This window comes from Equus caballus, chromosome 18 (assembly GCF_041296265.1).
Source record: "Equus caballus isolate H_3958 breed thoroughbred chromosome 18, TB-T2T, whole genome shotgun sequence".
Classification (NCBI taxonomy): Eukaryota; Metazoa; Chordata; class Mammalia; order Perissodactyla; family Equidae; genus Equus; species Equus caballus.
The window spans coordinates 61047804-61180438 of NC_091701.1; the positions used below are offsets into that span (position 1 = coordinate 61047804).

General features: G+C 37.1%; 2 protein-coding genes across 6 annotated transcripts; one reads left to right on the forward strand and one right to left on the reverse strand.

Annotated features, from left to right (window-relative positions):
• Positions 1-13909: 13909 nt before the first annotated feature.
• LOC138918632 (uncharacterized) lies at positions 13910-57063 on the reverse strand. Its single transcript, XM_070240746.1, has 5 exons — positions 57025-57063; positions 54804-55586; positions 53467-53534; positions 26899-26985; positions 13910-17764 (listed from the first exon to the last, which is right to left on the reverse strand). Exons 1-5 carry the CDS (start codon positions 57061-57063, stop codon positions 17602-17604), a joined length of 1140 nt encoding a protein of 379 aa, XP_070096847.1. The 3' UTR covers positions 13910-17601.
• Positions 46604-99902, forward strand: DNAJC10 (DnaJ heat shock protein family (Hsp40) member C10). 5 transcript variants are annotated; one of them, XM_070241393.1, is made up of 23 exons: positions 46604-46681; positions 56963-57309; positions 58697-58862; positions 60454-60504; positions 64755-64837; positions 65090-65221; positions 65832-65925; positions 67032-67109; positions 68792-68835; positions 69504-69641; positions 77152-77241; positions 77997-78110; positions 79064-79178; positions 83520-83647; positions 83948-84064; positions 87107-87208; positions 88421-88576; positions 89529-89662; positions 90824-90877; positions 91149-91296; positions 94283-94402; positions 96389-96493; positions 97513-99902. In XM_070241393.1, exons 2-23 carry the CDS (start codon positions 57106-57108, stop codon positions 97522-97524), a joined length of 2385 nt encoding a protein of 794 aa, XP_070097494.1. In that variant the 5' UTR covers positions 46604-46681; positions 56963-57105; the 3' UTR covers positions 97525-99902. The 5 variants fall into 5 exon arrangements, with proteins under 5 accessions (XP_070097494.1, XP_023477924.1, XP_023477925.1 ...); XM_023622156.2 differs by lacking the exon at positions 46604-46681 and adding an exon at positions 54975-55432; XM_023622157.2 differs by lacking the exon at positions 46604-46681 and adding an exon at positions 55413-55551.
• Positions 99903-132635: the final 32733 nt, after the last annotated feature.

Genomic DNA, 132635 nt, shown 5'->3' on the forward strand with positions numbered 1-132635 from the left:
TACTTTGAAGCTTTTCACATTCACATGTTAGAATGCTGAGTTGTTTTAGGGAACATTGTCTGGTTTCAATCCTGGAATTGGGGCTTCCAATGGCACTTTCAGCTTTCTAGTAGGATCCATTACTTCCTCTAATCTGCCGACTATATGCCTCCCACTTCTATAGGCAGAAACAAGCGATACACATTGGCCAACCTTAAACCAAGTCTTAGGGATAAGCACATGCCCAAGCATGGAAGATCAAAAAGTTACAAGAGAGCTGATGCCTTTCATTTCTCCCCACCCACACGCTGCTCTTGGAGTAGGCACCTTACCCTGCAGCCCTACAGGCCAGACAGTCCTGCTCTTCGCTTTAGTTGCTCAGGCTCCAGGCCAGTAACTGCTGAGTCCTGGCCCTCCAAGAAGCCAAGTCCTCCTCAATTCCTGACTATTTGCTGCTGCTCCTACAGCTCCATCTTGAGACTTCAGATGTAAGTACAGTTACAGTACATTCCTATGCTTGTAACCCCCTTTGAAGTAGGTATAATTCTCATTTCATAGAGATTAAAAATTGGTGCTCAGAGACGTTAATTAATTAATTGCCTAGACTGACAGGAAAATATCAAGGCAGGTCTTCTGCCTATATCTGATGTTGTTTTTGCCTATACCAGCTTCCAGGTTCTCTCTGGGTCTGGCTCATCATGCCTGGCCCTGGGTGCTTCTCTCAGTCCTCCCTTGTCTTTTCTTTTCTTTTCTTTTCTTTTTTTTTTTTTTTGAGGAGGATTAGCCCTAGGCTAAGTACTGCCAGTCCTCCTCTTTTTTGCTGAGGAAGCCTGGTCCTGAGCTAACATCCGTGCCCATCTTCCTCTACTTTATATGTGGGATGCCTACCACAGTATGGCATGCCAAGTGGTGCCGTGTCCGCGCCCGGGATCCAAACTGGCGAACGCCGGGCCACAGAGAAGCGGAACATGCGAACTTAACTGCTGTGCCACTGGGCCAGCCCCCCTACCTTGTCTTTTCTGATCTTGCCTTCTCATCTCAGTTTCCTCCCCAACCCACATACATTGCATAACCTTCTCCCCAATATTTTTTATCTAAAGCAAACAGTACTATTTTGGTAGTGAAGTATTTTTTTGTTTGGGCCATTTTTTTTTTCTTAGTAATTAAGTAATGTTGAAGTGGAAAAGAGGATTAATGAAAGAGAGAGACAGATCTCTCTTCAGAACCATCAGCATTATGATAAAAGGAAACAAGACCCTGTGGGTCAGATTTTTAATAAGAGAGTTTACATGAAGCAAACTTGCTTTGGCACATCTGAGAAAGTATAGAAAAATGCAGTGTTACAATTTATTTGCAATATATTTAAACTGCTTATTTTGATTGCTTGTTAAATCAGACTGGGAATTCAACCAACTCCCATTGACTTATTCAACCAAAATTCTCTCTTTAGCTTATGATGGATGATAAATAAATGCTGATGACTGATCTGTTTCAATTTTCCCTTTCATTTAACTCCTCAGAAGTCTATAGTTTGCCTAGAGTAAGTCAGTGTTCCTCAGAAGCCTAATGGTCATATTTAATTTATGTTACATCAGAGATACCCTCTCTCTAATCATTGATCACACAAAAAAGTTTTGTAACAAGCTTCTACACCTGAGGTAGAACCACCAAATAACCAGTCTTAAATGTGGGCTTTTTCTCCTGATTTCTCAAGGTCAGAGTAATAAGGATATATGTATATATCCTATATAGATATAAAATAAAGATGTATATATGTATATATATGTCCTTATATATCTATATAGGTATTAGGAGGTATCTATATAGATATATATATAGGATCTGAATATAAGGATCTTTGTATACATATATCTCCTTATATATCTCCTAATAAATGAATATCCTAGTATAGATCTCCTTAAATATATATAAATATCTCTATATATGTCCTAACATATATATTCCTTTATATATATATCCAAATATATATATATATAATACCATCCATGAAACCCAAAGTTGTTATTAGATCCAAACCACAGGGTTTGGAGTGGTGGTTTCCAGAACCAATGGATCAAAAACTAATTTAGTAATGGATTGTGGGAAAAGCCTAAATCACAATTAAATCAATAAGAAGTTGGACCCTGTAAAGCTGCAAGTGTAATCCTTTATGTAAGGATGTTATACCATTGACTGGCAATAGGCCATGTAATGCACAAGCAGGACATTGTTCAGAGAAAAGAAGTAGGCTCCAGACTCACTAACTATTAAGGAAGCTCCTTAAACTCACTGAGCCTCTTTCCTCATTTGTGACATGAGGATAACAGCATGATTTGCAGCAGTGAGGTGTTGTGATGGTTTACCAATATAGTGCACAGAAAGCACTTGGCACATGCATTGATGTGCTCAATAATAATATTTTAAAAAGCTGATTGAGTTCAAACATTCCTCTGGTTTGGAATCAAATGCAATGTCTTTCTATATAGTAAAAGACTCTAGCAAAACTCAATACTATTAAGTAATAATTATAAATCTTACAAGTTATTTTATATTTTACAAAGCGTACTGCATAGTGTGGAATGAGTTACGGAACCAAAAGATTGAGGTTCTAACGCTGATTTTGTTGGAATTAGTATGTCTGTGATCTTCAGCATGACTTAATCTCTCTGAGACTCGTCTTCACATCTCTGAGTGGGAAGAATAAAACCCGCTTCAGAGGATTGTGGTGGTGATTAACTGTGACAAGGGAGGGAGCGTAAGTGGCAGCATGACTAACACATGGTTCTTCTTTCCCAATCCTATTTAAGACATAAGCAAGGCTAGTGACACTCACCAAAATGTTTGAACATGAATGGATTCTAAAATAAGAAAAATTACATGAACACATACATTTGAAAGATAAATAATAGTATTAAATTATTTCAACTTTCAAAAGCATAGTAATTGGAAATAGCATAAATCATTTCCTACATCCTCAGGCATGCCCACATCTTCCACATTTTTGCAACTGCTCTCTGTTCTGGATTGTTGTTTTAATGTAAATATTCCTTTTTGCCTGATGAAATATTATTTCTTTGGGGTATTTGTTCTAATAAAATTGTCACTTATCATAAAATCATCACTGCCAATTTATTTCTTTTCACATTTTCTTTGTCTATACAAAGCCACACAAGTGTGGTTGGCATTTCTTATTCAAGATACATCAATAGTGTTGGAGGCCAGGGTACACTTATCTTTCTTCTGTCAAACTGAAGCCACCTGTTGTACTGTTTGGAATATTAATGGAGAGCCTGTCAGATATTCAAATAATAGTGAAACAATGTTTATCAAAATCATTATGCTCATAAAAAAAAATTGGCAACAATCCTGGATATCAAAAGTAAATAAAATGTGAAAATTTTTCAGATTACTCTGTTTACGTCTTAAATTCCTAATGAAGAGGGAAAAAAATACAGCCGGGGCTGAACAAAATATGCTAAATCCAAGTACCAGATAATTAGAATTGTTAATATGACAAAGTAAAACAGTAAAAGTTATGCCAGCTTCTTGTTCTATACTTAGGAGAAATCCATGTTACAAATGTTATCTCTCTCCTAACAAGGTAAATTATTATTCAGCTTAATGTCATCCACAAGTAAAGAACTTGCCTAAAATAAATTTTCTCTTTTTCTAAATATGCTGAATTAATGATTCATATCTTCCCTATTTGGGGAATATGTCATGTTTCAGTTGAAAATAACTTCTGATAGGCTACTTGAGGATATAAAAGATACATAAATAAAAGGGTACAGTGTAAAAAAAGAAAAAAAGCCTTCAGCCACTCTTCTGTGCAATTAGGTGGATAAGAATATAGGTCAAAATTGTCATGGTTAATTACAGTAATAATTAAGCAAAGTCACCTAAAAAGTGTAATTCCCAAGTCAATGAAATATGTGTAACCCAATTAAAGGTTATAATATAGCTCAAGAAATTATGTACTAAACAGAAGGAAAGATTGATCAGCTACAAAATCATAGAATAGTGTTTTACAAACAATGGCAGTATCTACCCAGACTGTGTTAAGAAAAAAATAGGGAATTTAGCCATCAGGCTTTCTGGTAATAAAATTAATTTCCATGTAGGTTTACATGGAGAGAAAGCAGATAGGAGGATTCTAGTTTTTATCATAGATGTAATGGCAAAGTAATAAATTGGCACTCTGATTTTATACATTATTTTAAGAGTTGCTTTGTTTTTTTTTTTAAGTTGAACCCAACTCTGGAACTGACTGAATTAGGAGTTTAAACCTTTCCAGCTAATGATCATGGCAAATCCTCAAAGGGCCTACACTCTGTAAGGCCTCTTCTCTAGAAGACAGCAGCTGTATGATCTCACCCTTGGTGTTGTATCTTTCCGTGTGCTTTGTTGGAGTTATGCTCCCACAGATGAGGGAACATGACAATACAGATTCATGAATGGGTGGATTAGCAGTTTTCAAGATGAGAATTTATTTCCAATCTCTTTCCAGTAGAGGATGGTTAGATTAGATTGCATGCTTTTCCAGAACATCTTATTCCTTGACACAAATAACCACTGCAAAATTTGTCATTTTTCTTCTGGGATCTTTATATATGTGCTTTGTTTTTATAATGTGCCAAGGGCCTCCTGGAATTTAACTTAAGAGTCACTAAGATGGTCTGGTAGCTTCTGCAGGGATAGAATGGAGTCATTTAAGGAAAGACATGTCACCTTCTTCTGAGAAGATAAGAAACGGATTTAAGTCCAACAGCATCTGAAACATGTGTGTCCGTTAAAGATACTATGGCATAAATCATCTTGGGAGGGTACAATTTCAGAATCATTTTCTCCAATCCAATCCATCTGTAGATCAATGACTTTCAAAACCCAAATGACACAGTGGGCTGAAAAGAAAATGTCAAGTTATTAGCTGATGCCTCTATGTGGTTATTGTAATATTCTGAGCCTTGGGAATAATAAGCCTCATTTCTAATAAACTGAAATCCAGTTGTTGGAGTCAGAATAGGAGCTCTGATTCAGATAAGCAGAACAAAAATATCAAGCCACATTTTTAGCATCTATACGAAAGAAATGATGATATCCAATTTATAGATGCTTATTATCAGAGCTGATATAAGTAAGTTAAATAAGGTGTTTGAAAGTGCTACATAAATGTTAGGGATTATGACTGCCAGGTAAAGAATATGATGGCAAATGTTGGTGTCAAGAGAGCCTAATAAGGTGTGTCCTAAAAGGTGGATGAGCAAATACTGCAATGGGAATGTAGAATGGAAGAACTGTACAATGTGGGTAAGCAGCAGCAAATAATATAGCCCCTTCTAGAGGTGTGCTGTTCACCTGAGAGTACTCCAGGTATAGAAAGGTAAAACAGGATTCAAGTTAATTGCAGAGGAATTGGGTAGCCAGAAGGTTACCAAGATAAGATTCAGACATATGGGAAAAATTTCGGTACTCACTTTCTGGAAATGGAGTATGTGATGGGAACTTAGTGTAACACAAGTTATTAGCACTGAAAGCAAAGTCAGAAGAGGAAAAGCAGCAGTGATCTATTCCTAAGACTTCAATTCCCCTTGGTCAAGTCTGGCAAAGTTGAGCCTGCAGATGGAAATAAAATATCAGCTGTAAGGAGTGGAGAAATTCAGGAAGCTAAACAGATTTTTACATAAGGGCCAATAAACCAAACTACTGAGGCAAGAGTTATTCAACCACAAATGGTGTTCAAGAGAGACATCTATCTGTTGCTAGCAAGAGATCCTGGGTCTATCTATCCAGAGGTTTTAAACACACAGCTTTTTAGGTACCAGGCAGGTGAGGTATGACAATGGGAGAACGTGAATGTTGTTAGAGCTTAGAATGGAATAGCATATATGCAGTCAAATTCAGATTTTTTTAAACCTACTACCAAACAAAAATGATCTCTAAGCTAAATGAAACCCCAAGTGACCAGGTTCTTACCATCACCTAGCCCATGAATGGCCCAGGGAAGGGGGCAGAGATATAGATAGTGTGATATCTTCTTTAATATTAAAGGGTTTTAAAACTGAAATGGCAGACAGAAATACAAGGAAAAAGAAACAATGGTAACGTAGAACAACCAGAAAACAAAAGATAAAATGGTAGTATTAAGCCCTCATACATCAATAATCACTGTAAATGTAAACAGATTGAATTCACTAATCAAAAGACACAGAGGAGCTGGATGGATTAAAAAAACAAGACCCAACAATATGCTGCCTCAAAGAAACACATTTCAGCTCTAAAGACAAACATAGGCTCAGAGTGAAGGGATGGAAATGATACTCTAAGCAAATAGCAAGCAAAGAAAAAACAGATGTGGCCATACTTATATCAGACAAAACAGACTTCAAGACAAAAAAGATAACAAGAGACAAACATGGGTATTATGTAATGACAAAAGGGACATTCCACAAAGAAGACATAACGCTTATTAATGTTTATGCACTTAACACAGGAGCAGCAAAGTATATAAAGCAACTATTAACAGACCTAAAGGGAGAAGTTGACAGCAATACAATAATAGTAGGGAACCTTAACACCCGACTTACTTCAATGGCTAGATCATCCAGACAGAAAGTCAACAAGGAAACAGTGACCTTAAATGAAACACCAGACGAGATGGAATTAATAGATAAATATAGAACATTCCATCCAAAAACGGTGAATACACATTCTTCTCAAGTGCACAGGGAACATTTTCAAAGATAGACCATATGTTGGGAAACAAAGCAAGCCACAATAAATTTAAGAAGATTGAAATCATATCAAGCATCTTTTCCAACTACAATATTATGAAACTAGAAATCAACTACAAGAAAAAAAGCTAGAAAAGTCATAAATATGTAGAGATTAAACAACATACTACCAAACAACTATTGGATCAATAAGAAAATCAAAGGGGAAATTAAAAAATACTTGGCGACAAGTGAAAATGAAAACATAACATACCAAAATTTACGGGATGCAGTGAAAGCAGTACTAAAAGGGAAGTTTGTAGCAATAGAGGCCTACTTCAAGAAACAAGAAAAATCTCAAATAAACAATCTTACACTATATCTAAAAGAACTATACAAAGAGCAAACAAAGCCCAGAGTCAGTAGAAGGAAGGAAATAATAAAAATCAGAGCAGAAATAAATGAAATAGAGAATAAGAAAACAATAGAAAGGATCAATGAAACTAAGAGCTGGTTCTGTGAGAAGATAAACAAAATTGACAAACCCTTAGCCAGAATCAATAAGAAAAAAGAGAGAAACCTCAAATAAATAAAATTAGAAATGAAAGAGATGAAATTACAATGGATACCACAGAAATACCAAGGATTATAAGAGAATACTATGAAAAGCTATATGCCAACAAACTGGATCACCTAGAAGAAATGAATTAAGTTCTTAGAATCATACAACCTCCGAAAACTGAATCAAGAAGAAATATAGACTCTGAATAGACCAATCACAAGTAAAGAGATTGAAACAGTGATCAAAACCTCCGAAAAAACAAAAGTCCAGGACCAGACAACATCTCTGGTGAATTCTACCAAACATTCAAACAAGATTTAATACCTATCCTTCTCAAACTCTTCAAAAAGTTGAAGAGAATGGGAGACTTCCCAACTCATTTTACGAGACCAACATTACTCTGATACCAAAACTGGACAAGAACAAAGCAAAAAAGGAATATTACAGGCCCATATTTCTGATGAACAAGATACAAAAATCCTCAACAAAATTTTAGCAAATTAAGTACAACAATACATTAAAAGAATCATATGCCACAATCAAGTGGGATTTATTCCAGGGATGCAGGGATAGTTCAACATCTGCAAATCAATAAATGTGACACACCACTTTAAGAAAATGAAGAATAAAAAAATCATATGATCATCTCAATAGATGCAGAGAAAGCATTTGACAAGATCCAACATCCATTTATGATAAAAACTCTCAATAAAATGGGTCTACAAGGAAAATACATCCATATAATAAAGGCCATATATGACACACCCACAGCCAACATCATACTCAATGATGAAAAACTGAAAGCCATCCCTCTGAGAACCAGAACAAGACAAGGACGCCCACTCTCTCCACTTTTATTCAGCATAGTACTGGAAGTTTTAGCTAGAACAATTAGGCAAGAAAAAGAAATGAAAGGGATCCAAATTGGAAAGGAAGTATTAAAACTGTCACTATTTGTGGATGACATGATTCTATATATAGAAAACACTAAAGAATCCAAAAAACTATTAGAAACAATCAACAAATATGGTAAAGTTGCAGGGTACAAAATCAACATACATTGCATTTCTCTACACTAACAACAAACTAGCAGAAGGAGAAATCAAGAACACAATCCCATTTACAATTGTACCAAAAAGAATAAAATACCTAGGAATAAATTTAACCAAGGAGGTGAAAGACCTGTACACTTAGAACTATAAGACATTATTGAAAGAAAACAGGGAAGACAAACAAATAGAAAGATATTCTATGCTCATGTATAGGAAGAAGAACCATAGTTAAAATGCCCTTATTATCTACAGATTCAATGCAAGTCCAATCAGAATCCAAATGATGTTCCTCACAGAAACAGAACAAAGAATCCGAAAATTTATGTGGAACAACAAAAGACCCCAAATAGCAAGTCATCCTGAGAAAAAAGAACAAAGGTAGAGGTATCACATTCCCTGAACTCAAAATATACCTCAAAGCTGTAGTAATCAAAACAGCATGGTACTGAAGAAAAACAGACACACAGATCAATGAAACAGAATTGAGACCCCAAAATAAAACCACGTATCTATGGACAGCTAATCTTTGACAAAGGAGCCAAGAACATACAAAGGAGAAAGGAAAATCTCTTCAATAAATTGTGTTGGGAAACTGGACAGCCACGTGCAAAAGAATGAAAGTAGACCATTATCTTACACTGTACACAAAAATTAACTCAAAATGGATTAAAGACTTGAGTGTAAGACCTGGAACCATGAAACTTCTAGAAGAAAACAGGCAGTATGCTCTTTGACATCCGTCTTAGTAGTATCTTTTCGAATACCATTGTACTCAGGCAAGGGAAACAAAAAAAAAAAAGAAACAAATCAGACTACATCAGACTAAAAAGCTTCTGCATAGCAAAGGAAACCGTCGATGAAACAAAAAGACAACCCACCCACTAGGAGAAAAATATTTGCAAATCATATATCCAACAGGGGCTTAATTTCCAAAATATACAAAGAACTCACACAACACAACAACAAGAAAAATGAACAACCGATAAAAAACTGGGCAGAAGATATGAAAAGACGTTTTTCCGAAGAAGATATACAGATGGCCAACAGGCACATGAAGAGATGTTCAAAATTACTAATTATTAGGGACATGTAAATCAAAACTACAATGAGATATCACCTCACACCCATTAGAATGGCTATAATTAACAAGAAATAACAAGTGTTAGAGAAGATGTGGAGAAAAGGGAACTCTCATTCACCACTAGTGGGAATGCAAACTGGTGCAGCCACTATGGAAAGTAGTATAGAGACTTCTCAAAAAATTAAAAATAGAAATACCATATGGTCCAGCTATTGCACTACTAGATATTTATCCAAAGAACATGGAATCAATAACTCAAAAAGATATATGTACCCCTATGTTCATTGCAGCATTATTCACAATAGCCAAGACATGGAAGCTACACAAGTGCCCATCAGCTGATGAATGGATAAAGAAGATGTGGTATATATATACAATGGAATATTACTCAGCTATAAAAAAAAAGATAAAATCATGCCATTTGCAACAACACGGATGGACCTTGAGGGTATTATGGTAAGCGAAATAAGTCAGAGAAAGACAAATACTATATGATTTCACTCATATGTGGAAGATAAATACATAGATAAGGAGAACAGATTGGTAGCTACCAGAATGGAAGGGAGTGGAGGAGGGCAAAAGGGGCACATATGTATGGAAACAAAAACTAGACTATTGGTGGTGAACATGATGTAGTCTATACAGAAACTGAAATGTAATAATGTACACCTGAAATTTACACAATATTATAAGCCAATATGACCTCAATAAAATAATTTTTATATATATATATATATCTCAAAAGGGTTTTTTTAATCTTCAGATTCAGATTTAAGGAACATTCAGTTAACACCTACTAAAATCCAGCCACCAGATGAGGCCCTCCCATTTCCATTTAATGTGCATGTAATTAAGGAAGAATCAAAGTAATGTGAGGATCACAGTCCCAGAAAACATCCCCAAACTCTGACTACAGGATTGCAATAATAATAGTGATAATAATCATATTATTGCTAGCAATAACAATCAAGTAAAGAAATTAAGTAAAGCGTAATTAAGCAATGCAGAGAAAACAATTAGACCTACGCATATTAGATCATCTAACCTTTGAAATGTATATTCTCTTGAGAATTGAATTACACCCTAGGCATTAAGGAACATAAACTACCCCAAGTGGACACGTAAAAACACATAAAACACAAAAGTCCCATTAATCCATACTAATTTCAAGATATTGGAAGAATTCATGATGAATTTTAAATATCTGTATTCATCACTGCATTTAAAAGGAATTTCGCCACCTCTACAAAAACAACAGGCGTAGAGTGCCCTCTAGAGTCTTATATGTATCTTTAACGTCAAAACAAGAGGAAAATCTCATTTTGGTCATTTCTGGCTACGCTCATTAAAATTTAGAAATGTGGCAGATTTGTCTGTTGCCACTACAAAAATGTATATATCTACAAAACTTTTTCCCCCAAGTGAAACACCTTTGAACAATATTAATCTACGCAGAACCAAAACCACTAAAGATTTTTATTTAATACGAATTACATTTCTATCTTACTTTCTTTCTATGGCCTACACATACAAACATAGGCGAAACAAATCTAATACCAGTAGGACTAATTTCATCTTTTCTGTATACATGTTATTTGTTTATATTATGCATTCATTATAGTCTGTAAATTGCCAAAAGGAGAAACAGTGTTTATTAATCGAACGTTTGAGGCTTCTGCCTTAAACTGAGATAATTCATAAGGGTGAGTAACAAATGCTTTTAGAAATAGAAGAGTCAACATTCAATGATTAAAATAGAGGCATGACTAGGAATGTCTTTGCCCTGTTTAAGACACACAGATCAGGACGAGGCTGTAACATCAGCACGATAGGAACAGGTTTATAAATAACGTGTGAAGCCTGAAGCTGCAAACTTTGAATCAGAAACTAAAATTCAAAGTCTAGAAAAATGAATAGATACTTCCTGCAGTTTAACAAGAGATAGGCTGTGCTTTAACATCCAGCCATCCACACTTTCTCAATGAAGTCAGGGATCCAATTTCCTTATCTCTAAAATGGGGATAATTTTGACATAATGTTTTTTTGTATCAAATGTGAAAATTTATGGAAGGGCCCTCTAAACTCCAAAGAACCCTGTGTGTATGTGTGTGTGTGCGCATGCAGTGTTATTTCTGTTTTCTATATAAATTTGAGAAGATTAGTAAGTTTGGCTAAGTGAGGCCGTACTTGAATAAAAATGTTAAGCATTCTCCTGGTATTACCACCGGCCACTCCTCAAGCTTTTTTGTCAGTGTTCCCTCTTTGCATATTTATTAACTATTCCTCAAATATAAATGTTTTACATATTCTTTGGGACTTTTCCTTATGACTTTTCTCTTTTCACTTGAAATTCTTCCTAGGGAATCTCTTTCCCTCCAATGTCTTCACATACCTTCTCCGTCCTGGAAACACTTAAATTTACCTCTACAGACCTACTACCTAACATCTCGATCCACGTTCCAGCTGCCTATTTTACGCCTCCTTCATCCACAGTGTCAGAGGAGTCATGGGGCTGAAATCAAAGACATACAGCACATTTGAGGCAAGATGCTGTCAGTGTAAAAAGAGTCAAAACATACCAGGAACGGTACTCCCCAGCCACAGCTGGACTTGGGAGAAAAGACTGAGAGGATGTGAGGGCACCAGAGGCACCTTGATACGGTCCACCCTGGTACCACTCAGATCCTCTGTGCCCTACATTAAATGCAATCCATCACTGAGTGTTCAAGGTGTTGGCCTCTTTAATAAGCTTAATACACAAATGTTGGAGGCACAAGCTACACATGCTACAACGGATACCCAAACCAAAATTCATATTCATCATCTCACTTCTCTATCACCCTTTATATATTTTTCTCTCCCTTTTGTCTGCCAGGTTGCTCAGTCCCTCCTCAGCTTATCTAAGTTCCTTTCCCAGTGGAGTGATCCAGATTTTCAACCTGAGAGTCTGAGCTTTTAGTTGCTTTGTTCTTATCATGCTATGGTCACTGCAATTGCTAGTTCATCATTATCACCAGTTATGGAAACATCAGCGCATGTCCTAAATTCCATTGTTTAGTAGCAATCGTAGCTATTCATAATATTGAGGCTCATTTCCTCCATGAATATAGTAATTCCTTTCTTTAGCAGCTGGTCTACTGGCCCACAATAGTGTGAGGAGCCCGTAATAAATCAGGAGTTACTTTTCACTCTTTTGAAGTAATCACAACTTCAGGTTCAGTGGACGCTTACTGTGTTGCTGAGGGAAAGTATTCTCCTAATCTAGCAGAGCTGACTTTTCAACAAGGGACAGTACAAATTCCAAAAGTGGACCTCAGGGAGTGATGGTGAGAGGGACCAGTTCTATTTCCATCTCTTGGTTTCTGGACTTGTGTATTTTAGCCATGAGGACACCTCATTATGTATCAGCCAGTGACCCAAGGCAATCTTGAAGGGCATTGACTGAGCTGTTCCATAATTCTAATCATCCAGCTGTTTCCAAACGATGTGTGCCATGCACCCACTTTCACACCTCTTTCTCTATGAAATGCATCCCTTGATCTGAGAGGATGTTATAATGGTATTGCTTTTGTAAATCAAACATTGTATAAGTGCTTGAATGGTGGTGTGGCAGAAGCAAGTAAGGAAACCCATATCAAGAAAAGATATCACTTCAGGTAAGGAAGAATTACTGTTATCTTCAGGGTGGAAGGGAGTTGATGTAATCAACTTGCCATCGAGTGACTGGTTGAGCTCCTTGAGGGACAATAACATATCAGGGGCTTATTACTGATCTCTCCTTCTGATAGGTCCAGCATTCAACAGCAGCAGTAGTTAGATCAGCCATGGTGAGTAGGGCTCCATGCTATTGAGCCCATATATAGTCTCCATCTCTGCCACCACTGCGACTCTGTTATAAGCCCATTGTGCCAGCATTGAAGTGGCTCAAGACAGAAGATGACCAACATCAACCAAGAGGGTCATTCCATCCACCTGGTTGTTCAGTCTTTCTTCTGTGTTGGATGCTTTCAATGGACAATAACATGAGATAGAAAGAGCCACACACACTCATATGTCCAGCCCATGCCTCTTCCTCAGACCTTCTTGTCCCCAATCTTCTAATCTTCCCCATTTCAGTCCCCTGATCAAGCCAAGCCATTCACCACCTTCTTAGGAAGTATACCCTTACCTCAGTCTACTTCTCCTTCATACAAAGTAAACAACCATGTCTAGTGCTCACACTTCTGTTTGTTAGGATATTCCCTCCTTCCCAACTATCCTATAGGGCCACCCCTGAGTAGGGCTATAGTGAAGTGGCTGCCCATATTTGGTTCCACATATGGAGCCAACCTATCTATGAGCTAGTGCTATATATGTGAGATGAGGGAGATATGTTAGAGCAACAGAGATGGATAAAGCAGAATTTGGGTCACCTATTGACATCATTTATTTGCCCTTGTGACCTGCTTGGGCCTGTTCCCAAAAGTACCATTTCCATTTGTCTCAATTCATTCAGGATGCTATAACAAAAATACCATAAACTGGGTGGCTTATAAACAATAAACATTTATTTTTCACAGTTTTGGAGGGTGAAAAGTCCAAGATCATGGCACCAGCAGATTGAGTGTCTAGTGAGAACATACTTCTTCGTAGATGGCTATCTTTTCCCTATAACCTCACACAGTAGAAGGGGCAAGGGAGCTTTCTTGGGCCTCTTTTGTAAGGGCACTAACTCCATTCATGAAGCCTCTACCCTCATAACCTAATTACCTCCCAAGACCCCACCTTCTAATACTATCACCTTAGGGGTTAGGATTTCAACATATGAATTGGGGGCGGGGGCACGAACATTCAGACCATAGCACTCTTTTACAATGAATTGTCATTGTGCTCATCCAAACTTTACAACTCAGTGATCTACCCAGGTTGTGCTGGGCAACTGATAAGCAGGTGCTCAGTCTACTGGCGCTCAGCAGTGGACCAGAAACTGCTGCTGGTCTTTCTCTCCTACGGAAGACATGGTCTTACTCTAAAACCCTGGGTTCCGCACTGCAACTTTCCTGTGAGGCTTCCAGATACTCCATATGGATCCTTATCTGCCTCTTGCACAATTCGATCTACCAGAGAGGGCAGCTTGCACTACATCCTGGACCTGCCAGAGAGCCCTTTTTTGCAAGGGACCCCACTTAAAACTGGCAACCATCAAAGTCTCCTCATAAATGGGTCAAAGCAGTATTTGTAGGTGCAGTGTATGTTATCTTAAAAATCCAAAGAGGCCCACTAAGCACTCTGCCTGTTTTCTTCATTGTACTGGTACAAGGTGCAATAACTTGTCCTTTACCGTGGAGAGAATATCCTGGAATGTCTGAGGTCATTGAACCTGTAAAAACATTAACAATAAAGCAGCCCCCTGAAACTTTGTAGAGTTTTTCTCCCACCATCTGACACGAACATGGCTCCCTAGAGCAACTAGGGTACTTTCTGCTGTTTGCACATCAGGTCCAGTTAGCACAGTGGCATCCATATAGTGGACCAGTGCAATGATCTATGAAATGTTAAGATAATCGAAATCCCTGCAGTCTTTATTTTTATAGAGAACAGGAGGGTTAATAACGCCCTGGGGCAAGACAGTAAATGTGTACCACCGTCCATCTAACATAAAAGTGAATTGACTTTGAAATTCTTGATTCATGGAGTTTGAGGAGAATGCATTCGCTAGATCAATACTAAGTACTGGAGGCTATATTGATCTGTTCTAATAGAAAAAATATTTGGCCTAGCAGCAGTGGGTCCCACTACTTGGTTGAGTTTGTGGTAGTCTACCATCATCTGCGAAAATCCACATGACTGTTCCATGAGTTAAACAGGTGAACCGAAAGGAAATACGGTGGAAATAACTCTGTGTCCTTTTTAAGTCTTTGAGGGTGGCACTAACCTCTGCAGTTTCTCCCAGTTTTCAGTTTTACTTCTGATTTGTTTCTTGGTGCAGGAGTTGGACCCTCTATGAGACAGATTTAGGCCAGGACTCCGTTTAGCACCTGTCCTTCCAAAGTTGCACCCCAACCAGGGCTCATGATAATATTTCTGGTCCTCTATCATAAGTACTAGCTCCAATTATTTATCCAAAACCCCTTGGAAGGTCTTTACCCAATTTATGATTATAAGATAAGTGGCTATAAGTCCTTTGGGGTAAGGATTGGAGAAATATTTATTGCATATACTTGAAGTAGCCTCTCAGGGTCCTTCCTCAAGAGAACCCAGCCTTCCCTTCAACCAGTGGGCTCTCCATCTGTGAACTAGCTAAGATCTCTCTGATAACGAGCTAAGATCTGGAATCTATTTTCCATTGCCCCCTCTAACATCAGCCTTCTCTTCATAACTAATTTTTTCCATTTATTGAAGTTAACAAGCTATACCCTGATAGATCTTCCAACTCTCTTCTCTCAAGAGCACCGTGATGTATGAATCCTTGCCACAGATCCCAGTGGGTCAAGGCCTCCTGTTTGCCACTCTGGCCTTGTTGCCCGTTACAGTAATTATGCTCAAGATGCCACCATTTGGCCTCAGATATTCTGGAATCCTATCATTCCCATTTTCTCTAGGAAACCACAGATGGCAATCTCCAACTGTCAAGTGCAGCCTAGAGAGGGCAGCTACTACAGAACTTCTCAGAGATGCCAATGTCTCCCTCAACAGTGCATTCCTTATTGCTTTAGTGAATAAAGTGTTATCTGGGCTCTCCCAGAGAACAGAGGCAAGGATGGGTTCTCCAGTCCCACATAATAAATCCATTCCAACACATCCACCTCCCTGAGCTTCTAACTCCATTCTTCAACACTTTAATCAAGGAAGTTCTGGCTTCTCCACCTGCCTTCAAAGAGCCATCCCAGCAGGGCATTAGGATGGGCTCCAGGTATCCTCGCCAGTATATTAATTCATGAGTCATGGGAATATGAACCCAAGTCAATGAACTCTCCACTTTCCAGCCTTATATTCTGCACAAGCCCCAGGGCAATGTCCTCAAGATTTACTCCCACACAAGCTCCTTGGTCTCAGCTGGTACATCATATCCAGATCTTGCATTTCTTTGGAAAGCAAACTATACCCCCCAGGCTTTCCTCCTCAAGCTATGCTCAGATTTGACTCTTGTTTCTCATTTCTAGGCAATGAGGGTAGGAAGGATTATATCTTAAGGAGGACAAGCATCATTTTGCAAAGCATTTTGCCCTGTTGAGGTCTTTCATTGAGGATCCTTCATCTTCAGGCAAGGAAAGGCTGTTCTTCTCTAGCACATGAGTAGGTATTACTTCTGCCAGCCCAGGGGACTTAAGAGTACAAAATTCTCTAGCACATCCACCCAATTTCTTCATCCTATTTTTCAAGTTTACACTATCAGAACCTTAACCCTAACTTAGGAGACCTGTCAAGGCTATTCTTTCCAACTCTTTTGCATCTTGACCACCCTTGCAATTCAATTCCAGTCCCAGTCTGGTCTCTGGCTACAAGAGGTAAGAGTCACTTTAAACACTGCTGTGAAGCCCTTTTGGCTTTCACAGTACCCTGAGCTGATAATTGTCTCAGCCTGTGATTCTCCTGCTTCAAGGCTTCCAACACAGTTAACAAAGGTCAGACAATTATACAATCCTTATTTCTCCCACATCATTCAATTACTAGAACTACCCAGTATTTCACCTTCTACCAGTTGCTCATCCAATGCACCGCAGCCATCATGACACCACATCACCCCAAGAGTTATCATCCTTCCACTTACCACCAAGCAATCATTTTTCTTCTAAAAATTTTTTTTCTAAAAATTACAATTAAAACCTCTGAAAATCTTCCTCAAAAAAAAGGGGGGGCTGGCAGTTAAGTTCACACCTTCAGCTTCAGTGGCCCGGGGTTCCCCTGTTCAGATCCCAGGTGCAGACATGGCACCGCTTGGCAAGCCATGCTGTCGCAGGCGTCCCACATATAAAGTAGAGGAAGATGGGCACGGATGTTAGCTCAGGACCAGTCTTCCTCAGCAAAAAGAGGAGGATTGGCAGCAGATGTTAGCTCAGGGCTAATCTTCCTCAAAAAAAAAAAAGGAAAACCTCTAAAAATCTAAATGATTTGACTTTATCTTACTTTTGTCAGGCATCCAGCTTGTGGTCTATCTATAATGCACATTCTATGATAATGTCACTTTGAAACTATTTCAATGGGATTCAACTGGCAAAAACACAAGAAAATCACCATTTATCCATTCTGAGTGCAGCCTGTATCAGGGTTATAAACTGACGGCAAATGAAGTGAGTCAGGTTCTTTTCTCTGTACCCTAGGGTGAGGTTTTAACTTCTGCAGAAAATGAAAATGAATCTTTAAAATGTCCTTTCCCTTGGTCTTCAATGAGTAGCTGCACCTAGAATATAAAACACCTGTTAGCAGAAATTCAAATAATCTTTTAATTATATTAAGTATGCCAAATATAGTTTTCTGTATCTATTCCTAAATTAATTAATTTTATTTAAAAATTTGCAAACAGGGGCTGGCCCCGTGGCCGAGTGATTAAGTTCACGCGCTCCGCTGCGGTGGCCCAGGGTTTCGCTGGTTCGGATCCTGGGCGCGGACATGGCACCACTCATCAGGCCACGTTGAGGCAGCATCCCACATGCCACAACTAGAAGGGCCTGCAACTAAGATATACAACTATGTACCAGGGGGGATTTGGGGAAATAAAGCAGGAAAAAGAAAAAAAAGATTGGCAACAGTTGTAAAAATAAAAAATTTGCAAACAGTTTAAAAACATGTTAGTATTATCCCATTTAATTTTTTAAGTACTTATACAATAAGTCCTGGAAAGACATTCCAAAATATAGCATTGCTAGCCTTAGGATGTTATGATTCCAGTTAATTGTCATTTTCTTCTTCCTCTGGTCTGTATTTTCTAAATTTTACACAATGAAAATGTATTCCATGTAGTAAAAAAACATGAAAATTTGGCAACCAGATTTAGAATGTCAAACAGTTGCTTGAGACAGGTAATGTCAGATATATATTCTACTATCCTACACCTACCAAATATTCCCACTTAGTCCTCATATTTCACACTATTACAAATATAAATCTCCATGAAGACATCAGCCCTAACAACAAAACTGATTAAGGACAAAAAATATGTAAGAAAAATTTGCAAGAACTCAGCAAAATGATGCAGTAGAAAGGATATTTTCTGTTGCTACCATATTTCCTCTTTCTGTTCTCCTTTCATTATCCCACTCTCATCTTGATCACCAGTGAACAATGTTCTTGAGCTGATAAATCTTATATGATGTCAGGAAAGAAAAAAGAACTCTGATATATTTTTTCGTGGGCATAATATGTTAATTCTTCTAAGATATTTACATTTTAAAAAGAAATATGCCAAGTTATAAATGATAGAGCATAATATAAAATAAAACCAATTCAAAGAGAATTGCACATAAATCATAGGAAAAGGACAGATTCACCCTTTGAAACCAGTCATGATGCCATGAAACAAGAAAGATAATGTTTCTCTGAGAGAATGGAAGAAGGAAGGTGACACTCTACATATAAGTATATAGTAGCTGTGATAGAACCCTAAAATGATCCCATTGACTGTCCCCCTTGTGTAATCCTCTCCCCTTGAGTGTGGGCAGAACCTGTGAACATGATGAGCTATCACTCCAGTGATTGTATTACATTATATGGCAAAAAGGTTTTTGCAGATTGATTAAGGTCCGAAATCAGGTGACTTTGAGTAAATCGAAAGGGAGATTACATTGAGTTGTCCTGACCTAATCAGGTTATCCTTTAAAAGCAAGAGTTTTCTCTGATTGACTTAGGAAAAAGAAAGCAAACAGTTATGTTGTGAACTGCCTGCAGTGAGGAGTGGCTTTTAGTTGCCTAGAGTGGTCCCCAGCCAACAGCTAGCAAGAACACAAGGCCCCCAGTCCTAAAGCTGCAAGGAGCTGAATTCTGCCCATAACCTGAATGAGCTTAGAAGATTTCAAACCCTATGAGAACTATAGCACAGCCCATCTTGATTGTAGCCCTGTGAGATCTGAGCAGAGAATCAACTGTGCCCGGACTCCTGACCCACAGAAACTCTGAGATAATAGATTAGAGTTGCTTTAAGCTGGTAAATTTATGACAATTTGTTACAGAGCAATAGAATACTAATTCAGAAGCAGAACTGCAGAACTTGCCTTTCCTCTCCTAATGCCTAGTATTGGTTTATGAAGAAGGCAAGCACAAAAACAAAGCTTCTGAATGACATGTTTAACATTGAATGTTTATGCCTAGTGGGTCAATAATAACAGATGTTTAAAAACAGCAATCTTGTCATAAATCACTTCTCCTCAATAACAGAGTAATTTTCTCTTGTTTATTACAGAGATCAGAAAGATTCTTAAATATTCAAGTTGACACCTCCTCTGGGTAATTTAAGACATTGCCAGATTGCAAACTGTAATCCCTTTACACTTAAGCCTACCATTTTCTGAGATTTTTGTGCTTCACAGAAATACTCTTACCTAATACAGTCATCCCTCTGTATCCATGGGGGATTGGTTCCAGGACCCCTGCAGATACCAAAATCCTTGGATACTCAAGTCCCTTATATAAAATGGCATAGTATTTGCATATAACCTACATTTTCCACATCTTACACCAAAAGCTCAGTCAACAAAAGCAAAAATAAATAAGTGGGAGTATATCAAACTAAAAAGCTTCTACACAGCAAACAGTTAGCAAAATGAAAAGGCAGCTTATCGAATGTGAGAAAATATTCATAAACTTTTTGTCTAATAAGAGGTTAATATTCAAAATATATAAGGAACACATACAATTCAGTTGCAAAAGAACAAACAAACCAACCCTAGTTTAAAAATAGGCAAAGGATTTGAATAGGCATTTTTCCTAAGAAGACATACAGATGGCCAACAGGTACATGAAAAGGTGCTCAACATCACTAATCATCAGAGAAATGCGAATCAAAACCACAGTGAGATATCACCTCACACTTGTTAAGATGTCTATTATCAAAAAGACAACAAATAACAGGTATTGGCAAAGGTGTGGTGAAAAGGGAACCCTTGCGTACTCTTGATGGCAGCCAATTGGTACAGCCATTATGGAAAACAGTATCGAGCTTCCTCAAAAAGTTAAAAATAGAAGTACCATATTAATTAATCCCACATCTAGGTATATATCCAAAAGAAATAAATCAGTATCTTAAAGAGATATCTACACCCCCATGTTCATTACAGCTTTATTTACAATACTAAGATGAAAACAAGTTAAACGTCATCGATGGATGAATGGATTTTAAAAATGCGGTATATATACAATAGAATATTATTCAACCGTAAAAAAGAAAGAAATTCCACCATTTGCAACAACATGGATGACGTTGGAGGACATTATGCTTAGAGAAATAACACAGACACAAAAATACAAATACTGTATGGTCTCACTTATATGTGGAATCTAAAAATGGGCAAGTCATAGAAGCAGAGCATAAAACAGTGGTTTCCAGGGGGTAGGGGGTGGGGAAAATGGGGAGATGTTGGTCAAAGGGTGCAAATTTTGAGTTATGAGATGAATCAGGTCTGGGGATCTAATGTACAGCATGGTGACATTAGCTAATAATGCTGTACTGTAAACCTGAAATTTTCTGAGTAGGTCTTGAGTTTTCTCACCATAAAAATAAAAGGTAACATGAGGTGATGGATGTGTTAATTAACTTGATTACAGTAGTCATTTCACAACATATGCATATATCAAATCACCACATTGTACACTTTAAATATATACAATTTTATTTGTCAATTATACCTCAATAAAGCTGGAAAAAAACTAATAAACAACACACTCAGTGGAGTAAAGTTTGACAAATCAGCAAGAAGTAGAGATGTTGTCAGTGGCCAGGTATGTCTATTCCAATTATGCATTCAGGAACTGGGAAAGGAACCCATCTAGGTTCTACTGGCCATCGTCACTCAAACTTAGGCTAAGCCTTCATCTATTGCCTGGCCACCATAAGCTCCGTCTTTGACTGGTGGATCACGGTGGGTTTAGGGGTACCCAGGAATAACATCAGTTCGTATTCCATATCTAGTAATCTCTGAAAAGTCCAGGTGTTTCCTTTGCCCTAGTGTGCAGTCACTCTAGCAGTGGCCCTTTGGGAAAGGCTTGGAGGAAGATTTACAGCATATACTTGGTGGCTGTGTACAGCATCCTTCCCCAAGAGGACCTGGCCTCCCCTTCAATCAAGGAGTTCTAGATCTGTGAACTGATTTAGGTCTGAAAACTAGGTAGAAGCTTGTCACTCTCCACAAGGCAACTCAAGTCAGATTTTTAGCCATCAGACCTGCAGTTTTTTCTGTTATGTAAATTAAGCAACATTTTAGTAAGCTTCTCATCTCTTTCATTCCTAGTGATGCTGAGGTCAATTAGTTGAGAGAGGAGATATTAGCAAGCACACCATGACTGAGGACTAATGGGAAGAACCATGGACTTAAGCAGAGGACACTTACACACTAGTGGAAAATCAAGGTGGTATAAGGATGTCTCTGCAGGACTAGACCAGAGCAATCAGCCTCACTACAGTGGAGACCAGATGAGGGAAAGAAGGGGCAAAACTCACAATAACAGAAAGGCACTATGAGCAAATGTAAACCCCCACCACCACCACACACACACCTAGACACTCACTTGAAATGGAGGAAGGAGAGGAGAGACCTTTGAGAGAGGAGAGAAACAGCCTTCTATGAAGTTTGAACTTTGAATTAATTGACTATTTCCCCCCAAAGAGGCTATTGTACAAAGAAGAGACTAAGTGATTTTAAATAGGCAAGATTAAACGTACTGATCCTCCACCCACCCCAGCCCCACCAGTCAGGGGGTTCCAAAGAAAGATCAATTCTCAAAACAAAAGGATATTACTTGTTCTGGCCCAGCTGTGTTTGTAACGTCTAACTTTTAATGCAGTGGCCCAACCGGCTCACGTGTTGCTATGCCATGGATTAAAGTGATGAGAATTGTTTTAACAAAATCTAAAACTGTTCTCAGAGATTTTTTTTAACCCATAGCAGCTTTTGACAAATATTCCCACCAATCAAGTAGAATTTATTGAATTTATTTCCATAGTTTGAACGTTCAAAAAGAATTAGAGGTTTTCTTTGTTTTGCTTTCTATTTTCAATGTCTTCTCTTATGTGTAGACCTCACCCTTCTTTAAAATAACAACCACCTTCACTAGGCCATTTTTCCTTTATAATAAGCATGTTATTTCTTTCTTGTCTTCTTAGTTAAGGATTTCAAATGAACTCACCCCACAACCATATTTTCTTCACCATAATTCTCTCTACAATCTGTTACACTTTAAATTTTATTTCCACACCTTCACTGAATATTCTCAGAAATCTCCATGATTTCCTAACCATTCAATCCAATAGTAATTTCTCAACCTTCAGTTTTCTTGACCTCTCTACAGACTCTGACATTGTTGAACATACTCCTTACTAAATGAGTTTATGTCAAAGACCTGATAATTCTCCATTCTAATTATTTCCTCTCTCAAAATCTTTCTATTTTTACTGTCAGTGCTTCAGTAGAACAGCTCTCCACTGCTCTATTGCAGGTGGTGTTTACACTCATCTCTCTCTTTTTAATCCATTTTTTACACCACCATGAAAATAATCTTCCTGAAAGGTCCGTCTCATATGCAACTCTTCTGTATTAAAAAAAAAAAATCCAAGGTTCCTTTTATTTCTTCCCACCAACACTATTCAACTAAATTACAAGGAATGGTATTTCTCAATCCTGGTTGCACATTAAAGTCACCTGAGGAATGTTAAAAACATATGGATTCCTCAGTCCCACAACATTGCAGGTAAATCAGACTCTCCCAGTGAGGCTCAGCTATCAATATGTTTAAACAGTTCTCCAGGTGATTCTAATGTGCAGCCAAGGTTGAGAATCATTGATCTGGAACTAGATCAAGTCAAAGTTGGAAGATACTGTCCTGGGTCTTAGGGCAATGGTGCACTACAATCACCTGGGGAGCTTGCTAGCACCCTGGCCTTCAGACCTACTGAATTAGAACCTCTGGTGGCGGGTACTGAGAATTTCTATTTTTAACAAGCTTTCCAGGCATTCTTATTTAACCAAAATGGTCCTGGTTGAGTGACAAGCATTGGAAGCCATTCACCTAGCAATGTTTCTCAATTTTTAATGTGCATATGAATAGCCTGAAAAATCTTACAAACATGCAGGTTTAATTCACTAGGTCTGGGGCAGAGCCTGAGATTCTGTATTTCTAATAAGCTCTCAGGTAATGACTATGCCACCAGTCTATGGGTCACACTTTTGAGTAGTGTTAAAGAAAAAAATATTCAATGACACTTGTTAAAGCACTGTAAGGAAGAGTCTATGGGGGGGGGGGGCCAATCACAATGTGTACAGGGACCACTGAGATGGAATACTGCAGTGAGGAGGGAGATTGGGCTCAGCTCCGTATACAGCATGGGCAAGCGGGAATTTCTAAACAGAGAGTAGGGGAGGGGTCAGTGAATGGAAAATTGCTAACAGGAAGAATCAGGGATAAGGGGAGATTTTGGCTAAACCATCCTAAAGGATTGTTCTTGAAGGCTAGGGTGATCAGACCCCCTGAGGGATGGTGGAGGTTGAGGAACCCAATCATGTACCAATGGTAGGGATTCTGATTAAACCGACTTAGCAGGATACTTGCTAAAATTGGACAATGCAGAGACAAACACTTAAGTCCAAAAGTCAGCCTAGTTGAAAAAGAGTTCAAGGGAAACTGAGTAGCGTTTAGTCAATGAGAGAATCTTTGTCAAAAGTCAGCACTCAAACTATACAAACCTCATTTTCCCGATACTACACACATTTCCTCCATCTTTCTTACTAGCATCATTTGCCACTTTGGTCTGGTTGTAACTTTCTAAAATGCTATTTTCCTTTTTTCATGACCACGCACTCCACAATGCCTCCATCACTCCAGCCCCATGTTGACCTCTGCCTGCTAAACCTCTCCTTGAAACTGCTGGAATGTTTATTGTCCAAACTAATCACTTTCACACTTAATAGCATACTCACCAATTATTTAAACATTTTGTATTTTTCTTATATCCCTAACTAGTTGTCTTCAGAGACTATGCTAAGTATACAATAGGTATTTTTAAAATACTGGCTGGGGCTGGCCCAGTGGCCGAGTGGTTAGGTTTGTGCGCTCCACTATGGCGGCCCAGGGTTTCTCTGGTTCTGATCCTGGGCACGGACATGGCACCACTCATCAGGCCACGTTGAGGAAGCGTCCCAAGTACTATAACTAGAAGGACCCACAACTAAAAGAAAAATATATACAACTATATACTGGAGGGATTTGGGGAGAAAAAGCAGAAAGAAAAAAAAATTGACAAGAGTTGTTAGCTCAGGTGCCAATCTTTAAAAAAATAAAGTAAAAATAAAATACTGGCTAATTGATTAATGGTTATTATAAGGGCCATTGTTTCCATTATTATCTGTTGATTGAGAAAGTACACATTAAAAAGCTACTGTAAATTTATTAATGCTTTTATACATATATATTTCATTTAACAAAACAGCATGTATACACTTTAAAATAGTATTACACATAAATGCAGGAGATATGAATTTGGACTGTCAACAAATAACTCAGAAACATTTAGTTAATGTTCAAGCAAAAATTTATTCATATAAAAGAGAGTCAGTCAGTAAACACTTTTCAACAAACAATAGCAAAAACTGAATTTATAAAACAAAAGGGAGACCTAGTCGAAAAAACACAGACTGTCTGACAGCAGTGCATTTGTCTTACTTTTCTTCGGGTAAGCTGATTGGCTGGCAGCCATCAAAAAAAATAAACCAGTCTGGGCAGTTTTCCCTGCAACAGGTTGACTAGTCATTAGTAAAAATTATTTTAGCTACTTCTGGATTCTCTGAGAAAGCTTAGGAGTTTAGCTGAGCAACGTTCATGACAGGCTGCCTCCGTGTGAGGTCTGCCAGAGTCCTTCTGTGTTAACACATCCATTTTAGTTAAACTAAACTTGCACTATTTGCCGCCTCAAAATTTCTCAATTCTGTAGGCAACTCTTGATCTTCATTATAATTTGTAATAATGATTTTATGGCCCCTCAAGTCTTGCTACCTCCAGACTGGGAATCCTCATTCCAAAGCATCATCCACTTCATCTTCTTACGTGTATATCCAGTGATTATCAAGTAATTTGTGGAGTTGTCATTCTGCTACCCACATCACTCCAGGATTGACTTTTAGAAAACATCAAAGCAGTTTCCCCAGAGTGAAAAGAATGACAATAGGATAGAAAAAGAATCGTAACTCCCATAATATTATTGGAATCCAGTTACTACCAAATATTAGTGAAAATATGCCATTTTATAATTAGCCACTTGCCATTTTAGACACATCATTATCTAACCTAATATGGAAACTTCTGTAATTGTGATTATTCCAGATTGATGACTTTGTAAATTGTTAGGCTGAGCTTAAAATTTCAAGTTTTGTCATCTTCATCTGCACATGGAAGAGTTATTAAAAAATAATCAGAATACGTAAAAGTTATCATCAAGAGGTATAAGTATTGAGAGACGATTCTCCATGGGTCTCTCATGTATCTGCACTTCTTGTGAGCAGAGTCACTGTCTTTTATTCCGGACTATCTTTTAAGGCATATTTGTATAGTGAGCAGCTTTAGTAAATAGAGATTTGCCCTCTGAAGCAAAGGGCAAATATCCCTATTGTCCTTTATAAAAGACTCAGGTTTCCTTAAGTTCCAGGTTTCTTTCCTATGACACAATCCACTATGTCCAGGTGTGGGTTCCCTGAGCCTCTATACCTACAATGCTATGTGAATAGCACTAGATAATATTAATTATAAGAAAAACATCCTAATTTCTCACATAATAAAACAAATCACCTGTATTTTCTAGACTGACCACCCTAAAAAGTGGTCACAGATGGGAATATCTGCCATAAAACTAGGCAAAACTTGCCATCCAGTAAAAATACTAATGCTTATAGAGTAGTTACTATGTGCTAAGTAATATTTTAGGGTCTTATATATACAAACTGATTTAAACCTAACAATAACCTATGAAGTAGGCATTATCATCCCTGTTTTCATGGATGAGAAAGCTAAGGCACAGAAAATGTGTAGAATTTGACCGTAATCACAGAGCTAGTAAGTGGTATAGCCAGGAATTGAGCCAAGAAATCTGCCCCTAAAAGCTTTGTACTAAAACACTGTGCTGCACTGTACACTAACCACTATGCCACACGACTGCAGTTGTATTGTTTTTAGACCTGCCTCAAAATTGACTTCTTTCTTTACACAAATATTTAGCAAGGCAGCCACAGTGCCTTCCGCTAAGCACTATGGACAAACACAGTGAAACAGAGTCCCAGCCTCCAGTAAACTTTCCCCTAATAATCCCCTTTACATTCTTATTCCTTTAATCTGTGTTCTTACCTTAATAATCTGGTAGCTGTGTATGTAGAATTGGCAAATAAAAAGCCGATGTCATTTCTATCAATATGAAATCTTAGGTCGCAGAGCCTAGGACAAAATAAAAATTGACATGCAATTCTGGATTTAATCACATTTATTAATCACAAAGTCCCATTCAGAGACCTCACCCACCCCAGGCCCACACACAAACTTGTCCTTAATCTATTCAGAATTGCCACCTTTCATCATAGTGAAGCAGGAAACAAATTCAGTGGTAGTGAAAGCCATATACCGAAAGAAGTTCCATTTTCACAACTATTCATAAAAAATTCAAGAAGCCTGCTTTCTACTTACTGGTTTTACTTCTGTACATCATCTACAGCCTATTTTATCAAACAATGCTCAGATAGAACCAGGAATTCTCTTCTCCGTCCTAATAAAACACTTGATAAAATGGTAACAGATAGGGGCTGGCCTGGTGGTGCAGCAGTTAAGTGCACACGCTCTGCTTCGGCAGCCCGGGGTTCGCCAGTATGGATCCCGGGTGTGGACATGGCACTGTTTGGCAAGCCATGCTGTGGTAGGCATCCCACATACAAAGTAGAGGAAGATGGGCACAGATGTTAGCTCAGGGCCAGCCTTTCTCAGCAAAAAGAGGAGGATTGGCAGCAGTTAGCTCAGGGCTAATCTTCCTCCAAAAAAAAAAAAATTTAAATGATAAAAGATAAAAACTTCCTTAATGTATTGCAGCCCAAAAGCCAAGAGTTCATATAATGGCGAAGCATTTCTTTTAAAGGTAAGAATGAGACCAGGATAACCACTATCACTACTATTTCACATTGTATTGGAAGTATTAGTTCTAATGCCATTAAGAAAGAAAAGGCATTTAGAGTACGTGAATTAGAAAATGCCCTAAATGCTTTCTGTTGCTTAATAACACAAAGGCCATATCATCTGATAGAATGGATGCCTGGAAATTCCAAGAAAGTCAATAGAAAAACAACCACAAATAGCAAGATAACTCAGTAAGGTAGAAGGATATAAAATTAATATACAGAAATCAGTACACTTTATCAAAACAATGACCATTTAAATGATAAAATGGAAACTAAGATATCATTTAGCACAGCAAGAAAAAAATATAAAATACTAGAAGTATACTTAATAAGAAATGTAAAAGCCTGTATGAGAAAAAAATCATTAAAACACTTCTGAAAAACAGATATGGACTTGAGGAAATGGAAGACATTTTCGGCAGATATTTCATAAAAAGGAAGACAATATCATAAAGACGTCAGTTGTCTCTGTGTTAATTCATAAATTTAATGTGATTCTATTTAAATCCTCAACATCTTTTTTCCTAGAGCTAATAAAATTGATTCTAAAGTCCATATGGAAAAATATGTAAGCAAAAATTGGACTGGAAAGCCTTGAAATACAGAAACTGTGGGTGAGGGGAGGTGGGCAGAGGAGGAGAATTAGCTAGCTCTACTAGACATTAAAATATCACCAAGCCTCAAAAATTAAAATAACATGGCATTGGCATATGGGTAGGCCGGCTGACCATGAAACAAAATTGAATGTCCAGAAATAGAAAAGGTACACATAGAAATTTAGTAAAAGATAAAAACAGCATTTCAAATCATCAGAAAATATGTCTAGACAGTTCTACCATAATGGAAAATATATGTTCCTAAAAATCACCCTATTATGCAGAATCACACAATAAAAACCACTGGGCTTATGGGAAAAAATAGGTTAGAGTTCAACACAAAAACCTTATCAGTGACACATAAAAAAGAGAGGAATCTAATAAAAAGTGTAGCACAGTTTTATACATGCTATGTGGCTTAGAAATACATAAATACTATAATAAAAATAGCGCTCGACCTTGCCAAAGACCTGAAGCCTGCTTGTGGAAGCAGACTAGGAAAGGCTGCCGCCTGTGAGTCGCTGGGAAGTGCTAGGAGGGTTATCACAACTGGTGATGTTTCACGGCATTAACTACTTAGGCCTGTTTTTCTGCCTTTGAGATGTAGGTTCTTCAAGACGTGCATTTCTAGCTGATACCTGTTTCATCCAAACTGCAATTTGCTACACTGTATAGCCTACTTCTTCAACTAACATGTTTCGTTGCTGGAAATTCTTTTGCCGCTTCCTTTTTTGTACTCATGGCTTCGCCAGACAGCTGAAGACTTTGAAAACTGTAGTGACGTTTGAAATCATCAAACCTGTCCTTCTAAATAAAGAGAAGTCACTTCTGCAGGGTTTGGCAATGTCTGTTTAAGGCTTTGTATACAGATTATGCTTTCTCTTTGATTGTGAGAAAGGTTGTTCACAACACTTTGGTCTTCAATTCATATTCCACAATCTTTCCATTTCTTCTATTTCTTTAGCTCTTGTTCTTATTGACTTCACAGCACTTGAAGTTGTTCCAGCCATAGGTGTTTCTTTGATTATCGTGGCGCCTCTGATTGTCTGCAGTGTGAATTCCTGTATGCCTTTTGCTTGAGAGTTATCACATATACTCTCCTTTCTTTGAAAATCTTCACTATTTCAGGTTTTACAGTGTTCCTCTTGCATGCACTGCTTAGCATTTTTGAACCAGGATGCCTAGACATGTTTGGGATGTTGAATGAGTGTTTTGTTTTGTTTTTTTAACATAGAAAAGTTTACAAATATATGAAGTAACAGCAAAACACAACCTTGTATGATAAAACACATGGCAAACTGAGGTAACTGGTGAACAGTTGAGGTGTGGGTGTGCATGCGTTTTGTGTATTCCTACAGTGTAGCCCAGATCAGCTGGGTAGTTTTCGGTGTGCATCTAGTGTTTCTCACATATAAAATTGTGCATAAGCAAATGCAAAATTAGTGTTATGTTCAAACTGTTCCCTAATATATCAATTACATTGAAACAACTATTTTCAAAACAAGCACTATAATAGAAGTGATTGTACTTTCTAAATATGGAAAAAGACAAAATTGAGTCCACAAGGATAAACTCCAAATGGATTAAATATCAGAATGTAAAACATGAAACTATACAAGTACCAAGAGAAGACAAGTATGAGACTAGAAGAATTTCTTTATATTCCAGTAGTGGAGTAGTTTTCTGACACTAACTCAAAATCCAGAAACACTGAAAGAAAAGATGGAGAAGTTTAATTATATCTCCCCCAAATTTTTTTTTTTGGTGAGGAAGATTAGCCCTGAGCTAACATCTGTGCCAGTCCTCCTCTATTTTGTATGTGGGTCGCTGCCACAGCATGGCTGACAAATGGTGTAGGACCACACCTGGATCCAAACCTGCGAACCCAGACCACTGAAGTGCAGCACACCAAACTTAACCACTAGGCCACGGGGCTGGTCCCCCGAATGCTTTTTAATTGTGACCAAAAGTGCAAAGTCAATGAAAAAAAAATAACAAATAGGGAAAAAGCTTGTAACTTTTTACGAGCAAGGGGGCTTAACTGATTTTTTAGATAAAGACTTGAAGAAGAAGAAAAAGAGAAACAACCAAATGGAAAAATAGACAAAGGATATAATCAGCATAGAAAAAGTGAATTGAATGACACACAAATGGCCCTTAAATATGTGAGAACATGCTGAAACTGATTGATATCAAAAAATGAAAATTAAGATACTATCTCTAACTCTCAGATTGGGGATCAAAATATGACAACACCTTCTGTTGGCAAGGCTTTGAGGAGATTGTTGATGGGAATGTGAAATGGTACAACAGAGGCTCATCTTCCAGTATCTTCAAAATTATATATAAATGACACACCAAAACTATTTCTAAAACTTCATTACAAAGACAAATTAGCAAAAATATTAAGATAATTTGTTTGAATATACTCATATATATAATATGTATTTACATATTATATATATTATATATTTTATTTTCTAGCCAATATAGATTGGTAATTAAATATATGAGAAAAGTAAGCTACACAGGCATTTAAGCTAAACAATTGTAACTAAGAAAAAGTCACTAGTTTATTTCATATCCTGCTTTAAAGCAGAAACTACATAACCAACCTGCAAACCCTTGTGTAAGTAATCACTTCAGTGACAGACTTTCCTGAAGAAGGGACATTTGCAGTTATTTTAAAAATGCAAAATAAAATCCTGATTTGTTAAATGACATATGGGAGATGATATATCTGTGTCATTCATATATATATATATATATACACACACACATATACAAATGCATATATATACATATACAAATACACATACATATGTATACATATGTGTGTAGATATCTATATTTCTATATAAAATTCAGAGAGAGAGAGTGGGAGAGAAAGGATATATATATCCAGAAAGTAACTTTGTAAGACCTTGGCTATCAAGGAGAGGCATTTGGCTTGGCTGGTTTTACTGCCTAATTAAATTTACATACACTAGAGAAATAAAATGATCCTCAATGGCTATTTTTCTTCTTTGTATTTAACAAAAAGGACATTTTCTGCTTCTGAATCTGCTTTTTTTTTTTTTTAAAGATTTTATTTTTTCCTTTTTCTCCCCAAAGCCCCCCAATACATAGTTGTATATTCTTCGTTGTGGGTCCTTCTAGTTGTAGCATGTGGGACGCTGCCTCAGCGTGGTTTGATGAGCAGTGCCATGTCCGTGCCCAGGATTCGAACCAACGAAACACTGGGCCGCCTGCAGCGGAGCGCACAGACTTAACCACTCGGCCACGGGGCCAGCCCCTGAATCTGCTTTTTAGTAAATCAGTTGAAATATTTGTATGATGTGTATAATATGCATATGTAATACTCATCTCATATTCTCATTAATGAAGAAAATGTTGTAATTGAATATTCTTTCCTTTCATTATTTCAGTGGAAACAGTAATGACTTTGGAGCCATACATACTTGGAATTAAAATTTGGCCTAGCATTTTAATAGCTGGGTCACCTTGTGCAAGACACTTAACGTCCGTAAAACTCAGTCTCCTGATCTATAAATTGTGAACAATCATAGTGCTTTCTATTATTAAAATGCCTGTCAGAAGCTGGGACCATGGGAGGCATTTTGAATGCTAATCCCTCTTGTCTGCCCTCCCTCTGAATCTGCCCTTCCTTTTCCCATTGAGGCCTCTGTGACTAGAGCACAGACATTCAGGGCTCCCGTAAGCCAAAGTATGAAGTCAGTAAAATTGATCTCCTGAAGTCCTTTTGCCTTCTTGATGATGTACCTTTCTCCCCATCTGAAGTATCCAATATATTTCCCTCCTCTCCACTTCCCTAACAAAGTCTCTTCTATTGCATGTACTTGGCAAATGAAGCTGAATATATTATCCATGCCAAGGTAATTTGCATTTTAATAAGACACAAAATCTATTCCATTAGTCATTAGAGCCATCTTAATCATCATATATCATATAATGATTGTGTACTACATAATGAGCTCGATTTGAACCAATTTGAACTTGATCTGGCCAGCCTTAGCAACCTGCTCCTCTAGAGGAACTGAAAAAGGTTTCTATACCTTCCTTTCCTTACTCATCACTATTCAACTTCATGGACTGGAAAATTTGCTGATTAATCCAGAAGCTGTCTGCAAATTGGGGTGAGAATTGAACCAAAATGTACCCTCCAAGTATGCCAGCAATACCAAAAAGAGAAAAACAGCAATTAATATAATTACATGGTTTTCCTTTAATTTGCTAAGGAAATGATTGACATTTATAGATTTCATAATGTTAAACTATCTTTCAACCCTGAAAACCAAAAAAAAATCACTTGTTTATCATTTATTATTCTTTTTTTCCTTTTCTTTTTATTTTTTATGAGGAAGATTAGCCCTGAGCTAACATCTGCTGCCAATCCTCCTCTTTTTGCTGAGCTAACATCGTGCCCATCTTCCTCTACTTTATATGTGGGACACCTACCACAGCACGGCTTGCCGAGCAGTGCCATGTCCGCACCCGGGATCCAAACCGGCGAACCCGGACCGCCAAAGCGGAACATGCGCACTTCACCACTGCGCCACTGGGACGGCCCCGGTTTATTATTCTTAATACATTACAGAATCTAATTTGCTAATATTTTATGATATTTGTATCAATATTTATGTATATTCTTGTTTGAACTATTCTTACTAATATTCAGTATTAAGGTTGTCCTTGAAAGATGAATTCTGGTCCTTTTGCATCTTTTTCTATGGTCTGAAATAATAAAGAATAGAGAAGTTATGTGTTGTTTGAAAGTTGGATTGAATTCAGGTATAAAACAATCTGGACTGGTGACTTTTTCTGATCGTCTCTAAAAACCTTTCCCATTTCTTACACAGTAATCAGTGTAAACATGCCTATCTCATCTTGGGTCATTTCAGGTAATTTGTATTTTTCTAGATATCTGTAATTATATTTGACTTAATCAGAGATTACCTAATTATTAATCTTTTTTTATAAATCCATTTTCCATTTTTATTGCCCTAATTATTTGGCAGAATTTCGGGCTTCTTAACAATTCCCCAGAGTCCTGGGAACCTTTGCTTAAAATTTCAAATATATAAAAATCAGTGAAGCATAAAGTGAATTCTCACATCCCTATCAGCTAACTTCAATAACTACCGATTTTGGTCACGTTTATTCATTTAACTTCTATCCAATTCCCCCTACCCTATATTATTTTGAAGCAAATCACAAATACGATATCATGTCATCATAAATATTTGTAGTCCTTTTCTACAGATAAGGAATTTTTTTAACATAACTGCAATATTATTGTCACAACTAAAAGAACAAGAATTTCTTAATAATATCAAATATGGTGTTCAAATTTCCATTTTTCTCGTAATTACATTTTTAAACAGATTGCTTGTTTTATCCAATAGGGACTGTAGGTTAAAATGGTTGATGCATCTCTTAAGTCTCTTTAACCAGTGGCTTCCCTCTTGGTCTCCTTTTTTTTTTCCCCTTGCAATTTATCTATTTCTCTATTTGAGGATGCAGATTGTCTGTTTTTTAGGGATTGCCACAGTCTGGATTTTCCTTATCGCATTTCAGTGGTGGAGTTTAACATCTTTGTAGTCTTCCGTGTATCCTGTAAATTGGTAGTTGGGTCTGAGGTTGATACGGTTTACTTTCAGTATTTTGGGAAGAGTACTCTATAGCTGATGTTGTATCAGGAAGCATACACTGTCTGCTCTCTTTTTGTACTGTTAGCAGCTCTTGATGATCAATGTCTGGTTTCATTGTTGATTTTTAAGGAACCAGTTTTTACTTATTTATCTTTTCTTTGTATTTATTTTCTATTCCATTAATTTCATATTTTTATTGTTTCTTCTATATTCATTCGGCTTCTATTGTAATCATATTTGCATTATCTACATAGATGTCAAAAAGCATTCACTAATATAAAACAGCCATACCTAATAAAAACTATAGGTAAATAGGAGTGAAAAGAAACTACTATTTAACAAAAACTCACAACAGCCATCATTAAATAGTAAAATACTAAATTAATTATCATTAAAATCGGCAAAAAAAGAAATATCTACCATCACCTCTAATATTCAACAACTGCCTGAAAGTCCTAGATAATGATTTAAGACAAGTAATTTAAATATTGAATATAAATATTGAAATTAATGATAATTTTATTACTATTTGTACATGTTATGATTCTATATCTTTAAATCCAAAATAACCCTCTAAAAATATGCTATAATTATAAGAAAATTTGGTAACAAGTCTAAGTATAAATGAGAATTTAAAAGATTATAGGTGCCCTTTCAATTCACTGGAAAAAATAAGTATTTAATAAATGATGTGTCTTCTATAATCTGTTTGGGATGTAGAATGCTGAAAAGACCATCACTCCCACACTAACAATAAGAAAACTCCAGAAAACCTACAAAAGTATAACTTCTCTTGAACCCATCAAAGATCAGAGATCTCAGGGTAACCAACTAGCCTGAAATCTGAGGAAAGAGAGATGCTTCCAGGGAGAGACAGGTCATGAGGAGTGGCTCACCTAGAACAGAGCAGGGGAGGAAAATGGGGCAGCCAAACAATCTGGTAAGACTATTTCAGCTAAAATGACGGGAGAGAGAAGGTAGAGGCAATACATAGGGTTAAACCAGTGCTTTTTTTAAGATGGAAAAAGTTTGAAATTCTTTTCCAGTGAAAGGACCATTTGAAGTGGCTACAGAGGTCCCTAATGACCAGAAACTAACCCATTCAGCTATGAAGATTCATATTTCTACTCAGAGGTATATAGAATCTCTAATGATCGTTACGTATGAAGTTTTTTAGACTCCAACAAGGAAATAGGCTACAATTCAATTTAGATGTGGCAAATAATCTGCTAAAATACCCACAAGAATACACACCAGCAAGTTCCAGTGTATGGCACCAAGAGGCCCCACACTCGTCCCTTCCTCTCTCAATGGAATAAGGGAGCAGAGTCCCGCACAGCTGCCGAGAGGTTACCTCCTAGCTCTAGTCCTTGACATTAGGCCTTAGGTTAAAAGTCCGTGACTTCCATCAAAGTCACACTATGCAGGAAAGGCATAAGTTTTCCTTCTTCTGGCCCGTGGTTGCCAGGGGAAATCAGGGCCCTGATATCTTGGAGTATGCATCTCTTCTCTGACTATAATTTCTTCCCCTTTTGGTTTCAAAAATAAAAGTAGGAAATAAAAAACTTCAGTTTCCATTCCCATAATAGAATTGGTGTGCTAGTTCAAGCAACAGAAAAAGAATTTAATATCAAAAGTATATTTCTGTGTATATCTGCCCACTCCTCTCTGAGGGACTTCTGCTCTAGCTCTCTTTCAAAGTTTCTTTCCTAGGGGAAAAAAGTCTTGTTGTGTAGTTGCCATTGATCCAATTCACCTGTTTCTGGACTATGGCTCAGCACAGGTTTTTTGTGGGTTTTTTTTTTTAATTGAGATATGTTCACATACCATAAAATTCACCCTTTTAAATTGTACAATGCTGTGATTTTTGGTAAATTCACAAAGTTATGCAGCCATCATCACTATGTAATTCCAGAACATTTTTATTAGCCCACAAAGAAACTCTGTATTCATTAGAAGTCACTCCCCATCCCCCCACTACCCGCTGACAAGTCCTAATTTACTTCTGTTATCTATGGACTTGCCCGTACTGGACATTTCACACAAGTGGAATCATACAACCTTTTGTGTCTACCTCTTTCAGTTAGCATAATGTTTTCAAGGTTCATGAATGTAGTTTGTGTCAGAACGTTTTTTTCTTTTCTTTTCTTTTCTTTCTTTTTTTTTTTTTGGTAAAGAAGATTGGCCCTGAGCTAACATCTGTGCCAATCTTCCTCTATTTTTTGCATGTGGGATGCTGCCACAGCATGGCTTGGTGAGCAATGTGTAGGTCCATGCCCAGGATCTGAACCCACATACCCCAGGCTGCTGAAGCAGAATGCACAAACCCTAACCATTACGCCATGAGGCTGGCCCCAGAACTTCATTTTTTTATATGACCAAATAATATTCCATTATATGGATACACCATATTTTGTTTATCCATTCATCAGTTGATAGACTTTTGGGTTGTTTCCACTTTGGGGGAAAGCATTAGGATTATAAAATCAAAGAATTTAATAGCTGTAACTGATAAAATATTCCTGTTTCTTTCTCTGGAATGTATCATTCCTCACATGATTCAAAAACCAAGTATAACCTCTGAAATATATGAAGCATGAAACAATACTATTTCTTGTAGATCATTGTGTTATAAAGTTATGTTTTAAGTTTAAATCATAGCATTTTCTCCTGGGAGCAGTGCTGCTAAATGGTTATTATCCGTGACAAAATACAACTCCCATATACAGGCCTCATCTGAGCTGTTGCCATTCCTAAAATACAGCTCTGCAGGACAACCTTCTGGCACTGGATTTTAGAGTGCTGATAAGGTTTTTTATTAGGAGAAAGTGATTATTTGCCTCCTACTAAAAATATTTTGTGGGAATATACTTTAGATCCTAAATATACCTTCTACCCCAAAATTCAAATTTTTAGAATCTATCTTAAGGTAAGAAATCTTTAGAGCAAAAGTTTTATGCAGAATGATACATCAGCATTATATATATTAGCAAAGGGAAATCTGGAAATAACTTTAAAAATTGGAAATAATTATAGGGTGACTGGTTAAACAAATTCTGCTAAATCCATTTGGGGTAATATTATACACTACACTATCAATAAATATATGTTTTAAAAGATTATATTATAACATTGAAAATATTTGCTATGGCTTTGACTAGAAAGAGCAAAATAAAAAGTAGTTTTTCAATATTTTTACAGACTTGTAAAACAGAATGATACACAGAAAAGTGCTAATAGTAATTATATTGGGGTTGTAGATATACAAGCAATTTTTTTTCTTTTTCTACTCCTTTTTATGCCTATTCTTATCATGAAAAAAATGTCTTTTTAAAGCCCAGAGACATTTGCATACAGTGAGCACATAACATACCCTACCACCAAGGCAGAGATAAAAACTGCCTGGCTATGATTTCATTTCCCCTTTAAGGTTGTTCTTAATGTTCATTTCCAGCTGATTTCATCTCTAAATATACTCATGCGGGAGAACATGAGAACACAGTGTATTGGGCCCTGAGACCTCTAGTTCCCAAGGAATGTCTACAGACACTTAACAGTACGTGTCAACTAACAGGAAGATCAGGCAACAATATATTTCAGTTATTCTTGAGTCTTAAAGACTGCATGACTATCCCCGACATAGCCATTTATGAGTAATAATGTTGACGTCTTGATCCCTGTTTGACTCAAATCTCCATGATTATTCTCTTTTAATCATAACTCGAGGAGAAAAGGGTAAGTGGTAATATTCAGGACCCGGTCCTCATCCTGAGCCTTCACAAAGGAAACCAGGCTAGGAATTATCCTCAGCAGGATAACTAATGCTCCTAGACAAAGCTCCTTTCTAAAGAGCTGACCATTCACTCTCAGGAGGCAATTCACTCTTTCTTTTCCCAGTAAAGAAATGAGTATGGCAGCCATAAAAAAAGACGAAATTGGCCCATTCACAACAATGTGGATGGACCTCGAGGGTATTATGTTAAGCGAAATAAGTCAGTCAGAGAAAGACGAACTCTATATGACTCCACTCATAGGTGGAAATTAGTATATTGAGAAGGAGATCTGATTGGTGGTTACCAGGGAAAAGGGGGGGTGGGGGGAGGGTACGGAGGGGGAAGTGGTGTACCCACAACATGACTAACAAAAATGTACAACTGAAATCTCACAAGGTTGTAATCTATCATAACATTAATAAAAAAAATAAAAATAAAAAAAAAAAAAATGTTAATGTTATGCAAGACAAAGAAACTGGGGAAACGTTCCAGAAAAAATGAAACTAAAGAAATGGCAACTGAATGCAATGACTGGATCAGAAAAATTTCAAAAAAAGAAAAAGAAAAAACAGGGAAAAAGCTGTGAAGGACATTATTATCGAGGCAATTGGGAAATTTGAATACGGACTGTATATTAGATAACAGTGTTATATCAGTGTGATAAAATTATACTGTGATTATGTGGAACAATGCTTTGTTCTTGGGAGATGCATGCTGAAGTATTTAGAGGTGAGAACTGCAATGAACTCTCAAATGGTACAGGAAAAAATACAGAAAAAGACAAAGCAAATGTTGCAAAATGTTTGCAAGGATCTAGGTGAAAGACGTATATGTATGTTAATTGCCCATTCTTGCACTTTACCTGTACATTTGAAATTTTCTCATAGTAATAAGTTAAGAATAAAATTTTAATTGCTACATTAGCAATCCATCTAAAAAAAAAAAAAAAAAAAAAGAAATGAGTATGGTCTACTAATTGTTTCAGGTTCACAGGTGCCACATTTTGGTAAATACATCAAATTTCAGGACCAAGTTTTTCCTACTTTTTAGTTTCTGAACATCAATTGTATCAGTTCCCTGAGGAGGTAGTAAAGCGCTGGTGATTTTGATACACGTAATATATTTTACAAGAAATTGATTTAAAATCAGATGTACGGGTTTACACTGTAAGATATTTGTTATCTAACTCAAGTTAATGTCTCTTGAAAAAAAATAGAATATAAAAGGTTATTTAGAGTGTGTAGAATTTTAGACAACAGTTGAAGGCTCTTAAGAAATGTTTCCACTAAGCTAAAATAGCATGATGAAATACCATTCTTTGCTGTAGAAAGAACAAGTTTGTTTGTTTGTTCCTTTTATGTTACCATTTGTGAATGCTTATCATGTACCAGGCTTTTTAAAAACATGATCTTTTATATCCTCAAAACAAGCCTATGAGATCATCGTTATGACTATTTTACAGACAAAAAGAAAAGAGGTCAACTGATTTGTCCAGGGCTAAAATGGTATAGGTGGGATTCGAACCCAGGTCTGTCTCGTCCTCCTGTGACCCCTGCCCTTGATCATGGTGCTCAACCAGCACTGCTGTTTCTCAAGCTCTGTTTCTCTCCCGAAGAAAATGGACAAGATCTTATTCTCCATCTTTCCATTCTCATGAGGAAAACCACCTTCTCCTTGTTTCTGTCATTCTATCACTCTTCTTGACAATATAAGTACTTTTATGTAGGTCACATTTCCCAAGAAAAAAAATTAGTGGCTTACTCTCAAGTTGGCTGTATTGTGAGGACACCTCACTCTCATGCTTAACTGCCTCCAAAATACAACATATGGCAAATTAGTTCTGGAGAATTTTCCCGTTAAAAAAAATGTAATCTGTGGAATGCATATCCTTATTAGTTTTCATTAAAGAAAATCTCTTTCCTGACATGAATGTTCTGTTTACTTCCTGCCCTGTTTTAGTTACGTTTTATTTCATCACAAATGTTAAAGTCTTGTTTATCTTTTGTTCCAGTGTCCAAATGACTGAGCGCTGGATTTGTTCAAAAACTACCTATTTGCTTCTATGCTCTTGTGATTGTAGGCCATCTTTAAAGACATGACAGAGGGGATGTGATCTCCAGAGTCTGTGATCAAAGAGCAGAACTTTTATTCCAGGGGAAGTAACTGACTGAGACAATGCTAACAAGACCACTGTTAATCATTGTTTAAGTGATTCCTGCGTTTTACGTTAACACTCATTTAAAGAATACAAATAAATAAAATCTAAAGAAGACTCAGCTAAATTTTGGGCTTTAGATTCTCAATTCCTCTAAAGAAATCAACATAGAATTAAAATTAAAATTGTGAAAGAAACCTTAGCATGTGTGATGAGCAATAATTTATTCGTATGAATATTTATTGAATACACACAATATGCACAGCACTGTGCTGCTTTTAGTGAAGGATGCAAAGATGAATGGCGGATTCTCTGCCCTTAGAAGCTTGCACTCTAGTGAGGGAGAGGAGAAATGTACACACAAGGTTGTGTGTGATGCACATTGTAAAATATGTGCAATGAATTAATACATCAGGTCAGAGAAAATAGACATCTTATTTTTCATAATTATAAAAGCAATGAAAGATATTTCTGAATAAGGAAATATGTAAGTAATTAATATTAAATCAGAGCAATACTTTTAAAAGCTATTTTCTTAATTATTTATATTTCTCTTAACTTATCATGAGCCATCTTAATAATTTTTGCTTTAAGTCAATCTAAACTCTTTGTTAGTAAAGTGGTTAGCGTTTCTCCCTCACCACCATTGATGTGACGGGTACAAATTTAAGTCTCTTCCTGTTAGAAATAAAATGAATAAATAGGTGGCAGTTAAAATATATCGTTTTGGATCATGTGAATTATTCACCCTCCTTCCCTGTGATCTTTCAGATGGGAAAATCACACAAAGTACTTGCTGGAAGGATAACCATTACTTTTTAATATTTCAAGTTATACGGCAAATAAAGATGAAAGTTAATGATATTAAACTGTTTATGTACTTTAAGTTGATTGTTAAACTCTGCCTGAACTGACCAAATTGTTCTAGATAGACTAATGAAAGCAAGATAGAATTTCTGTTCAGAAAGGGATGTGGGGAAGTATTTCAAAATGTGTATTTCATGTTATATAAAAAATCCTACTTGAGATTTGATGTTTATTTCTAATAATTCTTCAGTCCCCAGTGGCAATTTATTTTTAAGTTCCTCTTATACTAATTCCAGTTTACATTCTGGAAAAAAACAGTCCAATCTTCACTCATTAATTTTCACAGCCCTTGAAAGGTCAGTGGCTCTCCATGCTAAAATATCTCTGATTATAACGCTTTTATGAACAGAGGGAACAGTTAGAAATTCTGATTCTGATCAGGGAGCTGGAATGATGTGAGAGAAAAAAGAAAGAAGCCTAAAACAGCTAAGTAGGACTCAACTCTTGGGTTGGATCAAATTTATGTCTCCATTCTACAAAAGGTACTTATTAAACATATATTATGGTCCAGACCTCCCCCTATGTAAAATCTAAGGAAGAAGAAATATCACAAAAGAAACTGAAAAGCATCTCATGCTCACATGGCCTGAGGGCTAATCAGGCCAGGCTGATAACAGATAATTTCACTTCTCCAAACCTAGTTTTCCTCATCCACGAAATGAGCCAATTATGCATACCTCCAAAGAAACTGCGGGTTAAAAATAAAAAATGTAAAGTAGCTAATAGAATGTCTGACACATTACAGACCATCCATAAATGTTAAGCTTCTAGCTCTGGTCAGTTCTCCCTGCCTTGGTTACAAGAATATAGGGGTTATAGGAGAAATATAACCAGTTATAAAATCTAAGTTCTTTGAAGCTCACCATTCCTACTCTTATTTCCTCATACCTCTCCAAGCAATTTTGCCTCCCAAGTCACCAAGTTGCTGCGATTGTTCAGGACTCTGCAGAATTCAGGATTCAGGGTAACTGATCTGGCCGTGAATCTATAGTTGGCAGTGGGGCATGGAGGGTCGGGGAGGCATAGGATACAAGAACTAAAAATGGATTTGAGATCATTAAATGAATAAGGATATTAAGTAAAACTTCAGGGACACAATTCTTGGGATAAAATGGTAAAAGTAGCAAATTTTCTTGGCAATCGGATTGAATCAGTGGTTCTCAAACTCTTGTCTCAAGATCCTTTTACATTCTTAAAAATTATTGAGGACTTTGAAGAGCTTTTGTTTATGTCCACTGTGTCCACTGATATTTACCATATTAGAAATTAAACTGAGAAATTTTAAATATTTATTAATTTTAATAATAATGTCCATTATGTATTAACATTCAGGTTTACGAAAAATTTCCCAAAAAAAGTTAATAAGGAAGACAGCAGGATTTTACGTTTATGCAAATCTCTTTACTGTCTGGCTTTACAAAAGAGGGCTAGATTTTCATATTTCATTTCTACATTCAATCTACTGTGACATGACACATCCCGCAGTCTCTGGAAAACTTCACTGTACACTTCTGAAAGAATGAGTGTGCACAAAATACCATCTCATTATTATTACGAAAGTTGTTTATTAAACAATTAACATCTCATTATTATGATGAAAATAGTTTTGACCTCGCAGATATCTGGAAAGAGTTGGGGGCCTCCCAAGAGCCTATAGATCATATTTCACATCCTAATGATTGATTGATATTTAAAGATGTTTTTTATTTCTCAGCTATGTCCTGGAGAATGTGGCAAACTGCAACCTGTAGTATTCTTGCTTTTGCAACTGCCAAATTGATAAAGTAGAAACAAAGTCAAATCAAACTTTTAGTGTTTAGTTTTAAGAATATAGAAAAACCTGAAAACCTCCAGGTATCTAAAGGACAAATATCAAGTACGATAATTTTTCCGATGAAAATTCTACATGAAGTGAAGCCTTTCTCAGTAGAAAGCCACTTTTCTTTCCCAGGATACTTTGGCAGCTCATCTTGCCTAATTAATAGTAGGTGGTAGTACCTTTTGCTGGCTTAGTGGCATTTTCATGAATTGAACAAAGACAATAATAGTGAACAGGAGAGGACGGGCATAGCGACAGTATGTTTGCTTCCATCAACTTGGTGGCAATCTTACCCATAGCTTTGTAAGTAAAAGAAGTTATTCAACTAAGTAACATTGCTAATTAATAATAGAAAAGGCATCCAAGAGAGCTACTTTTTACAAGGAGTAGATTAAGTCTTTAGGATAAAATTAATCTTTATAAGTACTAAGACTTCAAATGAAAAACTTATGACAGTAGAATTAAATAGTTATATTTAACTGCAGAATATTGCTGATTTCACTATTATGCTATAAAACTTTCTTAAAAATGGAATAACTGGGGGCCAGCCCCGAGGCCAAGTGGTTAGGTTCACGCCCTCCACTGCAGGCGGTCCAGTGTTTTGTTGGTTCGAATCCTGGGCGCAGACATGGCACTGCTCATCAAACCACACTGAGGCAGCGTCCCACGTGCCACAACTAGAAGGACCCACAATGAAGAATATACAACTATGTACCGGGGGGCTTTGGAGAGAAAAAGGAAAAAATAAAATATTTTTTAAAAAAAAGGAAATAAAGGTGTAAGGACCACAAATGTTTAAAAAAAAAAATAGAATAACTGCATTAAAGTATCCATTGCTACTGAAACGGACCATATCAGGTTTTTTGTGGTCAGTTATGCCGACAGACTTGTTCAATCTAATGCTAAGCTCTTGTTGAAAAGTCTGACGATTATAAAAGTTAAAACCTTTCATTGGAGAATAGAACAGAAGTCTATATCAAAAGGTGAGAGGCTGGCTGTTAGGTATGACAAGTCCAAAAGGTGCCATCGCCAGGTCAGGCACTTGGCTCTAGACATACAGGAACAGTGGTTCAGTGTTTAAAAATCTCAAAGAGCCTTTCAGTGTCTACTCCCTTTCCTGAAATCCTATTCCCTCTTTTAGAGACAGAGAATGCTTGTCCTATTTATTTAGCTTCTCCGTTCAACATTGAGGAGGGTTATCTGCATATTAGTATGCAACTGAAATTTTAACATTTTTATTTAATCTTAGCTTTGAAGATATTAACGTGGGCAAAAGGCACATTGCATTCTGTTTGATGTTTTAAAATGTTGAGGAGGGAAAAGGAATAACTGCTGGAAACAGCATTTAGTAAAGAAATTCCTTTAGGTATAAAATAAATTCACTAAGACAGAGGGAGTCATATAACTTGAAGCTGCTTACAATGAATAACATATTCCAAGGTGGCCAAAGTAAACTTTTCTGATTGACAAAGACAATAAAAAAAGCAGCAAAACCCACTACACCCATGTTCTTTTCTTTGTTTTCTTGCTCCGGCCGCAAAATTTTAAAGGGCACATGACTGCTAAGGCAAGCAGAAATTGCAAAAAACAAATAGTGGTTCTCTCTTACCCACAAAAACTCTGGTTAATTAAAGAGGCTGTTACGGAACCTCTTAATCTCAAGTTCGTGTGCCTGATGCACAGCAAGCCAAACACTGAGACATTAGTGCTTGGAGATAGAGAAAGGCCCCATTCAAGTTGGCCACGACGAGAAGATGGGAGCATGGGTTCACTAGCATCCGCCTTATCAAGAGCAGCAAGCAGGGGGCATTTTATAGAGCTAAGTGCCATGGCAGGCGGAGCTGGAGAAACAAAGGGGTCTCTCCTGATAAGCCCCTGGGCAATCTGCACTGGCTGCTGGGGGCCGGCCATCCTGTGATCTCAACCTCCCCAGTGCATTCTCTTTCTTCTGAAAAACACACTCACAAATCCTGGAGACCCAGTCACCCCTCAAGTTAAACAAGAAAACAGCAAATTGACAAGATTCATCTATGTCTGTGCTGGGAACAAGGTCCAAAGGCAGTCATGTTGTTACTGAATATCTACAGTAACCGTCAGGTACCCAGCTTCAAGACCAATTATACATTAGCAATATAACAAAGCCTAGGCCCTTGAAGCATTTTGATTTTACACTGGTAGTAACAAAGGAGTATGAAAGAGTAAGCAGTGGTTTAAAAGAGTCCCAGGGTTTATAGTAACAGAGGTAAGAGAAAGTTCAGGTTTCTCCTTAAAGCAGAATGAGGAAACCCAAAGGTAAATTTGGCAGTGAAAATAACACCTGATGCATAGCAACTAGGATGTGCCAGGCACTGTTCCTAAGCATGTCACTTCCACAATGGTGCATTTACCTCCTTACAACAATTCTTTGAGGTAAGCACTAGTTTATTCCCCTCATTCCCCTCATTACATCTAAATAACCCATAGGGCAAAGAAGAATTACAAGGGAAATTAGAAAACATTTTGAACTGAATAAGAATGAAAACACAAGGTATCAAAATTTATGAGATGCCACTAAAACAGTACTTAGAAAGAAATTGATAGAGGAGGAGAGACCAAGACAGCAAACTAGGAAGCTCCTGAACTTCGCTCCTCCCACAGATGCACCAAATCTACAGCTACACATGGAGCAATTCCCTCTGAAAGAGATCCAGAAACTAGCTGAGTGACTCCTACACCTCGGGTGAATGAGAAGATACCCACATTGAGACAGGTAGGAGAAGCTGAGGCACATTCTCACCACAAACACCACCCAGGGGAGCGCCATATAATCAGCAGGGAACCCTCAACTTTCCACTTCTCCCTGAGAAGTGAGGGGTGTGGACCACACATCTAACCACCCCAGCCCCACACAACTCCCACCCAAGGGACAGACCCAAAGGCACCTGGCTCTTGAAGGCCAATGGGGCGTGCATCCATGAGATCCACAGGACTGTGGCAAACAAAGAAGCAGTTCTTAAAGGGTGTGTGAACACTTGCCACAGCTATCCCCTCAGAGTTCAGCACAGAGGGACTGGGCAAGTGCACCCATCTCCCACGCCCACTCAAACGATAAAAACGGGTCACGGGTATCTCTCTAGAAAGAGCTTATACAAACATCTGGAGCCCCACTTTTTCCAGCTGCTGCCTGAAGGATGGGACCGAATTGCCTAGTTCTGATAGCCAACATGGCTTGCATTCACTAGTCTCACAGGATTGTAGCAAACGGAGAATCAGTTCTTCAGGGTGTACATGTGAGCACTTGCCACAGCTGTCTCCCCAAGGCTCAACACAGAGGGAGCGGGCAAAAACACCCATCCCCTAGTCTCTCACTGAAAGGGGTCTGACTGCATGCTTTACAAGCTGCTGCCTGAGGGTTCAGCTTCTAATTTAACATACATCCAGGGGCTGGCTGCCATCTTCCCCTGAGACCAGGTGAGCCAGTGGCCACATCCTCTGTGCCCTCCATCCAGCTCATTCCAACAATAAAACCAAGTTCCCAGTATCTGCTTGGAAGGAAATTGTTCACAAAACTAGCACCCCAACTTTTGTGGCTGCCACCAAAAAGCCTGTTGGCTTTTAGAGCTAGGTGATTTGAAGAGAAATTAAGAAAACAATCCCATTTACAATTGCATTAAAAAGAATGAAATATCTAGGAATAAATTTAGCCAAGGAGGTTACTCTCGTTTCAAAAGTGCAGACTCCAGAACCAATCTGCCCAGATTCAAATTCCAGATCTTTTCCCAGTAACTGCACAACCTTGGTCAAGGTAGTGAATTCCCTGTGCCTTGCTTTCCCCTCTATAAAATGGGCACAATAATATCTACCTCAGAGGATTTTGTAAGAATTAAATGAATTATTACGTGACAAGCACTTAGAACAGTGCCTGGCTCATAGTTAGCATCCCATATAAGTTAGCTATTTTCTGTTTTTCAATTTATGTATTTATCTCTTGAATAAATTCATTCTTTTCACTTTTCCTTCCAAGTGGCCCATCAGATGCAGCTGCAGAGGATAATAGGAAAGAAGCATTTTTCTCAGAAAGCAGAAAGAGAAACCATGGAGAATAAGGTAAAAAGATCACCTCAGAGAGTTGCCATATTGGCTAACCATAGAACTTACTTTTCCTGTTTTGATTTTCTCATTCAAGAGGATATAATAAGTGCTCTGGATTTTGATATGTGTTTGTGTGTGTGTGTGTCCCGTTATACACTTTTTCAAATATGAATTTTCACTGGAGCTATCTTGTTCCTTTTCCACCCTTGTATATTGGATGTTTGGGGTTCCTAATAGTGACGCTCCCAGAACTTACCCCCTACCACTTCGTATTCATTCTAGGCCCATTAGGATCCATTAGGATCCAAGAGTTGGATCCCAATATAGTTCAAAGTCTCATAGCAATACAAGACCTGCTGTAGCAAGAAACAGGATCAACACAAAAAGGGTTAAAAGAACTGCCAATTATTAGCAGGAAAACTGGTGAAATCCAAATAAAGTCTGTAGAAGAGTTAATGGTATTGTACCAATGTTAAAACCTTAGTTTCACAAGTGTCTTGTGATTATGAAAGATGTTAACATTTGGGGAAACTAGGTGAAGAGCACACAGGAACTCTCTATCTTTGTACCTTTTCTATGAATGTAAAATTATTCCAAAATTTGAAAAAAATCTAAAGAAAAAATCTTCAAAATTAAAAAGATAGGAGAATTTCCAATCCATACTGACAAGAGCCAGGGAAGCATGTGGAAGAATGAATTCTAAGTATATTTAGACCAAAAGGTCCAGAATATACAACTCAATAGGTCCAGATTCATTGACATAAGCGCATTCACTTAGGTTTCATATTTAGTATTTTGGTTCAGCACCTAAGCGGTGTTAATAATCTGTTAGGTTAGCTAAATGAAGCCTAGATTAAGTGATAGCTTGTGGTTAATGAGGTCAAAATGTCAGAACTTCCTGGAATACTATGGAAGAAGAAGTCTAAAGGCTCAGGAAATAGGGTAAGTTAAAATGGATCTATTATGTTCAACCAGCTCCGCCACTCACAAACCATCCCTTTGGGAGGACCAAAAGGACATTGCCTTCACCAAAGCATGAATAAACGCATTGGGAAGAGAGGTGTCAACATCCTTGAAGAGCTCTGTAGTGGCTATCTTCCATAGGCCAGAAATGTGGTGGGGAGTGTTGCAGTAGAAATGAGTTTCTTGATCTCGTTGAGAATTATAAGATCCCAGAACTGTAGAGGCCAGATGGTAGGGTTCAACTAGCAGAAATAGGAGGGTGAAATTATGAAAGAGATGGAATGAAAGTGCTGTTTGACGTATATAGAAATAAAACTTCTAGATCTGCTGGGCAGAAAAATAACTCAAATCACCCTAGTGGGGATTCACAGACTCTTATCCAGCTCTCAGAGCTAGCTCCCAGACAGAGTCCCTCAACTGAGAGAGAGGCTTGCAAAATGACAACAGGAATATGCTGTGAATTTTCCCCTTGAGCCTTCCCCAGGGAGACCAGAGCCCTTTTGCCAGACTGACACTGCCCTTTGGAAAGGGAAATAACTAGACCTTCTAGAAATTTTTTTTTTTTTTAAAGATTGGCACCTGAGCTAACATCTGTTGCAAATCTTTTTTTTCTCTTCTTCTTCTTCTCCCCAAAGCCCCCCAGTACATAGTTGTGTATTCTAGTTGTAGGTCCTTCTGGCTGTGCTATGCGGGACCCCACCTCAGCATGGCCTGATTAGAGGTGCCATGTCCGTGCCCAGGATCCGAACTGGCGAAATCCTGGGCTGCTGAAGTGGAGCGCACAAACTTAACCACTCGGCCATGGGGCCGGCCCCCTTCTAGGAAGTTTTAGATACTAGTTCTGAATTTCTGCTCATCTTTGGAATCCCAAAATGCCACCATAATCCGCTAAGCAAAAGTAGGTCTTATGGAGTTTTGGCCTGAGTCTCATAGGCCCAAGAGGATGCAGACCCATCCTCTGGTTATTTCCCCAGTCCTACAATGTATAGTATAAACAGATATGCTTAGTAACTCTCAGAATCGCAGCATCGGTTCCTTTAGAAGAGATAGGGCTTTTATGATAGAGAGGGCCAAATGGAATCATCTAAAACTCTTCCACGCAGACAGGAAGAAAGGAAACCAAAAGTAAGATCACATTTCTGGTTGAATTTCAGGCATTAACACCACCATTAAAGGCCTGAGACATGCAGGGCTGGTGATTCCTAACACATCTTCATTTAACTTGCCCTTTTGGCTGGGGCAAAAGTCATTGGTTCTTGGAGAATAAAATTGCGATGCCAAAGGAAGTTATGTTTCCAAATCTGTTTTCTTAGCTGAAAAAATCTAGCACAGTCTTTGGCAGCCGGTGTGCAGCTATTAACCTGTTCAATACTATTTTTTTAGTTGGATAAGAGAAAACAGAAACAATTTGCATGTACCTGGCACTGACAACAACATATTACCTTATTCTAAGACTATGTCAAACCTCTTACTGTCATAATATGGTTTGGAGGGAACTTGATCATTCTGCTATCCTAAAGACCATCATACTGATCCACTACATTGATGTGCAACAGATAAGCAGAATGCACCAAGCCTTACTAAGGTATGCAAATGCCAGAGAACAGGAGATAAACTTCAGAAGCCTGATACATTGGTAAAGTTTCTAGAAGTCCAGTGGTCTAGGACATGGTGGAATGTCTCTTTTAAAGTGCTAGAATGGTATGAGTCAATGTAAGTTATAATGGTGTAAGTGGTTTAAATGATATAATAGTATGAGTTGCTGCATCTATTGTGAAGGAAGAGGTTCAACATTTGGTGGCTTCTTGAATTTTGGAGGCAATATCTACAATATTTAGATATGTTGCTCTGATTCATTTACCAAGTAATTCATGAGACTGGCCATTTTTAGATGGGCCTGAATAATGAAAGGGTCTGAAATAGGTAGATCTAAACTGCCACTTGGTCCTTACGACCAGCAGACCTGATGACTTTGAAAGTGCCTTTGGCAGACAGAGATACTGTAAGGTGCTTCTGATATGCCCCAACAGAAGAATCACAGCCTAGGCCTTTAGAGTTTTGTTATATGGCAATGGTATCCTTTTGTAACAAACATTATTAACATGAAAGTAGTTCTCAGCTATCTACTGGACCCAGGCAGATACTGAATGCCCAACCTAGGGCTACCAAGTGACTATGCAATTCTAACTGAATCGTAAACTGAGTGTTATCTGATCTACCAAACCATAAATCAATTTCTCTGGGATCTAGGACTTCCTCTGTTGCCACCACACTCTCTCACCTTTCATAGAGATAAGAACGAGTGCATGCGTCATAAAAAAGATAAGTGCAGTGTCCACACAACAGTGTCTGAGCCTGGAAGTGCAATATTACAAGGGACAACGTAGAGAGGATGGGCATGGCCCTGGTTGTGTGGCCACAACAGTGAGTCAGGAGATAGCAATGCCTCCAGGTTGGTGTCCACCCACCCACTGGCACAGGATGCAGTCTAGGCTTCCTAACTGATTGATCAAGTCAGGGTAGGAGGAAAAACGAGAGATTGTGAAAAGTCATATGTAAGCTTGGGTCCTGCACTGTATTTGTCCCACTCCAGACACTTCCATGCTCTCAGTTTTCTGGATCACTAAAATATGGTTAAGAAGAGAGAAACCATTAAGAAGATATAATACAGTAGATACAGCATTAGACAGGTCAAGCCAGTCTACCAATGGGATGGAGAGCAGACTGATGAAATTTGTCTTTTTAAGTGGCCTGTTCCAGCACTTTATTGCCACACACTCTGCAGGTGATATGTTCTTGGAATAGCCATAGGATCCTATACTAGGAGGCCCAGCTTACTATTTCCTGGGGCATGAAGTGTAAACTAGTGTCTGACTGGAGGGGGTCTGGATAGCCCAAAAGTAAACAGCATCATACCTCTGATGCTTTAACTGTGTTTGTGAGCATCTGCAACTGGACAGCCAATGCCTCTGCTCTAGTATATGAATCAGCAGAAGACCCAGTGGTCATGGTTGGGTGGGACTGGTTAGCAACTACCCAGAGGACCTACCTTATCAGACAAACCATTTTATTATTTAAATTGTCATAGGAGGGGATATAATTTTTAATTCCTTCCTGTTCTCATCCTCCAGGTGGTCTGGGTCCTCCCCTAATATTCCCTTTATGTCACAGACTAAGCACTCAGTCTGATTATCACAGCAAGGGGCCCCTACACCCTAATTTTTTTTCATAGAATATAGTTGGGGACACCTTCAAGGTTATTCTATTTGGCCCCTTTACTTAAATGCCATAACTACATAGCCTTCCGAGAGGCAGCCTCATTGTGGAGGCCCACCCAGCAGCTCTGTCAGTTCCCTTCGTTTGATTTAAGGTTAACCCCTTCATGACAGTGAGGGGCAGTGATCATAAGAGCCACACACTTTCTATGCCTCCCTCTTCTTGCTCTACATAGTGCCCCTAACAACATTCTCTGTCTCATACTTTTTAGTGTTGGCAGAACACTATATACCCTGGTTACATGACAACTTACATTGCTCTGGTTATAGGAAGTGAATTACAGAAATGGTCCATTTACTTGGTCTTACTTCATCTTAAATTCTTTGTACATTCCACCCATCAGAATATCCTAGTTGTTTCACCTGCAGTTTCAGTTTATTCTTCCACTTCTTCTTCACCTCCTATGTAACTCCCTTAAAGGCCTTAAAAACAGCCCCATGGAGTACTGGCAACCTATATCTCCCCAGGTCTTGACATTCTTAGCAAATTTATTGCTTAAGAAGTTTAGGGCTTCAAAGGACTAGTTCCTGCAACCAGTTAGTAATGATCTATCCCAATCCTTGAAGCTAGTCATGCTGTCCTGTTTGGGCTTTTCCCACTTTCAGAGTTGGTCTTTGATTTGTGGTTCCTTGGTATGCTGGGCCAACTGGCCTACTTTTTGTGCCAGTTGTTAAGCGAACAGTGTCAAATGACCAGGCATCAAACACACAAGGCCTATGATAAAACTCCTGAGAAAGAAGCAGTAGGTGGGCAGGTGCTCCACTGCCTGTCACACTCTGCGCTAGGACCCAGGCATTCAGAAGGTCAGACGTTAGACTCAGAAAGAGCATCCTGGCCCTAATGCTGTGGGAATTTTGATTGGGAAAACTAGCCCCTCTCTGTCATGATTACGGTTCTGGATCTAAGTTGCAGATGTTGGACCAGTGGCTTGATCTATCATCACCTCAGAATTCTACCAGCATAGAGGTCCTTAAATGCTCAGCTGTAGATGATTTCCACGGAGCTCAGCAAAAGGCATTCTTCAAATAAATCTACTTGGTCATGATATGTTTCCTTTTTATATCTCCTTTTAAAATAGCAAACCCGAGATGGCTATCCCTGGAAAGTCCTGTTTGGAAGACTGGTTCTTGCCTAGTGTCTGGCAACTTGGCTGGTAAACAATTTCCTGATAAAAAAAAAAAAAAACAACTTTCCTTAAATGACAAGAATGGCTCACTGTGCCTGAACTCTTAAAACAATGTGGTTTGTGCTGAACGTCTACTTTCCTTCTGGGAGTCTAGAATTGTGTTTAATTACCACACAGCATTTTTTAACACTAAAAACTGTAGTGTCAAAATAACTGGGATGTAGGGAAATAAGCATAAGAGAAAGGTCAGTTACTGCTAAAAGTAGACCTGTTTATTGGAGATGAAAATATGAAATATGAAATTATCATAGAAATACAAGTAACTGCAAATTCAACTGAATTCAACACATATATTGAATGCCAATTCCATTAGTAGGTGCTATAGGTGATTTTAAGACATCAGCCAATTTGTCTTTACAAATTAGGTCTGATCTAATAAAATATTGCAATTAAGTCCTGAAAATCAAGCACTTGTGATAGGTTATTATGTTAAGAAAGAAATGCTATGAAAATAACACCTTACTTAGCTTAAATAAATGCTGTCAAAAATATTTCAAAAATATTTCAATTGACTGTGGTGTTCCTTATGGCCTCCAGATCTAGACAGCCTAGGTTGCAATCCAAATTCTACAGCTTACTAACTATGTAACGTTGGGCAAGCAGCTTAACCTCCCTTTGCCTCAGTTTCCTCACCTGTAAAATTGACATAATAGTTGCACTTACTTCATAGAATTGTTACATTAAATGTGTTAATATTTAAGTAAAGTACTTGAAATAGTGCCTGAGACATATAATAAATATGTAAGTTTCTGCTATTGTGATTATCATCATATCACACTGTCGAAGAAAACAGGAGACAGGTTATATTTCCATTTCCATCCATTTACATTTGAGCGTCTTTGGGCAAGTCACTCATTAACATTCCTGGGCTTCAGTTTCCTCCCCAATGAATTTAAGAAATGAACTTCAGGATCTCAAAGATTCTCCCTGGTTCTAAAATTCCAAGTCTATTGAGGAATTCTTTTTTTATTTACTGTCCCCTAATTCTACTCTGAGCATTTCTGTTCAAAGTTAAGTCCCTATGGAACATATTGTTTATACCACTCATTTCACATGTACTACATTATATTTCTACATGTGAATGTGTGTTCTTCATGAACCTCCCTCCAGGCCAAACAATAATGACTTTAGAAACAAAGGACCATTCTTTCCTCTTTTCACATAATAAATATTGATTCTTCATTCTATCGTAATGCATGTATTGAATAGGCACCAAACACTTCTAGCTAGGCACTGAGGAAAAAAATAAATAAAATCTGATTCCTGACCTCAAAGAATTCATTACAGTAGACCAACCAATGAAATATAATTACAATATGGTGTGATAAAGGCAACAATAAAGGATGGAGTGACCAAATATGCTTGAATGGCTCACAGAAAATTATTTTTCAGAAGAAACATGAACTCCGTCTTGAAAGATGAGTAGCAATTCCCCAGGTGGAACTAAAAATGAAACAAAATAGTCCCTTGTTATAACATATCTCACGCATATATGATGGAGCTGTTGTATCAAGTTTTATTATACTTATGCTGACAAGCCCTTGGTTTCCCAGAAGCAAGTGGTCATCCCTGATGTCAGTTATCTGAAGTAGACATGTGTCTTCAAAACATCTTTCTCTTCCCCACCATGACCAATTCATCACCAGATCTTAGAAAATATCACCTCCTACATTTTTCTCGAATTTGCTCACTTCTCTATATCTGCACTAACTCCACCCTAATCCAGGCCATAAGCATCTATCACCTAGACCATTGGAATAGACTTCTGGCCAGTTTTCCTCTATTTACTATTGCCCTCCTCCATAACATTCTTCAAACTATGGCTAAAATGCTATTAAAAACTAACCATGGCCTTTGCCCATCCTGAATAATTCAAACCAAAAACCATTAGGTAGGGCTGGCACAGTTGTGTCCATATTGGGCAGAGGTGATGGGATGGGAGGGTGAGTGACTACATATTGTAGCCCTTTCAGGTAGAGGTGGGTGTCCTGGTGGGAGAGCAGCCTGGCATAGGTTGGAACCTGAGTGAAGTGAGCACAGCATCATATAAAGTGTGGGAACCCAAGTGGGATGAGGAGGGTGACAGGCACAGGGCAGGGATAGCATCAGCAACATCCCCTAATTCCTTGCTCATGTACACTGAATTTCTTTTTCAGTTTTTTTAATCTATTGTAGTAATACCTTTTTCAAACCTTTGCCTCCCGTAGGTCAGTTCCCCATTATTCATTCTCACAGCACCATGCATTTTCCTTTCCTAATCATAGGTTTGAATAATTAACGTGTCCTCCGTTATCCTATTTCTTCAGGGCAGAGCTATGTCTTTGCTCACTACAGTATCACCAGTAGCCAGTGGAGAACAAACTATTTTAATGGATAAATGAACTGTTTAAGATCAGTCCATCCACCTGCGCCTTGACTCTGTCCCTCTCTCCCATATCTGCAGCCTCCTTCTCTCTGTTTTGACTCCTAATCAGCTTTTAAACATGTTTAAGTCATTTAGACGAAAAAATCAGAGAGAGAGAGGAGTGTGGATAACTCCTCAGTTCTAGCTTGGATGACTAAAAAGCCAGGTAATACCATAGAATGCTCCATTGTTCACACATGCGCGCGCACACACACAGTCATAAATATTTTCATTTCTCTCAAGTTTCCTAATGCTTCTTCAACCCTCTAGGCTAACACTACAATCAATGTCACTTCGGTCAAGCTTGCCTTTTTCCGCAGAATTTCACCTCTCTGCCCCACCCACGGGAAAAAGCCTCTACAGCCCTGCCTTTTAAGCAAACTGTCGCGGAGCACCGGCACGCCTATACCCGCCCTCCGGGTTTCCCCGTCACCATAGCGACGGGAGCAGGAAGGGGCGGGCTTCGGCACCCGGCGTCCGGCCCGCGGCGTGCGCCATCCGCATTGGCGTCGGGGCGCGGGCTGCGCGGGTCCAGCGTGTCTCTCGGCTCCGGGTTGGAGCTGAGCCGGAGCCGGATTCCGGGCGGACGGCCACGTCAACCTTAACCTACACCGCCCTCCCCACCCGCGCCCTCCGCCGCCGCGCCCGCCAGGCCTGCGGCGGGTCCTCTCAGGCTGCGGCCTCCACGCATTTCCCACAATGCCCCGCGCCAGGCCCCGCCCCGCTCGCCGTGGAGACCGGCGCGGGAGCTGCCGACCGGAGCTGGCCGCACTCGTCGCTGCCGGTGCGGCGTGTCCTCCGCGTCCCGAGTGCGGCGGCTCGGCGCTCAGACAGTGCGTGTCCTCCCGCGCGCACAGCTGGCGCTCTGCCAGTGGCGTCAGCGACCGGGAATTGAGGATGGGGAAGTAGCTGCAGGAGGCGACCCCGCAACACCGAGGTGGGCATAGGCCGGGGACCGGGGCTCTGCTGGAGCCGGCAGCGGCCTTGGCCCTCCGGGAAGGGAGGACCGAAATGCCTGTGCGCTTGAGTCTGCCCTCTTCACCCCTCCTGCGGCCGGTTGGTGGTATTCTCGTTCCCCGTTGTCGTCTTCCCTATTACCTGCACCACCCTGCCTCCGCCAAGCGGTTCCCCTCTTCTTGCTCCAGTTTGTTCCTTGAGCCTCAGTTGCTCAGGCTGCTTTCTCCCTGAGTCCGGTCTGAGACTTCACCCCTAGCAACACTTGACAGTCTGTTTCACCCAAAGTCTCTAGTCTTCTCCTCTCCCCGCATCCTGTTCTGGAATGATGGCAGCAAGAAGGCGTTCGATTTGCATTTACCTGCAGCTCTCACCTGTCCCCGCAGCTCGGCACAGAGCAAGTCAGCCACACCCACGCCGGCTGAGAGCAAACGCTAGGCAGGAAATGCCCCTTGTCCCAAAGTGATGTTTGAGAATATGGTATCTTTTTTTTTCTAATGATTATGTTCTACTTTGGGAATTTGTCAATCAGTGTCACTATGTGTACAAAGGTATTTTTTGGTGGCTTGAAAAGGAAAGATTAGAAATTAGCCAAAGCCCATTCACAGGTAAGGAAAAAAAACAATTTAAATAGACATTTAGAATTAAATGAAGAAAGTTTCTAGGAAGGTTTGATTTTTCAAAGCATTACGAGCTGTTTGGAACTAAAGTATACTAGTTTAAAGGTGATCTGATGAAGTGAAAATTAGTTTCACTCTACACAGGTGAGCGTGTCTAAAGAACTGATTCCCTTCTCTTTTGTCTCTTTTTCTATTTTTATTTATACCAAACAGAAGCTTTGCAATAAAATTACACTATTAACTTGCAGTTATTATTCTACTGTTTTTATAAAATAGTCTCTACTTAAACATAATGTAAGCGCCTTCTGAGAAAGCTCGGAGGGAACAAACGGCCTACTAGGTGAGTTGTCTAGTGTAACTGTAAATTCATTGCTATTTTTGGAAGGGTTATATGAAAGATACAGACTGTTTGGAAGGACTGTGTGCTTCCTTTCTAGTCCCCCTAAAGGATATTTCGTACAAGTGAAATCTAATTAAAATGAGAACACGATAGCCTTAAAGGGGTGAAGAAGTTGCCAGAAAGGAAGCAGTATTAGAAAAGGGCAGTGCTTAAGCTGGGTAGAAAAAAGAAGAAAACAGTCTTTCCCCTGCCCTTGTGTATGGGTTCTGATGGGAGCAAATCAATGAGTTGTTTGTTTTTAAAGGGTTCTAGCTAGCTACAACCACACACTACCTTTATCTTTTATCTGCTATCTTGAGTGGTTTCACAAATCTGGCTATCTCGATATGGAAGCAGGGAAGGGGACCCGCAAAGAGTAGAGCCTGGCCCGCTCACCTTGATTTGCTAGGTAATGGAGATTGTATTGCTAACCATGTTATTTAATAAATAGTGTTATTGCTGGGTTTTGTGGTTTTTTTTAATGTATTTTAACTACCTGGTTTCGTCTCTTTAGATTAACATTTGGCAAGACAATTTCAGGATGCTGGAGTCATTCTTGGAATAATGTGGACAGACGTTCTCAAACTTGTGTACATCAACTGGAACCAACGGCATATCTTAATGTTCACTTAAACCAGAACTTGTATAAGAAAAAGAATGGGAGTCTGGTTCAATAAAGATGACTATGTCATAGACTTGAAAAGGGTCACTGTCTGTTTTCTAATAGTGTATATGGCCGTTTTAGTGGGCACAGATCAGGATTTTTACAGTTTACTTGGAGTATCCAAAACTTCAAGCAGTAGAGAAATAAGACAAGCTTTCAAGAAATTGGCATTGAAGCTGCATCCTGATAAGAACCCGGTGGGTAAAAATTCTTTTTAATATCTGATGAATGTATTTTAGAAAGTTTCAGTATATTTAAATTATTTTAAATAAGTGCTCAAAATGCTTAAGAATAATCACATCAAAAATCATAACTCAAATTCTGTACTGAAAAACAGAAAAAGCAAAATGTTCTGGTTTAGAACAATGTGAAGGAATGTCAATACCGAAAATGCAATTCTCTCTTAATTTGAAAACTAATTTCCAGATTACAGATGTTAATCCCAAAGGAGAGAATACTGTCTGTGAAGTAGTTTTCTTGTAAAGTAGGTTAAGATCAAGTATTGCAGAACAGTAACAGAAAAATTATTTCCTTAGAACTTAGAGGGTATGTCTTGCTAAAAATGGCAGCAATTGCTAATAATAGTATGCTTCAGCTTTCACTGGTTTTTCCCATGCACAAGTATAAGCCCAGAGTCAGAAAGTATTACAAATTGAAACTTGAGAGTAGTCAAATCCAGTTTATTCCAATCATAAATACTTGATTATGTATTCAATAATGAAATCTTTCAAAACTAAAATAGTTTTAATTCTTATGGTATTTTTATAATTTAATTTTTTCTTAATGAGATTTGACACTCTTCAAGGAGAAAGATAAGGTTATGTTATAATTTTCTGTTTTCTGGATAGAATTTTTTAAATAGGACTTTTATTTTGTTTGCATAAAGCTGAGTGATAAAATCAATATTTCTTGAAAACTCTTGTTAATTGGTAATCTTTCCCTGAGATCTTCATTCTCTTGTATTTAGTTTTTATTTTTTCAGATCGTTCTTTAAAATTTCAGAATGTGTGTTTTTGTTTCCATGTGAAAGATGGTAGCCCTTCTACAGCTGAGTATTATTTAGATGAAAGCATTCTTCAGAAACCAATTGTATGAAACAGTAACAAACGAGGAACGTTTCTAATCCAGTTTTGAGTTGTTACTCTGATGTTAGTTCTTTTGGGGCACATACTTTTTTTAGTTAATATGTTGGTTTTGCCTCAAATAGAAAAATAACCTACAGATTTCATTGTCATTGTTTTAGGGGTAACATTAATATTAAGGGTTTCCAAGGGTTCATTAGTCAGTTTTTTCTCAGTTGCATTTCTTAGAAGGTATGACTTATATTGTATGACTACATCTGTCATCCTTTTGAGGCATCAATTCTCATTTCTCTGTTACTTTCCTAATTTTTTTTTAAGATTGTAGTTCTTTAAAAATCCTTTTTATTTCAACCCACAATAGCCCATTTCATTTTGTACTACTACTCCTTATCTTGGTATCTATTCTCCTAGAAATCTCAGGATTAAATTAAATCTACATATAAGTTCTGAAGACACTTGATTGTGTATCTGAAACAAATATTTTATGTAATATTTTTAATAGAATAATGCAAATGCACACAGTGATTTTTTAAAAATAAATAGAGCATATGAAGTACTCAAAGATGAAGATTTGCGGAAAAAGTATGACAAATATGGAGAAAAAGGACTTTCAGATAATCAAGGAGGAGGCCAGTATGAAAGCTGGAATTACTATCGTTATGATTTTGGTAAGATGATATGATATTCCTTAGAAATTCTTGTTTATTATTTGAATAAATTTAGAAATTAATTTTGTTTCACCACTTAGTTTATATAGTTAATATATGGCACCTTGACTCTCTCTTTAATATGACATGGGAGCAGAATTCAAAAGGAGAGTCAGTGATATGTAGATATTATCTGCACAGATAAGAAAGTGTTTTGGTCATAGTCTTGTTAAATACTTTTAAAGTAAGAATTGCTATTTAATTTAAAAACATTTGCATTAGAAGTTAAATATTGAAGCCTTTCAATATTTTTAGAGCATCGTATTTTCCAAAAAAGATTAAAGTTTCCTTTAGTTTAATAGTGACCACTTCAATAGAAATGCCATCCATCTTAATTAATAATGGTTAATAATGGTTTAATAATGGTGTTGGCAGGAATAAGGAATGAGGCAAGAGCGGAGGGAGTGAGTAAATTAAAGATATCAAGGGAGGGAGAAAATAAACACAGGTATCAAGGCAAGAGGGAGTGTTCAGACATCATGTCTTTCTCTTCGTCATTAATTAGCTTCGAATGCAGGCTAAGAACTGAAGGATGCTTTATATCAGACTAAATAAAATATTTTAATTTTATATCTGAGTGTTTGTTTCTCAAGACTGACTTTCTTTTCAAAATAGTATTTGCAGGTCTATTCACTACAGCTTGATGGTCTATATCAGGCGTAGGCAATCCACATTTCACAGGCTAAATCTGGCCTGCCACCTGCTTTTGTAAAGTTTTATTAAAACACAGTTATGCTCATTTATTTACATAATGTCTATGGCTTCTTTCACACTTCAGAAGCAGAGCTGAATAGTTTTAGCAGAAACCATGTCCCACAAAGCCTAAAATATTTACTAACTGGCCTCTACAGCAAAAGTTTACTGACCCATGGTCTATGTCCATCACTAATATTATTTAGGTATTTTGTAGAGTAATAGGAATTTTCTCACGTTGGTTTTAATTGTTATGGCAAATAAAAATTTTATTAATTTTTGTCTCTACCTCTGCACATATTCTGATTATAAGACTTTTAGCAATAGAACATATTTGTAAATGATACCACATTAAAAAAGAACATATAATCTGAAAAGTGAATGAGCTCTGTACTCTAGTTCACAGTAATGTACCGGTGCCAGTTTCCTGGTTTGGATGTTGTACTAAAACTACATAACATGTTGCCACTACGGGAAGCTGGGTGAAAGGTACATGAGAGTCTGTACTATCTTTACAACTTCCTGTAAGTCTATAATTATTTCAGAATAAAGTTAGAAAACATGTAATAGAAATAATTTTCTGTGGAGATGGAATTACGTGAATATTAGGAACCCACACACACCCCCCCATGACGGTCCATATCAGGAGACTAGTGTTTTTTGATCACTCTGTAAATGTATCACCAGTGGTATTATTTGTTCTTGGCTTTTCTCTTAATTTGTTGCATATTCTTCAAGTTTAAGATTTACTACAGTAATCTGATTTTTGGTGATTAAAACAAGAGTAAGTAACCTATTTTTATGTGGTCATTCATGATGAAGTTTTAATTTTATAATTTTTATGTACTTTTAAAATTAGGTATTTATGATGATGATCCTGAAATCATAACATTGGATAGAAGAGAATTTGGTAAGTTTGTGGGCATATGATTTTCTAAAACTAGTCCTGAAATTGTCTAAAACTCTTGAGGACAAATGTATTTAGAATTTAGAAATATTTTGGATTTTAGCAAGATAATATGTATATACTGTATATTAAATAATGTTCTAAAACCATAGTTAAGATTTTCACATAGTTTCTTTTTATTACTATCAGGAACTTCCCTTCCATTACATTAATGAACTTTTATGACATTCTTGTGTGGTAGCTATAATTATTCCTTTTACCTTGCAGATGAGGATATGAAACCTTAGAAGGGCTAAGTAATGTCCACAATGTTCTGTGCATGTGTGTTTGTGTATAATTGACACATTTGAAATGGTAATGAACCAATATCTATTCTTTTTCTATATAAGTATTTTTCCACATTATTAAAAAACTTTTTACAACACTTATGAGTATGTTAAGTGAAAAGAAGCCTAACGCAAAATTGCATATGCAGTGTAAAACAGATCGTGCAAAAGGTATACACATATATGCATAGAGGATAAAAGCTGGACGAGAACAAAATAAAAATCTCAGCACTGATAAGAAATAAAGTCCTTAGCAGAATGTGGGGCAGTACGGTATTAAGAAAAATCAGTATTTCTACAGGGAAATTCATGAGTATGTTTACTAAATAAAAGAAGTGAAAGTAATACCTAGCCCCATGTCAGTTCAGGACAGGTTTGGATGCCAGGTGAGCTTGCTGCAAACTTGTGAGGGTGCTTCCAGTTTCAAAGCTTTTGGATTTCAAAGTTTTGGATAAGTATATGGTTATTTTGGAAGCATATTTTATTTGATCTATGATTTGTGTGAAAAGATATAAAAATACAGTTCTGCATTTTTCATTGCATTTTAGAAAACTTTATTAGATTAGATTCGTATACTTTTAAACTTCGTACATGTATAATAAAATAGGTTTAGTCTTCCTTTTCTACTTCAAAACAATACGTTTTACCTCAAATCAAATTCCAATTTCATTTTGCTCTGTTACAATTTCATTTAATTTAGAAAACTAAAATAGCATACTAGCTGCAAAATATATATATAATTTCTTATATACTATCATTAGAAAAGATACATATTACAGTCACTTGATTTTGTACAGTTTCTTCTGAGCAAGAATTACATTTTATTCTTATTTTCTACATCATGTTGATGAGCTCAGGCCCATAAAGTAGCCATTCATACATTGCTTTGTTAAAAGAGTTGCATGTGAACACTTGAACAAGTTCTAAGGAAAGTGAAAACGCATCTTCACTACAAAGGAAATGGAAGAAAGTTAGATTCATTTGTATTGTTGTTAGACAGAACTGATACCCATGTCACAGGCAGGCAGAATCGTAACTTCTCTGCATGTAGTTATATGAATCTGTTGCTTTTCCTGCGATGACTATTCTCTCATTTCCTAGTCTATCAGTAAGTGTTTTGTGGTCCAGGGAGGCAGAAAACTTTGGAATTAGAGATAGAATTGGAGGAACTGAACAAAACCTGCAGGCTGACTAATCTATGAGTCCACCCAGAATGAGAGACTTTCCTGATGGTTATATTGCACGTAGGCTCAAACTTTTTCAGATGTATCACTGTGGAGAAAAGGTCAAGTACTGCTAATAGTTCATATAGGACCCGAAATAGTAGTTAAAAGTAAATTACAGCCGCGAAACCTTAGAGACAGTTTTTCCAAAATAATTAACTAATATTGATAGATTGAGTGCAAAGTTGCCACCATTCCATATGAACTCTAATACTAGTCTTCATATCTAAGACTAGCTGATCTTGTAGTTTTAGTTGAAGAACCCAAGAGAAGATGGCAGATATGGATAGTAGTACCAATGTGTACTTACATAAATATCACATTAGCCTATTTGTTTGTGGGTCTCTTTCCATTAGTTGTTTCTATTGATTGGGTACTTAGTCTTGTCTTTTGTATAACTAATTATATAAATAATCATGGAATTATTTTAAAGTTATTTATGTTCTCTTCCTCCAGAGAAGAGTTATGTTTCCTGCTGGTGAGGGTCACTAACAATCTCAGATCAGCTTTATCCAGACAGAAATTGACATGATTCAAAAACTGAGCTTGAACTTTGAGAGGACTGGTCACTTTGCAGTTTAGTTCATCTTTATTTACAGGACCCTTCCTTACGTGTGCCCTGAACTCCATTTTTGTCCGTCTCACCTCATGAATCTATTAAAAGCTCTGCTCAGTTTCTTGCCCATCACCTAGCTCTTCTACAGGAAGCAGACATTGGCCCTCTGATTTCCACCTCCCGTAACTTGGCCCCCTAATTCTTCACTGCATTGATCACTCTCTTCTGCTTGCAATGGAAGTCTTTCATGTTTTGTCCAGTTCTGCAGTTGTACTAGGAGAGTTAGTCCAAATTACATAGTTTGCTTTTATCAGGAGTGGAACTCTAGAATGTTCAACTATAGTACAGAAGAGAAAATGTGATTAATAAACTCCACTTTGAAAGCTTAAAAATGTTCTCATCCTTGCCATTAAACATGATGTATATTATCTTTCTATGTGTCACCGAAAAGTATTCCATCGGTCATTATAAACAAGTTCTACATAGTATCTGCAAAAGCAAAGAATATGTCATACTAGTCATTCTGAATAGTACCCACACAATACAGGCATCCTTTTGAAGACAAGCTCAAGAAGTTAAAGAGGGCCTCAGAGCACCTCTGCCTTTTTTTTTTTTACATTTTTTCTAGGTTAACAAGCTGTTAGCTGTAGTTGCATAGACATTAACACACAAAAGCTGTAGTTGTGTATTTTAGAAGCTGAAAATTGCATTTTGAAATATACTCATTCTGGGTCACTGGGTTATGCAAAAACATCCCATTAAGCTTTGATAATAAAATATTAAAAATATTTTCTACCTTATTCTTATTATTTAACAACAGTGGGAACTGAGCAGATAGTGCTCTGTGAAAACGAAGTACCAAAATTGAAGACATTTTTTTCACTGTAAATAAGGTTTTGTGTCAAGTGATATTCAGATTTGTTGTAAATCATATTTTTATTTATGACTTATGAACAATCATACTTTGTCTAATTATCGCTTTTTTATGTGTAAATAACCACCTCATTACTTGTTTATAGCTAATAAAATAATCCCATTTCTATTGAAGTTTGCACTAAGTCTATTAAGATTTTACCTGAATTAGTACCAGTTGGTGGTCTGAGTCAACATGGCAATTATTCTGACCACCTAGATAGAGTGGTCTGTTTGTCAAACTTTCTAAACGTTGCAAAAGAACAGCTCATAAAATCCTAAATTATACACTTTGCCTGTGGTGTACGGATAAACTGTTTTTCCCATAGATCTATATGACTTGTAATTGAAATGTAGGTAAATATTGAGTCCTGCACATGTTAACTAAATAACCTGAATCAGTTACACATATTTAGAATAGTATGCATGTTTTGATGTCTTACTGTAAGTTATGAAAATTTTATTTAAAAATTACTAAATAACTGATTTTGATATGGAATTATATAGAAACTCTTCACGTTTTTATCTTGAATGTTAGAGCGTATTATTACAATGTTAAAATACTTAAATGAATATATTTCATTTACTTGCATCAGGTGACCTTATAGATTAGAATGTATAATGTGTTGTTGGCTAGACATTATGTGGTGTTCAGATCTATTTTAACAAATATGTATTCATGTTTTGAATTGTTAAAAACCTTGATCTGATACTTTTAAAATAACACAATTTTCCAAGGTAAATTTCTTATTAAGAGCAAAGATTAAATGTAATCCCCACAGTCCTTATTATATTGTATAGGTCTCTTATTTCATTTTTTCTCAGTTCAAAGTCAGACTTGATTGACCACACATTTAGCCCGTGCTGCAGATGATACAAGTGTTTAAATCTCAGCTCTCTCGCTGTTTTTCTTCATTTCTCTCACCCACACAAACTCTTACATGAGGTTTGATGTTACTTCCTTTCTTTTTAAGCGTCGTGGTGACGTATACCATGCAGTTCAAGGATGTCAAGTATGGGCTGAGAAGAGTTTAAAAGAAAAAAAAAGTATTGTTTTACAGTTGAAATAATGTTTTCTTCTTACAGAAGAAATCGTACAGAAAATGACAAAGGCAGTATGAAAGATGTGTATGGCTGTATTTTTTTCATTCTAATCTCAACAAAAGTCATTTAACTAAAATATGCACAAACCTTTAGTAAATAATTCTAATTTGTTTCGGTTTTATATACTTTTAGATGCTGCTGTTAATTCTGGAGAACTGTGGTTTGTGAACTTTTACTCCCCGGGATGTTCACACTGCCATGATTTAGCTCCCACTGTATGTATTTTTACTTCCTGATTATTCAAGTTTTTTTATTTCTCATTGATCTGTTATTTGAGTGCTTTTTTAATATGGTGGGGTTTTTTCTATTAATAATAATTCTAATTATCAGAAATAATTATGTATTTTCACATATGTATGATTTTGTTTGCTAAAAATATTCTCCTTTAATGTATAGCATGAAGAGTATTCAAGGTAAGAAAAATTATCTTATCAGAGAAATACTTAAATTTTCTTTTTTTCTCGTAGTGGAGAGAGTTTGCTAAAGAAGTAGATGGATTACTTCGAATTGGAGCTGTGAACTGTGGCGATGATAGAATGCTTTGCCGAATGAAAGGAGTCAACAGTTATCCGAGCCTCTTCATTTTTAGATCTGGAATGGTGAGGGATAAAGTTAGCGTTTTTTAAAGTTGTGGAACTTTATAACAAGGGAAATACTAAAGATACATAATATGTGAATTTGTAGATGTTTTGATTTTTAAGTCTTATTTTAGGTGCCATCTAACTAGACTTTAGTCACAGTAAACATTTGGATTATATTATGAATACTTTTAGACGCCATTGCTTTGGCTTTGCTCTATTTCAAAATTAAATGTTTGCTAATTTCGGTTTCTGTCTTAAAGAACATAATATAACCAATATGTGTACTTATTGGTATATGTATACCAATATGTACTTTATAGTTTACAAAATATTCTACAGATATTGTCTATTTGAATATAAAGTCCTAGTATCCCTGTTTCCCCCCCAGTTTTAACTGATAAAACTGAGACTAAAACTATTACAAATAGTATTGTTAAAATGTCTTACATGGAATCTATACAATCAAGAACCCCAGCTTGTCATTTGGAAATACACTGTGCTATTGAGAGACAGATCTTACTGTGTTATTCAAAATAATGTGGAATCAAAAGTGCTTGGTCTTGTTTTTAGTGAGTTTTTAAAGGAAAAAGTAAAAGATGTTTCTCTTTTTAATTAAAAAAAAAAATAGGCTGCAGTGAAATACCATGGTGACAGATCAAAGGAAAGTTTAGTGAGTTTCGCCATGCAACATGTTAGAAGCACAGTGACAGAATTGTGGACAGGTAATTTTATTTTCTTAATTTGCTTGGCTCAAAATGCTTTGAAATTGGTATTTTAAGTTTTTCGGTGGCAGTATTAATATTTTGGTCATAATATTGAAGTTTTAAAATGTCTGTTCCGTGCTTCTTAGAAGGGAGTTGTGTCATTTGTTCTGACCTCTACTAAATAGTAGACATTTAACAAATGAATTACATTTTGTAGAAACTAAAACAATTAAGATTGGGAAATTGGTAGGAGATAGGGTTAAGTGAAAAGGCAACTTTCAAAGTGCAACTACATGGTTAGTACCCAAGTGTTTTGTTGCTTTCATAGGTATACTGTTTCAGGCAGTAAATCCGTGCCTATCCAATTTAATTTTAAAGTTTAAAAACTCTTTCTCCTAATCTTAGGCTTTTAATTTAAGTGACTTTAGGTGGGTTATTTAACTACTCTGTACTAACCATGAATTGATGTATTCACATCTAAAGTGATGCTCGAATCATTCATTGAATACCAGTTATGTCTCTGAAACTATGTCAAATAGTAGGGCTGTAGAACTATAGGATATAATCCCTGCCTTCAGTGACCTCATTATTTTAGCATGAAAGACGTTAGTAAACCATTAAAATGCAAAGTAGTGACTATTATGATGGAGGTAAGCTTAGGGGGAAGCTTGAAGGATATGAAGGAACTCAGGTGGAGAAAGAGGAAGACTTAGAAAATATTTCTTGAACCAGGTCAGACCCAATCTGTCATGAAAGTGAAGAGGAAGCCTTAAAAGATCACTGTATATTTGGGAAACTGACAATACTTCATGAAGCTAACAAAAAGATAGGCAGTGGGATGGAGTAGGAGGGAAAATATGGCTGGCTGAATGGGTAGACAAGGCTCAGATCACAAGGGGCCTTACTTGCCAATTTGAGTCTCTTTCTTAATGAAATAGTGAGTTTAGATTTTATGTGATGAAAAAAATGGAGAGCCAATGAAGGAATTTGACATAAGAGGATTTTTAGGAAATCTTGAATCAGAATGGATTGGAAGAAGGTGAGATTAGAAGGGAAAAACCATTTAGAAAACTTTCCAGTATCAAGTAATAAGTGATGAGAAATTTGCTTTATTTTCTTTTAAGGAAATTTTGTTAACTCCATACAAACTGCTTTTGCTGCTGGTATTGGTTGGCTGATCACTTTTTGTTCCAAAGGAGGAGGTAATTTTATTCTTTATTCTGTTATGATGAAGAAACTGTGACATTGAATTTTTGGGTAACAATCTTCTTCCAGCTTTATTGAGATATAATTGACTTGTAACATTGTGTAACATTAAGGTGTACAACCTGTTGATTCCATGATTACCACCATAGCATTGGCTAACACCTCCATCCTGTCACATCATTACAATTTCTTCTTTGTGGTGGGGACATTTAAGATCTACTCTCTTAGCAACTTCAAGTATGTAATGTAGTATTATTAGCTATAATCACTATATGCTGTACATGAGATTCCCAGAACTTGTTAATCTTGCAACCAGAAGTTTCTACCCTTAGACTAGGTGACAATCTTAAGTTTGCTACTATAATTGATTATTCAGTACTTCAGACTACAGTTTATACCCGATGTTACAATTTCTTATTTAATAAATGTTTACTGTTTTTATTATTTTACACATAGAGATTATAAAATTATTAATTTCTTAAAGTTTCATTGATGGTTTATGTTTGGTGGCAAGTTTTTCAGCTTAATCATACTCGTGATAAATTGTACCTTCAGATAGCCTCAGATGTATTTGGCAGTTTGCAAAATTAATTAGTTGCTGTCAGATATAAACTTCCCCAAAAATAATTTATTGGAATTATTGACTTTACCTCATACTTAGGCATATCAAAAATGTATATGTAGTTGCCTCATAAAATTATATATTTGAAGATGACAACTTTGCATTTCCAGGAGTCTTTCCCCTAGTAAATTAAGTTGAAAACTCAGTACTCTACATACCAAACCACAAACTGTAAGCTGTATTCAGACAATGAGATTGGTTAAAAATTGGTCCCAATATTACAAAATATCCTAATTCATTAATACATTTCCATATGTTTAATCCCAGCATGGGTCTTTTCCCCACACTTCATCTCTCAGCCTTTTTGCTGCTATGTTGAGAAGGTATTGCCTTGCAACTAAAGTCAACCACTCACCCCATCCTGTAAGACCTATGTTAAGAAGCTATTGCCTTGCAGCAAAAATTACCTTTAAACTAAGTCTGTCATCTAGGGATTTTGTCTCATTTTGCCCTAATGCACAGATTTCTGTCTATTCCACACTTGAAGAAAACTTTCTGACATTCTTTTACTTTTACCCTGCGTAGATTGATTTCACTTACTCCTCTAGGCTCTGTGATGCTACAGCTCCCTTCCTTCTAAATCTCTCTCATTGTATCCTAGCATTCCTAGTTACAGAACTTTCATAAAAATAGTGAAGAAGCTTTTTTAAGATTGTACTGTATTTTAAGGATTCTTTACATATCTTTGTCAAATAGGTCCATTACATTTTATTTCCCCCAAATCATGAGATTTCCTGGATAAAGGGGGTTGTTGATAGGGGGAGATGTTTGAGAGTAAGGTCCTAAAGAGATGCTTGAGAAAAAATTACTGCTTTTCTCTTTAGCTAGAAATCCTGGGAAACTAAGAGGAGGGAGTGAAAGAATGAGAGAGAGTGTGTGTACGTATGTGCGTGAAATGAGACTTTGACCTCAGGATCTACCTAGTGAATGAAGGTCTGTTTACCAGTGGAGCCCAATTCATTGCCTCAGTACCAACATGATAGCTTAGGGGAAAGGAAATGAAAGTATGGCCTTAATAAAGCTGAAATTGCCTCAGAAGTTTTTTTTTACCCCTAGATTGTTTGACTTCACAGACACGTCTCAGGCTTAGTGGCATGTTGGTAAGCATCAATTATTTTATAAAACTATATCGCCATGTTAAGAAACACATTTAAAAACTGATTCCAGATATTTTCTTTAGTAGTTTGTTGAACACTTAACTCACTTATTTGTAATCTTTGTTATTTTTTGATAAATGTATTCATAGCTATACATTTTTTTCTAACTGATTAGCTGTGTTCAATACATTTTGACATGTGGTGCTTTCATTATCATTCACTTCCAAGTAGTCTGTAATTTAATTGTGAATTCCTCTTTAACCAAAGAGTAATATATTAGTGTTTTTGTCATTTCCAAACTTTATTTTTTGTTGTGTTATTTTGTTATTTTGTTATTTATTTAGCCATCATATTATGGTTGGGAATATAGTCTGTGTGTTGTTGATACTTCAATACTGTTGAAGCTCCCTTTGTAGGTTGGGAGTTTGCTAGTTATGAAAATTGTGAAAGTTCTATGTGAGCTTGAAAATAATATCTTTTCTATGTATGTTAGGTATAATTTTTACATCTATTAGACGAAATTCATTAATTTATTCAAATCAATTTTTGAGTGTTCTTTAAAAAAAGTTTAATTTACAATAGAATAGTTGTGTTTTTGCTAAATAGAGCTAAATCCCTTTAACTTTTTTTTCCATTTACAACATGACTTATTTTTTGTTTTTTCACTTTAGGATGGTCTTGTTAATGTAGGATGGATGGACTGTGCCACACAGGACAACCTTTGTAAAAGTTTGGATATTACAACAAGTACTACTGCCTATTTTCCTCCTGGAGCCACTTTGAATAACAAAGAGAAAAGCAGTATTTTGGTATGAATCATTGTAATTTATTTACATATAAATGCACACACATTCAAATACATCATTTTGTAAACAATGAGCAAGAAAATGAATCCGTTTATGTCATTTGATTCTGGAACATTTAATTATTTAGAACAAATATTTAATTTCTGGGATTCTGCTTAATACATACTTCAGTTTGTAAAGTCTGCTATGAGGATTTTTTTTTCCTTTTTTGTTGAGAAATAATTGATATGCATCACTAAATAAGTTTAAGGCATACAGCATCAGGGTTTGATTTACATATATTGTGATATGATTACCACAATAGGTTCAGCTAACATCCATCTTCTCACATAGACATAATAAAAAGAGAAAGGGACAAAGGTTTTTCCTTGTGATGAGAACTGTTAGGCTTTGCTCGCTTTTCCTATATATCATACAGCCCTGTTAGCTATAATCATCACGTTGTACATTGAATCCATAGCACTGATTTATCTTCTAACTGGAAGTCTGTACCTTTTGACCACCTTCCTCCAGTTCCCTCTCCCCACCACCCTCCACCTCTGCTAACCACCAGTTTGATCTCTTTTTCTCTGAGTTTTGTTTTTTTTTAAGATTCCACGTACAAATTAGATCATACAGTACAGATCTTCCTTGACGTACCATTTGCTTGAACTGTCTTTTTCCATCGCTTCACTCTCAGTCTGTGCATCTGTAAGGCTAACGTGAATCTCTCATGAGCATATTTTGAATCTTTCTTTTTTTTAAGTGTTCAGCCATTCTGTGTCTTTTAATTGGAGAATTTAATCCATTTAGATTTAAAGTAATTATTGATAGGTAAGGACTTACTATTGCCATTTTGTTAATTATTTTCTGGTTGTTTTGTAGATCCCTTGTGCCTTGTTTCTTATCCCGCTGTCTTTTTTTATGTTGTGTTGTCTTTTGGTATCAGTATGCTTTGACATCTTTATCCTGTTCTTTTGTGTAATTACTGCAGGATTTTTCCTTGTGGCTGCCATGAGGCTTACCTAAGATATCTTAGACTTAGAACACCCTATTGTAAACTATTAACAACTTCAATAGAATGCATACATTTTACACTTTTACTTCTCTTCCCCCTCACATTTTAGGTTATTATTATGACTTACGTGTTTTTTATATTGTGTAACTAATAACAGATTATTGTAGTTTATAGTTATTTTTATTAGATTCTTTTTTTTTTAACTTTTACACTAGAGTTGTAAGTGAATTATGCACCACCGTTACCATATTGCAGAATCTAACAATGACTCTACCATTACTAGTGAGATTTACACTACCTTTTTATGTTTCTGTGATGTTAGTTAATGTTCTTTTACTTCTACTCAACTTCCTTTAGCATTTCTTGTAGGGCAGGTCTGTCTCGTGGTAATGACCTCCCTCAGCTTTTGTTTGTTCGGTCAGTCTTATCCCTCCTTCATATCTGAAGGATGGCTTTGCTGGGTAGAGAATTTTTGGTTGGCAGTTCTTTCTTTCAATATTTTCAATATGTCATCCCCTTCTCTCCTGACCTGAAAAGTTTCTATTGAGAAATCTGCCAGTAGTCTTATGGGAGTTCCCTTGTATATAACTTCTCTCTTTTCTCTAGCTGCTCTTATCTTTCCTAAGACTTTTGACAGTTTGATTATAATGTGTCTTGGTGTAGCCCTATTCAGGTTCAACCTATTGGGGTCCTCTGGCCTAGTGGATCTGGATGTCCATTTCTCTCTTCAGGTTCAGGAAGTTTTCAGCCATTATTGCTTTAAATGTACTTTCTGTCCTTTTCTTTTTCTCTTCTCCTTCTGGAATTCTCATAATATGAATATTGTTTCTTTTCATTGTGTCCTGTAATTCCTATAGGTTTTTCTTTATGTTTTTTCATTTTTTTTTCTTTTTGCTCCTCTGAATGGGTAATTTCCAATGTCCTGTCTTCCAAGTTGCTGATTCCTTCTTCTGCATGAGTGAGTCTACTTTTGAAACTCTCTATTGAATTCTTCAATTCAGTTGTTTTTATTTTTAAATTCTAGAATTTCTGTTTGGTGGTTTTGTTTTGTTTTTGTTTTTTTGGTGAGGAAGATTGGCCCTGAGCTAACATCTGTTGCCAATCTTCTTCTTTTTGCTTGAGGAAGATTGTCACTGAGCTAACATCTGTGCCAGTCTTCCTCCATTTTGTATGTGGGACGCCACCACAGCATGGCTTGATGAGTGATGTGTAGGTCCATGCCCAGGATCCAAACCAGTGAACCGTGGGCCGCCAAAGCGGAGCATGCGAACTTAACCAGTACATCACCCGGCTGGCCCCCTGTTTGATTTTTTTTGATGGTTGCTGTTTCCTTGTTGAACTTCTCATTTTGTTCATGCATTGTTATGCTAATATTGTTTAGTTGTCTGTGTTTTCTTCTAGTTCACTAAACTTCCTTAAGAGGATTATTCTAAATTCTTTGTCTGACAGTTCATAGATCTCCATTTCTTTTGGGTGAATTATTGGAGCTTTATTAGTTTCCTTTGGTGGTGTCATATTTACCTGATTTTTCGTGATCTTTGATTCCGTACACTGCTATCTGTGCATTTGAGTAATTAGGTTCCTCTCCGAGACTTTACTGGTTTGCTTTGGCAGAGACAGTTCTTCACCAGTCAGCTCAGTTTGGGTTTCTGAGTGTGTCTGCTGGTGGTGTTGTTGGGCAGCTGGGGTCTGCTATTATGGTCTATTTGGGGACGAGGCAATTGTTCGAGCTCTGAGGACAGGGATGGCGGTGGTGTACCAGTGGCTGAGAAGAATTAGATAGGACTGCCAGCTTGTTTCCCTACCCAAGTGAAGCTGTAGGATGGGCTTCACAGTTCCTGGATTTTCTGGTGTGGCTTACTAGGTGTCTGTGACTGGGTACTGTAGTCAGTGGTAGAAGGGGATATGAATTAGCTTCCCTGCCCTAGCAGGGCAGCAGGATGTGGCTCAGGGCCTGTATATCTCGTTTGGGGACCTGAATCAGGCTAGAGTGTGCACCGAATTCCCTAGTCAGGTAAGATCACCTGTTTCACTCTGCAGATAGGGAAGCCACAGGCTGTGCTCTCTATTCAAGTGCCACAGTAGGAGGGCTGTTGAATGGGCTATGCAGCTCCTGTGTGCTCTGGTTAGGTTCCCGATCAGACAAGCTGAAAGTTATATTCAGCAGTGTGTGAGCCTACAGATTAGATTCCCTGCCCGGGCACAGCGGGAGAAGCAGCTCTAAGGCCGGTAAAGCTCTTTCTTTGTTGTCTTAATGCAAGCCAACCTGCACCCCGAGTTCCCTGGCTGAACAGGGCCACTGGCTTTGGCTTGAAAACTGTCATCTCTACCTGCCTGCCTCTCAACTCAAGTGCCACTGGGCCGCACAGCTTCTAGGAGTTGTCACCAACCCTTCTGGTCACATGGGTTTGAAAGATACTCTCCACAGTAGCTGAGGCTGTCTCAGCTCCCTTGCCTGGGCAGGAGGGAGAGAGGCCACTCTAGGCTATCACTTTCCCAAACAGGCTCACCAGTTGGGAGGAGCCAGAAGCTACCCTCAGCCTTAGCTACGACTTAATCCCCCTGCTTGTGTGTTGCTTGGGAACACTCCCCACCCAGTAGTGGCTTTGCCCTGGTGCAAACAGCTCTGCCTGCCCGCCTCTTGGCTTGAGTGCTGCTGGGCTGCACTGCTTCTAGGAGTTGTTGCCAGCCCTTCTGGTCAGATGGTGCCAGAAGACACTCTCCACAGCAAGTGGGGCTGTGATTCAGCTCCTTGCCTGGGAGTGAGCAAACTGGGTTCTAGGGCTGGCGTAACCCCTTGTTTGAGGATCCAAGTCAGGCAGATCTACACCCTGCCAAGTTCCCTGGTCAGAGTGCGCTTGCAACTTGGTTCTGCAGATGAGGAAAGCCCCTGGTTGGGATTACTGCTTGGACACTGCTGGGATGAACTCAGTCTGCCAAGACCTGTGTGCTGGCCCCTCCCCCCTTCTCCATTACAGCCAGATGCCCCTGCATTCCCTGTGGTGCGAGCTCAGAGTAGGGGCTCCTGCACAGTGACCCACAGTGCTGGGGGACGGTCTGATTGTTTCCCCTGGGTTCTCCTTTCCCACTAGAGAAACCGGAGGCTCAGAGGAGACCTCTCCGTGTGGTGCTGCACTGGCCTGGGGGAGGGGCAATGAGGTCAGCCTATAGCCACTTCTCTTACCCTGCTAATGCAGTCTGTCTTGGTCTCTGAGTTGCAGGGGGTGGTGCCTCAACCTCGATCCCATGTTCTGGGATTCTCTTGGGGGTGTCTTGTTCTTGAATAGTTGTTAGTTGTTCTTGTGAGGGGGAGCAAAGTCAGGAACAACCTATGTTGCCATCTTGGTGACGTCACTCAGAATTATTTTTAAACGGGCTTAAACCAAAGGTATGGAATACATTTGTAGGTTAAATGTATTGTTACTGGTTTCCATTTATTTGTGTATTTTCTAATGTTAAAATATAGATCGTTGGTAGGTTTGTCTGGGACCTGGTGTCTGTTTTTTTAAAGCACCCTGTTAGATTCTGGTAGAAACTGAATTTGGACATCTACTGGTGTGATTCACCTCCCTAATTTTACAAATGAGGAAACTGAGCTTCAAGCTAGTGTCAAGGAACTGGGATAAATAATGGGATATTGGATATCCCAAAAGAAAATAAAAGACTTTAATAAAGAACAAACTGCCTTTAGTTTTCTGTGTTTTAATTCTGCTTTTTTTGATGTTGATAAAGATAACATATTTATTACAGAAATTCATGTATGATACGGAAATATATAAAGAAAGGTGCAAAATTCACTAAAACCAAATCACCCATAGACAGGCACCGTCAAATCTTGGTAAATACCTCTTGAGATTTCTGAAAAGCACCTTCAAATCTTGGTAAATACCTTTTCAGATCTTTACTTGTGTGTACATAAAGTTATGACTTGGCGCTGATGACTCATCAATTTTCTATGGCCCAGACCTCTGCCCTACACACCAGACATCTGTATCCTACTGCCTGGTCAACATCTCCCCTGGGATATTAATTGATTTCTCAAACTTAGATATCTGTAACGATGGTCCTGATGTTTCCCCATAAATCTGCTCTATCCTCAGTTTTCCCCATCTCAGTTGATGAAAACTCCATCCTTTATCATTCAGGCCAAATACCTTGGATTCATTCTTGATTCTTCTTTTTCTCGTACCCTATAATCAATTCATCAGGAAAATCTGTTGCTCTGTCTTTAAAATCTTTTCATAATCCACCTCCATTGCTACCAGAGCACTTCTCACCTTATAACATACACTGTAATTTACTTATTTGCTCTTTCATTATTTTTCTCCTGCAGTAAATTTGGATTTTTTTACTGATAAATCCCAAATGCCTAGAAGAGTATCTGGCACATAGGTACTATATATAGTGCCTACTTATGTGCAGTATATTTATATATGTGTATATATAATAACAGCCAGCAATCCCTGAATAGTAACCCATTGACTAAATGTGACATACCTAGCCCTCTCTTGATAGATATTTGTTTCTACTTTTTCATGATTATAAGCAGTGTTATAATGAACAATCTCTTTCATCTTTGTGCACATCTTCAGTTATCTGTTTAGAATGAGATGGCTGTGGCAATTTTAAGGTCAATCCATGTTGCCCTACAGGAAAGTTGTGTTTGTTTACACTGTGTCGTCAGTTCATGAGGATTCTGCATACTCTGGCCAACACTTAATATAGGCTCTTGACTTCACTACTCCCATCTTGTAGTGAGATCTTTGGGCTTTTTGATATAAAACTGCAAGCTCGGAAGTGATGTTAGGAAACATAAATGAGTGCTACTGGAAATGTAATAACAAGGAGTAACAAACTCCTTGTCCCTCCTAAAAGCATTCAAGTTTTAAAAAATGCAAAACAACACTATGCCAGCTAAATATGCCTGGAAGGTGAAACTCAGAGGCTAGACAATATCCTTTGTAGATGTAACTACCGAGTTTTACTCTAAGACAGGTTTATAACGAGCTTCCAGTGAATTAATCACTCACATATTTATGTAAGCTGCTCTAGGAGTGTTTTTAGTTAAGTCCTCACGATGAACATGACTGAAGTGAATCAGCTATAGAACTGAGGCATGGAAGATTTCTGTTTTGGCCTTTTAAGCCCTTTGGTAGCAGAAATTATTTCATACAGACCTTTAAGAATATTTATGCTATAGATTTTTTTTAAAAAACAAAAACAAAGGGCCAGCCCAGTGGCGCAGCTATTAAATTCACACATTCTGCTTCGGCGGCCAGGGTTCACGGGTTCGGATCTCAGGTTCAGACCTACGCACCGCTTGTCAAGCCATGCTGTGGCAGGCATCCCATGTGTAAAGTGGAGGAAGATGAGCACAGACGTGGGCTCAGGGCCAATCCTTCTCTACAAAGAAAAGGATTGGTGGTGGATGTTAGCTCAGGGCTCATCTTCCTTAAAAAAAAGAAAACAGAAAAACAAGTTTTAAGAAAAGAAACTTAGGAAAAACTGAGTTTTCGCTTCTGTCATACCCATTCTTTCTATCCATGTGGTTATTCTCATGTTGAGCACAATTAAGCTGTGAATACAGTGGTTGGCTCCTGTAAGTTTGTAATGGAGTTTTAGATCTTTCAAGTAATAGTGGAATTGTCAAACATAGATGGTTCATAATGAAAGATATATATTAAACTCTGTGTTGTCAACCTGCATCTACCTTTTCTTGATACGATCATGGCTGCACTCTTTGTAGTAACAGCTGTTCCACTGAGAATTAGGCCAGCAGGAGAGTTCTGAGAGAAAAATCTGCTGAGGACAAAACACGGACAGAAATAAAGGAGATTTGTTGGAAAGGAGGTGTGCCTTGTTCAGGTCTTTGTGTTTTTAAAAAAGAGCCCTAGATCTAAAACATAGTTCAGATAAGATCTTATCAGTATATTTTACTCTGCAAACCTCCTCGGTGGTTTGGTCTCTGGGTATTATGGCTGAAAACTTATATAATAAACAAGGTCAATTCCAATTTTCCAGTTATAAATTCCTGTCTTAATTCCTATTATTGTTTGGAGTATGAAGTGTCTTAGATCATCCACTATTCTAGTGTTTTAACAATTACTAAAGAATTTGCAAAGCATTGGCATTCTGTAAAGCATGTTAGCATTAAAATTAAACCAGACATAATAGAGCTTTCTCCTGATGATTCCGAGGCCCCTCCAGGTTACTGTGAGGATTATCATAGTATACACAGCACAGTTAATAGAAAATGCCAGGTAATGAAGCACCTAATACTGGAATTTATTTTACATCACTATTTTTAAGAAACAACTCAGTTATACAATTTTTTAATAATTGCCCAAATATGATGTACATTTTTTTTGAAAAAGACATTTGGAATAAATAGTTTGAAAACTGTTTAACTTCTATAATTTTTTTTTCTTTAAAGTTCTTCAGGGGAAACTGAAACAAAACAAAAACACTTAAACAGATGTTGAATAAAATGATTACAGTATGTTTCTCTTATTCTAGTTTCTTAACTCATTGGATGCTAAAGAAATATATTTGGAAATAATGCATAATCTTCCAGATTTTGAACTACTTTCGGCAAACACACTAGAGGTAATATTTTTATAGTAATAAATGTTGGTAACATTTCAAGTCTTAACGTTTGAAAGTCAGCATTTATTTTATTCATCACCAGAGAGAAAGCAGCAGTTTGAAAAGGTTATGTATCGGTCAGTTCTAGGTTGAACTGATTGCTGGAGTTGCTGGTGGTGCCCCTTCAGGGAGGAGCTGTAGCTCTGGAAAACTTAACCAGTCCTGAAGCTGGGCTTCAGGAGCATCAGGAACTGCAAGATTCTGATCGCAAAGCAACTTTGAGTCTGATTTGGAACTTTATGTTCTTGCTTACAGAACTGTCTACAATGTCCCTGAGAATTAAGAAGCAGCTTTAGAGATAATCAGTTCGTAGTAGAATCAATCATTTTTTTCTCTTTATTGATCCCAGAGTATTCTAAGTCTATGTCCCTACAAAACTTTTTGTTAAACCTGAAAAACCTGACTTCCCCACCTCCGAGCTTTTTAGGGATGTGTTGTTAAACCATGTATTTTTCTTGGAACAGTCGTCTACTTTAAGACTTTATAATTTAGTGACTCATCCATCTTTAATGTTGCATAATTGATTTACATAGCATTATTCCAGATAAACTACAAAATAAGAATATGAATGGGTCTGAATTTTAGACAGTATTTTGAAGTAATGGGTAGGGTGGTTAAAATTAACTTCAAGTCAAAGAAATAAAGATTAGAACTCTTAGAATTTCCCATCTCTGACATTTCTTTCCTTTCATCACTATTTTTTAATTGCTTTTAAGGATCGCTTGGCTCATCATCGATGGCTCTTATTTTTTCATTTTGGAAAAAACGAAGATTCAAATGATCCTGAGTTGAAGAAACTGAAAACTCTACTTAAAAATGAACATATTCAAGTAAGAAAAATGTTTTCTGCTAGTGTGCTTTATTAATTTAATACATGACATTATATTTTAAATAACATAAAAATGTTTGAAGTTCTATGTTAAGAAAGCCCTAAGTGCTCTTGTTCTTCTATTGTGTTTTCCTGTTTTCTATTAAAAATTGACACAATATCTGAAAGTGGTTAACCTTCATTTCTTTTGAGTAGCTGGCATGTGATAAATCTGTATTATATAATTTTTCTGGGATGCATATGGTAGAAAAGTATATGATAGCATGTGAGTGACTATTTCTCTACGCCTATGCCAACCAAGTATTATCATTATTTATTAATCATCACCATTCTGATAGGCTAAAAGTGATATGTTAATATTCACTTTCATTTATTTGCTTTCTAAAGGGGTTGAAAAAAGTTTTTCAAGATCATTAACAAATCATAATTCTTCTCTACTTTATTTTCTGTGCATGTCTCTGGCTCATTTTATTTCTCATGATGGGATGTTTGTCTTTTTATTTCTTAATGGATCCTCTGTCTTACATGCTGCAAATATTTTTTCTTGGTTTGTCATTTGCCTACTAGTTTTCTTCCACACTGTATGAAAATGTTAACCTTCTTCTTTATTATTTCTGCTTCTGTGGTCTTACTTAAAAAATTCTCTCTCTCCCCAACCCCAAGATTGTATAAATATCCTCTACATTTTTAGAAGGGTGGAGTTCTTATACAGCTTCATATTTTCTTGGAAATTTCCTCTCAGATTTTTGAACTTTCTAGGACACTTTTTTTTAACTAAATTGAGTCTCAGTGTTAAATGTAAATTAATTATTTCTGTCTCTTTGTGGCCCATTAACTTCTGTGTAGAAACTGTGTTGCTAGAGTAATGTCACTTTTGGATTGTCTTTATGAATATTTAATTATATGGATAAGATTTTTTTTTTAATCAAATTGAACCTTCTCTTTCTTCTTTAGATTGGCAGGTTTGACTGTTCCTCTGCACCAGACGTCTGTAGTACTCTCTATATTTTTCAGCCATGTCTAGCAGTATTTAAAGGACAAGGAACCAAAGAATATGAAATTCATCATGGTAAGAAGGGGGAAAAAATGATAAAAATTTATCTTTGATTTCAAGTAGCAATTTTTTAATTGTATTTGTTACGTTGTTCTGTGTGGACATGCTTATTGTAAATAATTTTGCTCTCGTTTATTATTAAATGTGTTTCTCGTAGGGAAAGATATTTTGAATTATATATAGTTATTTTATCTCTTCACTCTTCTTTTTTAAACATCTCTTTCCTTCTAAATATTTTGAACAATGTTTCAGCAAGAACTCTGGTGACATGTCAGGCTAGTGAAGAATTTAAGGGTCTTGTTTGTTGACAAAACTAAGCAACAGCTACAGTTTCCGTTCCAGTGTGCTAAGTGTAGCATCTCAGCTATTGTGGGCAATTTCTATTCTTTTGGATTTTTCCTCCACAAGACTACTAAACATCTCCATTAACTGCTTTGTTATCTCTCTTGAATTGATAATTACATTTCTACATTTCAGCTTGTTTGGGATTTTAGCTCTCCATTCATGTAAGTACACTTCCAATTCCTACGATTCCGGATGCATCATAATCCCTGTTCTGAAAAAGGTTAAACGTAGCGAAAGAGACATACAGACTGCTAACTGTAACATAGTTAACTGAGTAACAGGTATTGATATTATGCCTGCTACGTGATAAGCGCTGTTTTAGGTGTTAGGAATGCAAAGTTGTGGGACACGGACTCTGCTCTCAAGTAGCTTAAAATATTATCTGGTGGGGGTGAGAGGAGGGGTATCTGTAAGAAAATATGAAAAACACTGTAATGGTCATATGTATAAATTACAAGATCAAATCAAGACACTTCTGCGTAGTGTAGGTTAGGAGATGATAATTGAACTGAGATGACATTTGAATGCTCAGTTTCCCAAAGCAAATACAGAAAAACGAGAATTGCTATGTGAGCAAAGTCTTGGCAAGATAAACCTAACAGTAACTACTGTTTATTCAGTACTTTCTGTAAGTCAGACATTTTTCTAAAGACTTTGCATACTTTTGCATTTCGATTTTTATCTTCACAACAATCCAGCAAGGGGAGAAAACTGAGACTCAGAAAGGTTAAGTAACTTGCCCATGACAAACAACTAGTAGCTGGTTAAGCTAGATTTTATGACTCCAAAGCCTAGGCTTGTAGCACTGCTAAACCGTGCCACCTCCTCAAAGTGCTAGAAATGACCAAGTTTTAATGATAGAGTTCCGTTCTTTTTTACCCCTGAAGTATTTCTCAGATTGCCCCTCTTTTGTGCTTGCTGTCTTATTTCAGGCCCGTCGTCTCCTTCATCTGCTATAATAACTTCTGATACAATTGCCTGTCTTGTAGCCTTTCCTCTTTATAATTGATTACTTGTTTATTTGCAGTTATTACCCTAGAACATTCTCCTGTCACTTTTCTCCCTTGACTCTCTTGATTTCTTCTAGGATATACTCCAGTTTCCTTCACGTAGGAGCAATGACTGTCTGTTTTGTTTGCCATTCTATCTCCAGCACCTAGAATGGTGCCTGGTGCACAGTAGGAACTCACTAAATAGCTGCTAAAGAAAGAGGGTACATTCATGGTCTGCCTCATTTTTCTAGCGACATCTCCCACCTCTGCCCCTCCACATAATCTTACCTCCAGCTGCTTGTGGATCCTTGAAATTACCATGTTCTTTCACTCCTCTGTGCCTTCACACAAGGTTTTTCTTCTTCTTGCTTTGTAATCATTCCTTCCTGTCCCTCAAAATATTTAGCAAACTGCAAATCACCCTTCAAAACTTAGCTTAAAGCATTTTCCATCCTGAGAAATATACCGTGAATCTCCAGGTACTTCCTTTTGCTTGCTGTCACTAACTTTAAAGCATAACTTCTATTGTTTCTTTGGATTTAAATAGATAGTGAGCATTTGCATGTGCCAGGTATAATACTAGGGAGTAAGGAAAAATGTGAACAATACTTAATCTCTACCTTAAAGAACATTACGGACTGGAAGGGAAAACAGACAAGTATGTCGACAAATTTAAGAATGTCTGAAGTGAGGAGGAGTATTCTATTTGTGAGTAGTTAATTACCCAAAAACTTAACTGCTTAAAACAATAAACATTTATTAACTCACACAGTTTCTGGTGTTGAGGGTCTTCTCATGAGGTTGCAGTCAAGGTAGGCAAGGGCTGTAGTCACCTGAAGCTTGGACTGTATTGGAGGATTTGGTTCCAAGCTCCTCAGGGGATAGTCAGAAAGCTTCAGTTCCTCACCTCGTGGGCCTGTCCATAGGGCTGTTCACAACACGGCATCTGGCTTCTCCCGGGATGAATGATCAAAGAGAGACACACATACATACGCAGAAACAACAGTATCTTTTATTCTCTAATCTCAGACAAGGAAAATCATCACATCCACCATATTTTATTGGTCACACATCAGCCCTGGTACAATAATGGTATAAGCACATGAGGTAGAGACCATTGGGAGCTATCTTGGAGACTGACTACTAGAAGAGATAAGCCTGGGTTACACTTAGGAGGAATAATTTTCTAAGGTTAGAGGAAGTAATCTTTTCATTGAGATCTAAAGTATGGTTACCCAAATAAAGAGGTGGCAAACACATTCCAAGCACAGGAACCAGCAAATGTATTCATGGACTCTAGGATAAGAGATCCTCATTTATTCTTAGAAAGCAAAAATTTCAGGATAGCTGGAATGTTGAGAGTTAGAAAAGAATGAGACTTGATACTGGAAAGAGCACTGGGAGTGCAAAATATATGTTTCGTCTGTCAGGTAAAGGAAGTGAGACTCTTTTCTCAAAGCAGAGGCATTTATGGATTTAAGTAGAGATATAATTAGTTTTACATTTTAGAAAGGTGACTGGCTGCCTGGAATGGATAGAAGCAAAATTGGAGGAAGGGAGAGCAGGTAGAAGCATGATGCAGTTATTTATATAGGAGAAGTGGCTGCCTTATCCTAATTATGGTAATATGAATGAAAAGAAGTGGACAAATTTTTGAAATACCAAGAATACAAAATCAGTATAACTTGATTGTTTAGATGTGGGGGAGTAAGAGAAGGAAGCCCAAGTTTCTGACTGGTGAATTGGCAATTGAGTGACTGATTGCACCATTCAGTGAGTAAGAGAACACTGGGGGAGGAGTTGATATGGAGTAGACACCCTGGTTCACAGTTGAATATAGGCCTGGGCCTCAGGAGAGGAATTTGGGCTGAAAAGGTAGATAAAAATAATCATCATATCAGTGGTAATTGAAGCCTTGATTGAGGATGAGCTTGTCTAAGAGTGAATAGTGAGACAGGCTCAGGGCCCTAAGGATCATTTTTAAGGGATGGTCGAAGATAGGGGAATTCAAGATGCAATTCAGGCGGCAGCAGCTAAAGAGGGAGAAAAAAGCAGGAGAATGTGGTGTCGTTTATGACTATATTTAAATACTTGTGAAAATGTCTCTCTCCTCTACTGAGCTATGAGCTCCTTAAGGAGAAGGACTGTGTCTTTTATTTTGCATGCCCTCTGGCATTTAAAACAGGATCTGACACATAATAGGTGCTTGACTTAATATTGACTGTTGAGTGAATAAGTCAAAGAGCACATGGGAAGATGGACGATGTGCTGATTGAGAAAGGTATATTTGCCAAGCCAAGGAGTATATTCTTTAGGCAGTGGCAAATGATCAGAGGTCTTTAAACAAGGAGACAACATAATCAGGTTAATGTTTTTGTAAATTGACTGTGGTACAATGTAGAAAACGGATTAGTTAAGGCAGATGGGGCAGAAAGTCCACCTTGGTTATTGCAGTAGGAAAGAAAGAAGGCAAGAGTCACTCTGGGATATCTTATTTAGGCACCCAGCAGATGATTATGCCATTGCGAAGATAGTGAGTAAAGGAGCAAGTTGGGTGGAAATAACTTCGATCTGGATATATTATGTTTGAAATGTATATGTGACATCCAGGTGAATATTTCCAGGGGCAGGCAGTTGGTAATATAGGTTTTGAATTCATAAGAGAAGTCTAGGTCGAAGAAACAGATTTAGGAGTTAGGCCATAGTAGTAGTTCAGGTAAGCATAGGAATTCAAAGAAGACTACAAGGAAGGTATTATTCTGCCTTTGAGGATGGAGCATTTCAAAGAGATCTTGACATTTTAACTGGTCCTCTAAGACACAAAAGGGTAGAGGAAAGGGTGCTCCTGGCAGAGCAAACCTATGTATACATAGTGTACAGAACAGTGAAACCTCACCAGCATCCATTTGTTCATAAGCTTATGTTCTTTTAATATTTTTAAGAATAAAAACTTCAAAATGTTTCTGTAGATAAAAGAGCAGAATGTGGATTTTAATTTTTCTCTTACTCAATTTCAAAGGAAAGAAGATTCTATATGACATACTTGCCTTTGCCAAAGAAAGTGTTAATTCTCACGTTACCACACTTGGACCTCAAAATTTTCCTGCCAATGACAAAGAACCATGGCTTGTTGATTTTTTTGCGCCTGTAAGTTATTTTTTTCTGTCAACTTTCAATATTGTTAGATTTTCTTGTCATAGCAAAAAGACATTTACTAGATAACCTTGAGCCATGAGTATAAGAATTATGTTATTCAGTTGTGGCCACTGTCACATATTGCTTCTAAGAGAGCACTGATGTACTTGCCCCTTTAAGGATTAAGTGTATAAATGCCTAAGAGTTGCAACTAAGTATGTTTTGTCTTACTTAGCATATTGCTTGTTGCAAAAGTGATGTGTTTCTTTGTTTCATTTGGCTCAGTTCTTATGAATATTTTTTCTGTTGTAGTGGTGTCCGCCGTGTCGAGCTTTATTACCAGAGTTACGGAAAGCTTCAAAGCATCTTTATGGTCAGCTGAAGTTTGGTACTCTAGATTGTACAGTTCATGAGGGACTCTGTAACATGGTAAGGCAAAGTGTAAAACATTTATTGTCATTAATATTTTTGTAAAATAGAGAGCTTTGGCAGTCTGGTATTAAAATGATAAAATAACTTTCAAATGTACACCTGTATTTAGAGTAGTAACAAATTATTTAAACAAATAATTTCAACAAAATGATAGAAAATTGTGATTGGATTAAAGCATGGATAGATAATATATGTGGCTGAATGTAGATATGGTCTTATTTACCAAATCAGGAAAATATTTATTTGACTTTATAAAATATGTGACTTTTCAATTATGTAAGATCTTTATTTTTTTTAACTTAATGTTAGCTTTTGGCAGTCTGTAGTTTTTATTCTTTGGCTAGTGTCATACTTGTTTTAAGTATAGTTAATAGAAGGAGATTCAAGCAATGAACGAGCTTTTTGAAATCTTTACTTAAAAATATTTTCTTAGGTTAATATTGACTCTTCAGTTCCAAGAAGAACTAGAAATTATATATCTCTTGGTGAAAGTATATAATACCACCTATAAAATATTCTTGGAGAAAAAAATCAAACCTAAATCAAATCTAGCCCCCAGATCTATGAGTGTAAAGGAGATCCAATAACAGATGAACACAAGTGACACCACGGGCATGCAAGCTGCAAAGCCCAGCGTGTGGACTGTACAGGAGAAACGGCCAGCTTAGTGGACAAACGCATTGAAAGGGGGAAAAAGAGAATTAAGACACTTAAAGACATACCAGTCAAATTTTAGGCCTTGTTTGGATGCAATTCAAACCAACTGCAAAAAATAGATAATTGGGGAAATTTGAACACTGACAATATCTGATGATTTTCAGGAATTACTGTTAATTTTTAGCTATGAAAATGTTAGAGTGGTTATATTTGGGGCAAAGTGCTTGTATTTTAAATATACTAAACTATTTATGGATGAAATGATAAATCATCTGCCATTTGCTTTAAAATCATCTCGGGTAGGAGCAGAGTGGCAGAGGGCATAGTGAGAGCAGGGTAGCTGTGCATGGATGGTTCCTGTAGCTACACAGTACATGGGATTTTAATGCTCTCTGCTTTTGTGTATATTTTAAATAATTCATAAAAAGAAATTTTTTTAAAAAGAAATGGAGAAGAGAGGAAGAGAAAAAGTGGGAAATGAAGGGAAAAGAAAGAAAGCAATGTGTTTTAAAAACAATAGAAGTAAATATAGGCTGAGATCTTATCGCATCTGTATGAGGAATAATTTTTCACCACACACACACACACACAAAGGATAAAAAAATTAATGTTTTGGCTACATTAAATGTTAAAACTATTGCCAAAGAAAGAGACACTGTAAAGTTAAGACAAACAACAGACTGAGAAAGTATTTGTAGCACATGTAACTGACAAACCTTAGTGTTCAGAATATTTAAAAGCTATAAATAAATGTGGTAGTCTAAAAAAAAAATGTTTACAGACATTTCGTAAAAAATGAAATCCAATAAACATGAAAAATGTTCGACTTCACTAGTCATCAAGAAAGTACACATTATAACAGTAGTCACATACCCTCCCCATCCATCAAATTAACAAAAATTTAGAAATCTGACAATAGCAAATATATGGATGAATTATCCTATCACACAGTGGAATACAATAGAGCATTTAAAACTAGATGTATCTTTACCAGCATGGATAAATCTCAGAAATACAATGTAAAATGAAAAAAGCAGGTTGCAGAATTAGTATAGAGTTCGATAAAATTTCAGAAAGTTTCTAAATGCTCAAACATTACAGTATCCCGTTCAGAGATACATGTGCGTGGCGAAAGTATAGAAACATCAATGAATTGGATACACAGTGACTTCAGGATATTGGTTGCCCCTAACGTCAGGGAGGGAAGGAAATGGGATCAAGAAGAACTTCCAGCTGTCTGCCAGTATGGCAAAAAAGTTAATTTTCCTTAAATATAGAGGAGGGATATATAGGTATTTATTAGATTATTCTCTCATCTTTTCACGATGTTTGAAATCTCATTAAAATAAATTTTAAAAAATTAAATAAAGCCTTTGGTTTTGAATGTCTTGTATGTGATTTTGAAAACATCCCAGTCACTTCATGTCTCAGCACCTCAGTTTCCTCATCTATAAAGTTGACATCGTAATTTTAGCTTCTGAATAGAATTGAGAAACTACACGGTTAAGTGCTAAAAAGGTGCTCACACATAGTAAGCATTTGTTAATTGTTAGGTATAATTGCTGTTTTGTTAATCTAATCAGATATTTGAATTTGCACTCATATTACAAAAGTTTGATAAATGTTTCCATTGTTTTTTCTAAAATTATTTTTGAATCCTAGCCAAAGATTCCAGTTTGCTAATGAGTGTTTGTCAGCTTTAAGGATGCAAAGTTCAGCTACAGCAAATCCACAGACAGGGATCTCATTATAACTTAAAAAATACATAAAATGAAAATTAAAGCTGTAGAGAAATGCTTCCTGGCCTAGTGCTCATGTTAATTCCAGGAAGGAAATGATAGTATTTTGTACCGTAAAAGCTATCTTGAATAAAGAATAAAAAAGTAACCACGTTCTTAGGGCATGATTCATATTTCTTTAACCTAAAATACAGTTATGTACACATTATTAATTTATTTGCTTATTCTTGCTATTTTATTTCCTTGATTTTTTTCTATGTATAGACAAATTTTGGAGTATTTATTATGATCTCAAAAAGAGACTCGAGGTTAGCCTGCTCTTTATAGCCACATCCACCTTGGTTCAGAAGAGTAAAAAGGGGCCAAGCTCATAATGACCTGTGATCACTTCTCAGTGTTTTAATGCCTATGGATTTCATAGCTAATGGAGTAGCTATAAATAAGGGTCAGGTACTCATCAGTGCAACTGTGAATCCATTTCCTTTGCTAAATTTGGCTAAAGTTTTTCAGTCACCAGCAATTTAGCAATGAGTTTTTTAAATCTTACTGTTGTTGTTACTTAAAGGCAAGCTGGTTATAAATTTGAAAACAATAGGTAAAATGTATAAAGTCTTTGTTTAATTTGTATTCTCATTCCTAACAGTATAACATTCAGGCTTATCCAACAACAGTGGTATTCAACCAGTCCAACATTCATGAATATGAAGGACATCACTCTGCCGAACAGATCTTGGAGTTCATAGAGGTATTTTAAATTATAGCCTGTAGCTGTAAATCCTTCTGTGGATGTGTATATTTTGTATGAATATTTAATATTTTTTTCATGCCAAAGCATTATTTTCTGACAAGAAAATGAATTTTTAAAATTTTTCTAATGTTTTACTCCTGTTATATACTACCATAAGCTCTGAGAATAAGTCTGTTTTATTTGTTACCTGGTACAGTGCCTTGTAGTTAGTGGACACCTCTATTTACTGAATACATGAAATTGTACTTTTACATAAAGCTTTGTCACCTCCTTTCTCTGTTTTCTCTGATAGAAACACCACAGATTATTTCTTTTAGGTCCCGTATAGATGAGATAGGAGCAAGTCCACTATTTTCCAGGAAACATGTGGTTAAGGGCAGTCTTACCCCACCCCCCGGTGGAGGGCCTTTTCTCACCTCAGCAGTTTATGCTTAGCCTGCCGTGTTATTAACACAGAAGTGCCCTATGTCTATACATCTCCTTGTTTCTCATTAATAGTCTTGATTGACTAAAATAGTTACAAGTGCCTCCTAAGAAAGAAACCAAAAATTCTAGCTTATTATCCATGGAATGACCATTCTGCTTTCTGTTCTACTCATCTCTTCCTCTGACAAAGTGATAATTTTTTGTATTGTGGTTTTTGTTTTTGATTTTTTCCCAAAGAAGCGAACATCTTTGTTAGTATTACCCAGTCATGGTAGACTGAAGGACTGGGCACTTCTGTGTTAGAACAGCATTTAGAGCAAGTGATCTGTAGAGAGATTGTGCAATATCTCCAGTCAGACTATCAGAAAAGTGTAATAGTAGGTTTTCCATTAATAATTAAAGAGTTATTTCCAAACAAATCACTGGTTCCAGAAAGAACTGTATAGCCAATGTAGACATCTGGGCAGCTCCTGGAATTCTTGCCTCACCTACCTGTAACCTTAACTAAAGTTGCCTCTTTTCCCTACCCACTGTGACTTTAGTGATACATAGAAATAAGAAGAAAATATACCTTGATTTAAGAAAATTGATGGACAAAATCCAAACTTAAGAAAGAAATTAGGGATCAAATGATTTGCTATAGATTCTCTTTAAATATCCTTAAGTATCTTTTGATTATTCAAAAACAGGAAGTTTTCTAAATGACATATGCCAACAATTTGCCAAGAATATATGAACAACTCTTTTTTATATCTGTTATAATGAAAGCTGTGCTCTCTTTAGGATCTTATGAATCCTTCAGTGATCTCCCTGACACCCACCACTTTCAATGAACTAGTTACACAGAGAAAACATGATGAGGTCTGGATGGTTGATTTCTATTCTCCATGGTGTCATCCATGTCAAGTCTTAATGCCAGAATGGAAAAGAATGGCTCGGGTATGAAATAGTTTGTTTTAAATCTTAACATTTACTAAGAATGTTTACTTAAGAGGATTATTTTGAAACTGAGATGAGTGAACCCACCTCTTAGATTATCATTTAATAATGGTTCTCATCATACCACTTAGATTTCAGCTCTGTTTCTGTCTGGTATCTGCTCTTTTTTTCTGTGTCACTTGGTATATATTTGACCAAATTTTTGCCAACATCAACCCCAAGATCCCATTTATTTTCTATTAAAATTTTTTCTACTACTTTATTGTTAGAGCTTAAAGATAAAGTTTCTTCACAATATTGTGGAACTTAAAAATAAGGGCAAAAAAAAGCCTTGATCAATAAAACATTTAGATTTTAAAAGTTTCCTACCAATAGACATAGTGTTATAAGTCATGAAAGATTGGAAATAAATTATTTAAAATGAGAATGAAAAATGTAATTACTGTTTTAGATTAATTTCTGAGATTAAAAAAATGAACAAACCTAAGAGTTAAAGTGATTTCTAGTATCTTGACATTTACGATAATGCAGTTTTGTGCTCTTTTCAATAAAATTTTTAAATTCAGCATGAGTCAATATGCTACTTGCAACTCATGTCTCCATTTGAAAAGGTAACTTTGAAATACCATTACAAAGACCTTCATTAGTTCTTGGTTTCTAATACTTTGAATTTTAGAAATACATAATTTTCCCCATGTAGTAGATGAAAGAAATCAGTTGTTTAATCTACAATAATTAGTGTAAGTTCTTGACTACAAAATTAGATCTTCAGTTCATTACTACAAATATTCTCTTATGTTTTAAGCCCTTTTCCATTTTTATTTGGTGAAAATCACTAGTAAAAAATACAAAAAACATTTCACAGTCATTTCTGTCTTGTAAACATATAGTTATGGAGGTAATTTTATTGTAATCACTTTGATCTACTTATCTCCTTTTTTTTCTTTTATAGACATTAACTGGACTGATCAATGTGGGCAGTATAGACTGCCAACAGTATCATTCTTTTTGTGCCCAAGAAAATGTTCGGAGATACCCTGAGATAAGATTTTTCCCCCAAAAATCAGATAAAGCTTATCAATATCAGTAAGTGTTCTCCAAAATTTGAAGACATTTATTGTAATCATTTATTTATACAGTTAAAATTTAAAGTTATCCTAACTAAATAAAAGTTAACCCAACAGGTATTTTTTGGGAGCCTACCATGTTTAAGATACTGTGCTAATGAGAATTTTAGCAGTTGAAAAGTGAATTGAACAGTCCCACTGTTCATAAAGCTGACAGTCTAGTAGAGAGGAAGAACTAACATTTAATAAGTCCCCATTTGGTTTCAGGTACTATGTTAGATACTTGGCTCACATCATTTCCACTAGTCTTCACATATATCCTGAGAAATAAGAATTATTACCCTTCTAGGGCCAGCTCAGTGGCATAATGGTTGAATTCGCACACTCTGCTTTGGCAGCCTGGGGTTTGCCAGTATGGATCCTGGGCACAGACCTAGACACTGCTCACCAAGCCATGCTGTGGTGGCGTCCCTCATAGAAGAACTAGAAGGACTTCCAACTAGGATATACAACTATGTACTGGGGCTTTGGGTAGAAAAAAAAAAGAATTATCACCCTTTCTACTATTACAGATAAGTAAACTGATTCACAGACCTTAGGTAACTTTCCTAAGTCACACAGCTGCTAAGGTTTGAAGTTGGGTTTGAACTCAGGTCTGTCTCAGTGTCTGTGCTGTTTCCACAGCACCACTTGATATTTCAGGTGGAAAACTCAAATGCAAGGCAGAAATGTAATTAATATTATTTAAAATGAAAATGAACCATAGATTTCAAAGGATGAAAGAATCACAATTATGAGAAGATATCATGAAAGGCTGCATTTATGAGTTGGCTTTTGACATGGGTCTTTAAAAAGCGGGTAGGAACTTGGCAGAGAACTGGATAAAGGTTCGGAAACTAAAGCCTTGGACATTTTGGGTTTTGCTGTTCCCATGGGTCTGTAGGAGATGTCCAGCAGGTAACTGGACATTTAGTTCTGTCTGGAGCACAAAAAACATCAAGGCTAGAGAAAAATCTATCTGAGAAACAATGTAAGCAGTATTTGTAGCTAGGAGGAGAGATGCTAGGTGAAGTCAGTTGACTAAACTTATCTTTTAAATTGCTGCAATGAGATTGTTTTCTGAACATAATCCACTAATAGAAAAATCTCTTTACACCTCACATATTTTTTCTTCTTGCAGTAGTTACAATGGTTGGAATAGGGATGCTTATTCCCTAAGAATCTGGGGTCTAGGGTAAGTAATTAAAATGTGTATTGTTATATGAAATAGATGCAGTGCTATTTATCTTTCTTTTATGTCTGTAGCTAAAGTTACTGTGGGTTGTTTAAGGTTCTAGCATTTTAAAGTACTTCGTAAAGAATTATAATTTACCAAGATAAGGTTGTGCTTTATTACACTGTCATTCTTTGAAGTCATTTTAAACTTAGAAAGTTTTGCAATATTCCATTGTAGATGTTTGCTTTGGTTTTGTGTAATGAAACATAATTTTGATCCGTTGCCACAGATTTTTGCCTCAAGCATCCATAGATCTAACCCCTCAGACTTTCAATGAGAAAGTTTTACAAGGGAAGAGTCATTGGGTGATTGATTTCTATGCTCCTTGGTGTGGACCTTGCCAAAATTTTGCTCCGGAGTTTGAGCTCTTGGCTAGGGTAAGTCTTGTTTCTACTTAAATATATTGTGGTCACATACATGTTTTAATAATTAGAAAGAACATTGCAAATACAATTTTTTTTTTCTTCAAAGTTTCCTCAGAATTTTAAAAAACTATTCCATTTCTGTGACTAATTTTTGCAGTAGATTTCTTTAAAGCTTTGAGCTAACATCTTCTCTGTCTTGGTTGACATCATCTACCTTGCCGTAACATCCAGAAACCTCCTTCTCCTGCTTGTTCCTGTCCTACCACCATCACTCTGCCTCCCTCCAGGCAATCACCAGATCCTATCAGTTCCATCTCCTAAAAGCCTTTGAAATCTGTCCGTGCCTCTGCTGGCCTCTTTGTTCAAGCCCTCATCATCTCTCACCTAAGCGTATCAAATGTGCTTTTAACTAGTCCCCTATTGCCAGTCTGCCTTCCTCACTTCTGCCCTGATGATCTTTCTAAAATACTGCTTTCCCTGGCTTCCTGTTAACCAAGTTTTTTAACACACATCCTTGACAACAGGTCTCTGATCTGTCCCTTACTCCCTCTCCGGCTTTGTCTCTGAACCCCACCTCACACCTTACACTCCAGGCACAGTGAAGTACTCCAGGTTCGTTGAACGAGTACCTTGGTGCCTTCTGTTCCCTCTGTCTAAAATGCCTTTTCCTTACCTTGGTCATCTGCATTTTTTTCTCCCTGTCCTACAAAAGCCAGCTCCAGTGGTACTTCTGTGTTCTCCTCCCTTCTCAGTTAATCAGTGTCACTTTGATATCTTGTATTCCATCAGTGTACTTATATAATGCATGTTCATTATTTAGATATCTGTCTCCTGCACAAGACTATGAGCCTCTTGAGGACAGGGCTTATGTCTTACCCATCTTTGTATCCCCAGTGTCTAATTCAGTAAATGCTTATAAAATTAGACTGAATACATAAACTGAATACAGTCTAAGTTTTTGGTGTTTCTGTCGTAACAGACCTATTAATGACCTAATCCAGATTGATAGCTTCCTTGCCTCTGCAATCAGGGAACTTTGCCTTGGCTATAACACACTCATTAGAATGAGAAAGTCAGCTCCAGTCCCACCAGTCTAAAACAAAAGCCGAAAGTCCCAAGGGATTGTTTAGCAAAGGGATTTCAAAGCTCCTATGAGTCATAAAAGATTATTTTAGTTATTGACTAGTCTTCAGATAAAAGGTTGTTCATTTTTTCCACTTATTATCTCTTCTTGTCCTCTTATACTTCCTTTTCTCCAATAATTCTAACAAAATGTTAGAACATTTGTACTTTTGTCATGTACTGAAAAACTTAGCTTAGTTGTATATTTTTTAATGCAACTATATCTTGAATATAGCAGGAAATTATTAAACACAAAAAATCATTCCTTCAGCAAATCCTAAGCACCAAGTGGAAAGCATTATGCTAAATACTGGGGCTACACAAATGGAGAGACAAAAATTCCATGTCTTTAAGATCTTTTTCTAGTTGGAAGATAAAATGCAAATAAATATATATAATACAACCAGATCATTGCTTTAGTGAAATGAGAATGAAGCAAAAAATGGGAAGAAGAATGTCAGAGTCATGGCAAGGGGAAGACAAAAGACTCCACAGAAATGTTGGTATTTGAGATGAGAATTACAAGATGACTAGGAGTTTGGCACTTGAATGGGTTGGCTAGAGTCCTCTAAACAGAGAAGACAGTATTTGCACTGATTCAGGAACACGAGAAAGTGTAGCCTTTCAGGGATCTCCACTGTTGGTCCAATATTACCAGAGTTTATATATAGACAGAAGGAGAATCACAAAAACTGAGGCTCAATAAATAGACGACGAGGAGGAGGTTCGGTCCTCTTCCTTACACTGGTCGCATTACACACTCTTGCTCAGGGTTTCATAGTGTTCATAATGTGTTCCATATAAGCATTAGAGAACTACTGGGTATGGCAGGATCCATTTTACAGTTTAGAAAGATCACATTGGATGGACTGAACATGGGCCAACAAGGCCAGAGAAAGATATTCATAGCACCAAAAACAATATGGTGTCCTCCTATAAGTAATTGAAAACATTAGCCAACTAATATATAAAGTAAACCTTTTGAAAATAACATAAAACTTAAGGTAACATTTCTAGATTTCTCTGACCTTCAGTAAATGTGTGTTTGTATTTGTGTGTGTGTGTCTTTGTACATGCTTCTGCAAGCAGCTTTGCTGGTGCCCTAACACAGGTTAGTCTATCTATTGAGTACCCCAGCCATGGGAACAAAACTAGAAGCAGTAAAGATATTTGAATTGTGCCATGAAGTGAGAAATGATAACTGAACCAGGATTAGGGAAGCAGTGATAGAAAGAATGGGACATATTCTGTCTTATGAAAGACATAAGAATAGGATTTAGTGTTTGTGTTAAAAGTGGGAGAGACAGGAATCTAGGATGGCCATAGTTTCTGGCTTAAACTGAGTGAATAGTAAGACAAAAGGAACAGTAGGTTGTGAGGGGAAAGGATTCGTTGCAGAAATGTTGTGGTTAAGGTGCTTATTTAGCTGAAGCAGGCCGGCACACAGCTGACTGAAGTCGAGGGGAGAGGTCAGGGTTCAGCAGCATACAGGTACATGAAATCTCCCTGGGGCACTGTTCACAGCAACAAACTGTTAACCAAAGATGGAACTGCTGGGTGGATATTATAATTTGAGGGTGTGCCAGACAAGGTGTGGGTACCAGGAAGAAGCTGAGGTAATTCAGAGTTCAGCTACTCACCTTTCTTGCTAAGGCAAAGGGGAGTTTATTTGCTGTTGGAGAGTTGGTGCTCAGTAAGTAGGAGTTTAAAGAGTGAGTAAGAACTTGGAAGGAATGGAAAGGATTAAAACTAAGTTTTCTAAATAAAAAAATCCTTAAATTTATAAAGATTTGAAATTTTTAATATCATATTGCTTTGCAGTTACCAAAATAGTTAATGCCAAAGAGAACGACAAATCATATTTTTCTCCTTTCAGATGATTAAAGGAAAAGTGAAAGCGGGGAAAGTAGACTGTCAGGCTTATGCTCAAATCTGCCAGAAGGCTGGGATCAGAGCCTATCCAACTGTTAAATTTTATCCCTACGAAAGAGCACAGGTACGTACAGGCTTTTTTCTAGTTTCTTCTCCCCTTGTCATTTTTTATTTTATTACATATTACTGAAACAAGTTTCTTTTTACATGTACAAGTGATTTTAAAAGGTTTTTCTGTCTCACAGTTGATATTATCTCCATTGCCTTAAAATTTGTATAATCATGAATAGGAAAACTACTAAAGAGACATAGCAAAATACTACTACAGTCATGCACCACATTTCGGTCAACGACAGCCCACGTATATGACGGTGATCCTTAAGATTACTATCATATAGCCAGGTGTGCAGTAGGCCGTACTATCTAGGTTTGTGTAAGTGCACTCTGATGTTCACACAGTGATGAAATCACCTAACAGATCCCTGTGCTTAAGTGACTCATGACTGTCATGGTTTTCTATGGGTGAGAGAATTCAAGGTAATTATTTATTATCTGTGAAGTTTTGTATTTCCTACTTTTATAGAATTAACATATATAACATTTATAATATGTTTTCTTTCCTGGAAAAAATTAAGAGAATACTACTATAATACTTTTGAAATAGCCTTAGTACCTGAGCATTTATCTTGAGGAATATTTATTAGTGGTTTAGACTACAAAATAAAAGTTTAGGGTTTCTTGGTTCAGTCATAATTCCTTTCTTGAGCCACTGACAATACACTTTTTTTTCAACAAGAAACCTGGACATCTACCAGTTGGTCTTAAAATTCAGGTGACAACCTCTATGATCATTAATACAAAAACATGTATAATTGCTAATAGACAGTACTCATGACCGTTGCTTTCTTCCTGGGTAGAAGAATGACATTTTTGACCATAGAATTGTAATAAAATAAACATTTGCCCTGTATTCATGTTTCTGGGTAAGACATTTGAAATAAATAATTTCAAGTATTTTAATATATACTTTTTGAGAAAGACTGTCAGATTAAGATCTCATGTTATATGTGGGTAATTATAATACATTTTGAAAAAGAGTTAAAGAACTTATATGATGAATTTCAGAAATCTAGAATTGTCAGACATCCAGATTTTTCAGTGAAGGATTTTGATTTGTCAAGAGGCTCTCTCTGTCTTAAAAACAGCGTCGGGTAAGGAGAACTCAGTGAGAATAAAGGAGCTTATACCAAGCCTGACTCTGCATTCCTTTGGGATCACTAGCTCTGCTTCCCAGTTCTCAGAATGGCTGGGAAATGGGTGACATAGATAGGAATCTTTTTCCGGGAGAATGATGTTAGGGAAGTATCAGTATATTATGAGCAAAGAATTAACCAGGCCATAGAGGGAACTGTTTGAAAAGATGATGTTACCATGTGTCCAGAGGAGTCCAGAGGACAAGATTAGGACTCAGAATATCCCTGTCCAAACTGAAAGACAGGGTTGGCATGCAGAAGTCCAGGTCAGATGAAAGGGCCAAAGCAGAATAATGAGTGGAGTAAACAGAAATCCACGCAGGTGGGCAGTTATACACAGAAGTAAAATGCTAGCATACAGTATGGGATGCCCACCAGGAAGAAGGACACAGGTGGCTCAAGATCCAGAGTAAGCAGATGTGGGTCTATTGACCTGCTCTTCCCCTGCTTTTCAGCCACCTTCCTGCTGTGGGCAGAGGAGAAGCAGGAGATAAGCACTGCTTTCCAGTGTTGCAGTTGGTCAAGCTTTTGTCTGTCCCAATGACTGTGTTGGAGTAGAGTGATTTGGTCCTCTGGGGACATTTTTCCTTATACCATTTAGATGTTTTGAGGCATTTGGAGTTAGCAATGCATTTTTTCCAATATGCAATGCAATTTTTTCACTTGTTCCCATAATAGTATTGTTATTATTTAGGGTAAGTTATGTGTTAACTGTGCTTTTGCAGCATTATTTCCTTGGAAGAAATTTGAGTTTCAAACACTTGGAACTTTAAGTAATATTTAATCAAGTTTCTTAGATGGAAATGTCATGTTTTGATTAGATACTTAAAAGATTATAAGAGTGTTTTTAATTTTAGAGAAATACTTGGGGAGAGCAGATAGATACCAGAGATGCAAAAGAGATTGCTACCTTAATATATGAAAAATTGAAAAATCTCCAAAATCATGAAAAGAGGAATAAGGTAAGAACTAAGTCTAGATCGGACTTTGGCAAACATTATTTAAATTTATTCTTACTGTACATTATATCTATCAATAAACAGGTAAAATGAATCATCAAAAAATAGTAAGGTAGTTGGAAATTTCTTCTTGGGAAAATACAACAGTCTCAATATACCCTCTACATACTGAAATGCTTAGAAATTTGGACGAGTAAAACCATTTAACAGACAATAGTGACTGCATAAATTATTTAAATTTTGTTCAAATGTAAATAAAGTATTGACTTGTTAGGAATAAATATACTGGAGCCTCATAACACATTTTGGATAGAACGCATTTTGAATAGCAAATTTTCTTTTGCTCTTAGTATAGTGAGGATATATTGGAAACCATGTTCATCTTGGCCCTTCCTTGAGTTTTTAATCTATCAAGAAGCAGCGCAACTCTTTCCTGCTATTCTTCGAAAGGGCCATTCATTTTTTCCTTTTTTTTAAATTATTGTCCTTCTAGGGCATACTTAGAAACGGATCAAAGAGTCCATGAACACTAGAGTGCTTTCTGAATGGAATTTAATATAATCACATATGAGGTTTTTTGGATTCTTTCCATATAAGGTGAAAGAAAGACAAAAGAATGGCACAGACTCTGGAGAAAGCTAAAAAATGTCTGGCTTTACAGATGCACATTGCGACTTTCATCTCGTTAAACACTTGAGATAGAAAACATTATTAGTCCTAAACCAGAATATCGTTAACTGATATTAAGTTAAAGAGCATACCAAGATACGACTTTGAAACTGTGTAAAACCATAATTGGTGATATCTGCTGTGGGCACATAAGAACCATGAGTTATCCTTTTCTTTTCTGTTGGTATAGTTAGGCGATGTATATTTCATGTGGTGATCCGTTAAATAAGAATATTGAGTAATTATTCTTGAAAAGGTAACGTTTTGGTTAGTCTATATTACTTTACCTTGTTTCCAACATTAGAAACTCATACTTCCTTTCTCTTTCAATCACTTTTACATTATTATTGTAGGATGAACTTTAAAGATGTTGAAGATGAAGAAAAATTGAAAAGAAATTGTAACAAATGACATCAGAAGACATCTTTTTAGAGTGTTGCTGCGTTCTTGATAGGAATTTATCTTGGACTTGTAATTGCACTGTCTGAATCCTGTACAACATTGGTATAAAGGAAAGGTCTGCAGACTTTTTCTGTAAAGGGCCAGCCCGTAAATATTTTAGGCTTTGTTTTGTCATGTATTCTTTGTTTTTGTTTTGTTTTGTTTTCAACCCTTTAAAAAATGTAAAAACCATTCTTAGCTCAAGGCCACACTCAGTTCATACACAAGTAGGCCATACAAGCCACCTGCAGTCTGTGGGCTGAAGCTTGCTGACCCCTGGAAATGTTTGGTCTGGCCGCCTCAAACATGAGCCTGCTCTGCTATTGTCTACGTGCATGTCTAGGTTACACAAAGTGGATTTTATTGCTTAAAGTTCTGTGCTGGGCCGGAAAAGAGATTAACTTGGTTTTTAGTCACCTGTTGTCCTAAAAATTTTTGGAAACATATTTCATTTTAAGAACACGCAATGTGACAAAAGTTTATTTTCATGCTTTATTATAGTGAAGAGATTCTTCATTTTATTTCCTTTCTAAAGGTTGAAGAACAGATTTAATTTTTCACAATTAAGAAGAATTTTTAACAGTAAATAAACAAATCCTATAGATTTTTAGAACATCCAGAAATACCTGAGGAAAAAATATTTACAGGAATTAATTGGGCATTGCAGAGTATCCCAAATATATCAAGTATTTAACGTTCTGCGTTTTAGAGATACGTGTTCGTTTATTATCCGAATTGCTTTCATAAGAGTTTTCCCTGTGATAGTAGTTGACTTTTGAAGCCTCTTTTACTATTTATGTTTTTGCCTTCTGGACTTTCTGTTTTGATGTGTATCTTTTATTTACATTTACTTTTTTTTCTTTATAGTTGTGGTTTTTCACTCTTGTCCAATCTCTTCATTTTCAAATAGGAAAAATAACTTTGCAAGTTTGTTTCACTATACCATGTAATGATACTGTGGCAGTTATTATTTACTGTTGAAGGCTGCCATTTTCAGATAAATATTGCATAATAACTGAAGTTATTTTTGTAAGAAAATCAAGTATATAAATCCAAGGATGGAGTGAGTTGCTCAGACTCAAAGAATCCAAAAATTTTTCCCTTGCATGTACACAAAACATTGTAACGTAATTGTTTAGTTATCATTCAGAGTATATGGAATGATAAAAATCCCAATTGATCAAAAGAGGTCAACAAATTTTTTTAAAACTTCAGTTTTCCTAAAAACCTATTAGGATTATGTTTTATTATATTGGAAGAGTTTTGGGTTTTTTTGATATCACTTTACTCCCTTCTCCAATATTTCCTCATAAAGATTATTATTATTATAGCTGCAATTTATAGAAAAACAGATTTTTTTCAAGTCTAACCCTGTTCATATTTCTTTAACTCCTTATTTTAGATTCTGCTTTACTCATGTGGGCACATACAGAACAATCACCACTTCTAACCTTAATTTAACACCACCTTTTTGAATTATAATCAGTAACATCAAGTGCCTTTCATTTACAAAATTTTCAAAGCCTAGAAAATTTTTGAAATTGGCCTGTTTCTACAAGAATCCCAAGACGGAATGCTTAAAGAAGTCTCAGTGAATATTTACTGAAAGTACCAGTTACGTGAAGACCACTGTGCTGGACACTGCTAAGTGTACAAATGGAATCCAAGGCATGTCCCCATCTCCCAAGTGTCTGTAATTCACAGTTCTGACACTGACCCCATAAACAAGTTTATAGGTACCTACACTATTACCTATAAATATAATTCCAAACTTACTAATTGAGAAAACATCTTAAGCAGTAAATATTATGTATCCTGTAACTTGGCCTAAGTGTGTGCCTGTGGAACTGGCAGAGTTACCTGGGAGTCATGTTAAGTAATTTGTGTCATATAAGTAATACTTGTCAGGGGGCTGTTTTCTGCCGTCCTATCAGTGTCATTGGGTATTTCAAAAACAGCTGGAGGAATTAAAGCTTTTAACAGCCACATTAATGCAGTTAGAGCACCTCTAAAGAGTGCTGGGTAAAACATGCCATTTCTTTCAGCAACACCATTTTGTGTGCACCTGGCCTTGGGTAACGACACCATTTCTGGCAGACAGAGTGCATTGTATCAGGCAGCTAGATTTGAAAAGTAGATATATTTAAATATGTGGCTATGTGAAACCATTTGGAATTTGTGTTTGTGGCATTAATGATGCTTATTCCAATTTCCCAGGTTTTATTTAACATCTTTCTTATCTTTTTTAAGGTATATGATTAAGATAAAGAACAAATAAAATGAAATAATTATTGTATAATAACTTTTTATATTGTAAAAATGTTCTTTACTTTTGTTCTTCATTTTCTGACAGTATTCAAAGCAGGAATTTTCTTTTTAGTACAGTTACCAGAAAAGAATTACTGCATTGTTTCCTATGGGACACATTTACGAAGACAGTTAGTATAAGAAAGTTTTTAATGAGGTAGTATTTTTAAGCCAATTTAACAGAATTTTTCTATAATAATTAGTCTAGTTTTAGTCCTACGGTTTCATTAAACCACAAAGCAAAAACCTTCAGTAGATTCACAAAAGATAAAGCATATCACTGCAGGAAATCAATTTACAAAGGAAGGCAGCAAGAGAGAAAAAAAAGAACAAGGGAACTACAAAACTGCCAGGAAACCTGAGATGGTATTAATAAGGTCTTACCTATCAATGATTAATCTAAATGTAAGTGAATTGAATTCTCCAATCAAAAGACATAGTATAGCTGGATAGATAAAAAACAAGACCTGACTATATGCTGCTTACAAGAGACTCACTTCAGTTTTAAGGACACGCATAGGCTCAGAGTGAAAGGAGGGGAAAAGATATTCCACACAAGTGGAAACCAAAAGAAAGTTGGGATAGCTATATTTATATCAGACGAAATAAATTTTAAAACAAAGACTGTAATAAGTGACAGAGAAGGTCATATAATGATAAAGGGGCCGATCAACAAGAGGATATAACATTTGTAAATATGCAGCCAACATAGGAGCACCTAAATATATGTAGCAAAGATTAACAGACTTAAAGGTAGAAATAGACAGCAATACAATAATAGGGTACTTCAATCCCACTTTCATCAATGAATAGGTCATCCAAATTAATATGAAAACATTGGACTTAAACTACATTAGACCAGATGGATTTAACAGACATTTACAGAACATTCCATCCAAAAGCAACAGAGTACACATTCTTCTCAAGTGCCCATGAAACAATGAAACATTCTCCAGGGTAGATCATATGTTAGACTACAAAACAAGTCTTAATAAATTTGAGAAGTTTGAAATATTGAGCATCTTTTGTGACTGTAGTTGTATGAAACTAGAAATCAATTACAAGAAGAAAACTGGAAAATTCACATATATGTTGAGATTAAACACACACTACTGAACAATCAATAGGTCAAAAGAGAAATCAAAAAGTACCTTGAGGGGCCAGCCCCGTAGCCGAGTGGTTAAGTTTTCGTGCTCTGCTTTGGTGGCCCAGGGCTTCACCAGTTCAAATCCTGGGTACAGACATGGCACCACTCATCAAGCCATGCTGAGGTGGCATCCCACATGCCACAATTGGAAGGACCCACAACTAAAACGTACACAACTATGTACCAGGGGGCTTTGGGAGAAAAAGGGAAAAATCTTTAAAAAAAAAAATACCTTGAGACAAATGAAAATGGAAATACAACGTACCAAAACTTAGGGGCTGCAGCAAAATCAGTTCTAAGAAGTTTAAGAGGTGATAAAAAGCCTATAATAAGAAAAAGGAAAGATCTCAAATCAACAACTGAACTTTATACCTCAAGGAACTAGAAAAAGGAACCGTTGAATCCCAAAGTTAGTAAAAGGAAGGAAATAAAGAGCAGAGCAGAAATAAGTGAAATAGAGACTGAAAATAGAAAAGATCATTGAAGCTAAGAGCTGGTTTTTTGAAAAAATAAACACAATTGACAAACTATTAGCTAGACTCACTGAGAAATAAAGAGGATTCACATAAAATCAGAAATAAAAGGAGACATTACAATTGATACCAAAAAAAAAATAAAGGATCACAAGAGACTAGTATAAACATTATACACTAACAAATTGGACAATCAAGAATAACTAAATTCCTAGAAACATACAACCTACAAAGACTGAATAATAAAGAGAGAATATTTGAACAGACCCATTACACAATAAGGAGATTGAGTCAGTAATCAAAAACCTCTCAACAAACAAAAGTGCAGGACCAGATGGCTTCACTAATGAATTCTACCAAATGATTAAAGAAGAATTAATACCAGTCCATCTCAAACTTTTTCAAAACATAGATGGAGGGAATATTTGCAAACCCATTTTAGCAGGCCAGCATTACCCTGTAGGACATTACAAAAAAAAGAAAGAAAATTGCAGGCCCTTATGCCTGATGAACATAGATGCAAAAATCCTCAATAAAATATTATCAAACTGAATTCAACAATATATTAAAAGGATCATATACCACAATCAAGTGGTGTTTATTCCAGGGATGCAAGGATGGTTCAACATCTGCAAAATCAATCAATATGATACACCATATTAACAAAATGAAGAATAAAAATCATATGATCATCTTAATAGATACAAAAAAAGCATTCGACAAAATTCAACATCCGTTCATGATAAAAACTCAACAAAGTCAGTATAGAGGGAATATACATCAACATTAAAAAGGCTATATATGACGAGCCCAAAGCTAACATCATATTCAATGGCAAAAAGCTGAAAACTTTTCCTCTAAGATCAGGAAAAAAGACAACGATGCCCACTCTCACCACTTTTATTTAACATAGTACTGGAAGCCCTAGCCAGAACAATTAGGCTAGAAAAAGAAAGAAATGGCTTCCAAATTGGAAAGCAAGAAGTAAAACTGGCCATTTGCATGATATTATATATAGAAAACCCTGAAGACTGCATCAAAAAACCGTTAGAACTAATAAATTAAGTCAATTTGCAAGATACAATATCAATATGCAAAAATCAGTTGCATTTCTATACAGAAATAACAAATTATCAGAAAGAGAGATTAAGGAAATAATCCCACTTACAATTACATCAAAAAGAATACCTAGGAATAAATTTAACCAAGGAGGTGAAAGACCTATACACTGAAAACTATAAGACATGATAAAACAAGTTGAAAAGACACAAGTAAATAGAAAGATATTTCATACTTAACGGAATAGAAGAATTAACATTATTAAAATGTCCATACTACGCATAGCAATCTATAGGTTCAACACACTCCCTATCAAAATTCTAATAGAATTTTTCACAGAAATAGAACCATCCTAAAATTTGTATGGAACCACAAAAGACCCCAAATAACCAGAGCAATCTTGAGACAGAAGAATAAAGCTGGGAGCATCTTGTTTCCTGATTTCAAGCTTTATTACACAGTTATGGTAATCAAAAAGGTATGATGATGTCATAAAAACAGACACATAGATCAATGGAACAGAATAGAAAGCCCAGAAATCAACCCACACATATATGGCCAATTAATTTACAACAAAGGAGCCAAGAACATACAATGGAGAGAGGATAGTCCCTTCAGTAAATGTTGTTGGGAAAACTGGACAGCGACGTGCAGAAGAATGAAACTGGACCACTGTCTTAAATCTACACAAAAATCAACTCAAAATGGATTAAAGACTTGAATGTAAGACCTGAAAACTCTGAGAAAAATTCATAGGTGGTATAAGTTCCTTCACATCCATGTTGACAATGATTTTTTGGATTTGACACCAAAAGCAAAGACAATAAAAGCAAAAATAAACAAGTGAGACTTCAAACTAAAAACTTCTGCACAGCAAAGGAAACCATCAACAAAATAAAAAGCCTATGGAGTGGGAGAAAATATTTGCAAATCATTTATCTCATAAGGAGTTAATATCCAAAATATAAAAAGATCTCATGCGATTCAATAGCAAAAAACACAAAGAATCCAATTAATAAGTGGCAGAGGGTCTGAATAGACATTTTTCCAAAGAATACATACAATTGGCTAATAAGTACATGAAAAGGTACTTGAAATCACTAATCCTCAGGGAAATACAAATCAAAACCACTATGCAATATCACCTCATACCTGTTAGAATGGCTATCATCAAGAAGAGACAGGAGATGCCAGTGAGTATGTGGTGACAAGGGAAGCCTTATACACTGTTGGTAGGAATGTAAGTTGGTCCAACTGCTATGGAAAACAGTATGAAAGTTCCTCAAAAATTAAAAATAGACCTACTGTACACTCTAGAAATTCTACTTCTAAGTATATACCCAAAGTATGGAATGAAAACAGGATTTTGAAAAGATATATGAACTCCCATGTTTATTACAGAATTATTCACAATAACCAAGATACGGACAACAACCTAAATGCCCATCAATGGATGAATGGATAAAAAAGATGTGGTATATATGCACAATGACAGCATGAATGGAACTTGAGCACATTATGTTAAGTGAGATAAGTCACAGAGAAAGACATGTATGGTATCACTTATATGTGGAATCTAAAAAAGGCAAACCTGTGAGAAACAGTAAAATGATGGTTAACTGGGGATGGGGGCCGTGAGGATAAGATTGATACTATTTAAGAGTACAGACCTGCAACAAGTAGTGAATAAGCCATAGAGATCTAATGCACAGTACAGTGAATATAGACAACAATATTGTACTATAATAATGTAATGTGATAAGTATCATTACAATGGCAATCACATTACAATATAGACACGTATCAAAGTAACACATTGAACACCTTAAATTTACACAATGTTATACATCAAATTTATTCAATTTAAAAAAAGAGAACTCATAGATACGGAGAACAGATTAGTAGTTGCCAGAGCTGGGGATTGGGGGGTGGACTAAATGGGTGAAGGGGGTCAAAAGGTACAAACTTCCAATTATAAAATAAATATGTCCTGGAGATGTAATGTTCAGCATGGTGACTATAGTTAAACAATAGTGTATTGTATACTTGAAAGTTGCTAAGAAAGCAGATCTTAAAAGTTCTCATCACAGTAAAAAAAAAATGTGTAACTGTGTGGTGATGGATTATTGTGGTAATCATTTCACAATATACATGTATCAAATAATTGTTTTGTACACCCAAAACTAATATAATGTTATATGTCGTTATGTCTCAATTTTAAAAAGAATGAATAAGTATTGGTTTTTGGAAAATATGAAATCAGAAAGTTAGAAAACTCAGATTCTTAGTCACTATTTATGTTACCAAATGGTAAAACCCTGGCTAATAAAACATGGTTGTGAAGCCACTTAAGCAGCAGAGCTCCAGCTATGCCCTGAAGTATCTGCTGCGGGTCATTAGGTAAAGCATTTGGCTCTGACATTAAACATCTATTATATATACAATACACACATATATGTGTGTGTATCTATCAGGGGCCACTGCCAAATGAAAGTCAGTAATACAAGAAAATAAAACGATTTAGTGGTTTTAATGTATTTAGGATAGTTAATTTACAAAACATCTGTCTTCTCTTTCTCTAGTTACCATGAAAATTACGACGGTAAGGTAAAGTCTGTACTATCTTTCCTCTGTTTTTGAATAAATTTAGACTTATCCTAATTAGTCTCTAACCTTGCTTTCCTTAGTTTTGTGTTTAAATACCTTTTACTTTCCATTTTGTTAAAGGAGTGAAAATTTTTCTTTAATGATTGATAAAAGTGATATGTATATTTATATAATAAATTTTTCAGGCTTGGAACAGCAACATCTCAGATGGCTTACTATAAAAACAGAGGATATTACTGATCAACTATATTGCGATTTTAAAACTATCTCAGCAATTCATTCTGTCTCAAATAATAGGAAAGAAAACAAGACTCAATAACTTGATATATCAAAGGGCCTAAATCTAAAATCACCATATTAAGGCTTCGGAAAGTTAATTTCATCTGCACTAACTATAATAATAAATTCAAAATGCAAAAAAGTACATATTTTACTACAGAGATAAAGTACACTTTAGAATTCATTTTGTTGATGTGTTTTGTACTAACTTAGAAAAAACCTAAATGACAAGAAATTTCTTTCACCTCCTCCTCCTAATATTTACAATGATCTTCTCTGAGGAGAGAAGCTGGGGCTTTCCTAAGTCCTGCTCTGTTTTCAGAACCTAGCACGTATGTGCATAATGCATAGCCTAATTAACAACCAGAAATATTGTACTATATTGTTAAATTTGTTTAAAATTAATTTGCCGGTAATTCAATTTCGATAGGAATTGTTGGCTAGAAGTTATAATTATTTTGTGCCTCAGAAGTTGTAGTTGGTGGTCAACAGTTTAATCAGCAAACTTATAATGCTTAGGGAGTATTGTAGTATGTATTATGAAAACTTTTTTAGAAATTAGTAATTTTTATCGTACACTTAAGTACTTAAGCTTTACCTATCAAGAAAGCACTTATTCCTTTGAAAGGAAATTCCTCAAAGAATTTTTATGACTATAATTTCTTTCTTCTGTATGTAAGTCCTTATGATAGACTTCTCTGAAGGATTTTAGTCAGAAATAACATCAGGCACCAGTAGATGGCAATAAAAATAAGCAGAGTCACAGAAGGTATTTCATTAGTCTTAGAAAATGCTGTTTCTACCTCAGGAGTGAGTGGAGTATTCACACAGACTAGTTTGCCTTTGATTTTCACTAAAAAGATACTGTCAGTCACATACATTTGACTATGAGACATTGTAAAGAAACTAACACTGTATTTTACATCCAAAAGTTTATAATCTAGTATAGGAAATGAGACAAAGAAATACTCAAATGTGTGAGGGATATGAAAGAATAGATTCAAGAAGCCATACAGGCACATATACTACTGTAGACACGTCAACATATGTACGTATATTGAGGCTCGACTGATTCCCGTTTGTGAAAAACGGTGCCTAGATAACTCACTGTGCGTGGATTACTTTTCAGAAATCACAAAACATTAAATTGTACTAATAATACCTTATTTTTTTAATTCAAAAGTCTCTGTAGGATTTTTGGTGTTTTTAGTACGGCTTTAATTTATGAAATGAGAGGCCCACTGTTTGGGTAAAAAGAGCTCTCTGGTCTAAGAAATGGGTTTCCTGGATTATGGTCCTGGTTCAACTAATTACTCACTCTACGTTTGGACAAACTGCTTTCTTCATCTCTGTGCCCTGATCAACTCATTTGCTAAATGGTAAAAATATCTCTTCTACCTACTTCATCAGGTAGTCATGTAGATAAAATGAAACCATGTTTAAAAAAAAAAACCAAACATTTATGCGGGTAACAAAAATCGAGTATGTCAGAAATTTTACAGGACAAAAGACATGGTTTCTTTAAAAAGAAATGGCAAAAAAAAAAAAAAAATAGGGAAGGGTAACCTGTAAATTGAGAGGAATTAAAGAGAGGCTTTTGAGTCTTGTCAGCCACAGGCAATGCGTAGACTGTAGTTGGATTTTGATTTGAACAAACAGACTGCAAAAAATTTTATGAAACAGTGGGGATATTTAGAACACTGACTGGATATTTGATATTAACCAAGTATTGTTTGGGGGGGAATTGTTTTCAGGTGTGCTAATGGTATTTATAAAATGATAAGGTCTGGGATTTGCTTTAAAGTAATCCAGTGACTAGGATGTAGGGGGGAAACAAAATAAAAGAAAAGTAATAATAATCCAGGGGCTGGAGGTTGTTGTTAAATGAAACAAGATTGGCTATATCTTAGTATGTATTGAAGCTGAATAATGAATAAATAGTGGTTGATTATACTGTTCTATTTTTCCTCTTTGAAAATTTCCATAATAAAGCTTTTAATAACTAAGTTTAATTTTAGAAAAGCAAAATGTTGTCTTTATAACTAAGATATTATTGAAATTTTGTGCAGAACCCCAAATGACAAATTTATAATCATCTGTTTGCCAGATAAATCAGTTTACTGAATTAGGAGAGGTAGGAAAATTACAGGATAGAAATGGAATTGGTTGGCACTAAATAGGACTGCTCTGGAAGAGAATATGTGCAATTCATTTTCCTTTCATTAGTCCCTCCCAGCTTGGAACCTGAGAGCCAGTTCACTATTTAGAGCCTTATGATTGGCTCAAACTATCAGAACACTGGAAAATTCTGATCCTGTTTCCTCACTCAGGTCGTAAGAGTGAATCCTCAAACCAAAAGAATTGCCTAGAAATTGTCTAATCAAACCAGACTAGTAAAACTAGGGACTGATAATACACAGAGGTCGCACATCTTCTGCAACTGTGATGATGGAACTGAGTCTGCCTGAAGGGGCAGGGTACATCCTTTTCCTAAAGTAACCTTCTCTGCTATTCCCAAGGGCCATTTCCTTGGCTGGCAGCACCTAGCCCTTGCCCTTGACGGATACCACAGCTTCGAATAGCCAGCCATCCGTGGTTGCTCCTCTCATGGGTACTCTTTCCTGAATTCAATCTCTCTTTCCTACCCTGGGTCAATCGTCTCTCTCTCTGCAGCTCAACAGCTCAGCGTTATTCTCACAGTACTGCTTCTGTATAAAAACTTGTTTATAGGATACTAGACTTTTTTCCTATAAATAGCTCCTTAAGAGAGTTTTGTGCATTGTGTAGCATCTATTGCAGATGATTCTGAAGACTTTTGTGTAATATTACTCATTTAAGAAACATTGATGGTATACCTAAGACAATATAGATACGACAGTAAATAGTTGTATAATTAATGTGTGAATTGGACTCACGTGGATTCTAGTCTGGAATATACACCCCTCGCCCCCACAACTCCTTCCTTCCGTGTTCTAAGGCAGAGCACAGACTTTCTCTTGGCTTCAGAGGTGCTTCCATATTCCTTGGAGCACACTGTCTTCCTTACCCTTGCCCTGTGTAACTGAGTAGATCCCATCATTAAACAACCCATTAAACAACTCCCCATCTTCCCCTGCCCCCAGCCCCTGGGAACCACCAGCCTAACTTTCCATTTCTATGAATTTGACCACTCTAGATACCGCATATAAGTGAAATCATACAGTATTTTTCTTTTCGTGACTGGCTTATTTTACATAGCATAATGCCCTCAAGTTTCATCCATATTATAGCATATGTCATACACCTTCCTAAGACTGAATAATATTCAATTGTATGTATATACCACATTTTTTTTTAAACCATTCATCCATCAAGGAACACAAGTTGCTTCCACCTATTGGCTATTGTCAATAATCCGCTATGAACATGGGTGTACAGATATCTCTGATACCTTGCTTTCAGTCCTTTTAGATATATACCGAAATGTGAAATTGCTGGATCATATGGTAATTCTATTTTTGATTTTTTTAGGAATCCCATAATGTTTTCTGCAGTGGCGGCACCATATTACATTTTCACCAACACTTCACGAAGGCTCCAATTTCTCTAAATCCTCACCAACCCTTGCTATTTTCTGTTTGATATAGCCACCCTAATGAATGTGAGGTGATAACTTGTTTTGATTTGGACTTTTAGAGTTTTTTTTTTTAAAGCTTGGTACCCCAGCTAACATCTGTTGCCCATCTTCTTTTTTTTATTTTTCTTCTCCCCAAAGCCCCCCAGTACATAGTTGTAGATTCTAGTTGTGAGTGCCTCTGGTTGTGGCACGTGGGACGCTGCCTCAGTATGGCCTGATGAGCAGTGCCATGTCCACACCCAGGATCCGAACGGGGGGACCCTGGACCACCAAAGCAGAGCTCACGAACTCAACCACTCGGCCACGGGGCCGGCCCGCAGAGTTTTTTAATTATTATTTTTCACACCAAAATATTTTGTGGGAAGGTCACTAATTTATATTTTCATACCTTGCTTCATAGTATTTTCCTACCGGGATGGCTTTTTAATTCTTCACCTAATCCTTTAAGCCCAAATTCCATCTTCCTTTTTGAAGCCTTTGCTGGCTTCTTTACTCCACATTGATTTCTGAGTTTCTAAAACTATCTCATTCTCTACCACATAACTTAGTATTTGTTTATAAGAAACCATAAGCTTTTGGGGGGGCGGGGTGTTGATGAGGAAGATTGGCCCTGAGCCAACATCTGCGGCCAATCTTGTTCTTTTTGCTTGAGGAAGATGGTCCCTGAGCCAACATCCATGCCAATCTTCCTCTACCCTGTATATGGGATACCACCAAAGTATGGCATGACAAGCAGTGTGTAAGGCTGTGCCCAGGATCCAAGTCCACGAACCCCAGGCCACAGAAGCAGAGTGCATGAACTCAACCACCATTCCACTGGGCCAGCCCCAAGAAAGCATAAGCTTTTATTCAGCCCTGTATTATTCTCCAATTATTCTATATGTTATCTTCCAAAGTAGATTGTTAGGTCTTTGAGAGCAAAAGAAATTTGTTTTATATTTATAACCTTCTAGAGTCGCTGAAGTACTTTAGGGTGCTAAGTACTAGGTAGCTTATTCATTTAGTTTGCATGACTTTCTGCGTGTGAAATTTGAGAAGTCTGCAAAGTGAAGACTTTGGCCTTATAGACTGAAAAGTACTTAGATGTGTTTAAATCTGCTATATAAAATGTCAAAAGTAAAAGCCACTATCCAATGAAGCATGTTCTCCCTTTTCTTAAAATAAGTTACAGCAGTCATAATCATGCCTTCCAGCACCAAACATCGAATAACCTTAGTGGCTTAATATATCGGTTGCATCGCCCGCTAAACTGCCGTGGTTTTTGCCTTTGCTTTATTCTGTCCCTTGCTTCTTCCAAGTAACCGTATTCCCTTCTCCCTTCCTGTCCATCTTTACTCTTTCTCCCCTTGTTCACTATTCTGGTATTTAAACTCTATGACTTATTTTCAAGTAAGCATTTGTTTTAACATTCTTCATTTGGGATAAAATATACTCTATATAAAGCCAGTGGATAAATATCCTCACCCAGATCTACGCTGTGTGAAATGTGTTCCCTCAGCAGTAGGCCAATTCATCCATTATGGGATCAAGCCATGAAAACCGAACCCAAGCAGTAATTCTCCAATTAAAGAAACTAGAGCCTAGTTTTCAGTCCTCCTGAATCACAACTAGTTGGCAACAAAAGCCAGCATGCCTTGGTGTGAATAAGCCTTAATATAAAACCTCCTCACCCAGCCCCAAGAGTTAGAATTGAAGGGAGAAATGCATTCCGGTGGCCATTTATACACAGTATTTTTTAATATGATTTTGGCCAAATTAATATCAAATGAGTTGCCGTGAAGTAAAATTTTAAAAACACGTAAATGTCTCGAACTTGAAAAGTTCAGCGCAGCTAAAAGTCAGCATGTGTCCTGACACTAGGCTGGGGAGAATAGATTTGTCCGCGATGCTCATATAACTGTTAGCAGACTATTGGCCAGCTCTGCGTCAGTTCCATGTGTCGTCTTCAAGCTGCTCTTCAAACTGGCTTCCTCCATGAAATTTTCCTTGACAAGTGAAACCTGGCTCCAAAAATGACTACTTTATTCTACCTCTCATCTCTTTTCTGTTTAAGAAATCTAGCATCCAGGCATACAAATTGTACACAAAGTTTTGAGACAGTCAAGGGTAATATGGATCCTTCAAAAACAGGAACTTAGTCATTATAACATGCAATAAGATTTTTAGTATCACGTCGTAGTTAACTGCAACATGGGTATAAAATAGATGTTTAAAAGTCAAAAGTGCATCTCACTTCAACAATGGATGTTTGAAGTATTTGTTAATTATCCATCGCATTGTACAAAGCCTTGAAGATATGAATTTTAAATTAAACTCTAAACAATATTCTAGAGAATCAGAAAATTAGATTCCAACTCCTACCTTGTAAGTTTAGGCCTGTTACTTGCCTGTTTCCCTGCTCTAGGCTGCATGAACCTTGAAGACCAAAACTGTATCTTGTTCACTTTTGATCCCATGGGCTCAGCATTCAATGATATTTGGAGAATAAATGGATGAAAGAAAAAATATGTGTACAAGTCCATTTATACACAATCCTCACAATGTATATAAACCATCAATGAACAATTGTTCTTTGAACTCTATGCTGTAATCCTTCGCAGTTTTCATTAGAATTTTAAATGCATCAGCTGAAGTTTGTGTTTTATTGAATTAACAGATTACACTAGTGTAGTTGGTTATCTGCATGATGGGGTTTTTGGGGATATGAGACAGGATATTTTTGAAGCCAAAAAATGATGTAAAAGACATATTCAATCTCTTTTTTCCCCCCAAAGCTTTTCATTAGAGCTGTCACCAAGCCTGGTAGAACTGATTGGTTTCTTCAACTTCCTGTTTGTCCCTCAAGTTAATGTCCAAAACAGTCCCATCCAATGGATTTATTGTTTAACTTCTCAGTTTTTGAAAGAACAACTCTTTGCACCCCACAAATACAGACCTATTGGCTTATAGCAGTCCATCTAAAATGCATACCAGCTTCTTTCCTTGATAAATTGCAAGCCTGTAATCCCAAAGATGTTAGGTTCAACTCTTCCACTAATGGAACACTGTGATTATCTTTGTCATCTGTCTTTTGACCTATCTCAATAGAAATCATTTATGAGCTAGCTGTACGAGTTCAACATGAATCTATATCATCCAACAAAAATGTACAGAGTACTTATAAGGTACTAGGCTTTGTTCTAGGCATTTAAGATAGTAAATTAAATTGCTTGATCTCATGAAGATTTGAATCTAGCAGGGAGAGATAGACAATAAACACTAGACATAAGTAAATGGTATAGTATGTTAGAAGGACACAAGTTATGGAATAAAGAAAAAGGTAGAACAAGGTAACAAGGATTGGGAGTGTGGGGCAGCAGCAGGAGAGTTGCAGTATTAAACAGGGTGGGCAGGAGAGTGAGAGAAGATGACACTGAAGGAGGTGAAAAATGTACGGCCAGTAGAGCATATCAGCAGCTGGAGCAGAGACTCCAGCACATGCCTGGCATGTTTAAAGAACAGTAGGGGGCTGCTGTGGCTGCAGTGGAGTGAGCTCATGGGAGAGCAGTAGGAGTTGAGGAGAAACTGAGAATGGGGAGCGAGAAGATAGAGGGCCTTGCAGGTCCTTGTAAGGACTTTTTCACTCAAAGGGCAATTGTCAAATTCCAGAACCAAAGAGGAGATCCTAAGACCTTCCAGAGAAGAAATACACCTCCCCACCCCCTGACAATTTACCTGCAGAAGAACAAATATCAGATTGTAATTGGAACTCTGGATACGTTGGAAGACTGTGGAGGAAAGCCTTCAAAGTTCTGAGGGGAAATTTTCTTAACCTAGAATTCTATGCACGTTTACCCAGACGCAAACAGCAGGCAGACGATAAAGATAATTTTTCTTCGGTGGTTGGTTGATGGTATGTCCCCACACAATGAAGGCATAAACAAAAGTGCATGAGATCCAGGAAACAACGTCTCCAACCCAAGACAGCAGCGAAGCAAAATCCCAGGATAACAGCTGAGCAGGAGGATGACCCAGGTCAGATTGGAGCTAGAAAGAGAGGCCCTGGGAAAGACATCTCTGAGGAGGATGGAGTGGGCAGTAGAGCACAGCCATGTCTGTGGGCTTGGGAAACACTTGAGTATACTGGAAGCCACTGGTGGAGTGAAGAAGTGAAGAATACAGTCAGGCTCTCTCCTTAGAGAAGTCATAGCATTAAACCTACAGAGTAAGAAACGTAATTCTAGTCCACTGCTTGGCTTCTCAATGAGCTATGTTTTTTTCATAAAACAGAGACGTAAAATAAATGCAAATACTGTCATTAATTTTCAGCTCAACAACATAAAAATAAATATACACTGACCTAGATAATGGGAAGGCAGGAGCACTAATGTCCTTATGTTCCAGAGAGAAGAGAGAGACAGTTGCAAACTCACATAGCCCAGCAGGTAGTGTAAAGGAGGCCAGTTAGCACATGCCCCATCTAAGGAGGCAGCAGTTTCCCAGCTCCAAAAGACTGTCGTCATGAAGAAACAGATACCCAGAGATTCCAATTTCCCAAGAAAAGCCAGAATCTGGATTTTTATGAAAACTCTGTCAAATGTTGACGACTACTTTAAAACGTTTTAAAATATTATGAGGGCCAAACAATGCCAGATCCAGCCTGGGGTTTCCAGTTTGTGACATAGCTGTAGCAGATGGACAAGAAAATGAACTAAGGTGTTTGAAGGTGTCGAGTTGACCAGCGGAGAAGCTGAGCCGGAGCAGCAGCTTTAGAACCCGGGAGGGCCGACTACTGAAGCTGAGCTAGGGAACTTGTCTCAAATCTGCACTGTCATTGCAAGAATACTCTTGTGTTTATTTTGGGAGGGAGCTAAGGGAAATTATGCAAACTTAAGTTCCTTTCCCCAGCCACTCCTAGGTGCCAGCGCTGGAGAGTAGTAATAAAACTATATTGGGAAGAAAGAGGAAGAGAAATGTGTAATAGTGCTAAATCCTTACCTATCATAAGAGGAAGTCAAATGCCAATGTCTACGTATATTTTTAAAAACACTATAAGCATGTTACTTACATACCTGAAGAAGAACTAAAAAAGAGAAGTTAATAAAAAATGGTTGTCATAAAATATAACAAAACTACTTCTGCATTTATCTTTTGCCCAGCAATGCTACTTCTGAGAAATTTACCCGGAAAATACACCTCAACAATATGAAAATACATACAGACACAGTTGGTAATGGCAGCATTATTTATAATTGCAAAATACGGTAAACAATCCAAATGCTCATGCATAAGAGATGGGTCTTATAAATTATAGTATTACAGTCAATAGTACTAGGAAGCTATGAAAAAAATTTTTTTAAAGTTTTTTTTAAGAGAGAGATCTTTATGAACTGATATGGAGGGATTTCTAATCTAAATCAAAGGAGGGTACCTTTGTCTAAGCAAGAAGAGGAAATAAGAATACACATGTGTTTGCTTATTTTTGCAAAAAGATCCACAAGAAGGATAAGTGAGAAATTAATGAAAGTGGAGCCCTATAAGGGGTGTGGTAGGATGGGGTAGAAGGGATAGAGGAGAGAAAAACACTTCTCTAAATGCACTTTTTTGTACTTTTGAATTATGTTAATGTTCTATGTATTCAAAAAAATTGTCAACAAAGATGAGAGGAAAACCCCAAAACTGAATGCAAACACATATAAATGAACCCAATTACATCTAAAATGAGAAACATAACCAAGCTGAAGGGGAAGGAGGACTGACCCAAGGAACTCATAAGAACTGCGTCAACTATAGGCACGCAGTCTAGAGGAAACACGATTAGATCTTGAACTCTTTTTAATTGATTTGCTTTCAGTAGTGACACGAGTGTAACAATTCTTAAACTTTTCTTTGCATGTTGTAGGAATGAGCAAATGAGTATTATTTGAGAGGCAGGATTCTCACTATAGAAGGAGATAGATCAAAATCTGGAATGAGTGAAGTCAAGGAAGCACCCCGTGGAATTGGATTGGAATTGGAAGTGTAGGTAGGTGAGAAGATAGATAGATTAGCTGAATTAGCTAGAGTGGTGTGCTGGGCTTGACTCCTATTGGCTCATGAGAGCACTGCATTTCCTTCCAGAGACACATTTAGTGACCCTATAATGGTTACTTGAAATCATCCGTAGTGGGAGTATTCACACCATGGAAATTGAAAAAAGCTAAAAATCAGGGCTTCTCACCCCTCCCTGCCTCTTCCCCCCCCCCAGCTACTTGTTAAACTTTTCCAGGTCACAGATAGATAGATAGGTTTCCTAGCTCTATATGCTTTAAAGGGCTAGAAGCAATAACACTCTAGTAGAAATAAACATATATAATATCCAGATGCTAGTTTCTAGATTTCATACTCCACTTAGAAAAATGGCTAAATTCAGGGCTGCAGCAGGAAAGGTACAAAGTGAGCTTAGAACATCTTTTTGTGACAGAAAGTAAGGACATGCTCAAAAAATGATGAGGGCATGTCATAAGGACACATGAGGTAGCTTGAAGGGCCACCCTCTGTCCATACTGATGATAGAGAAGAGAGGGAGGGCATAAAGAGGGAGGGAGGGTGGGGGAGAGAGAGAGGTCAAGCAGGCTTTCTCTTGTAGTGGAATGTGAACTGATACACGTAGAAGGAGTGCTTAAATTATAAAGTCAACACTTTGCAACAATGCTAGCAAAGATTGTTCAGAAGTAATCATCAAGGGATACTAAATCCAGGGGGCAATTTGATGAGGAGCAGGAGCATTTCACGGTCTCAAATTCTCTCTGCACAGATTGTTTATTAGTTGCAAGGATGAAAAGAGTAACTCTAAGGTGGAAAGACTGGTCCACACATTGACCAGGTGACCATCTGACCAACGTATAGCAGAGAGAAAGCGTGCCTCCAGATGTGATGCTCTGAGGAGGAAGTACTACTTTCAGAGTGTTCCAGCTGGGTATGCATAAGCCAGATCGAATAAAAAGGAAACAGGAGACAAACTCAAGTTGAGAAACATTCAAAATTCTCAATATCAAGGAGCATTTTTGAAAAGACACTTCACCAGAGAAGATATACATATGACAGATAAACACACAATATATGCTCAACGTCATTAGTCATTAGGGAAATGCTTAAAACCGCAATGAGATACTTCTGCACACTTACTAGAATCACTAACATTAAAAAGACTGACCATTCTAAGTGCTGGCTAGGAATTGGAGGATCTGGAACTCTCTTACAATGCTATCGGAACATGTAATAGTACAATCACTTGGAAAAGCTTGGCAGTTCCTTAAGAAGTCAAACACACACCAACCAGATAATCCACATAGGTCTTTACCTAGGAGGTAAGTAGACTTGTTCATGAATGTTCATAGCTTCATATGTAATTGCCAAAAGCTGGAAACAACCCAAATGTCCATCATCAGGTGAATGGGTAAATAACCTATAGTATATGCATACAGAGGAATGCTTCTCAACAATAAAAAAGAATGAAATATTGATACATGCATCAACATAGATGAATCTCAAAATAATTATGCTGAAAGAAAATAAAATAGCACGCCCTTTATCATTCTGCCTATATAAAACTCTAAATATATAAACTAATCTAATGATAGAAAGCAGATCAGTGGTCGTATGGGGAACTGGGGAGATGGTGGGTGGCTGGGGGGAGAAATTACAAAGGAACATGTGGAAACTTGTATACATATTTTAAAACTTATCAAATTGTACAATTTATATACAGTTTATTGTTTAAATTAAATTTCATCTCAATAAAGTTTTTAAAAATAAAAAAAATGTAAAAATAAGTGTTAACTCTGTGAGAGACAGAGAAAGGCTGAGGAATTGTTCTGGAAGAAAGGACATTAAGAGGACTGACAAATAAATAACAATACTTAATCCTAAACTGGATCTTGCACTAAAAGAGAACAAATGCTCTAAAGGTCATTAGGACCAATGATGAAACCAGACTATGAACTATAGATTCAATAAAATATTGAGCCAACACCAAGTTTCCTAAATTTGATAGTTGTACTGTGGTTGTGTAAAACAATATTCAACTTGTAGCTAGGAAATACATACTGAAGTATTCAAGGAGAAAGCATTGTCATGTATGCAAACTACTCTCGAATGGTTCAAAAAATTAATCACGTCTGTCTATATCTATATATTTCTACATATGTATATACAGTGAGAGAAATAGAAAGTAAATGTGACAAAATATTAAAAATTGGTGAATCTGGGTAAAATGTAAAAACAAAAAAATCTTTAAGCGATTGCCTTTGGTGAGTCAAACAGGAAAGGAGAGGGTTGGTGCAAACGATTATTGCTATTTTGATTAACCGTCTTTATACTACTTTATTTTTTAAAAGATGTTTATATATTTACTACTTATTTTTTAATTTTAACTTTAGGAGTCCATTATTGAGCTTTTTTTTAATACCCAGGTACGTATTTGGTTGCACCTGCTTTAAGAATTCCAAGTTGAAATTCTCTCTGGGTAACTTCTTGATCTCCACAAAGTCATTTTGGCTCCATATGTTTTGGGGGTGGTCAAAGCCTGAACATGGTCCTCTACAGATTGGGTGGCCCTCTATTCAAACAGTCTCCTTGCATCTCCGCAGCTCCTACAGGAAAATCCGCCCTTCGCCCAGCTCCATGGGCTGCTAACGCTAAAGGTCCATACTTAACCAGCAGAGGGGAAGAGCTGCCCTTCAGCTCCTGGTCAGGAAATTACCTCAAACTCCCTACCACTCAAAGGTCTACAAAAGCTCAATTGAGAGGAATAATAATTATGGACAGTGGCCTGCAGGATCTACGGTCCGTTATTCTCTCTAAATAGACTAAAACGTTTTCCTAAATTAAGCCAGACCAGCAGAGACCCACAAACCTGACCACATCTTCTGAAATGGCCACCCCTGCAGAATGGCCTTTTACTGAGTTTGGCTTTTGTGTTGGTTATATATTACAACGCAGTGAAGGATGTGGTAAGAAACAGCCCTGCGAAAATCTGACAGCCTTACTGGAGAATAGTGTCCACTTCATGACATAGTGACTTCTTTGTGAGAATTTACAAGAGAATTTTCTTCCCCACCAGAAATAATTATGCTACTCTTGAGCAACTAGCTTGTTTTTATCTCCTCAACACTGTGAATCGTGTAACCGATCGTTTTTCCTCCTCGATTTTGTCTGCCAAAAATCTTGGAGGTAAATTTGTGGTTGGTTTCTACCAGGACTGCAGGACCTTACAATTTCTACTTTGTGTAAAATTAACCTTATTTCCGGCTTCATGGTTGAATCAGTAAAGCACCCTAGAGCCAGAGGGCCTGGGTTTGAGTCCCAGAGCTTTACCACTTATTATTTGTACCATCTCAATCATTTCTCCACGCCTCAGTTACCTCCTCGGTAAAATGGAGGGAATGATAGCACCCATCTTGTGGGTGGTCAGGATTAAACGAATTCATATATGCAAAGTGCTCAGAACAGTGCCGACCACCTAGCGAATGGTCCAGATTTAGCCCTTATTATTCTTATCTCACCTTTTCTACGCTCACTTTTCCTTTATATTTATTTCCTCTTCCACCAATTTTTGATGAGATCTTTTTTTCTTATTGCCTGTGTGTATTTAGGCCAGCTACCTTCAATGCTTTCTGGAACAAGACCGGGTATAAACAAAAGTAAATGAGTGCAAAAATGCCAAAATATATGCAGCAATTGAGAACAAATTAGAAGTAACCAATATAAAAATGTTGACCAATTTTTACAAAAATAAACTTACACAATAACCACCATATGGATTCTCATCTAAATAGACTTTAATCTAGCACTTAAGTCTTTCAGAAGATACTAAAAGTCTGATCATGCCGTGATTTGCTCCTAATTACAATTTGTCCTGATGATGGGTTTCTATGAGAAAAGACACAAGCCCGTAGGAAAGGGATTTCTCCGCTTTGTCCTTGATTAGATGAGGGGCTGTGCCTCTAAAGGAGCAGCCTCTGATTGCTCAGCTAACAAGGCAGGGCCTCCTTTCCCTTGCGTGTGTGGAAAGCATTTATTCAGATCAAATAAAAGTCAGATACCTGGCAGAAAGAAAGATGTAGGACAGAAAAGGATGTTGTTTAAAAGCACTGAAAGGTTTTACTCTTGCTATTGAATATACTTTAGTTAAAATAAAATCCTTTGGTTTATTTCTCCACAATTTCAACAGCAGTGCTGATGTCCCTCAGGCAAAGTCTATTTCTCGTTAACTTTTCTTCTCTCACTCTCTGTCTCTGATAGTGTTAGGAGGGCTGGCCTTGAACCTGGGTCAGAGATCATCAAAAGAAACCCTTTTAGTGCAAAAATACTTTCTTCAAACTATGAGTTGCTATGAATTAGAGCTTTGTTCCTTTGGCTCACTCACAGCAAGGTGTCTTCTATTATAATGAAAGTAACCCCCAGAAGATGTCTTATATTAAGCATTCTCAACCACCTTGAGATAACTTTATTGGATTTTAACTAAAAGCAAGTTCTAATAAAGGAAGGGAGTTAGTCAACAAATATTTACTCAGCACTGACTTTGGGCTCACTGGGCATTGGAGATCTACCAATACAGTATTCCCTCATGGAGCATCCTAATGAAAGGAGACAGGGAATACACAATGTTTCCGGTGACAAGGGCAAAAAGAAATAAAAAAGCTGGAGAAAGGAAGAGACCCACGGGGGAGGGGGCTGCAGGGATACCACTTAGGTAGGGTCCTCAGGGCAGGCTTCACTGATGAGAGAAGACACCTCACGAGAGGCCTGTGGTGAGGGGATGGATTACACCAGGAGAGGAAGGAAAACCACCCCAAAAAGGGAGAGTAGGGGTCCTGGGGTTAACTTCGCAGGTTGCTGAACAGCAGTCAAGTTCTGAGTCCTGGTCTTGGCTCTGTCGCCTCCCTGCCCTGCTTGACCTCATCTTTCACATGAAGGTAATAATGTTTGCCTTGTCTGTACCTTGGAGCTACCGATGTTTGAGTTGATGTTTAGAGAATATTTTGAGCCCCACAGGCAAGAAACATTAGGAAAGCACAAGGGACAATTATGCTGTTTTCCCGTATTTTTCTCCTGTTTCTTTCAGTTCTGGCTGGTTTTTAAAATTAAGACAAACAAACAAACTGAGCTGGTGGCCTCTTCCTCCCTCTCTGTGAGTCAAACTCATAGGTCAGTTTATACATTCTTCACATTTCAAGAGTAGTCCTGATATCGTCCTCTATACTCTAGGGTCAAGGTCAACAGGAAACCAAAAAAGAAAATGTTCTGCCATTTAAGGCAAACAAACTCTCTCAGTCAATCATCACTGGAGCCAGTGTGTAAGGGCTAACTCTTACCAGGAGGCTTCCCTTAGAGAATCTATCCTCAGAAAAGCAAAAGAGCAGAGGATGACACCAAGTCCTTGAGGTAGGAAGGAGAGCGGTGTAAATAAAAGCCCTGGCAGCAGCTTACTTGCTTAATGCGTCGACTGTTCTAGAGACGTGGACAGAAGTCTACAAGACATGATTGACTTTTTCTGGATCTGTACAATTCAACACTTTTCAAAGCTCTCAGATTATATTCTAACTTCCTTCCATTTTCTTTTACCTACAATGGTAGAATGGGTTAAACCAGGAGGAAACAGGATGATGGAGGAAGGGGAAAAAATCAGGAAAATTTTGAGTCAAGTACTGAAATTGATTGGGAGTAGCAAGCATTCATGAAAACGTTTGGAAGTCAAGTCTTTAAATACTTAGAATGGAATTTTAAAAATAACTTTATCATGGAAAATGCCAAACATACACAAAAATAGAGAAAACAATTTAATGTTCCCCCAGGTACCCATCATGCAGCTTCACCAATTTTCAACTCATTGCCACTGTGTTTCATCTATGCCCCACCCCAATTCCCTGTGCCTCCCTGAATTATTTTTAAGCAAATCTCAGATCATTTCATCACTTCATCAGTAAATACAGTCAACTCTCATTTTTCTGGGTACTTATGTTCTATAAATTCTGAATTAGTGAATATTAAGCCGTTGCACTGAGGGAAAATACAGGCTTAGCTTCCTGAGAACCTCTGGTCATATTTCTGACAACTGGTCAATATATAATCCTGTTTTATGTGTGTTTCTTTTAAAGACACCTGATAGAATACATATTGTTGATTTATGAACACTGAAATCACCGACAGCAACACTCTTAACTCATGCCTGAACAAAGTATATCTAACACACGTGTTTTCTCCACATGGTACATCACGTGATTCTACACAGCACATTAGCATTATGCTTGGAGGCCACTTTAAACATCAAAATAACTAACAAAAAGCACAAAAATGTGAAAATCATGCCACTAAACAGACCGTGAGGACACCTGTTTACAGGATGAGACCGAAAACAAGGCAGAGAGCCACCTTGTCCAACCTCAGCCAGGAACGTGTACCTCAGGCAACTCAAAATTGTCCTCCTCTGCACAGGTCTGCAAATGACCACAAAAGCTTCGTGACTACTGATTTCAGAGTTACAAATACATTTTAGTGAGTAGGCAGATTCACAGATACAAATCCACAAATAATGAGGACTAACTATATTTTGACATATCTCATGTAAAGATTTTTTTTATTAACAGAACCGCAATATCATTTTTTTCACGTCACAGTAGCAATGATATGTGTTACTCAACGACACATTCAAAATGACAACCAAAAATGTCAATAAGTCAATAATATCAGTCATTAAATTCAAACATTTATTAAGTGCCTACTGTATGCTTTAATATTAGATGAGACGTCTGTCAAAAATACAATTAGAGCAGTAATTACATAATGTCCCAGCTCAAATATGATAGTTATTTCAAATATATCATACCAAGGGGTTTTTTTTCTCATGTGTTTTTGAGGGCAAGATTCCCTGTCAGCATTGAGCTCTATTCAGTATAATAATATATTATCATTAGGAAAGTACTCTTTAATTCCTCACATTCTTGAGCAGTTATTAGCTAACCAGCCCACTGTGCTGCCCACTTTTGTATGTATCTTTCACATTACTATATAAAGCCACATTCATGAAACTTTGTAGTTGTTTAATGTCTGCTTAGTGAGTGTCTATTTGTAATGTGGCTGAGATCCTGGCTTATAATAGCAATTATATTTTTCAAAGGTGGCAAAATATAAGAGTTCCAGCAATATGATTTATCCAGGATATTTACCTATATAGCAGTAAAGCACTTTAAAATATGTGGGGAAAAAAAATTCCTCTTGGCAATCTTGATGGCACTCCTCTTAAAGCATCCTGGATGCAGTTCTTAGGTTATCAGTGTACGAATGGCTAGATCTACAGACAACAGGAAACACACTAAGTGGTACACACACAAAGACTGTTTTATTTTGTTTCTGTTCTCACATAAATTCCCCTTAAGCCTAGCACCCCCAGAAACACTTAACAATGTCATGGAACATTCATCCTTTTTTGATGTTTCAAGTACTGGAAACAAAAAACATATTCTTTTCTAAACAGTGAAAATTACAGTCCTCAATCTAAACTCTCAATTTTAAATAACAATGACTATTGTAATGAAAAATACATAACTTTAAGCAATTGCATTTGGCCTATTATTCCTATTCAGTCATAGAAAAATTGCACTGTGGGACTGCCGTATTTGAGCATGTTAGTGTTTTTGTGTCCTGGACTCAAAGTACTAGAGATTAAAACATTAAGCAAGTCAGGAAATTCACTTTCAGATGTGAAAAATTCTAAGCTAAAGCAATAGTTATGAGATTGCTCATGGAAGAAGTTTAACGATGTTTCCCCAACATAAACAGCCGATTCTGCCTTGAATCCTTGGCTACAACATTTATTTCGGAGGAAACATTTCAGTTGGCTAAAGATACAATAAAACCTTGATTAAGCCCAATACCCACTCAAAGCTCTTAGTTAACCAGAAAATTCTTGCTCTTAACCTTTATTTTAAAAAATTTAATGAGGTTAAAGGTTTTCCAGTCTGGCATGTAAGAAGCTTAGAAGTTACTGCTCCATCATAAGAACAAATAAAAAGCTGAAAAAACTGAAAAATCAACAACGCAGGGGCAGAAGTAGGGCATGAATACATGGAGCACAGAGGAGTTTTAGGGCAGCAAAAATACTTTGCATGATGTTGTAATGATGCGCACATATCATTATACATTTGTCCAAATTCGTAAATGTACAACACCAAGAATGAACCCTAATGTAAACTACAGTCTTTGGGGGGTTATGATGTGTCGATGTAGGGTCACCACGAGTAGCAAATGTGTCGCTTCAGTGGGGGATGTTGATAATGGGGAGGCTATGCATGTGTAGGTGCAGGGAGTACGTGGGAAATCTCTGTACTTTCCTCTCAATTTTGCTGTGAACCTAAAACTGCCCTGAAAAAATAAAGTCAAAAAAATTAACAACTCTTCTTAGATCCATAAGAGAAGTGAGGTCACAGGGCCAACTACTGCCCCCCAGATTGGAGAGTCCGACAGGTGAATGCAGAGAATCACAACTTACCAGAGTAGAAATCCATAAGCAAAAACCTCCATGGGAACCAGTGCAGGGTAGAAAAGCCTGAGCTATAATTGATGAATTGCTAGAGGTTAACTGTGGACAAGTCTGAGAGAAAAACTCCAAGGGGACCTGGTCATCAGGGGTCTTCACACTTTAGTGTTTTACCTTCTGAAGATCTACCAGTTTTTCACAGTGAATATTAAAGGAAAACTTCCTCCTGATTCCAGTAGGGGGAAGGGAAAAGGAACCCTTGTGAAATATGGTAGAGGATTCTGGTCTTAACAAAGACCTGCCTTCAGGAGAAACTAACCAGACCCTAACCTGCTGGGAGTTTATCAGAGCCTAACTGACTTGAGGGAAGTGAAATATCCAACTCCAACCCACTCTTGCCACCCTGTCCCACCTATTGAGGGGGTAAGGAGGCTAGGGGCAGGAGGCCACGGGGGGTGAATGGAGAAGAACATGTGAAGTGCACAGTCCTGAGGCACAGGTCTATTGTGACCTAATCATAATGAATAATAGAACTATAGAACACTTCACCCACCTCCCCCACCTTACAGAACATTACTAAAGGCTTATTTACATCATGTCCAGCTGTCAAGAAAAAATTACAAGACATACTAAAAGGCAAAAAACAGTTTGAAGAGAAAGCACACTACAGAACCAGATTCAGATATGGCAGAGATTTTGAAATTATCAGCCTTGGAATTTAAAACAACTATGGTTAAAATACTAAGGGCTCTAATGGATAAAATAGACAGCATGCAAGAACAGATGGGCAATGTAAGCAGAGAGTTGGAAATTCTAAGAAAGAACCAAAAAGAAATGCTGGAGATCAAAAACACTGCCTTTTTGAGGAATGACTACGATGGGCTTATTTGTAGACTGGACATGACTGAGGAAAGAATCTCTAGGCTTAGAGATAGGGTAACAGAAACCTCCAAAATTGAAAAAGCAGAATGAAAAGGCATTACAGAATATGCAAGAACTGTGGGACAACTACAAAAGATCTAATATATATGTAATAAAAATTGCAGAAGGAGAAAAAAGAAATAAAGGACCAGGAGAAATATTTGAAACAATAATGACTGAGAATTTCCCCCAAAGTTACAACAGATACCAAACCACATATCTAGTACATTCAGAGAACACTAAGGATAAATGGCCAAAGAAACTACACCTAGTCACATCACTTTCAAACCAAAGAAAATCAAAGATAAAGAAAAAATCCTGAAAGAAGCCAGAGGAAAAAAATACCTTACATAGGAGCAAAAAATAATAATTACATTTGATTTCTCCTCAGAAATCATGCAAGAGTACAGTGAAATATGTAAAATGTTGACAGAAAAAAAATCTACCTAGAATTATGTACCCCATGAAATTATCCTTCAAAAGTTAAGGAGAAATAAAGACTTTCTCAAGCAAACAAAAATTGAGGAAATTTGTTGCGAGCAGACCTGCCTTTTGAGATACGTTAGATGTTCTTTAGGGAGAGGTAAAATGATATAGGTCAGAAACTCTAATCTACTTAAAGAAAAGAACATCAGAGAAGGAATAGGAGAAGTAAAATGTTTTTACCTTATTAATTTTATTTTCTTTATTCTTAATTGGTCTAAAAGACAACAATTTGTTCTAAGTAACAATACCAACAATGTATGCTTATATATATTTATATGCTTCTGTATTAGTGAAGTAAATGACAGTAATGATACAAGGGAAAAGAGAGAGGAATTAGTATTATTTTGTTATTATAAGGTATTTACAACACCCATGAAGTAGTATAGTGCTATTTAAAAGTGGACTTGGGGGCCCAGCCCGGTGGCACAGTGGTTAAGTGCGCACGTTCCACTTTGGTGGCCCAGGGTTCGCCGGTTCAGACCCCGGGTGCGGACATGGCACCACTTTGCATGCCATGCTGTGGGAGGCGTCCCAGCTATAAAGTAGAGGAAGGTGGGCACGGTGTTAGCTCAGGGCCAGTCAAGAGGAGGATTGGCAGCAGATGTTAGCTCAAGGCTAATCTTCCTCAAAAAAAAAAAAAAAAAAAAAAGTGGACTCAGATTAGCTGTAAATGCATATACAAACTTTAGGGTAACTGCTGAAAAAAGTAAAAAATAAAAAAAGTGTAACCAATATGTTAAGAAAGGAGAGAAAATGAAATCATACAAAATGATCAGTTAAAACTACAAAAGGCAGAAAAAGAGTGGGAGAAAAAAATAGGAACGAGGAACAAAAGCAACTAATAGAAAACAGTAACATACTAGACATTAATCAACTATATCAACAATCACTTTGAAAACCAATGGTCTAAAGGCACCAATTAAAAGATAGATATTGTTAGAGTGGATCAAAAAATGAGACCCAACTATATATTGTCCACAAGAAACCCACTTTATTTTTTTTCTCTCAGATAGTGATTTTATTTCTTTTGGATACACACCCAGAAGTGGGATTGCTGGGTCATATGGTAGTTCTATTTTTAACTTCTGGAGGAACCTCAATACTGTTTTTCCATGGTGGTTATACCAATTTACATTCTGACCAACAGTGTACAGGGTTCCCTTTTCTCCACATCCTTGCCAACTCTTATTACCTTTTGCCTTTTTTCCTTTCAGTTTTGTTGAGATATAATTGACATCCTGCACTGTGTAAGTTTAAGGTGTACAGCATAATGACTGGACTTACAAGGAAGCTATTTTTGTTGTTGTTGTTGTTGTTTTGTATTTCATTTTTTTTTCAAAGACTGGCCCTGAGCTAACATCTGCTGCCAATCTTTTTTTCTTCTTCTTCTTCTCCCCAAAGCCCTCCAGCATATAGCTGTATATTCTAATTGTGGGCCCTTCTAGTTCTGCTATGTGGGATGCCACCTCAGCATGGCTTGATGAGTGGTGCTAGAGCTGTGCCCAGGATCCAAACTGGTGAAACCCTGGGCTGCCGAAACAGAACATGCGAGCTTAACCACTTGGCCATGGGGCTGGTCCTGGAAACCCACTTTAAATATAAAGTCCTATATAGATTAAAAGGGATGAAGAAAAATAAACCATGCCAACACCAATCAAAAGAAAGCAAGAGGAGATATATTAATGTCAAACAGAGCAGACTTCAGAGCAAGGAAAATTATTAGGGATAAAGAGGGATATTATATAATGATAGAGGGGCCATTTCTCCAAGAAAACGTAACATTCATTCACATGTATGTGCCTAACAACAGAGCATCAAAATACACGTGGGAAAAACAGATAGAACTGCAAGGTAAAATAAATGAATCCACTATTATAGTTGGAGACTTCATCACCCTTTATCAGAAATGGAGAGATCCTACAGGCAGAAAATCAGGACACAGTTGAACTCAACACCACCAATCAACTGGCTATAATGGACATTTATAGACTATATGATCCAATAAAAGCAGAATACATATTCCTCCCAAGCTCACATGGAACATTCACCAAGATAGAATACACTCTGGGTAATAAAACACACCTTAACAAATTTAAAACAATAGATTCACACACTGTCTGCTCTCATACCACAATGGAACTAAACTATAAATCAATAACAGAAAGATAACTGGAAAATCCTGAAACATGCGGAGACTAAACAACACACTTCTAAATAACACATGGGTCAAAGAAGAAATCTCAAGATAAATTTAAGAATATTTAAAACTAAATGAAAATGCAAATGGCTTATCAAAATTTGTAGGATGCAGCAAAAGCGGCCCTTGGATAGATATTTATAGCACTGAATATATGTATTAGAAAAGTTCTAAAATTAACCATCTAATCTTCTGCCTTAGGAAACTAGAAAAAGAAAAGAGCAAATAAAACCCAAAGTAAGCAGGAGAAAAAATAATAACAAATTTAAAAACCCAAAAGCTGGTTCTTTGAAAAGATCAATAAAATTGATAAGCCTCTAGCCAGGCTAACCAAGAAAAAAGAGAAGGCACAAATTAATAATATCAGAAATAAAAGAGGAGACACCACTACAAATCCTACAATGAAAGATATAATAGAAGAATACTATGAGCAACTCTATGACCTCAAATTCGATAACGTAGATGAAGTGGACCATTCCTTGAGAGACACAATCTGCCAAGACTCACAAGGAAATATACAGCAGGAATAGGTATATAACTACTAAAGAAATTGAATCGATAACTAATTACCTGTAAAACAGAAAGCAGGAGGCCAAGATAGGTTCACTGGTGAATTCTACCAAACATTTAAGAAAGAAATTTTACCAATTCTCTATCATCTCTTTCAGAAGACAGAATGAGTTAGAAAATATTTTCTCTGCTTCTATGAGGCCAACATTACCATAATACCAAAACCAGACAAAGATATTCTAAGAAAAGAGAACTACAGACCAATATTTCTCATGAACACAGGTGCAAAAATCCTCAACAAAATTCTAGTAAGTCAAATCCAACAATGTATAAAAAGAATTATATACCGTAACAAAGTGTGATTTATCCCAGGTAGCTTGGTTCAACATTCAAAAATCAATCGAGTAAAAGTAAAAAGTAAAAAGTAAAAGTAGAAGTAGAAGTAAGAAGTAGAAGTAAAAGTAAAAAGTAAAGGTAAAAGTAAAAAGAAAAAGCAGAAGTATAAAGAAAAAGTAAAAGTAGAAGTAAAACTAAAGGGAAAAGGAAAAGAAAAAGGAAAAGGAAAGAGAAAGGGGGAAAACTGAAAGTAAAAAGTAGAAGTAAAAGTAAAATGGAAAAGTAAAAGTAAAAATAAAAGGTGAAAGTAAATGTGATCCATCACATCAACAGGCTAAAGAAGAAAAATCACACAATCATATCAACAGATACAGAAAAATCATTTTAAAAAATCCTATACCCATTTATGATAAAAACTCCCAGTAAGCTAGGGTAGAGGGGAATTTCCTCAAATTGATAAAAAAATATCTATACTAAAAACCTGTGGCTGACATTATACTTAATGGTGAGAAACTTGAAGCTTTCCTAATAAAATTAGGAACAAGGCAAGGATGTCCCGCCTCATCACTGCTTTTCAACATTGTAATGGAAGTCCAAACTAATGCAAAAGATAAGAAAAGATATACAGGTAGGGAAGGGAGAGATAAAGCTGTCTTTGCTTGCAGACGACATGATCATCTATGTAGAAAATCCTAAAGAATCAACAAAAAAAACCTCCTTATAGAAAAACTCCTCTAAGCAATTATAGCAAGGTTGCAGGATATAAGATTAACATACAAAAGTCAATCACTTTCCTATATACCAGCAATGAACAAGTGGAATCTGAAATCAAAAACACTATACCATTTACATTAGCCCCCCCAAAATGAAATACTCAGGTATAAATCTTACAAAATATGTACAAGATCTATGTGAGGAAAATGACAAAACTTGGGAAGACTACAAAACTATAAAACTCCACTCTTTTTTATCTGTCCAGTCTACTTGTCCAACTTCATCTTCAATCTTTTCAATCCTCTTCCACCGTCTTTCTCCCCAACGTACTACACACTCTTGCCATATTCAACTAATGCCAGTTTCTGAACGGTCATACCATTTTTTATGTCCCTATGCTTTTGCAAACACTATTCTCTCTAATAAGTTCTAATAGTAACTATTATTAGCTATTATATGGGACCATGGTAATATTAATACAGCCATTTGTAAGCTTAATGAAGAATACAACAAGAAGTAAAGTATGTCAACGCAATTTGAAGAGGTCACTCTCAAAGCCAGGACCACCTCCATTCTGGAACTGCTCTCGTCCAGGTCACTGACAAATTCTATCCTGGGGTCCCTTTTCTATTCTCCACTTGCTTGACCTTTCATTAGCACTGATCACTCTCTAGTAAAGCAAGCTCTGTTCCTGGCTTCAATGACACTGCATTCTCCTGGTCTTCCCCTTCCTCACTGTCCTTGCCTAACTAGTCTACTTGCTTCTCTCCTACTTGACCTCAAAACCTTAGTGTAACCCAGGACTCCATCCTCAGCCCTCTTGTCCTCTGCTCTTCTCTACCTACATTCACTTGTTGGACAACCTTATTCATTCCCACACCTTCAAATATCATCTATTTAGCAATGACTCCCACATTTAGGTCTCCAGTTCTGACTACTCTGCTAGGCTCCAGGTTCATTTATCCAATTGCCTACTTGACGTTTCCTTTTGGAGATCTTAAGGACATATCACAGTTATGTAATCTATCTGCCCTCCCTGCAAAAAGTCTCTGTTCCTCCCCTATTCTCTTCATCTCAGCAAAATGGCTCCACAGCTACTCAGACCAAAAACCTAGGAGTAATCTTTGATGCCTTTGCTTGCCTCACCCTCCATATCAAATTCATCAGCAAGTCTTATCGAGGCTACTTCCAAAATATATCCCAGCTTCTCCTCCCTCCAGCTCTCCTGGCCCTGCCTCATTTGCAGCTTTCATCATCTCCTGCCTGGATTACTGAACAGCCACCTTAGCTGGACACCGTGTTGGCACTCTTGCTCTTCCAGAATTCGTTATTCACAAAGTAGTAGAAGTGATCTTTATAAAGTATAAATTCAGTGTCACTCTCTGGCTGAAGAATCCCTCAATGGCATCCCATTTTACTTAGAATAAAATTAAACTTTTCCATGACCTACAAAAATCTTGGTGATATAACCCTACCATTTTCTCAAGCTCAGCTGGTTCTGCCCTCCCTCTCACCCACTACCCTCCAGCCACACTGGTCTTCTCTCTGTTCTGTGAACTCAAAATCATTCTCTACCGCTGGGCCTTTGCACTTTCTATTCCCTCTGCCTAGAATACTCTGTCCCCCAGACATTTATGTGATTGTTTCCTTCTTGTTGTTTAAATCTCAATTTGCATCCTACCTACAAAAGCCAGTTCTTAAAAATCTTGTTGCTCTTTTTTACAACCACCTACTCTAGTGTAGGTGATTGTGTGTATGGTGATTCTCTAAATTAAGACAAGAAACACATGAAGAGGACACAATTTTACAGAAAATGAGTTCAGTTTAGAACCTATTAAGTTTGAGATAGAATGCCACCAGGCTGATGAAAAGACAGAACTAGTCCACGGGAAAGAGATGTGGTTGCATATATAGTTACCAGTGCACGGGTTAAAGCAGAGTGCGTGATAATAGGTAGGTTTGCCTCAGGAAATCAGAAAAAACAAATTATAAAAGGACTAGATGAGGGGCTGGCCCCGTGGCCGAGTGGTTAAGTTCGCGCGCTCCACTGCAGGTGGCCCAGTGTTTCGTTGGTTCGGGTCCTGGGTGCGGACATGGCACTGCTCATCAAACCACGCTGAGGCGGCGTCCCACATGCCACAACTAGAAGGACCCACAACGAAGAAGATACAACTATGTACTGGGGGGCTTTGGGGAGAAAAAGGAAAAAAATAAAATCTTTAAAAAAAAAGAAAAAAAGGACTAGATGGTACAACACTATGAAATGCCACCCATTTCGTTGATGAGTATAGGAAAAGGTACCAAAAGGGCCTGTGGGATAAGAGGGAATAAGAAACCAATGAAGAATGGGCCAAAAGGAAAAGAAAAAGAAGTTTCCAGAAGAATGAAGTGACAAACTCCAGTAAGAAATTAACTGTAAATAAAACAAAAAAGGTTCATTGCTTTTGGAACTAAGAGGTCATTGATGGCTGGGGCTTGAGCATCAAGCCTAAAGGCAATGCATTAGAGATGGCGGTTGGGGGGGCGGGGTGTGGAATGATACTCAGTTGCTTATTTATTGAATGTCTGTCTTCTTCACCAGATTTTAAGCCCCATGCAGGCAAACCCAATGTTTCCTGTATATTCCTGTTTTTCAGAACTCACCACAGTGCTAGAGACGTGGCAGGCACACCTACCTGCAATAGCACTTACCCAGAGAACGAATAAGGGAGAGGCCAGGGAAGAAGGGAGCAGGAAGACTGGGACGGGCAGATAGGGAGAAAAAAGGGGGAAAAAAGGGGAAAGGCAGGGAAAAAAGAAAAGAGAAAGAGAAACAAGGAAAGATACAGCAGTGGGTAGACAGGATCTAATTGTTTTCGAGATGGGAACATCTTCAGCATATCTGTGGAGGGAAAAATAACCCAGTCAGGAGAGTTTCAAGACACAGGAAAGAGAAAGACAGAAAGAGAAAGCTCGGTGAAAGGACGGGAGATGGGATTAGGAACTTGTAGGACAAATTTTATATTGATGATCCAACGAAAATTAAGTCTCAGTATGTCTGGCAGGATGCCATTGATAAGCCACAAATGATCTGTAAAGGATGATTTTTAATTATTTCATAATAACATTTTCTTATTGGTTTAATAATTCAATTATGTAAAATAGCTAATATTTATACCTGATTTAAAATTCTTGATTAAATTTTTAATAACCTAGTTATAGTTTGTACTTATTCTATCAGAAGTTTCATTTTTTAGAAAAATTTTCTGGGGCCAGCCGGGTGGTATAGTGGTTAAGTTTGCATCCTCCGCTTTGGCAGCCTGGGGTTTGCAGGTTTGGATCCCAGGCACAGACCTATGCACTATTCATCAAGCCATGCTGTGACGGCGTCCCACATACATACATAGAGGAAGATTGACACAGATGTTAGCTCAGTGATAATCTTCTTCATCAAATAAAAAAACAAAAAACTTTCTACCTTAGCTACAAAACACATTACCTTTGAAGGTGAGGTAGAAATAGGACCAAGAATAAGGAACAAATATGCTTAATGTTCACATAAAATAAATGGCCGAATCTCATTAAAAAAGTTTTTTTGTTCTGCTTTGCCAGTATCAGAAACAATAGAGGGCGACAGAAGAAAAATACAAATAATGTTTGTTATGAAAAAGATTCCAGTCTGTCTCATCTACCTCAGTCCATGTCTTTTGAGGACTGCAAACTTCTCCCCACCTCCAGAAAAGAAAAAGAAACAGAATAGTCACTGAACTCTGACACAGCGTTGTGCGAATGTAGCCACATTTCTTGTTTACCAAAATTGAACCGTCATAACATTTGTCCCTCAGGCTCCTACCTCACGACAAGGCTCTGCGGATTCTTCGTGCTTGTAAAACCTCATTTTGGCCTC

Excerpts from the sequence above, each read along its gene's own strand:
- LOC138918632 (XM_070240746.1), bottom strand. The coding sequence starts at position 57,063 with ATGCCGTTGGTTCCAGTTGATGTACACAAGTTTGAGAAC. Across the intron at positions 53,535-54,803 it reads GTGAAATTCTGCGGAAAAAG|TTCCACCTGGGGAATTGCTA; the intron begins GCAAGCTTGACC and ends TTTCATTTTTAG. Across the intron at positions 26,986-53,466 it reads CTTCTGAAAAATAATTTTCT|GCTCTGCGACCTAAGATTTC; the intron begins GTGAGCCATTCA and ends ATTTTGTCCTAG.
- DNAJC10 (XM_070241393.1), top strand. The coding sequence starts at position 57,106 with ATGGGAGTCTGGTTCAATAAAGATGACTATGTCATAGACTTGAAAAGG. Across the intron at positions 60,505-64,754 it reads ATTGGATAGAAGAGAATTTG|ATGCTGCTGTTAATTCTGGA; the intron begins GTAAGTTTGTGG and ends ATATACTTTTAG. Across the intron at positions 89,663-90,823 it reads GATAAAGCTTATCAATATCA|TAGTTACAATGGTTGGAATA; the intron begins GTAAGTGTTCTC and ends TTCTTCTTGCAG.